Source organism: Cannabis sativa, chromosome 8 (genome assembly GCF_029168945.1).
Source record: "Cannabis sativa cultivar Pink pepper isolate KNU-18-1 chromosome 8, ASM2916894v1, whole genome shotgun sequence".
Lineage (NCBI taxonomy): Eukaryota > Viridiplantae > Streptophyta > Magnoliopsida > Rosales > Cannabaceae > Cannabis > Cannabis sativa.
The window spans coordinates 22,956,510-23,100,688 of record NC_083608.1 but is presented as its reverse complement, the minus strand read 5'-3'; the positions used below and the strand labels follow the sequence as shown (position 1 = coordinate 23,100,688).

Here is a 144,179-nt window from a genome sequence, read left to right as displayed (position 1 = left end):
TGTTTTGTAGTGTTGTTTTATTGTTGTTTTAATATGAAAAAAAGGCCACATAAATGAAATATTGTAAAAAATGACAAGACATGAAATCTATACCAGTTCTCATAAAGAGCAATGGGCAATGGAAAAAATAACATAATTATTTCAAGAGAATGTGACAATCCTATAAAAAAAATATAAGAAAACACTACTAAAACAAACACAAAAAAAATAAAGAACATAAAAAACAAGCATAAAAAAACTCTGGAATGGTAGTATTCGGATCGGGTGTACTTGGATTCCCATCCTATAAAAAAATATAAGAAAACATTACTAAAACAAAACTAAAACAACACAAAAAAAAAAAATTAAAGGACATAAAAAACAAGCATAAAAAAACATTAAAACTAAATTAATGAAATGACACACCTCGACAACCCTTTTTCTAATTATGTCTTCAAACAGATCAGTTGATTGATCAATCTTCACTTGGTATTTACCCTTTCCCTAAGAGTTAACAAAATAAAACCAAAACAACAACAAGACACAGAGTCAGACAAACAGAAAACTATAAAATAGGACTAATAAAAAAAAAACATGCAAGAAAAAAAAATATATGAAATATAATCAACTTGAAAAAACCCCTAAAACAACACAGATCAATAGAAAAAAATTTTATCAGATTTGGGAGACTTTGGAACTTTGGCTCAAACTCAAAATTAGAGTCGGAGTTCTCCAACACAGATTGAGGGTATTTTTGATTTAGTGTTCTTTGAAGTACCAGAACCAATATTTGCAAGAACAGATCTAGAAAATCAAAATAAAAAAACCACTCTTTATTTTCCCCCCAAAAGTGTGACTAAAAATTAGAAAAACTAAAAAAATGAGAAGAAGATGAAGAAGAAGAACTGGACAAGAAATAAAATAAAAATTTTATATGTTAATGGAGAGAGTAAGAGAACTTAAGGAGGAAGATAGTGAGAAAAAAGATAATAAGTGTATGAATTTTGGAAAAAAAAAAACAAAAGAAAAGAAGATGTCACTCTTGTCACATCTCACGTCCAATCAATCTCTCTAATAAAACCAAAAAAAATAAATTAAATTTTGATGTGGGGGGACACTAACTACTCATTATTTTATTTATTTATTATTATTATGATGAAATGTTTTGGGAAAAATAATTGACACAGTAGAGAAAAAAAAACAGTATAAATGTAACAATAAGCGTGTCACAGTAGAAAAAGTAATAAAATGGGAAAAGTTAGTAATGTATGTAAATTTCCCTTCTTTTATAGAGGAGAGATGAGTCACAAAAACTTACCTGAATAAACATCACACGCATGTGTGTTTTTTTGGAGAAAATTTATTTGTTAATTATTTTTTTTATTTAATTAATTAAAATTAGTTTTATAAATATGTTTAATTAATGGGTAAACAGAAACATTTTCTCATTCTTTTTTTCAATAATGTACCCACGATGCAACTTAATCTCCCATGATTAAAAAAAAAAGAACAACTTTCTTCGTCTTTATTTTTTATGCGCCTTATATAATACATCAGAACTAACAGGAGAAAGACATTATTTCTCATATAGAAAAATAAAAAAGATTTATGATTATATTATAATATGCACTTTAAATAGTAGTATTTTTTTAGTGTAGTATTTTCAACGGTTCTCTACAATGAAGGTTCGAAATAATTGTTCGATTGACTTGTTTTATCTTGAGGACGACGAGGCTAATAGATTGCTTGCACAAGGGGTACACATTTTTGTGGAAGAGAGATGAGTCACACAAATGCTCGCCTAAACAACACACGTGCGTTGTCGACCGAGCTGAGCTGGTTGGTGTGGTGTGGTGTAGTGTGGTGTGCATTTTATTTTTTTGGAGAAAATTTATTTATTAAATTATTATTTTTTAAATAATTAATATTATAAAAGTATTGAATTAATGAGTAAATAATTTTACGATTATATTATGATATGTATTTTGAGCAATAGTATTTTTTTGGTGTGGTATTTACGATTATATTATATTATGTATTTCGAGCAGTAGTATTTTTTGGATGTGGTATTTTTTATGGTTCTCTATAGTGCAGTGAAAAGGTTTGATATAGTGGTTTGAATAGGCTATTTTATCCCGGGGAGGACGGGCTGATAGTCTGCTTGCATAAGAGGGTACTCGCTTTTGTGGAAGAGAGATTAGTCACTTAAAGACATACCTAAACAACACACGTGCGCCGTCGACCGAGCTGAGTTGATTGCTAACATGGTTTTTAAATTTAAAGCTATTTTACATCTCAGCTAAAAAAAAAAAAATAGTTAGATTTTTTTTATGAAGAAAGAGATATATGTTAGTAATTAGTATCATATTTTCTATAAATAAAACTTAATAAAAAAATTAAAGAAAAAAAAAAGAATAAATAAAAGTATGTGAGCCATAGTGATAATATAGAATTAAATATGTAAATATTAGAGATTTTTACGCTTGATGTCCTTTTTTACCTTTTTTTTTCACATTTTTATTTATTCTCAGTTATTTTAAACCTTTTTACATTTTTTATTTTTCAATTTTACTTTTTCAAAAGTTCAATAATTACAAATATACCTTTACCATGCATATGTCATGTTTTATCCATTCTAACACCCCACCTCCTCCAAAACTGCCCTATTCTTCTTCTTTTTTTTTTTTTCTCTGTTTCTCTTTCCTCCGTTCTTCAACCTCCATAGCTCACGATCACCCAGTCGAAGCCCTTACCCATAATTTTTCTCAACCTCCCATCTATGCCACTATCTCCATTTTGTTCGATAATCTCTGTAAGTTCTTCCTCCTCCATTGTGTTCTCTTCTTCTATAAATGACCACCACTAGAAGTGGTTCGAAGTCCCCATCTCCAGCTAAAAAAAATTCTAAAAATTCAAAGAAACCTCCTACAAATTCATCTAAAGTTGATCCTAAGATGGGTTTGAAGCGCATTGCTAAGAAAGTAATGGGTGATGTTCCAGAGCCATCTGATACTAAGAAAAGACCCATTCCAGATAAGGTCCAGTCTTGTAAGGCGAAGAGAGCAAAACCTTCGAAGTCTACAAAGGATGTAAGTTTGGTTTTGTTGTTTTTCAGTTTTTGTTTAGTTTTTTTCTGGTTGTTGTGTTTTTTCGTATTACATTTTGTGTTTTAAATTTCCCCCCCTTCTTGTTCTAGGTTATATCCGATTCTGATTTTGAGAACGAAGTGCATGATGGGGGAGAAAAGCCTAAAGTTAAATCCAATGTATTATTACCTTGATTTTTATCATTTTATTGAGTTTGTTTTTACGTAACTATTTTGTTTTTTTTTTGTCAATGTTTTACTCGTTTATCATGACAGTTTTATGTATTCTGTCATTCTTTTTATATTTCTTTTATGTATTTTTGTTGATGTTGTTTTTGTGTTGTTATTGAGTTGTGTTTTGGTTGTTTTTATATTCATCTACTGCTGTAGTTTTTTCTCTGTTGTTTTCTGGTTGATTATGATGTCACGGTCCCTGTTCCTAGAAAAAATGTATCATCTTGAACTGATCCAATTGTGTGCGCAGATAGTTATTCCGGGTTGTTTCCAGGTTGCTGCAAATCTGCCTGTGCTGAGTTGTTGTCATACGATGCCATCATCATATTGTTGCACACCATTGTTTGGTTAGGTGGTGTCGTGTTGCTGATTTTGTTCACACACAATAGGTACCTTGTGAAATCAACCTCTTTGTTAATAACTTTATGTAGAACGACAGACTTTTGTCATCCTTGATTTGTAGTGGTTGGCCTCCTTCTTTCAGTTGTATTTGTGTTGTTTCAGGGTTGCATTGGAGTTCTTCCATCATTATTCTCACTAGTTCATCAAAAGTGCATTTGGAGTTCTTCATCATTATTCTCACATTGTTGCTCACTATTGTTTGGGTACCTGCAAAAAAGGATTGTGTTTTTGTGTTGTTGAATGTGTTCACATACAATAGATAGCGTTTGAAATCAATTTTCTTAGTTAATAACTTTATGTAAAATAATAGACTTTTGTCATCCTTGATTTGGAGTGGTTGATAGCCTTCCTTTAGTTGATATTTCAGTTGTTTTTGAATTATTTCACGATTGCATTGTAGTTTCTTTGTAACGCCCTAAATAATTAGGCACGCTACCCAAAATGATTATAAAACCCTAATCCCCTAACCGGGATTACTAATTAAAAACAGCGCAGAATTTAAACTTTTATATTAAACAGACTGAAAATAAACTTGTAATATATTTAAACTTTTCAAACATAGTTGGGATCCCAAAAATGTTTACAAAATTATTACAAGCTCTTTCTTACTAGCCGACCTTAGCGGCAAAACAGAATACAAAAGTCAACACTGCTAGACCCATAACCCGCTTGGTCTGAAGTGGCGTGAACATGTACATTCCTCGCCCTGCTCCTGAAACTCATGGTTGACCAGCTAATGTCTTACCCTTTCCTGCACAGTAGAGCACCTGTGAGCCAAGCCCAGCAAGACAGTATATAACATAACAATAATAATATGCTCATCATACTGTTTAAACAATGATGCCATTTATATATATGTCTGTGTGTCAAAGACCTGCATGTCACACTCACATGCCTATTTATGTCTACGTGGCGTAGACCTATGTGTTGCGCTCACACATTTCTTTATATCTACGGGGCGTAGACCTACGTGTTGCTCTCACACGTCTAGTTACAATAAGGCCCTAGAATAGTTCATCTCGGTTCTGATTACCGAGTCCAACTTGATTATGCCTTGAACGCATAACCCTTAATCTTAATATGTATAACACATAACTGATGGTGCCCACTGCACCATTGGTCTATCTACTGTAGACCTGCATGTTACGCTCACATGCCTATTTATGTCTACGTGGCGTAGACCTACGTGTTGCTCTCACACGTCTATATACGATAAGGCCTTAGTAGGGTTTACCTCGGTTTTGCTTACCGAGCCTAACCTGGTTATGCCTTGCTCGCATAACCCTATTCTTATATATATACGTAATCCATACATTACGTTCTTTCAATGGTTTATCCTGGTGATATATACCAGGTCTAACCCAGTTATGTCTCACACATAACTTATAACATACATGCGTGTATTCAACATTTATTACAACATATATAATCTTAGGGTAATAACCCTAACTTACAAACAAGTAATCACTCATATAATACACTTCTATATACTCAGATAACATTTACTAAGAATGTTAACCCTAACTCATGCTTTCACTGGATTCTTAATATTCTAGGGTAATAACCCTAGATCGCATTAAAATTAACTCAAGGTACCAACTTACCGAGTCTAGCTTAATTATGCCTTAAGCGCATAATTCATAATCTTAATATATACATTTATCCAACATGGCATAGTATTTATACAACATATATCACTAGGGTAATAACCCTAGGCTATTAAACCGCTCACGTTAGGGTAATAATTCTAATCCCGGTTACTAAACTTTCATGCATATTATTCACAATATAAGCGCCATTGCGCATACTCTACGTGCTAATCACTGTCTTACCTGCTGTCCAGCTATAAAAGGAGATTCCGAATCCCCGGGTGCTCCTGATCAGGTGCCGGTAATCCTAGTCACACAAATCCGGGATAATTTACACTTAGGGTTAACCCCTGATTTTCAACTCATAAAATTCAAACATGGCATTTATAACTCAGATAATCATACAGAGCTCGGAACGAGCTTTCCAACGATATAAAGAACTCCTGAATCGGAGTTCGGATCACAAAGTTATGCATTTTTGAAAATTCAACCCAAACTGCCCAAAAACACGAGGGCGGGCCGTGGCATGCCCCAGACCATGCCGTGGCACCTGTGACCAATTCTCAGGTCCACTCAGAGGAGCGGGCCGCGGCATGCTTTAGAGCATGTCGCGGCATCTGGGTGCAGAACCCAGAAAACCAGCAAGCTCAACTCGAATTTTCAGCCCAAAACTCAATCTTTTCACAACAATTTCTCAACCAAACTTTCAAATCAACAAGTAAGGTTGCTAGCAATTATTAGATGATCAAAATAACCTATTTCATGCATCAATTCCAATAATAATTCCTCAATTTCAGATTACTCAAACAACATAAAATGTATGCTTTAACTAAACAACTTCAAGCTCTTGAACAAGAGCTTCATCACCAATAACCCAAACAATTTCCAGCAGTAAAAACATCCTAAGAACACATGATTCCAAGCTAGAAAATAGCCTATAATCATAATACAAGCTCAACAACATAAATCATGCATTTTCTTACCAAAAATCATCAAGATTAAACACCAAGCTTAGAAACATGCATGAGCAAGAACATATCAACTAATTCATGCATTTTCACAACAATTTCAGCAAGATTCCACTAATTAAAATTCAATAAAAACTTAGCAAGAGTTACCTAGACTTCAAGCTCAAGAAACCACAATCCAAAGCTCCAATTCACACCCAATTTCCAAGCAATTCTCCACAAACATACTTTGAAAACCAAAAGGGCTTTAGGGAAAGAGAGAGTTCGGGTGAGAGAGAGATTAACCCATAAAAATAACTCCTTTTCTTTCCAAAAATCATTAATTCAAAGTAAATCCCTTATGGTCAAATGACCATTTTGCCCCTAGGGCTATAAAACAAACATAAGCACTTTCAAGGGCATAAATGCCATTTCACACTCAAATATTACCAAATAAATTTCAGATTATCACATATCAAATAAAATGCCAACTAATCAATTTAATTTACATTTCGGGCCCGAACCCAGTTCGGCCCGAAATTCCCGGGTGTGACTATACCGCGCCAACCTGTCAGAACACACCTGAAAAGACAACAAGGGCATACTATATAATAATATAGTTCTATTAAGCACGTAATTAAATTAATCTCAACAATTTACCCTTCTCGGGTCATAATTACCAAAATGCCCCTGGCTCACCAACGGGGTCTTTAACATGTTAAATTTCATATAATTTCACATATATTGAACTATATATTAATATAATTCCTCAATTAACTCATAATTATCTAATTAGGGTTTTGCTAATCCTTTTCTTAATTCTGGGTATTACATTCTTCATCATTATCCGCGCTAGTTTAGCAAAGGTGCAATCTTTTGATATTATTTATCCAATTGATTCGTAAGCAACATAGTACTTGTTGTTATCCCAATGACCATTGTTCTGTACCAAATTTTGCAATGGTTCCATACTTGAAACTGGTGTATCAATTTTTCAATATTGTTAAGCAACTATTTTAATACATGAGAACAACGTATAAACAACTATTCATGACAGTAATCAGGAAATGGCCTTAAATGTATTACTATTTTTTTAAATGTGAATTATTTACACTAATTTATTCAGATTATCAGTTTTCAATATGAATTTACTTTGATTTACTTCATAAACATTAAATAACAACCTAGTTATGAAGGAAAATATTTAAAATATTGGTAGCTTGTATTTTTTGATTAAATAACTCATAACAAACTTTACTACAACTTGGAAATAACTTGGTTTAACATAGTATTTTCAAGTTAAAGATAAGATATTTCAAAACAACGCAAACAAAACTTCATAACAACATGAAAATAATTTTTTTATTTTCATTTTTTTTTATATTTTGAAATTTATGTTTATACTTTCATCTTTTCAATTTTTATTTTTAATGTTGAAAATTATGGAAAGATTAATCCTACTGAATAAACAGTTCAATTATTTTTAGATTAGATGAGTCAAGATGTTATGATACAATATTTTTTTTTCTTTTTCTCTTGTGGTCAACACAATTATTTATTTGTTTCATTATTTATTATTCTTAATAATAAAATTACATCAATTTCTCATTATTTTTTGTGTTGTTATAGTATTTTTTGTACATCTTTTATTTTATGATCATGGACAACCAAAAAAAACATGACAACAACGCTAAAACAACATAGTTTTATTTTGAAATTTTAAAACGCACTCACTGTTCTCATTATATACTGCCCAGAAACTTCAATTCACTGTTTTCATTCTAGATTTTCAAAAAATACCAGAAAATACAAAAATATATGAACGAAAACTACCAATATATGTGAATCAACCAAACAATAATTGATTAAAAAAATAATTAAAGCAAACATACTAATTAACATCAGATTTGTTTTTACTAAGAAAAACTCAAAAAAATTTGCAAGTAATTAAGCGTTTATGGAGATTTGCCTCAATCGTGACCTTCTCTTGTCAACTTTTCATGGAGATCTCTATTGTTGGTCGTGTTTCCATGGGTGATCGAAAAAAGCTTCTTGCCTGAGTTTATGGTGATCGGTAAAAGCTTTCTCGTCGGCACTCACGGTGATCGGCAAAAGCTTCTACATTGTTGGTGGTGTTGTTTGGAGAAGCTACATTGATTATGGAGTAGATCTTGGATTGTTTGGGTGAGCTCATGATAATTTCAGATTTAGAACATTTGAAAAAGTTATTTTGGGAAACTCATTGTAGAGACTGTATTTTTGAAAAAAAAGACTTCTGAGTTTTTCTTTTTTCTTTAATTTCCTATATGAGAGTAAAAAAATAAAGTTTTTCCAAAATAAAGCTATATGAGAAAAAATCCCTAAATATTATTTTAATTAATTAATCAACCAATAATTATAAATCTAATAAAAAATTATAAGAATGATAGAATTAAAGAAAAAGTAAGTAATACTATTTAAGGAGATTTTAGAGTGTCATGTCACTGTCTCATATTTCTTTACTACGTAATATAGTCACTCTTTGCTGTTATAATATTTTTTTAGTATAATAATGAAAAAAAATAATTATTTACGAATATAATAATTAACAAGATATATTATTATTCTAATATATAATAACTAAGAAATAGATTACGCGTTATTATTTATGAAAATTTTATTAACATTTATCGGTTAATGTTTATTATTTATTCTATAATTAATTACCTAATATTTAATTATTTTTTAATTAAATAATAAATATAAATCACAACTAATTTGAACTAATTATTTAACATAATTATACACAAACGATTTTATAAATATGCTATTGACCAAAATGATTTTACTATATACATACATGCATATAAAAATCCTGTATCTTAATTTAAGTTTAGACTCTCATTCTTCTCCTTATATATTGATATTATATTTTACGCTAACAAATTTTCAAATTTAAAAACTTTTTAGAATTTTATTAGAATAATTTTAATTGAAGTATGCTAAAATATAACAATACTAATTATTGAAGATACTCTTTAACATGTGCCAAGTTTTAACTTGCGGATAAACTTTTTTATATATAAAAATTAAAATACAACATTGCTTCACAAATATAACTGCCTGTAGTGCTTAATATCTTAGAGCATCTTTAATGGAGAGTTATAAATATTGTGTATTGTTATTTTTTTAAAACATTTTGCTAAAACTTAAATCTAATGATAATGTAAAATGTGTGTCAAATTTGTCACAAAAGACCCTATAAGCCAAATTTTAGTCCACAATAAATATTATATTTTTTAATTACCTCTTTATCACTTATTAATACAATTAATTGACTTTAAATAAAATATATATACAAAATATTAAAATAATATAAATAAAATTAATTATTTTGTATATTTTTAATAAGCATTAATAGTAATATTAACGGAGAAAAAAGTGTGTATGTTTCTGTTTCATTCTAATTTAAGTAATTCACATTCTCTTCAGATCACGGTTAGAATTAGAGATATTATATTCTAGTTTTAAAAATTCAGTCATAAAATCTGAACCTTTCTTCCTCAACTAAAAAATCCACTACAAGTGATTAAATGACCTAAAGTATAAATTGTAAGTCATGGTGTCTTGTCTTTTGACATGCAAAGTTCATATTGGTTTTGAGTGCTCTGTTTTTTTTTCTTCTTTTGGTTCTTTGGCAGTAGTACCATGGCACTAGACATGGCTGAAGCTTTAGCCATTAAAGAGGCGTTAAGTTGGATCAAGGATTATGAATGGCATAATGTTGAACTCGAGTCTGATTGTCTCTCAATTGTCCAAGTTATTCGAAGTAACATCACCATGGTTTCGCCTCTTGGGGGAGTGGTGATGGACTGTCGAAAGCTTCTATCTATCTTAAACAATAGGGGTGTTCATAAAGTATCCGATCCAATCCAATCCGCACGATCCAATCCAATCCAATCCGCAAAATGCGGATATCCGCACTTGTGCGGATTGGATTGGATTGAAAAATCTAAAATCCGCACTTGTGCGGATTGGATGTTGTTTGACCTCAAAAAGTAACCGATCCAATCCAATCCGCACTTAATTATATATATTTTTAAAAAATTATAATATGTAATATATATTAATTAAAAAAAGACACAAATTTCTAATTTCTTAATCTTTATTAGTAATATATTGAGTTGGTGTATTTTATTTATTTTGTAATAAAAAATACAAGAAAAATAATTCTTATTCACGTAGATACGTACAAATAAAAGTTTAAATATATATATATACTAGCTTATTTATTTTAATAATTATATACATATATATTTTAGTGTAAATCTAAAGATAAGTATATATATATATATTGATATACTAGCAAAAAATTACGTGCGAGGCACGTATACTAAATTTTATGCTATAATTTTTTTCTATGTTATTTGAAAGTTATATAATTAAAAATTAAAGAAAAAAATATTATTAGTTATTAGGTGAGATTATTATTATGTGTATAGGAAAATATCACAAATTAATTAATCTTATAATCTTAACTTTAATCAAATAAAGTTCTAGATATATGAACAATAAATAATCACGTAAAAATCAAAAATAATTATTTAAATAAAGAATTCAATATACACAGTTATATATATGAATCTCATTATTCAAAAATAATTATTCAATAATGAACAATAATTTGTCACGCTATATGTTTTTCAATAAAAAAATCCACCTCCTCATAGTCAAAAATAAATAATACATGTAATACAGATCTTTGTAATGGAGTACCTAACAGAAACAAAACTTTAGTTACCATAATCGGAAAAGGTTTAAGTGAACTAAATAATGACTAAGAAGATCGAAATTACAAAATGAAAATAACATGTCTATATGAGTATGATTTTTTTGCTATATGAGCATGATTCATCTAAGAGAAAATAGATAAACCTATAAACATATAAATATACTTAATATTAATTTTGACAAAGAAACAATTTAATTATAAACAATTCTAAATATCATCTTGACAATTTTAACCCACTAATTACTCATTAAATAACCATAATGTATACATCATGATAATTTTATTTTATTTGATATCAAATGATAGAGATTATTGAGGTTTTCAGCCATGGAAAACACACTATGATCAAAAAGTAATGCTCATTAATTGTATATTTCAAAGAAACTCTAATTTCCATGAATGTCCCTAATAAGATATAAACAATAAAGTTGTAAATTAAAAAAAAAAAAGTAGCAAAATTTCAGTTAATATAAGAAATAGAACAAATTGAAGATTTATACAATATTGGAATTTGAACTCTTAGAGGCCATTAGCGAAGAGGCAAAACTCGTTAGATCCCCTAGTAGAACACTACCTTAATGGTCTGAACACAAAAATTGTAGAAATCAAAATATGAATAAATTAGCATCATCAACAAAAGGAAAATTAAAGGGAAAAGACTTAATAATTACGTGACAAATAATTATTAATTGAATTAAAAAATTAAGATTATAAGATTAATTCAAATTATTATTCATATATTAATTCTAGAAAGAGTAAAATTAAGATTATAAGATTAATTGAATTAAACTTTTTGATATTAACAAAATTGTTGCTTTAATTTTTCATCACACTGAAAACATATTGTTTTAGCTCTATTAGACAATCATATTTTCCCTCGTAAAAAGTAATTTTTTTTTTATTATAATTGAAAGATGTGATGTTTGAGTAATTACATGTATCGTGTAATTAAAGATTTGATGTTGAGTCATTTTTTTATTTTTATTAATGATGTTTATTTATTTATTTATTTTTTTTTTTTTTTGATTTAATGAGATTTATTTTATTATATATAAATAAAAAGTGATCCATGAATTTTTCATAAACCATTTTATTTTTAATAATAAAACATTATATTTTTAATATAAATAAGAAGTCACCCATGAATTTCTCATAAACCAAGAATTCGGTTAGATAGGCACACTTTATATAGAATAGATATATATATTAGTTTAATTTATATATATAGAGATGGAAATAAATTATTATTGGAGATTAAGAAACAATAGTCTTTATTTAATTTTTTTTTATGAAATATTAATTAATTTATTATTTAAAAAATAACCGATCTAAAATAATTGATCCAATCCGCACTATTGCGGATTGGATTGGATTTAAACTCTTATGCGGATCGGATTGGATCCAAAATATGAAATCCGCACTTAGTGCGGATTGGATGTTGTTTGACCAAAAAAGTGCGGATTGGATCGGATGAACACCCCTATTAAACAATATTTTTTTTGTTTTTATTAAACGATTTACTAATATGACTCTGCACAATTTTGCTAGAGCGACATATTCTTTTTCAAGTCGAGTTTTTAGTGGGAGGGATAATTTAGCAAATTAATAAAATTCCAATTTGCATTCAAAAAAAAAAAAAATATAGTAATATTCAAATATAATTTTATGATATATTTTGAGTCAAAATTTAACCCAACATATACACGTCTCTTAGAAGTACTTTTGGCAAATAAATCATCTTTTTAAACCCCCAAAAAAAATTCTACCTTTTATCTAGAGCTAGGAAGAAACTTACAAGAAAATTTATAAAATTGTATTAACCAGAAAAAGTACAGTTATTGACATTATAATTGTTAAAGCTATGTAAGAAACATTCAGAAGGAAAAAAAAAATTATAATAATAAACAAAGTGAACTTATTTCAGATGCTGAGATTTTTAAACATAGCAGTTTTGGGAGTGAAATCTTGAAAGCACGTTGCCAGTTGCTACACACATTCGCAATTAATTCCTTCGGGCAAATGCCGCGGCAATACCACCGGCTATAAGTCCAACTGCAGTAGCAGTAATGCCTATTCCAATAACACCATCTGCAATTGAAAACAAAAACAAAAGTAAAGAAAAATGTTGGCGGCGATCACTTAATCAAACGTTATAGGCTTATAGAACCACATATTATACTGAAAATTACCCTTAGCAATTCGTTCTTCAACTGTCTTCTTAAGGGTCAGAGCCTGCCTCCAGTCGGGAGCAATCTACATGAGGGACAATAAAGCCTTAATTAAATGCCAAAAGAACTCCAAAAAACAAACTTCGGATATCAATTGTTATGTCATATTAACAAAAGGGGAATTTCATTTCTCGTAAGAAGGATGGTTAACAGAAGAGAAGTCAAGATGATAATCAATTACACGTCCATTACATAAGAACATTCCCTATTAAATCAACATTATTCTTGTAAGATACCTAGCCTATAGTGCAGAAATTAAATGAATGGACGGACAAAGTGTTCTTTCAGATATCAAAAATAGTCTTAGTATTATTTTCATCATTAATAGGTGAAAGATATTACAGTTTCTCTCAGCAGAATATGGATAAACAATTAGACGGAATAAACTAGAAAATGTGTACAAAAGTTCTATAACATAAAAACATTCCCTATGGCAAGTTGGTAACAACACTAGTGTTGTAATAGTAATAATAATTAACTCATTCAACTTCACTATTCTAACACCATAATCATATTAATAATAGAGCCATATATCATTGAATAAAACATGCATGAAGAAGAAAATATGATACCAATGCTATAAATAGTAGGTTTTAAGTTTTATGGTTATGATGGAACCCATGGGAAATAAACAAACCTCTAAGCATTGCTCCAGAAGCTGCCGACTTTTTGAATATTCACTGCTTCGGTAATATCCAACAGCCAGAAGGTATAGCTTCTCTCTCTGTTCCAAAGGTGAACTAGTATTTGTCAAAGAAGCTGCAGAAGTAAATTTATGTCAGAATTTTTCCACAACATAAACAGATATACAAGTGCAGGATGAACTCCTCCTACATTCCTCAAGATAATATAACAATGGAAATGTGGGAACCAGGCGCAAGCCAAAAAAAAAATAATAATATAGTATAGTTAACCACAACAGAATAGCAACTACATTGTGCAGAACATTTTCAAATTTTGGAGAATCAATAGAAACAGGTTAATAAAAGAGAAGAAGAGAAAAGGATATGTAGTCGAAATTGTTTGGCACAGAATAAGAAATGAATAAAACAATCCACAGAAACTTGCATTCAAAACCGTTGGTGTAAATTTTAAGAAATATATACCAAAATCCACAAAAGCATATGCAAAGTGAGAGCATGTTATTTGGAACATTAACATTTAAAGGAAAGACCCATGAAGCTATGGACAACAAGGAAAATCTTATCAAAACTAGAGCAGCCATGCAAAAATAGTGAATTCTTTGACTATATCAAATTTGTTGTTTAGAGAGAAATAAATTACCTTCAAGCATGGCTACCCCACGCTTCACGTCTTCTGGTTGCCTAGAGTGAACGAGTGCCCATGACAATCGCATAATGCTTTCATTCCTACGTTCATCTGACCCACCATCAGAAGCCTCTGCAACTTCTCTCTCACAGCCCTGATTTAGTTCAGTACACTGTTAGGTAAAAAAGAAAAAATGGAAGAACAGAACAACTAGATAGTTAAATATCTAAACGAATAAGCCTATGGTTGCATTTATCCAAGAAAGTTACATTATCGTCTTAAATATGAAACTGAAAACCAAAGACTTTTACACCAAAGAAATTATGTTATGCACTTACACGAAGTTAATACCAGTCAAAAGAGAAAAAGAGGTTTCTCCATGGATTGCTCTCAAAAAAATCTCACTCTAAAACACGCGAAACATTTCTCAATTTGCGAGACAAAAGAATTCCTTCCTATAGGCGATACAAATAAATCGAAACAACTGCTAATAATTTGAAATATTAGATATCTAGCCTAACAAAATCGTCAACTAAACTCCATAGTTAAATGATAAATGAAGAAATATAGCTACAGAAGAATACAGATTAAACAAGGGAATTTCTTCAGGAAAAAAAATGCAATAAAAGAAGGGAACAGAATAGAAAGTTAATTAGGGTCTTTAATCAAAAAAATTCTATCAGTAATCTTCTCATTTGGTTATGAATTTTTTCTCTTCACTTTCATTCTGCTCAGGGTAATACCGACAAACAAACAGAAATTAAGCGTGAATAGACAAAAGAGGCAAAGAGTACACTACACATACATGTATAACGTCACGATCGCACCAAGGAATCTGATCGCCGCCGCTGAAGAAGGAACCGACGGATTCGAAGAACTTTCCGATTTTGGCTTCCATTTGCGGAACGATTACTCTGATCAGAGGTCTGAAAGAGAGAAAACTGGGGTCCTAAGTTATATGACCTTCAATTCAAGAGAGATGCGCTATCACAATCTAACCCTTTTTCTTCTTTTCTATTTCTTTTACCCCAATTTGATTAATAGGCACAAGTACATACCAATCACTTCAAATCCTACCCTTTTTTTTTTCTTTTTTTAAATTGCACTAACTAACCATTTTTTTTTTATTTATTTATTTTTTTTTATTTTTATTTTGTAAGAAGGCATTAACTAGGCATGCACATTTCTTCCATTAGGATGGCCCATGCGAAAACCCATCCTAATGGAGTAGAAATTTTCCATCTAAATGGAAATGAGACTGAATGATAATTAATTTTTGTCTTTGAATATTAGACGGGACGGGGACAGAGATCACACTCTCCGCCTCAACGGGAACCCATTTAGCATTTTATTTTATATTTTTAATAATATTTTATCATTTGTAATTCATATTTGTATTTTTCTTAATATATTAGTATCATTTTTATGACTTTTAAGTTATATTTTGGATAAAAATAATTTATTGAATAATAATTAATGTGTAATATTTTAATTTTTATATAGTTTAATATTTTTATATATTTAAATTTATATTATAAACTTTATTTTTTATAAGGGGATTCCCCGCCTATCCCCGCCCCCATTAAGGGATTCCTCGTCCATCCCCAATAGGGAATAAGCAGGCATAGGAATTAAAATTCTTAACAGGGATGGGGAAGGGGGGAGCACTCCCCGCTAATTCTCTGCCCCGTGTGCATCTCAAGCACTAACCATTCTTAAAAATACACCTTATATCAAAACTTACACTCTAACTTAATTTATACCAAATGATGCTTATAATTTCCCAAAATACCCTTTTAATTAAAATTTCTCTCTCTTTTTGTCTTTCTCCTTTCCCGCGCTCTCTCTCCACATTATCATCTTCCCACCTATCTCTGAGAAGCCCAATAGCTAAATCACCCCATCGAAGCTTTCTCAATCGCCTTATCTCTTCCTTTCCCCCCCCCCTCTCTCTCTCTCTCTCTCTCTCTCTCTCTCTCTCTCTCTCTCTCTCTCTCTCTCTCTCTCTCTCTCTCTCTCTCTCTCTCTGAGAAGCCCAATAGGCTAAAATCACCCCACCACCATACTTTGTTTGAAACCCAGTCGAAACCCACCACCACGAAACCCAGTTGACACATCTGCGCACCACCACCGCTCCTCAAGTCGTTCTTAGTCAAACTGCCAACACAACTACCACCGAACTAAGTGAAAAGGTACCATTTAAAAAATAGATTTTTCATTGTTCTTGTGATTTTTCTAAAATTTGTGAAATTTTTGGTGATAATTTGAACTTTAAGATCTGTTTATGTGGTATGTGTATTTTTTACAGTGTTATCGATGAATTATCGATTAAAAATCACTTAGGTAGTTAATAGTTTTAGCTTAACTAATTTTTAAATTTTTTTATTGTTTTATCGATAGGAAATTGACATATTATTTATGGTTTGTCGATGGATTTGTTTGGGATTGTGTCTGTTAATTAATTTTTTAAATGTCTTGAGTTTGTCGATAGGATATCAACATTTTTTCTATGGTTTATCGATAATTTTACTTAGTTAAGTTTTGAGTTTGTCGACAGGATATCGATATTTTATCTATGGTTTATCGATAATTTACTTAGGTTTTAATTTTTTAAGTGTTGAGTTTGTCGATAGTATATTGATATTTTATCTATGGTTTATTTTTTCCAAAATTTTGAGTTTATCGATGGTTTATCTATGGTTTGTCGATTATTTTTTGATGGTGCGCTTATCGTGGTATTTTTTTTTTTATCTTTTTTTAGATGGCTCCACGACTTATAGTTGCAACATCAAACCATTGTACATGCCATGTGACTTATAGAGGTTGTTGGGTTTTGTGCCCTAAATAAAACCTATTTCAATATAATCAGATATAATTAATAAAGATTAGAAATAACATTTTATGTTGCATGGTTCACATGATTTATTTCATGATTATAAATTCTATTAAGTCTAGAACATATGTATTTGTTAATGATTATAGTGTTGTCAGCACAGTGGAATATAATCATGATTATATGTTCAAAAGTTTAATTCCCTGATTTGTCAGTTCACTGGATTTAGACTGGCATGATAATCAGCGATAGGTATACTTACACCTTGGATAAGTGTTATGTCCTTTCCAGGGCATTGGCAAAGTTTACTTGTATCGGATGTATGGAGTATATATTGGAAGGGACCGATATTGAACTTCGATTAGATTTGATAAATTTACCGTAATATCTATTCAATTCAATATCACCTAGTTGATCCTAGATCAAATGATCTTAATCCTGACATGATTAGGTTCGATCTCAAGAGTGTAATTCGTGTTCTTTGATTTGTTAGTTAAGCCTACTTTTTTGTTATGGTGACACGTACATTTTGCGAACATGGTAGTACAATTGAATGGGAGCGCTAATCATAGACATGGAATCTATAGCTTCTATAGGTATTTAGAAGTGAAACGATGATTTCCTTTGAGCTTGCTGAAAAAAGATAAATGATTGAGATCTCATTTTAGTGATTATTTTATTTGACTAAAATATCATTTATAGGTGGCAAGTGTTTTAAGGATAAAATACATTGAAAGGGTGTAACGGTAATTTTATTCCTATGCAATGTAGATCATTCATAGAGGATCATTGATTATTGGGATTATAACAATGGATAATTTATAGCATATCTATATCATAGAACATATAGAGCGTTCTATATGACTGAGAGTGCAATTCCAAGTTCTATGCGTGGATGCAACAAGGAATTAATAAGTCACTGAATTTACTTGGTAAATTCCGAGTCTGCTTATTGGAAGCTCGGTTATATAGGCCCATGGTCCCCATACTAGTTGAGACCATACTGCTTGTAAGACTTAGTTAATTGATTTTAATTAATCAATTATAATTTTAAAATTAGACCATGTCTTGTTTATGAATTTTCTCTAAGCAAGGGCAAAATTGTGAAGAAAAGAGATTTTAAGTTTTATTTATTAATTAAGAGACTTTATATGTCTAATTAGTAAATATATTAAATGACAATATTATTTAATAATTAATTTTTAGTTATTAAATAATTAGAATTGGCATTTAAGTGGTTAAATTGGGAAATTGGCGTTTTTGAGAAAATATGATGGAAAAATGACAAAATGGCAAAATTGCAAAGTGAAGCCCATTATCCATATCATGGCCGGCCACTATGCAAGGAATTTACCATTTATTTTTGTTGGGTTTTATGCCCTAAATAAAACTCTTTACAATCTGATTAGTTATCAACATAAGAAATTTGAAGTGATTGATGTTTGCATGAATTTTACATGCTAATGGTTTAATATGTTTAATATGTTTATTACATTCATACACACAAAATCAGTTAAATCCAGATCATATGTTTATTCACAATTACAGTATCGTCAACACAGTGGAATGTGATTGTGATCATATGAATCAAAAGTTTTGGTCACTGTTTCATCAGTGTTATTGGATTTACACTAATGTGATAATCAGCGATGATGTGTACTTACACTTGGAGTAAGTGTTATGTTCTTTCCAGGACATTAGTAAAGTATACTAGTTTCGAATGTATGGAGTATACATTGGACTGGACCGATATTGCAACTAAGTTAAGATATTACAAACTTACCGTTATACATATCTTTCCAAGTCAATATCAGTAGTTGATCTTAAGATTAAAAGAATCTAAATCCTGATATGCTTGGGCTCAACTCAGGAGTGCTATTCATGTTCTTTGATTTATTAGTTAAGCCTACTTTTGGGTCAGGGTGATACGTATATTTTGGGAACATGATAGTATGATTGAGTGGGAGTGCTGAACATAAATATGGAATCTATAGCTTCTACTGGTGTATAGAAGTTAACTGATGATTCCCTTCGAGCTTAGCAAATAGAAGTAAATGGATGAGCTCTTGTTTAACTGACTAATTATTAGATCACTAAACACCATTTACAGGTAGCTAAGTGTTTTAAGGGGCAAAATACATTGAGGGGTGAGAACGGTAAAGAAATCTCATCTCGATGTAAATCATCTATATAGAGGATCTTTAAATCACAATAAGATTATAACAATGGTTAAATGAGATAGTATATTGGTATCGTGAAACATACAATATGCTCTATATAAGTCTGAGAGTGCAATTCTAAGTTCTAAGAGTGGATTCAACGAAGAATTAATAAGTAGGAATTTACTTGGTAAATTTGGTTCACTTATTGGAAGCTCAGCATATAGATCCATGGTCCCCATTCTAGTTGAGAACATTCTGCTTGTAAGACTCATTAATTGATTCGTGATTGATCAATTATAATTCTAAAGTTAGACTGTGTCTAATTTTATGAATTTTCACTAAGCAAGGGTGAAATTGTAAGGAAAAGAGTTTTCTGGGTTTATTTATTTATTAATGGACTTTATATGTCTAATTAATAATTAAATTAAATGAAAATATTATTTAATAATCTATTTTAGTTAAATAATTAGTTTTGGCATTTAAAAGGTTAGAATTGGAAAATTGGCATTTTTGAGAAAATAGAGATAAAATTTGATAAAATTGCAAAATTAAGTAAGGCCCAATAACACCATATGGCCGGCCACTTAATGATGATTTTTCAAATTATTATTTTCATTATTTTAATGCCAAATAATTCTAAACCTAGACCTAGTAGTTGCCTATAAATAGAAAGTGATGGCTCAGTCAAATCACAAGTTTTCAACAAGCCTTTCTGACAGAAATTTCTCTCTTCAGAAAACTGAGCCTTCCTCACTCTCTACCTTGGCCGAAATCTCTCTCTCTCTTTTCCCTTCATCTTTTTCGACCCTAGTGAAAGAGTAAGTGCCCACACACAGCAAGCAGTAACTCAATCATAGATTGGAAGACTGTGAAGGATCAAAGCTTGAAGAAGAAGGAGATTCGGGCTCAGATCTTGATTATACTCTGCTACAGAAAGGAATCAAGGGTTAGAGATCTGAGTGGAAGGAGACATTTATTCCGCTGCATCAATGGAAGGTTTTCTTAACTTTATATGTGTTTATTTTATCGTTTTAGAAAGTTCATATTTAGGATGTTAATAAACATACTTGTGAGTAGATCTAAGATCCTGGTAAAATAATTCCCAACAACTGGCCTCAGAGCCATGGTAATTGATTTACTTACATGAAATTTGGACTTTAAAACGATTGTTTGTATGTTCTTTGGATGGTATCATGTTGTATTGAGTGTTATTTGATGATTGATTGATGTTTGTGAAATTTTCGTAAAAAATAATTGTGATTTCGTTTCTAGAATTATTTTTATTGGATAGTATGGAAAAAATTAAGCAAGTTAGCCTTTTACAGAACTCAATTTGGATTTTATTTGAATTAGTTATTATTTTTTGAAGATTTGACAAAATCGGAAATTTGTCTTGATATTTTCCTGCGATCGCAGAACTGTCCGTACAGTTTCGAATTTTTTCTTTTTTCTTCAATTTTTCATACTTTTTCATGGAATTAACTTCCAATTTTTGTATGGTTTTGTATATATACTATTAATATTCCTAATTCAATTCTAATTATCATTTTGAATTAATTTAATTTTTTTTAATTTAATTCAAGATATTAGTGTAATTTGAATTTGAATAGAATTAGTATTTATCTTTTTGCTTAAAAATCTATCTTATTTTTAAATTTGATTATATTTTTTTTTTAAATTTAAGGTCAGATTTTATAAGATATTTATAATATCTTTTAAGATATTTATAATATCTTTTAAGATATTTTAAAAATATCTTATCTTTTAAGATTTTTTAATTAAATCTTTTTAGATATTTTGACCATATTTAAATTTAAAATAAGATATTTATAATCATGTAATTTTAAATAGATATAAGATATTTTGCTAACTTTTAAATTTTGTTATTTTATTTATTTGAATTAAATTTAAAAATCTGAAAAGATATTTCATTTATCTTTTCTAATTTTTATTTAATTTTTATTTTTAAAATAACATTTAATTTTTAAAAGTAGTTAGAAAATTTTGAAATGATATTTAGGTTGGTTGAAACCTAATTTTTCAAAAAGTAGGTTTAATTTTAAATATTTTTTTTAAAATTTCGAATTTTTTTTTTATTTCCGAAATTAAATTTTTTTTAATTTTATTTTATTTTTTCGAAAATTAAATTTTTTTTTAATTATTTATTTTTCGAAATTATTTATTTAAAATTAAATAAATCCTACTTCCAACTATCCAAACTTCACAGCCTTGTTGCAGGAGTATGTGTTTTTAGCTTGTGTGTAAGTTTTAAAAACCTATTATTACTTGATTGCAAATAGCCATGGTTACTTTTTGCCAGATCTAATAATCTGATGGCTCCCTTGGTCAAGTTAATAATTTGTAACAGGTAAATTTTACAATCTTCTTTGATCTGTGTATGACCTAGCAACATGATAGGATCCATCCAAAGTGTGCCTGTGTGAGCCTATATGTTTATTTTATTATATAGATGCATATAGGTTGTTGCTAAATAAAATGTCACACCATGATAGATTTTATTTAGGTCCATTTAGTTATTGGACCTATTCAATTAATAACAGTTATTTATTTTAAGGTTAAATTCCTCTCTTTTGGGCCTTGTGTGAGAGTTGGGAGCCATAGAAGTGGGTACGACATACTGAACCCAGCACCCCCTCACATGAACTACCCCAATTGTGAAGGCTCATTTGCCTGATTTGAATAACTGTACTAGGTTAATTATATTAGTTTGACCTAATAAAAATTGAATTAGCAACATAATTAACTTTTAAAATATATGAAAATTTATTTTCATTTTAATATTTTAAAGTTAATTTTAAGAAAAACACTTTTAGTTTTAGATATTACTTCTAGACAAACTATTTGTATTTTTCTTGTATTTAATTAAATATAGAATTTTAACTAACGAAGATTCTTTCTGGAGCTTATTTAATTAAATATTCCTATTTAAGTTATAAATTAGTTGTATCAACTGATTTTTCTTATCTAACTTAAATTTGAATATTTGATTTAAATTTTAAATCAAGTTGAGGAATCTTAGGCATTAGTTATTAAAGATTCTTAAGATATTTTTTAAGTTAATATCTTTTCAAATATTAACTTGAAATGGAATATCTTAGATATTTTTTTTTTTGGTTAATATCTTTTCAAATATTAACTTTAAAAAGATATCTTCAAATTAAGTGGTTACAACTTAATTTGTGATATTTAATTAAATCTAGATTTGAAATTATTTAAGTTTTAGATTTTTTCTATATAACTTAAATTAGATATTTTTCAAATTTTGAAAAGATACTTAGTCAAATAAGATATTTTCTAGATAGTAATTTCTAGACTACTTATTATTTCTAATATTTAAATAGGAAAATAATATACTTTGTGAAATTAATTATTTAAATAATTAATTTTGGTACAATTTTATTAAGTATATTTTTCCTAGTATTAAATAGAAATTAATAATTAAGCCTTCTCTACACTTAATTATTATTTCTTGAATTTAATACATTTAATTAAGTTGAAAAATCTAAATATCTAAGTTGATTTTCATCATGATACTTAAATATTTATTGATTTTTCATGACACTTAATTAAATAGAAAATTATTTTTAGGTTGAAATTTAATTTTTCAACTTAAATTTAAATAATTTTCAAAATATATATTTTTCTTTATTTTATTAATCAATTTCGAAAATTGCATTTTATTTATGCAATATTTTCGATTTTTTTTTTGAAAAATAGATTGAGTTGTAAATTAATTATTTATTTTAATTAATTCTTGGACCAACTCAAATCAATGATTTTTTCATTTAATTGATCAATTTAAAATAAATGAATTTAAAAAATATATATATTATTAGAAATTGAATTAACTAGTCAAAAGAAAATCTAGATAGATGATATTTTTGCTTGAAGTATTTCTTTTCTATTTTTTATTATTTTCGAAAATTGTATTTTTATATACTTTAAATTTTCGAACCCAATAAATATATTCTCAAAGGAAATTTTTAAGTTGCTAATTATTTATTTAATTCAACTTAAATTAATTTCCTTAATATTTATATTTAAGATTATTACTAAGATGGAAATAATTAATTTTATTTCAATCACCATCTAAGTATAATTTTATAAATATTATATTAAATTCTTATTTTTGAATTTTAATTCTTAAATTTTGAATTTAATGAGATTTATTTATTAGAATAATAAAAAAAATACATTTTAAACAATGAGCTTTATTATTATTAAGATATTCGATCTCCATTGTGGGTTTTACACCGCGTTTGTTTTAGTGAGTAATCCTCCCTAATGGAGGAACGTTCATTAGCAATTTCGCACTGTTTAATCTCGCATGATAAGTGGTTTGTAAGTGTTTTATATGGTATAGATCACCCTAATGGTGGCGACCATATTTGACTTGCAAATTGCGAAACAATGGTAGAAGCTCATGAGATAGAATAGCCTTGACTCTCGCCTAAACGGGACAACGCTGGATTCTGATCTTGATCGAATAAAAGGTTGCTAGAATGTTTAACATTTTAGATGAGCTGACAACTCTATTCAATGGATGGTAGCTTTGACTCTCGCCTAAACGGGACACTGATATCAGTTTGTTGAAAACCTTGGAAATTATTTAGGATTGAATTTTTTAAGTATTTTCTCATATCATTCCTACTTGCTATGTGCTTATAATTTCTGAATTGATTTTGTGTGTTAAACCATTATTAATTTCTATTTGTTGATTTCTATTATTTTGTAGTATCCTGTTTTGTCAAAATGAATCCCATGTTATCACTGTTGACTGAAAACAAGCTGAATGGATCTAACTTTAATAAATGGAATGAGAACATTAATATTGCTCTCATAGGAGAAAGTGCCTTGTTTGTTTTAACTGAGCCGTCACACGAAGTGCACAGGGATAATGCATCCAAAGCTGTGAAAGAAAAGTATGAGCGTTGGCAGAAGGCAAATGACAAAGCTCTATACTTTATGCTTTCTAGCATGGTTGACACCCTCAAAACTCGGTTTTCTAAAACTGAGAAGGCTGCTGAAGTAATGACGAAGTTAAATGAGCTATTCGGTAAGGCATCACTTCAGTCACGCTTTGACGCGACTAAGAAGTACATTAATGCACGGATGGAACCTCATCAAAACGTGCGTGATCATGTTCTCCTCATGTCCAGTTATTTCCAAGAAGCCCAGGATCATGGTCTTTGAAATGGGCGATGCTACTCGAAGTTAGTCTTATCTTGAATAGCATCGACTCAAACATTTCTACCATACACATCAAATTATGTCATGAATAAGAAGGAAATTGACTTTCATGAATTAGTCAATGACCTTCAAACTTATGAAAATTTGATTGGAGGACCCAAGAAGAAAGGGAGTAAACCTCACAATCCTGGGAATGGTAATGGGACGATAAAACCTGAAGCAAATGTTGCCTCTGCTTCAAAGCCCAAATCGAAGAAGAAGTGGAAGAACACCTAGAAGCGAACAAAAGCCATGAAAAAGGCTGCTCCTTCTGGTGATGCTACACTTAATGGAAAGTGTTTCCACTGCAATGAAAAAGGTCATTGGAAATCCCAGTGTCCTAAACTTCTTGCAAAGAAACAAGGTATTTCCATTAATAAACTTTAAAAGTTTTAGTGAATTATTATCCAATTGGATTTATGATTCTGGACTAAACTTTGTTTATTTGTTTTCTTCTTCTTATAGGCCAAGCTACTTGAACTCAATTGAGTTGGATCAGAAAGCTGGACCAAGGGTGAAATCGTCCAGATGAAGATGAAGCTCTTCAATTTTTGAATTAATTGTTTTAGTTTAAAAACAATTTGGATTTCAAATTTTAGTTAGGGATATTTATCCCTGTTTTTCTCATATTGTTGCAATACATTTTTTTTATTAATAAAGTTTCTTTTTTTCGAAATCAATATTGCAATTTATGAGATTGAGCTTCATTTAATTTTATCTTCATCAATTATTACCACACTATATTTGTATGTTTGTATGTGTAAGTGTTTTTATTATTGATGCAAATTCTATAATATTTTCAACTCTTCATAGAGTTATATCATATAAACACTAGAAATTATTTCTATGTTTATCAATAATTGTTAATTCTCATACAATTATTAAGAATTTGTTTAATAAAAGGATCTTATGATCTGATAGGGGTGGAGAAAAGTTAAGAAAACTATGCAGTTCAACGATCTTTTATATCTAATGAACTCTGGATAGTATTCAACTCCACATAAACTCTATCACACTAAGAGAATCATGATCTTTATAACCTTTAGGGGTGGATCATAGTCTCTATATACTTAGGGGTGGAGGTTATCCATAGTACCCTATATGTATATTCTTAGGGGTGGAGTCTATTCCACAATTCCCTACGAAACACATATCTTGTTTAAACATAGAAGTAATATAATGAGTTAGCTATTGTCAATATAAATCCTTGATCTTGATTGTATGTTCCATTTCGATTTTACTGTTGTAAGTAAAATTTTGATACCTTTGAAAGTTCTTTGTTAAAGTTTCACACTACCTTAATTGAGTGGGAGAATTTTAAAATTCTATACCCATCTTCATTAGGTTGATAATTGTGATAGGTACTTAAGAACACTACTGAAAAGCAAATCTAACCATTCACATGGATAGGTATAGCTTATCAGAATTATGAGAATAAGATAAAGAACTCTAGTTCAGTCCATTCGAATGACTTGAACCAAGAATTCTTAATCCTCATAAAATTTGATGGTATCTTAATTTTGATTACTTTAATCTCTGGCATGTATTTTTCACTTCAAATACTAGTCTGCTATGTTGATGACTTAGTCTTAACTTAAAATTTTAAGACTAATACAAAAGTCACAACTAGGTAACTCTCCAAACAATCAGAGGTTAAAAGTATTATTTAACCAGACATCTGCTATTGAGTGGGAGCTATCTGAGATGTAATCAAATAGGGAACATGAGAAGATATTCAAGAAGGATTTATGAAAGTGATCTATATGTCAGATATTAAGAAACTGTATATCAGTTGTCTTTGTATCTCACCATCTAATTTCGAAATTCTATAAGATGGTGCTTACTTTGGGGGTGGAGGAATTATTGTATAATAATTCAAGCTCTACCAGAGAAGAACTATAACTTGGTCTATTCGAAAATACCAGAAAGTTATATCACTGAAGAAAAGTCTACACTGTATTATCTCAATTACATATTTTAAAATATGAGAGATATGTCTTCTGTTAATTCAGATGTACTTTTAAAACAGTAAAGATTTCAGTATCCAGTAAAGCATATAGTAAAGGATGTTTCATAAGTGTATTTATGAACTAGTTTCCAGAAGTTTGGGTGGATTCAAATATACTACACTTGATCTGAAGATCAAGATATCAGATTGACCTATTTGCACAGTTTGTTTTATATTAGTGCAAGTGGGAGTTTGTTGGGTTTTATGCCCTAAATAAAACTCTTTACAATCTGATTAGTTATCAACATAAGAAATTTGAAGTGATTGATGTTTGCATGAATTTTACATGCTAATGGTTTAATATGTTTAATATGTTTATTACATTCATACACACAAAATCAGTTAAATCCAGATCATATGTTTATTCACAATTACAGTATCGTCAACACAGTGGAATGTGATTGTGATCATATGAATCAAAAGTTTTGGTCCCTGTTTCATCAGTATTATTGGATTTACACTAATGTGATAATCAGCGATGATGTGTACTTACACTTGGAGTAAGTGTTATGTTCTTTCCAGGACATTAGTAAAGTATACTAGTTTCGAATGTATGGAGTATACATTGGACTGGACCGATATTGCAACTAAGTTAAGATATTACAAACTTACCGTTATACATATCTTTCCAAGTCAATATCAGTAGTTGATCTTAAGATTAAAAGAATCTAAATCCTGATATGCTTGGGCTCAACTCAGGAGTGCTATTCATGTTCTTTGATTTATTAGTTAAGCCTACTTTTGGGTCAGGGTGATACGTATATTTTGGGAACATGATAGTATGATTGAGTGGGAGTGCTGAACATAAATATGGAATCTATAGCTTCTATTTGGTGTATAGAAGTTAACGATGATTCCCTTCGAGCTTAGCAAATAGAAGTAAATGGATGAGCTCTTGTTTAACCGACTAATTATTAGATCACTAAACACCATTTACAGTAGCTAAGTGTTTTAAGGGCAAAATACATTGAGGGGTGAGAACGGTAAAGAAATCCCATCTCGATGTAAATCATCTATATAGAGGATCTTTAAATCACAATAAGATTATAACAATGGTTAAATGAGATAGTATATTGGTATCGTGAAACATACAATATGCTCTATATAGAGTACGAGAGTGCAATTCTAAGTTCTAAGAGTGGATTCAACGAAGAATTAATAAGTAGGAATTTACTTGGTAAATTTGGTTCACTTATTGGAAGCTCAGCATATAGATCCATGGTCCCCATTCTAGTTGAGAACATTCTGCTTGTAAGACTCATTAATTGATTCGTGATTGATCAATTATAATTCTAAAGTTAGACTATGTCTAATTTTATGAATTTTCACTAAGCAGGGGTGAAATTGTAAGGAAAAGAGTTTTCTGGGTTTATTTATTTATTAATGGACTTTATATGTCTAATTAATAATTAAATTAAATGACAATATTATTTAATAATCTATTTTAGTTATTAAATAATTAGTTTTGGCATTTAAAAGGTTAGAATTGGAAAATTGGCATTTTTGAAAAAATAGAGATAAAATTTGATAAAATTGCAAAATTAAGTAAGGCCCAATAACACCATATGGCCGGCCACTTAATGATGATTTTTCAAATTATTATTTTCATTATTTTAATGCCAAATAATTCTAAACCTAGACCTAGTAGTTGCCTATAAATAGAATGTGATGGCTCAGTCAAATCACAAGTTTTCAACAAGCCTTTCTGACAGAAATTTCTCTCTTCAGAAAACTGAGCCTTCCTCACTCTCTACCTTGGCCGAAATCTCTCTCTCTCTTTTCCCTTCATCTTTTTCGACCCTAGTGAAAGAGTAAGTGCCCACACACAGCAAGCAGTAACTCAATCATAGATTGGAAGACTGTGAAAGATCAAAGCTTGAAGAAGAAGGAGATTCGGGCTTAGATCTTGATTATACTCTGCTACAGAAAGGAATCAAGGGTTAGAGATCTGAGTGGAATGAGACATTTATTCCGCTGCATCAATGTAAGGTTTTCTTAACTTTATATGTGTTTATTTTATCGTTTTAGAAAGTTCATATTTAGGATGTTAATAAACATACTTGTGAGTAGATCTAAGATCCTGGTAAAATAATTCACAACAATTTTTTCATTATTTTAATGTCAAATAAATCTAACCTAAACCTAGGTGGTTACCTATAAATAGGTAGTGATGGCTTCAGGAAAAATATGATACATCTCATTCCTTCAGAGAAAAATTCTAAGCCTTCTTCCTATACCCTAGCCGTCACCTTCTCCTTCTCTTTTCTTCTTAAAATTTTCATACCTTGAGTGATAGATTGAGTGCCCACACACATCAAGTGGTATCTCAATCATAGTGTGGAAGACTGTGAAGAATCCAATCAATAAGAAGGAGAATCGGGCTCAAGAAGGAGAGAAAGAGATCCAGGTTCAGATCTTTGGTGATGCTCTGGTACAAAAAGGAATCAAGGGCTAAAGATCTGAACGAAAGGAGTCATCAAATTCCGCTGCACCCAATGTAAGATTTTCTTAAACCCTTATGTGTTTATTTCATTGTTTTAGAAATTCATATTAGGATGTTAATGAAACATACTTGTTAGTAAATCTAGATCCTGGTAAAATATTTCCAACGGAGGTAGCGGTGTATTTGGAAAGATCAAGACGCAATTTGAGGAATATAAATAGATTGACAAGGAAAATGCAAGCCATTTTGGTAAATTTTTGAAGGTCGGACCTCTCACATTTTTGTCAGTGATATTTCACCAAGTAATGCTACATAAAATGAAGGTTGATGTTGAGAAGGCAGGAGAAATACAGTTTTACATTGGCCAGAATGAGTTCAGATTTAGAGTAGTTGAGTCTCCACTCATTACAGGCTTGAACTTCACATTGGGGCCAACAGAAGAGGAGAAGGGTTCCTGCTCGGGGTCAGACCGGTTGATCAACAAATATTTCAACTGGTATGATAGTGTGGAGAAGGAAGTACTTTAGGAGAGGTTCTTTCTTACACTGCGAGAATCTGGAAGACGTGTACAAGTTAGGTTGGTGCTCATTTGTGGAGGTAGTGTTACTGGGCTGTGAGGGTACACTTACGTTTCTTCTAGCATACCTGTTAAAGATCTCAATTTCCTTTTCCAGATTCCTTGGGGAAGTACTCATTTGCTAGAAATTATGTTCACCCTTCAAAATGGCATGTGAAACAAAAAGTAAATTATGACAAGAAGTTGAGTTTAGATGTTCAACACGAGTGCAAATACACAACGTATGGCTTCGCACCTGCAATATAGTATTAGGCGTACGAGTCCATTTTAGAGGTTGGGAGGAAGTGCGGTACGAATCAAGGGATTCAATTTCTAAGGATGCTTAGTTGGATCAACAAGGGTGAGACTGGGAAGAAGGAGCTCAGTGCATTATTTTTGAAATGGGTATGATATTTTCTTTTATGTTTAGAGCAATTATTCAAGAGAAATGTTTGGAATAAATGCTAACTCATTTTTCTTTTATCTTTTCTAAATCTTAGTCAGTAACTTGCAGTAATGAATGGACTATTTCCTCACCCTGATGAGGAGGAGTATTCCAGGACCATCACTTATGATGATGTGGAGATCTTTATTGAAGTTGGTTTGGATGGCACACAGACTGAGGATGACACCCAAGACCCTGTTATTTTCAAAAAGCCAAGCAAAAAAAAAGCAGCGGAACATGTCAAAAATGCTCTTATCCCCGATCCAGACCCTCAACCCATTACATCAGAGCCTTAATACACTGCATCATCTTCGGGCCTTGGTGGTGCTAAGTACAATGATTTGGTGGAGAGGTTGGACAAGATTGAGGTTGAGCAAAAGGGTCTTACACTTGTCAAGCCGAATCGAAGGAGGCATGTCAGACTAGTCATGTAGAGCTGAATGGTGGCCAAAATCTCATTATGGAGCATCGTAGATCCATCTTGAATGTGTTGTAGAGTAGGCTAGTGGCAGATCCAACACTAAAGCCATCAACAGATGCAGGACCCCCACCACCTCCCATGGAGGAAGATGGGTTCATCTTTCCCAACGAGTATGATCCCTATGATGAGGCACCAAGAGCTCCCATTGATGCACCTATTAGCTCCATAGGTGATAGCCAGTCACAGGGTGATGTGTTGGCCTTATAGGGACAACATAAAGGGGTTCTATAATGACCGTATGATTAGAATATGGATTAGTAAAGACAATTAGTATTAATTATTAATATTTTATGATTATGCATGATTTTATTTATTATGGGTCCTATTTTTAGAAAATAGGCATTAGAATTATAATTTCTCAATTTTAGAGATTTTATTAAACTCTAAGTATATTATTTATGTTATATGTAAAATTTACAATTTTTATGTTTTTTAACGGTGGAAAATGCGACGGATGGCCGATAGAGTCACATGGATGAGTTTAGTGTTGGATTATATTTTACTAAGACCTAGATTTACTAACAAGTATGTTCTTAACATCTTAAATATGAATCTCTAAAACGATGAAAATTAAACACATATAAAGTATGAGAAACCTTACATTGGTTGCAGCAGAATTCAATGACTCCTTCCGCTCAGATCTCTAACCCTTGTTCGTTTCTGTCGCAGAGTATAATCAAGATCTAAGCCCGACACTCCTTCAATTGTTTGGATTCTTCACAGTCTTACACACTATGATTGTGGACTAACTTGCTATGGGTGGGCATGCACTCAATCACTAAGGCTCAAATTTGTTTGTGAAAAAGACAATAGGATTTCGAAAATTGATTACATAGTGAGTCATGAATAGGAGGTTAAGGTAATGTACCTTCCAAGAATGAAGTTTTGTTTCTTGCACCTATAGAAATCTTGAAATCTCTTTTCCATCGTTGAAAATTGTGATAGGTGAGAATTGGAGTAGCAGGAACCAATCCAGGGTGATCTGCGTTACTCAGGTAATATGGCGAACGAATGTCTTCATATGGAGGTCGATCGATGGTGTTGGATTGAGAGACAGGAAGCTGGTCTTGTTGTCGATCGACTGTGTTTGATCGATGTACAAGATGTTGATCTTGTGATGATTGATCAGCTGGACTGGGTTGAGTAGCATGAATTTGATTTGTATCTGGTTGTAGAACGGCAATGGATTCATTCGGTGGTGGTGGAGCGATTGCAGCATCAACCTCTAGAGGATTTTGTGCAGTGGAAGTAGCTAAGATGGTAGCTCGGGTACGCACCATTGTTGAAAAAGAAAGGAAGCTTCAATTGAATTCTTAAAGATTGAAAATGGAGGAGTCTTCTAATACTATATTAGTGAATAGGAAAACATAATAATTCTTTATTCCACACGAATGAATATCAAGTGTTTGTTACAATTGGTTTGAGGGAGAAAGAAAGTAGTATATATAGGTAGAGAAATGGACTAACTAATTTAACTGTAATAACTAACCTAACTGACTTAGACTAAACATAAATTTAATATTTGTAAAAAAAAATGTTGCCAATTTTAATGTGATATGAGAGACAGCAATATTTATTAGACAACACTTATTTTATAAGTGTTTTTAAATAAAAGAACTAATGAATTGGTAACACTTATTTTACAAATATTACTAAATAAGTGTTGTAAAATATGTTTTTTTTTTCTTTAAGTAGAGCTCTTAGGATCTGTGGGAGTTATACCATCTTTAACTTTGAAGATCCACTTAATTACATCCAATAACTTTCTGATTTTTATGCTTTGGAACTAGATACCAAGTATCATTCTACTTCAAAGAAGTTGACACTTCTATCATAGCTTTCTACCATAGCTAGCAGTGTCTATTTACATTCTATAGCCTCTTTGTAGCATTGTGGGTTCTTCATGTCTTGAATTGTTCAAAACAACAACAACTATGATAATAATTAATATTAGCGGATTGAAATATACAAAATGGTATTAATATCAACTAATGTAAAAAGTTTTATAATTTAATGCAATAATTAAATTTAATAATAAAATATTAAGAATTATTACATAAAAAATATAAATTCACACTTTATTTACAAAAATACCTTCGTAAGGTAAGGACAACATTTGTACCTTTTGTGTGATTTTAATTACCAAAATACCACTTACACTATCACTTACACAATCAGACGATGGTTGCATAGTGGTTGTTGTGTGGTTGCGCGATGGTTGCATCAGAAGAAGGTTTCAATCAGACGATAGTTACAGAGTGGTTGCTGGGTAGTTGGTCGAAGGTTGCATCAGACGAAAGTTTCTGGGTGGTTGCTAGGTGGTTGGCCGAATGTTGCATTAGACGAAGATTTCATTCAGACGAAATAACTGTTAGCAAAATGTCTATACAAATGTAATGCAACTGTTGTGAAACATTAAAAATCAGAACAGTATTTTCACGTACGTAACTCTATCTATATGTCTTTTTATGATTTAATATAAATAAATTCACCATTAGAAATTTGAAAAACAACAAAAAATACACCAGCATAAACATTTTACTATAGTATTGATGTAAATTTTTTTTTGGATTATACTTGAGTTGGATTGTTTGGGAACTCTAGTTCAACTTTTTGAGATATGTCTTTCATGGATTTAAAAATTGAAGTCAGGACATTAGTATTATGCAAATTAAACTAGATTTCTGGTTGAATTTTAGTTTCGTAGTAGCTTTCTATACTTTTTTTTATGAATTCGAAACAACCCTTGTTTTGATTGATTCTGGTCGTCTTCTCAGGTGAAGTCGCCGAAATTAATGGTGTTTCTCTTTCTGGTTGAATTTTCGTTTCGGTTGGATTGGGTTGCTGTATGGTTGCGCGATGGTTGCGCGATAGTTGCCCAAGAAGCATGGATCCTGGGTTGAAAGTGTGTGTAATTTTTTTTTTTATTTGGGTTGTACATATGTTTATTTGGCCAGCTGAAAGTATTTTTGCAATATTGTTACTTTTTTGGTTAAAACTGAAAAAAAGCCCTAAATATTATATGTCACCTTATAATTGGCTTCAACTAATAGCGATATTAATACATAATCATAGATGTCTTTTAGCATTTCTCATATAAAAATAATATATTAAGGATTACTAAGGAGACTCTATATCTCACTCTCTCTTTAATATAATGACAAATGTCAAATTTTGAGTAAGGTTTGTTTTTGCTTAATATTTAATTATAATATTCTAATGTTATTATAATTATGCCATTCTAACTAAATTATTTTATAATAACTAATTATTTATTATAATTTGATTACTTCATTAATTTTTTTTATTTTTACTTAATTACAAACAAAAAAATATATATTTGGAAGAAAAAAAATAAAAAAGTACAATATATATACATTTAAATTATACATAGATTAATTGCAAGATTTTATTTTTTTTTTCAAAAAAGTAAAAACTGTAATAAGTTTAATGTATACAAAAAAAAAATTCAATGACTTAAAACTATTATTATTATTAATCTTTTTGTACTATTTTATATTTTATTAGTTCTTTTATTATACAGTACTAGTTTTTTTTTTGGATTTATCACTCTATTTTTAAATTATTTTTTTATTCTTCTTATACAAGTGAAAATTCACTCCACTTCTAATACAGTATTTTGGTAATTAAAATTACATAAAAGGTATAAATGTTGTCCACACCTTATGGATGTATTTTTGTAAATAAAGTATCAATTTATATTTTCTATGTAATAATTCCTAAATATATTAGATAGTTTATTAGTGTATTTATATTGATAAATAATATAATTATAATAATCATAAAAAAAATATTACTTTTTCATAAAGAAAAAAAAGATTTAAGTTGTATTAATTTTTATATTGCATAATTTTTTAAAAGGAAAAAAAAATTACAATTTTTAAATAAATATTAATTATTACTTTGTTTTATTTTAAAATATATGTATATGTTTTTTTTTCATTTTTATTCTTAATGGGTTAATTCTTTTATAAATAAGAAGTTAGTTAAATAATTATATGAGAAATAGTAATAGCACAATTGTAATAACATTATAATATCATAACTAATTATTAAGTAAAAATAAATTTTGCTCAAAATATGACATTTGTCATCACATTAAATAGAGAATCCAATTAAATAGAGAATCCAATAAAGAGTGGGATAAAAAGTTTCTTAGCACTCATCTAATATATTTATTATGATACAAATTTTATATTGTGCTATATTATAATTCAAATTTGAATCAATCCAAATTTGAATCCACTTTTAATACTTCAACAAACTTGAACAAAATGAGCTATATTAATTTAGCAATAGATCACTATTTTGCTTCTTAGGTACATAGTAATTTCTAAGCACATCCAAAGTTTGATTTACAAAATTAATTATTGGAAAAACATCAAATTACTAAAAGCTTTTACCTTACACGTTCTTCACTTTTCCAATCCTCAAAAACACAGGATACTTGACAACCTTTTTACCATATGATCCACCTTCATCACTTTCCCATGCTCCTTTAAAATCCTCAACCACACGATCCACCAAAAGCTCCACGCCCTTGTCCTTAGCTGTTTGATATGCTGACCATGACTTCAGATATGTCAAAAACTCCTCCAAGTTCATCATTTTCTCACTCACAAATTGAAACGGCCCCGTTTCGTTGGTCCCATCCACCGGCTCAAAGGGAAAATCAATGTCCCTGTATTCGTTCTCCACTAATTTTCGAGCTGAGTCCCAGTAAGGATGAGATTCAGCGTAGAACCGATCCAAGACTTGATCCACTGAATCGTTGACACGTGGCAGGGTATAGCACCAAGCCGCGACGACGCCGTTTGGTTTCTTGAGTACAAACCTTACTTGCTCATAGAAGTTTGGGAGGTCGAGCCAATGAAGAGCTTGGGCTACTGTAACCAAATCGACGCTTGATTCCGGTGCTACTTTTTCATTGATTTCAGTTGTGGACATGACTGGTAGGGTTTGCTCATAACGAATATTTGGGCGCGATGTTGTGAATTGGAGTTGTTTTAAGCTTGTGTCTGTTCCAATAACGTTCTTGTATATCTCAGCTAGCTGAAACATATGAAAAAAAGATGAAATAGCTAAATGGAACAACAACAAAAATAACAATTAATCTCAGCGACGGAAAAAAATAAGAAGAAGAAAAAGAAGATATTAATCATAGAGCAAAAGAGAATCTAGTCACCGAGTGGGCAGCTTGTCCAGTTCCAGTGCCGACATCCCAGGCGAGGTCGTGAAAGGGAGTCTTGGTGGCAATGAATTCAAAGAGCTCTTTTGGGTAATCAGGCCGAGCTTGGGCGTACGGCTCTGATTGCTTAACAAACAATTCAGCCATTTCTCTCCCTAGAGTTTTGCAGTTTAGTGAGTAATACCAATTTATTTGTTTTCGAATCAATTAAATATTATTAGTTTCTTGGGCACATATGGTGGAGGGCTATTCAGTGGGAAGTTTCTTTCGAATTTCTTAATGACTAAAATGTTTTTTCTTTTTCTTTTTTCAAGCCCCACCCATGACAATTTTAGAGTAGATTGTTTGAAGAAAAAGAGAAATCGAATTCTATGAAGAAGATAGAAGTTATAAATATATTTGTACACCTGTGCGTCGTATGTACATATCATGCGTTTTGGGTCCCAACGCTCGGAGACCGAAAATGTAAAATAATATTATTAGTATTTATATATATACTAGTAAAAAATTACGTGCGAGGCACGTATACTAAATTTTATGCTAGGTTTTTTTCTATGTTATTTGAAAGTTAGATTATTATTGAATACTGAATGCAATATATTAGTGTTTAAGAAAATTTAAATATGTTCTTAAGTTAATCCAAAAATAAACTAAAAATTAATGTTCCAATACTTAAAGAAACATTACTTAAATAGGGGTAAGATAAAAAGAAAATTAAAAATCAATCTCTAAATTGTTGATAATTGAAGATAGCATTAGTCTAAAAATTGTAGATAAGAAAACTAATGATAGTCATTGGTGGATTTCAATCTTCATTTTTTTTGATAGAGACAATAGTGTAATTTTTGTATTTTGCACTTTTCATTCTAGTCGGGTCCGCATATATTTGGATTATCCATTTTTTATTTGATAAATTGAATATGGTAGTGTCGATAAAGCGGCGGTATTCCTGCAAACAGTGATGTATTTTCATTTAAGATGATTAGACATGGTGTGCATAATTTATTTAATTAAAAAATTAACCTATGAAAGACATGTAAAACTATTTAATTTTTTAAAAACTACACCTCTGCAGTATATTTCATTAGTTGGGCAGCATTACACGAAAATATTTTTTCCACAATATCTGCGAACATGACAGCAGATAGGCTCTTTGTATTGTCATCAAGTTCAACATATGCTATAGCACTGTAAAATGCATAATAAGATTGTTAGTATATTTTTTTTTTATTTTAACTTAATTTCAATTTCATTATATGTTTTTTGTAATATACCGTGGTATAGGAAATCCTTCTTGGCCACATGTTGGCTTGTCACATATGATTTTTTCATCTCGATTGTATAAATCTATTTTTTTATGACATGCGTTACATGACATGTAATAAAAATTCTTGAGAGTATCAGTTATTTTTATTGCTGCCTCAATCCAAAAATATTTTTTCTACATCAAAATCAAATGGTGTTAATAATAGTAAGATATTGAAACGAAAGTTTTATAAAGTAAATATTATAGTAGTTTTTACCTTATTAAGTTACCGAGTTTTTCGTCAACTTTGAAATTTGGATGTTAGTCACTATTTCATGTAATCAAACAAAAGATTTTGGAGAAGATTCATTCAATCAGTGATTCATCCAAATTTTTCAGCCCAAACATAAAAAAAGATCCCAAAATTTCAATTACCTCAGGAGCGTAAGAGACTCAGCAATTAAAGTTGCAATTAAAGTTTACAGAACTTATAACACACAAATTTCACTTATTACAACACAATTTTCAAATTCCGAATAATGTGCAAAAATACCTGGAGGCTAGAAAATCTATAACATGCATTGTTTGTGAGATGTAATCTGGAGTCGGCCAGTTTGTTGAACCATCTCTACTTGAACTATGCTCCACGCCATTTTGGGAGCCAGGCGCAGCATGAAGATCAATAATGCATCTTATATCGTATGATCTGTACCAAAGTTTTTAGTTATATAAGAAAATTATTGTCTAAATACTTTTATGTATATTTAAAGAAGTAGTTGTCTAAAATAAGGTGTAAATCAATCCTACTGTGCCCATGAAAATGCATTATCAAGAGCTTCCAAAGTTCCACCAATGTATGGAGCAGGAAGATCAGGATCATAAGCAATCCACCATCCGACTGGTATTCTCACAGTATTAATTCCATGTCTATTTAAAAAATTGAAGTCTTCTATAGTGATAAAACTGTTTCTATGTTTCTGCAGATTCAAAGATGTCCAAACTATTGACAAAAATAAAAGTGTGCAAAATAAAAGAATACTTTGTGATAATTAATGAAAAGGAGAAAGAGAAGTTTAGGAGCATGAAGACATGGAGTTACCTTAAGAACCCGTTTAGCCTCATTATGTCCATAGCCATTAGCCAGCTGATAATCTCCGTGCAAGTTATCTGAAACGATTATCATTTGAAATGTGGCTGCATTACTGTCCCATCCCGGCTTCCCTGGAAAGTCTGCTGTAAGCTGACCTCCTAATGTAGCCTATCAAGTAAAGTGCACAATATCATTTTAATTATTAAACTCTAATTGGATATTTTGGATAGATAATTAAATTGATAAGACAATCTGAATAGCCTTTTGGGTCTAGATAGTCATGTTAGAAAAATCTTAAAACAATATTGCCAACAAAGATCTTTACAAATCCATTTTAATAAGAAGTTTCCCACAAAACTTTAATTAGTCTAACAATTATGATGAAAGCCCCATGGCCAAATTAATGAAACATGATCTCATGCTGCTTCTTCAGGATGTCAATATGGTAAAACATTGCTTCCAATTGTCTAGATAACAGCAAAAATATTGAAAAGCTGACCTGCAAATAGGCTCCAGTAGTCGTTTTTATGTGAACCCTATCATTGTTCCTTTCAACATCAAATGTTTCTGTAGTTGAAGGAGATCCAGCAGTTGCAGAAACAGAGCATCCTAGACCAGTACACGTCAAAAATTGTCCTTGAGATGTTCTGAACTGAAATTGTGATGAGGAAACTCTCCATAGCTACACAAATGACAGAAGCAAAACATTTTTTGATAGTTTTACTATGAAAGATTGAGGCCAAATGGGAAATTAGCTAACATGGGCAAGATTAGTATTTTGTTAAAGACTTCAAATCTCAAGATGTATTAAGCAAGACTATCTAACTAAATACTTAGGAAGTGAGTTTCAATTAGCATGCTACAGACAAATGAATGAGTCATCATAACAGACCTCTCACCCTTGCCTGGAACCTTCAAAACTACACAAATCAAAAGCAATCTAAGAAAATTTGACCTTTCAAATCCACTAATACATAGCTTTCTTCATCATCAACCAATCTCTTGCTTCCCTTTACATATCAAAAAGCACTAACCAAAACTATCATGTTTAACTGATATATTTATCATTGCGCTGAATTCAAGAAAAGTTCCAAATAAACAATAAATTTTATGGTGCTCCATGCTTAAACAATTAGATTTTTTTTTTTTATCTATTTTTAACATTCTGAAGTTAGGTAATTTGCAAGATAATTCCATTCACGAAAAAAAAGCGAAAAATAAAATAAAAAGCATAACAATGTGGTGAGAATCTAACCTTAAAGATTTCCCAGGAAGAAGGTGAATCTCTATCCACGGTTACATTCATGCCTCCACCATTCTCAGCAGACACGTACTTCTGTCGGGTTAATGACTTGATTTGGACCTCTGTTCCGTCCTGAAAACCAATATCCACAGAATACAGATGGGTCAATTCCAAAAGGTAAAGCAAACCCACAAACCTCCAAACTATCTAGTCCAATATCCAGAGAGATGGCGACGATCCATGTGAAAGTATACTCCAAGGACTCACCTTCTCCACCGCCACTCATTCCGATTTCGAATTAATTCAGATGGATTATTCTTCTAGTTGGGTTTGCTCTCATCAATGTCACTCCAACGTTGATTTGAGGTATGATATCGATCAAAAGGCAGAGAAAGCCAAGTCGGCAGTGCAAATTTTGATGGTATTTGAGAATATTTAATATCAGTTCAAATATTAATAGGATTTGTTTTATTATTATTTTATTATATATAAATAATATTTTATTATTTTATTAAATAAAAATAAAAAATCATCCCTAAATTTCTCATAAACCAACAATTTCAGTTATATAGGCACACTTTATATAGAATAGATATATATATATATATATATATATATATATATTTACACTATGTTTGGTAGAGGGAAGAGGGAAGAGAAGGAGGGAGGGGGAGGGGTGGAGGGAGAGGGATGGAGGGATTGGAAAATTCTCTTGTTCGGCAAGAGGGAGAGAAGAGATGGAAGGAGAAGATCTCCCTCCAAACACACTATTTTTAATCCCTCATAATATGGGGGAATTCAAGAAAAAGACAAAAAAAATATACGAAATTTCTTTTATACCTTTGAAAAAAAAAATATATAATTACATTAAAAATGATAAAATAGTAATTTTAATATTTATTTTACTAGGGGTGTTCATTGGATCACATCCAATGTTTTTAGGCTTACTCAGATCCGATCCAATCATATATTGCATGTTAGATTTTACCATCCGATCCGATCCAATTAATTTCTTCATCCAATCGATCCAACATCCATTGGATGTTGGATTGGATCGGTTCTATCCATTGGATGTATTTCATATATATATATATATTTATTTATTTAATTTGGGTTTATCTAATATTTTTGACCTAGTATTTTTTGGATCGGATTGGATTCATCCAATATTTTAGATCCAGTATGTATTGGATCTGGATCCATCCAATCCAAGAAAAAAAGAGTAAAACTTTAATAATTTTAATATATACATATAGATTTGACGAATAACAATATAAAATCTAATTACTCATCCAAACTATATGAAAAATACTAATTAGTTCGATTGGATGTTGGATGTATTGGATTTTTAGACACCCCATCCACCATCCGATCCGATCCAATTGGATATTTAAAAATAACATCCAATCCGATCCGAACACAATTGGATATCTAATGTTTGGCGGTCGGTTGTAATTGGATCGGTCGGTTCACATTGGATTGGATCGATTTATGCACACCCCTAGAGACTCTCCATCCTTCCCCATATACTCCTAACACCAAACAGCACAAAGGAGAACAAATATCCTCTCCATCCCTCCTACTCTCCATCCTTTCTACACTCTCCATCCATCCTACTCTCTCTCCTTCCTACTAAACATAGCCTAAGGACACGATTTTGTCGTACTTCTACGGAATGTATTCCGTGATACATTAGATGAGTCTCAGGGTACATTAGATGAGTCACAGACACGTTACTATTTTTAACCCTAATCACCCCTAAATCAATCTCAGCCCTCAGATCAAATAACTCGCTCATCTAACGGCTGTCGTATACATCACGGAATACATTCTGTGAAAGTACAATCACGGAACAAAATCATGTCCCTATAAATTTATGTGTCATTTTATTTTTTCATTTACAACAATTAATAAATATGTTTATGGAATTTCATACAAAATCTGGAACCACATATGCAATCTATATCTATGTTAAAGATAGGAACTCTCTAGAAAAATTAAATAACAAATTTGTGAGAACTTTTAATAAATAATCAAAACAATAAAATTTAATTCTCCTAGAAAATAAAGAGACAAAAGTTAGATAATTAAGTTTAACTATAAGAGAGTCAAAAGTTAAAAAAATACATAAATATTATTTTTTAGTAAATTTATTGTAGTAAAATAATAAATAATAATATTAATTATAATAACATTTACCGAAATAAATAGTATATTATTGTCATTATTCTTACCAAAATATTTGGCTGTCTAAGAGAGTGTCCAATAAATCCCTATTAAAAGGGGATTAAAAATTAATATTGAAGCCCACTCATGCAACGTTCGGAAGGTGTGTTGGCATCTGGAAGCAAGGTATAGTTCTCAAGTGGCTCCCAAAAGTCAAGCCTCCAAGTGGGCGAAAACCTCTCGGAGGCCCCTACATATAGTTCATTTTTAATTCTCGTTACATTTTTCGAGAAAATGTATTGTTTCTGATTTTTTTTGCACTGACGGAAAAATAGGTTTATGTCTATAAAGGAGATATTTTTAAGATTTTCCCTTAATATTCTGAGATTACATCTCCCCATGAACACTGTAAATGATGCTCAGTAGTTAAAAAGTGGTTAAGACAGTTGACTATATAACTGCCAACTAAGTGATTGTTTGTTAGTACTTGTATAAATATCACCGTGATCAATAATAAAGTTGAGCATTTATGAATCAAGATCTTATCTCAGATTCTCTTCTTCTTCTTCCCTGCTTTCTATTATGTGTTCAATTACATGTTGTCTCTCTTGATTAACGTCTTTAATGGAGTCCACATCAACAGATCTTGTACCAGATCCCATAGCTCCAATGAATTCCTCGGTCCTTACTCAGGCCACCGAAGCTCACACTAACTAGCTAAACTCCAACTGGATTTTGTTTTCTCATTCTCTTTCTTCTACTATAACTATCAAGCTTGTGTTGGGTTTTATGCCCTAAATAAAACTCTTTACAATCTGATTAGTTATCAATATAAGAAATTTGAATTCTACATGCTAATGGTTTAATATGTTTATTACATTTACACACACAAAATCAGTTAAATCCAGATCATATGTTTATTCACAATTACAGTATCGTCAACACAGTGGAATGTGATTGTGATCATATGAATCAAAAGACTTGGTCCCTGTTTCATCAGTGTTATTGGATTTACACTAATGTGATAATCAGCGATGATGTGTACTTACACTTGGAGTAAGTGTTATGTTCTTTCCAGAATATTAGTAAAGTATACTAGTTTTGAATGTATGGAGTATACATTGGACTAGGCCGATATTGCAACTAAGTTAAGATATTACAAACTTACTGTTATATATATCTTTCTAAGTCAATATCAGTAGTTGATCTTAAGATTAAAAGAATCTAAATCCTGATATGTTTAGGCTCAACTCAGGAGTGCTATTCATGTTCTTTGATTTATTAGTTAAGCCTACTTTTAGGTCAGGGTGATACGTATATTTTGGGAACATGATAGTATGATTGAGTGGGAGTGCTGAACATAAATATGGAATCTATAGCTTCTACTGGTGTATAGAAGTCAAGTGATGATTCCCTTCGAGCTTAGCAAATAGAAGTAAATGGATGAGCTCTTGTTTAACTGACTAATTATTATATCACTAAACACCATTTACAGGTAGCTAAGTGTTTTAAGGGGCAAAATACATTGAGGGGTAAGAACGGTAAAGAAATCCCATCTTGATGTAGATCATCTATATAGAAGATCTTTAAATCACAATAAGATTATAATAATGGTTAAATGAGATAGCATATTGATATCGTGGAACATATAATATGCTCTATATAAGTCTGAGAGTGCAATTCTAAGTTCTAAGAGTGGATTCAACGAAGAATTAATAAGTAGGAATTTACTTGGTAAATTTGGTTCACTTATTGGAAGCTCAGCATATAGATCCATGGTCTCCATTCTAGTTGAGAACATTCTGCTTGTAAGACTCATTAATTGATTCGTGATTGATCAATTATAATTCTAAAGTTAGACTATGTCTAATTTGTGAATTTTCACTAAGCAGGGGTGAAATTGTAAAGAAAAGAGATTCTAGGTTTATTTATTTATTAATGGACTTTATATGTCTAGTTAATAATTAAATTAAATGACAATATTATTTAATAATCTATTTTAGTTATTAAATAATTAGTTTTGGCATTTAAAAGGTTAGAATTAGAAAATTGGCGTTTTTGAGAAAATACAAATAAAATTTGTGAAAACTGCAAAATCAAGTGGGCCCATAAACTACATCATGGCCGGCCACTGTTTTGACTTTTTCAAATTAATATTTTCATTATTTTAATGCCAAATAATTCCTAACCTAAACCTAGTAGTTGCTTATAAATAGAAAGTGATGGCTCAGTCAAATCACAAGTTTTCAATAACATCTTCTGACAGAAATTTCTCTCTTCAGAAAAACTGAGCTTTCCTTATTTTCTTCTATTGGCCGAAACCCTCTTCTCTCTTTTCTCTTCATAAATTTCGACCCTAGTGAAAGAGTGAGTGCCCACACACAGCAAGCAGTAACTCAATCATAGATTGGAAGACTGTGAAGGATCAAACTCAAAGAAGAAGGACATTCGGGCTCAGATCTTGATTATACTCTGCGACAGAAATGATACAAGGGTTATAGATCTGAGTGGAAGGAGACATTAATTCCGTTGCATCAATGTAAGGTTTTCTTAACTTTATATGTGTTTATTTTATCGTTTTAGAAAGTTCATATTTAGGGTGTTAAACAACATACTTGTGAGTAGATCTAAGATCCTGGTAAAATAATTTCCAATAGCTTGATCGTACTATTTTTTTTGTCTTAGAAATCTCAAGTTCTCCCTACTGTAATTGGGCATGATCTTGATGAGATCTTGCTCACGGGGATTCTTCCTCCCAACACTTTGATTACAAGAGCACCAAATCCTGCATACAGGCAATGGAAACATCAAGATTAGTTGTTATTATCTTGGATATAATTCTCCATGATCGAATGAGTTCTTACTTCGGTTGCCACCTTCACATTGTCAAGACTGGGAGGATTTCAAACTGAATCCTCTCGACACGCTCTCAACATGCAATGATATGTTCAAAGTGATTGGCCCTTGCGAACATTAACCTAGCATATCTAACGTATGGGTTCTCTTAAGTATCATCTGAATAAGAGGACAAACTATCAACGATTTCATGTGCGGGATATATCACATTAGTAGCCGACCCCAAACATGACCCAGAATAAAATAATTCAAAGGAAACGTTCTGCCTTGACACTTCCACCTAAGAGGTAAACTCAAGATAGTGAGCTCACTAGACATTATCGTGAGGGACATGTGCCCTGACAGGGATGCAGATAGTGTGATTAATACCACAAGGGTAACACACGGGTCGCAACGGCTAGCATCCTAGACTCATGATGTAAAAGTAATGAAAATAAAAGAATTAGAGAGAAGCAAAGTACCTCTCGAACACAAGGAGGATCGTAGAGAGTGGACAAGTCAATCCGAGGTAGGGGAGACGGTTGTTACCAAGACCAAAATGAAAATATTTGAGCATCACCCCAATGTCAAGGGCAAAGGATATCCAAGAATATTATAACTTCTACACAAAAATGAAGGAAGGTATCTATGCCAAAATAATAAAAATAAAAAGTATAGGAAGTGACCTAGGGAAGGATCAAACTCAAGACCTATTGGACAAAGTGAAAGAAGCTTGACACTATGCCAAGGTGATGATGTGAAGTGAGAGCTCAAACAAGGGGAGCCCTCTATATATAGTAGGCATATCCTTGATAAATGCGATAGAGATACTAATTGCCTTGCTGTAGGATAAACTCTCCAATTCTTTCAGTCTATAGAACACTTACAAGAATTCTAGTAGACTGGGAGGAAAGTGTTAACCCAAAAAATTAACACCGCTAATCTTTGAGATTATTCACTTAAGGGCAAAAAGACGAGCGAGAGCGCACTCAGTCAGCCTACTCACCCGATGTATATTTCTCAAAGGCAGTATTTCTGGATAACGAGATACATTCACATAATCCCAAGACTAACCCTATAAACACTACAAGGACGCATGTGTGCATGCCTTAGTGGGGGACCCGCGTGCGAGCCCACGTGGAGGCTTCAATGCAAACCGAATTTCGAGTGTGTGTATAGTGTAGGCGAGTGGGGGGCTCACATGCGAGCCCATGGGGGTTCGCATGCGAGCCATGTGTGTGTGGGAGAGTAGTGAGACGTGTGGTGTGTGCGAGTGTGTGGGGGCTTGCATGCAAGCTGTGTGTGTAGTGGGGTAGCGATGTGTGTGTGTATTGTTGGGGGCTTGCATGCGAGCCCATGGGGGGTCTCGCATGCGAGCCGCCATGTGTGTTGTGAAAGTTTGTTCCGAGGATTATAAGTATAAGGTGAGAGGTGAATGCACATCAACAAGGGTGACACTAGAAGAGGAATCAAGAGACAGGCGTGCAAGGAGAAAGCGTACAACCACGCCTTCTGAGAACTCTAAAAGCAACGAGGTACGAGTAGCGGTGACAGCGGACCTACGAGGTTTGAGGACCCGACCAAGTGTATGCTGTAATCACTCTCTTGCAACCTGTAATCGAGACCACACGCTACAACCACTCTCCTACAACCTGCAATTGGGGACCACTCTCCTGCAACCGAGGACCACATGCCTATAACTGGGGACTATCTGACACTAAGAAAAGGTACGAGGAGTAAAGCCACCTCCAGCACCTGCAGTTTGTAGCGCAAAAGCGACGTTTTGTCCCCTTGGGATCACTTTGTATTCCAGGCCATTAGAGCCTATAAATACTCCATTCTCAGATGTGAGAGAGGGTTGGAAAATTATTTGGTGTAACTCATGAATGCAATAGAGAAAAGCAACTCTCAGACATCTTTTGAACACGCCTGAAATTATTTTCGAATAGTTTACAATACCGAAAATAGGTTTGAAATATTTTGAACACGCCTCGTAAATTTAAATATCAGTAAAGTTGTTTTCGGTATTGTAAAATATTTGAAATTTTTTTTAAAAAAATTATAGGAATGATATTATAACAAATAGCACTATGAAAAAAAAAAATATTCTAACATATAATTTCAGGTATAGGTATAGAGATTGACTAAAGGTTATAATAGGAATTTCCAATTTGCACACTTAACTATATAAAGGAGTAGTTTAGCAAACTAGTAGGAGCCGTTTAGGAGGAGCAGCTATCTGAAATTTTGGACTATTTCAGGAGTTTTTGTGTTGGTGACCAGAGATTAGACAATCATGGAGGTGTTTCCCATCCAGGCAGATACATACAAGATAGGGTTTATCGGAGCAGGAAAAATGGCGGAGAGTATTGCCAGGGGAGTGGTCCGATCTGGCGTCTTGCCCGCTTCTCGTATCTCTACATCTCACTCCAAAACTGATCGACGCCAAGTCTTTGAGTCCTTTGGAGTCAAAGTTCTCCCTAAGAACGACGACGTATAGTGTCCTTCTCGTGCTCTTTGGTATTGTATTTTTGTGATATATATTCGTTTGGTTGCTGAGAATATTTTAGGAAAACTGAATTCGAATCCGAAAAGGATTGAATAAGTGTGAATTTTACTCTGCCTCTGCTTTATAAAGGGTGTTTCGATTTTGAAAAGTTGGAAAGCAAAATCTTTATTCTTTTTTCCTTCTCAGCAACCAGATAGAGTTTCTAATGGTTTTCCCCGTTGTTTTCGTTTGATGCTCTCTATTTTATGTGATTGTCGTTTCTGTATAACAGGTTGTTGAAGAGAGCGATGTGGTTATTTTCTCAGTGAAGCCTCAAGTTGGTATAGCTCCATCCATATTTTTCAACTTCCTCTAGTTTATTTTGTTTGGATATGTATGATTAATATGTCTTGGAACTGAACTGAACTGAAGACGAGAAACTGTAATAATCAGATCAGGATTGTGAAACGTTAATAAACATTGTGTCCTTTTCAAATTGGTCTGATGTTAGAGCTATGGCTACTTTGATTATGAGGATCATTGTTACAAAACGTTTTGCCTCTTTCTGTAATCGCAGTTAAAGATGTGGTCTTGCAATTGAAGCCACTTCTTTCCAAGAAGAAGCTTCTAGTTTCAGTTGCTGCAGGAGTCAAATTGAAAGACTTGCAGGTGTGTGTGGCTTGTCGTTGTAAATTTTAACCTTTTCTGGTGAATTGGGACTGTGAATGCCTAGTGTTGATCAATATGATAATTGAACAGTTGGTTTTTATGCTTTACTTTATTATTATGTTACACTACAACCAATTTACAAATTTTGCTCTATTTATTTTAGGAATGGGCGGGTCAAAGCCGATTTATCAGAGTAATGCCAAATACTCCTGCTGCTGTTGGCGAGGCTGCGTCAGGTATTATTTTCACCTATGCAAAATCTTTCTTTGGATAGTGAACCCATTTTATGCATTATTTTTTTTATATGCATTTTAATGTCTCAGTATTTCAATGTTTGTGATTGAGGAACTAAGGACCTATCTTTTGGTTCATTGTGTTACTTTCCAAATTGTGAGTTTGAGAATATAAAGACTAACATCTTTCCTGTCCCTCATGAAGTTTTTTGACTGGAATACATTCTAAGATTTATAGTACTCTTACATGTAAAAGTTTTGACGGATGATCTGTTGTAACTGTAAATCAGTAGTTGTTCTTGTCTTACAATGGTATTTGACAATTCTATAATTTGGGCTAGAAGGATGATAATCATTTTGGTTTTAAGAATTTCTTACGTTTACAGAACATGTACAATTTTAAATTTACTGAACAGTATGTGTGATGTCTAGTTAAGTTTTATGAGTTACTGATGTTTAGCACTCTTTTTCATTAGTATCTATATAAGATACAACAAATGGAAAACATGATCAATATCATTTGATTGAATAGTTGATCCAGTTCCTTGTTTGAAGAAACCCTTAGCTTCAATCGGTATTTTTTTTTCTTTCATGAAACCGTGTCAAATTTGTCTCAAAAATTGTTTACATGGTTCAGTTACAGAACATAGTGTTGGGAAAGAGTAATTTAATTCAACTAAAACATAATTTTAGTGATTTTTTTTAATGAAGATGCAATATCTATGTAATGTAGTCAATAGAATGACAAAGGTTATTACTATAATTAGATGGTATTAATCGAATCTTTAATCTTTGTGATTTTTTTTTTTATCTTTTTCAAGTTTGCACCTTATTTTTCCAAATGAAAATGAAGTCAATTTTTCTTCCTTTCAATAGTGATGAGCCTGGGGGGAGCTGCAACTGAAGAAGATGGCAATCTGATAGCCAATTTATTTGGATCCATTGGGAAAATATGGAAAGCTGATGAAAAATTGTTTGATGCTGTTACTGGCTTAAGGTACATGGTTTGTCAATTATGGTGCAAATATATTATCGACATTCATGTGATCAAAATGCATAATTTTCTTTTCCTATTAAAATAATACAGTGGTAGTGGCCCTGCATACGTATTTTTGGCCATTGAAGCTTTGGCAGATGGGGGAGTTGCTGCAGGGTTACCGCGAGACTTAGCTTTGGGCCTGGCTTCTCAAACAGTAAGTCACTTTTGTAATCCAGATTATTCCAATTTGATGATCCTTTATCATCATCAAATGTACTAAAAAAGTACTTGGAGCATCCATAATCTTTTCCTGCTTACAAATTTCACTTTGTTGTAAATAGATGAAGCAAACCACAAGTTATTCATTCCAAACATTAATCTACAAAATAATAAAAACTCTACTTTTGCATATTTACTACCAGGATGAACCCTATATACCCATTTGTCAGTGTGCATATGCAAAGCATCCGTCATGTCTTTGATTTCTATTTAGTGGGAACTATCAATTATTTGTTTCTTTTGAAGGTTCTTGGAGCAGCATCTATGGCCACAAAATCTGGAAAGCATCCTGGCCAGCTTAAAGATGACGTTGCATCACCTGGTGGGACTACTATTACTGGTGTTCACGAGTTGGAGAAGGGTGGACTCCGTGGCCTGTTCATGAACGCTGTTGTTGCTGCTGCAAAGCGCAGCCGCGAACTGTCTTAGAGTTTTCTTCTACTCATGAAATCATCAACCCATGCTTCTGACTCGGGCAATCAGTTTCAGATATGCTCTTCTAGATTAGTAGTAAGCTTCTAGAGTAGTCGGTGAAGACACTTTTCATTTTATTTTCGATATTTCGACAGGATTTTCTCTTCCTTTGACAATAAAGAAATTTTCAAATTTATAATATATATGATTATGCAGCAGCAAATTAAATTAAAAATTTAGAAAGATGCAGTTTAGGTCCATCTGAAAAAAGAAGAAACTGTTTCTAAGTTGTGATCTTTAGAAAACGGTGGGGGACAGATCAAGAAACATAATTTTTAGTGTGAACAGTAAGTGGGATACTCCCAATCTTCACCCAGAATGAGGTTTTATCGAAACTGACTTCTGTTGGAGTGAGACAAGCCGGCAAGGCATGACCACCATAAGAACTCCACACACAAACCAGGTTCTTCAGGTAAGCATGTACATTGCATCCTCCTGGCAAGCGAAGGAGAACTACAGATCTCCCATTTAATTTCCCTCCTTTTCTGATTCTGTTTATGCTAAGAATTTTTCCTAATAGCATCTTATTTGGTTTTTGTGGTTCATCCACTTTTCCAGGGTCCAAGTTGAAGGCAATGTCTGTTGGAATATATTTTACGATTCAGATTTACTAACAAGTATGTTCATTAATATTATAAATATGAATTTTTAAAACAATAGAATTTAAACACTTATAAAGTTTAAGTGACTTTACATTGATTGCAACAGAATATAATGACTCCTCTCACTTAGATCTCTAACCCTTGTTCCTTTCTGTCGCAGTGTATTATCAAGATCTGAATCCGATACACTATGAATAAGTACTAGACTTACTATGAATAGGTATGCACTCACTCACTATAGGCTTGAAAATTGTGAAGAATAATGATGAGGAATTCGAAAATAGAAGAAGAGGAAGAAGTTCTCAAAACTCTCGTTGTCTGACAGAATATAAAGTTAAAAGCATTGGATGAGAATGAGACCATCCTATTCCATTTATACTATTTCACTTAGGGTTAGGATTAAATTATATAGTATAAAAAATGATAAAATAATAGTAAAAAATAAGATTAAGTGACTGACCATATAGATGGCCCCACTAGTTATATTTTTACAATTTTTTTTAACCATTTATCTCATAAATATTATATTTTTCAATTTTAATCTTATAAATGTTAAAATTATTTATTTAATAATTATAATTAATTATTAAATAAAATTATCATTTATCTTATTTATATATTAGATAAAGTCTTTAATTAATAAATAAATCTTAAAATCTCTTTTTTTTACAATTAAATCATTGTTTAGTGAAAATTTATAAATAAGACATAGTCTAATTTTAGAATTATAATTGATTAATTGAAATCAATTAATTGAGTCTTACAAACAATATTATTTCAATTAGTGTGGGGACCATTGATCTATATAATCAAGTTTCTAATAAGTAGTTTTAGAATTTATCAAGTAAATTCTTTAACTTATTAATTTCTTCTTGCACCACTATAGAGTTGGAATTGCACTCTTAATTATGTAGAGCACTGTATATGTTTCACGATATAGATACGCTATGAATTATCTATTGTTATAATCCTAATAATTAATGATCTTCTATAAATTTACTGCTACACCATTCAATGTATTTTATCTTTAAAACACTTAGCTACCTATAAATAATATTTCAGTAAATTAATATAATTATTGAAATGAGTACTCAATTATTTATCTCTATTAAACCAAGCTCGAAGGAAATCATCATTTTACTTCTATGTCCAGATAGAAGCTATAGATTCTGTATTTATGATTAGCGCTTCTACTCAATTGAACTAGCATGTCCTTAATCCATATGTCACGAGAAAATCTATTGGTCAACTTCAACAAACAGATTGAAGAACATAAATAATACAATTGAACTAGAATTTAACCATCTCAGGATTGAGATCATTTGATCTAAGATCAATTAAGTGATATTGAATTAAATAAATATTACGGTATCCATTTCCCTTGAGTAGAAGATGAATGCCACCAAAATTTTGACATGTTTTGCTCTAGATCTCTACTCACATCCAAAGGTAATAAAAACACACACATATCATATCGTAGGAGTGATTGAGCCACCATTTTTATCAACCCATCCTTCCGTACTAAAGAAAGAAGCTTCACATCCCACCCGTGCAACCTTTTACAAATTTGATCCTTCAAAAATCCTAGAATCACCGATTTATTTCCTCTCATCATGTTTGGCAACCCAAAACACATACTATTCTCATCATCTTCATGAATACCAAGAACCTGACATAAGTGATCTTTCGCCACCTAAGGAGTGTCAGTACTTAAATAAAGAAGAGGACTTGTTCAAATTAACTAGTTCACAAGATAGAACCTTTAATAAATGCAATAATGACATCACATTCCGAGTTTCCTCAAACAACACATGAGTCACATTAGGAGCAATGTGAGCCACCTGAATCCCATGAAGACACCTCTATTCTTCATAATAATTAATCATTTCCTAGAAACCCTTTGCATAAAGAATAAAGTTGTAAGGTGAAATCTGATCACCTTGACGAATACCCCTCGTAGGATTAAAGGGACCCATCTCTATACAACCATGACTGATCTTATACATAACCTGTAACGCCTTAATGATTAGGCACGATACAATGCTCTTTTGATTATTATGCACTCCTTTACTAATCAAAGGAATTTCTCAAAAATTGTGATAAGATAAAACATTTTTGAATAATATTAAACTTTAATAACTATAGTTTTATGACCAAAGAAATATGTCTGGATCCCACTTTTTAAACTTGTTTACATGTTCAAAATAAACTTTATAACTATGTCGCACATCGACTACAAAATAAGCCTATGTTATCCCGAGACCGAACTTTCCAGGTTACACCATCTTGACAAGTACAATCACCTTCAAGCTCCGGACTCATTGCTGCTCAGCCTTAGCCTTTCCTTTACCTACACATGACATTGTATTTAGGCGCCCATACACCTAATCACAAGGCTTAACAGAGGATTAAGAACGTTCTTAACAAAAGTGCGACCTTTGTATCACATGCACTACGTACCGCTACTGTACTAGTGTTGGTAGGGTTTAAATCGTACCCCGAGTACCGTTAAGTGTCGTACCACATGCACTACGTACCCAATTGTACTAGTGTTGGTAACACCGAATCATACTCTTAAATATCATGTGCTATACTACATGCACTCAGTACCGTTTCGTACTCTTAAATATCATGTGCTATACTACATGCACTCAGTACCGTTTCGTACTAGTGTTGGTAGTATATAAATCATATAACAGCATGTATATACACATATACATATATACATACATACATACATACATACATATTCTATGCTAATCATATAACAGCATGCATATAATATACATACACATATACATATATATTCTATGCTAATCTTACCTCGTTTTCAAATTCAAATGTGCTGGTCGACCTGAATAAAAAATCACGCGCTGAACAGAGGCCTTATGTTGCATTCACGTAAAATGGGTAAATAACCTTCTAACATCTTTTCGGGGTTCTAAACTTGAAACTAAAAGTTTCTCTATCTATAAAAAGCATGGGAAAGCCCTAGGTATCGAGAAAACACGAGAAAAACAATGAAACGGGAAACCTGCCAGAAAAATGGTAGGTCGTTTTTTGAAAAATGACAGGCCGTTTTTCTGGGTCTGCACCAGTAAAAATGCTAGAAAAATGCTAGGCCGTTTCTGTAGAAACGGCCTGCCGTTTTTCACTGCAGAAAAACAAAATTTCCCCAATTCAAAACAAAACAACCCCAAATCTTTCAAAACTCTCCAAAACACCTATAAACATCAATATAAATCAAATCCAAGCAACAAAACTAGGTATAACTCGAAATTACACAATTTATCATTGTTGAACCAAGTTTAAGTTCTTAAACTCAAACTTGGTCAACACCACATTTAACCCATAAATCTATCCCTAATAAGCTACAAACAACTTAAATAAAACTCAGAAAACAACCTAAGATCAGCTATTGTTAAGATAGAACTAATTACTAAAACTTGCACGCTCAACCAAATTAATAAGCTTCTTAAGTTCAAAGAGAAAAGATTCTAGGATTTACCTTTTATTACTCCTTCAATTACTGTTAAGAATCACTAAAAATCTATGAGAAATGATGAAAAATTCCCTTGGTTTCCTTTGGTTTCTTGGAGCCGAAGTGGAGAGAGAGAGGACAAAGGATGAGTTGATTTTTCTTATGATTTTCCTAAAATGAATTAATCTAATATTACTTTGCTAAATAATGTTTAGTGGAATAATCCACAACTTCACTAAAAACAAAACTAACTCCTTTTAGGCAAAATACCTAAAATGCCCTCACATAATAACCTAAATGGTAAAATGGCTTAGGGATAAAATGGTCCAAAATAATAAACTCGCCTAATCCTGATATTTCAAGTATCATCTTACGAACATCTTGCTAGTAAAAGGTTCTAAACTAACCCATGTGACTCAGTTGACCATCCGTCGTATTTTCCATCATCTCCGAGCAAATCATAAGAATTATAAATTTTGCATATAATCTAAATAATACACTTAGAGTTTAATAAAATTTTCAAAATTAAATTACAACTCTAATGCCTATTTATGAAAATAGGGCTCACAATAAATAAAAAATTATAAAATGTCAATAATTAATGCTAATTTCCTTTATTAATCCATAATATAATCATGCAGTCATTACAATTATCCCCCATTAAAAGGATTTTATCCTCAAAATCTAACCTGAATAACTCTAGATATTGAGCCCTCATGTCAGACTCTAACTCCCAGGTGGCTTCTTCCACCTTGGTATTCTTCCAGAGTACTTTGACTAAAGCAATGGTCTTGTTGCAAAGAACGTTTTCCTTCCTATCGAGGATTTGAACCGATCGTTCTTCATAGGATAGATCTAGTTGCAGTTCTAGGGCTTCTTAACTCAAGATACGAGTCAGTTCCATTAGATATTTCCTCAAGATAGAAATATGGAATACATTATGAATAGGTGACACGTTGGTGGTAAGGTTAGTCGATACGCTACATGCCCGACTTTGTCAAGTATCTCAAAAGGTCCTATGAACCTAAGGCTCAAGTTACCCTTCTTCCCAAAGCGTCTTACACCTTAAATTTGTGAAAGTCACAGGATAACATGGTCTCCTATCTGAAATTCAGTGTCTCTACGCTTAGGATCTGAATAACTTTTCTACCTGCTTTGTGAAGCAAGCATACGAGCCTTGATCTTGCCTATTGCTTCACTGGTCTGCTGAACTAACTCAGGACCTAAATACTTTCTTTCCCTAGTCTCATCCCAGTGAATCGGGAAACGACATTTCTTACCGTACAACATTTCATAAGGAGTCATTTCTATTGTACTATGATAGCTGTTGTTGTAGGAAAACTCTATCAAAGGCAAGTATTTTCTCCATGAACCCTCAAAGTCCATCACACAGGCTCGTAATAAATCTTCTAATATCTGTATTGTCCTCTCAGACTGTCCATCAGTCTGACGATGGAAAGTGGTGCTGAACTTTAGTTTTGTAACCATAGCTTTCTAACGACTCACCCAAAATTTTGATGTAAATTTCGGATCTCTATCTGAAATAATGGATTTTAGAGCTCCATGGAGACAAACTATCTCCCTTACATACAAATCTGCATACTGATCCATTATATAAGTTGTTTTTACCAGTACAAAAAGGGTTGACATTGTGAAATGGTCCACTATGACCCATATTAAGTCATGCAATCCTGTGGTTTTAGGCAATCCAACCACAAAGTCCATTGTAACATCCCTCCACTTCCACTCAGGGAGCATTCGTGGTTGCAATAACCTCGCTAGATTCTGATGTTCTGCTTTGATATGCTGACAAGTTAAACACCTAGACATGTATTCAACGACGTCTCTCTATTCCACACCACCAATAATAAGGTTTCAAGTCTTGGTACATTTTGGTGATTCCCAGATGTAACGAATAAGGCGTATTTTGAGCCTCATTAAGTATTTCTTTTTTGAAGTCTTGTAAAGCAACATCCCATTATTCGAGATCGAGAAGTCTTTACGCGAACCCGCCAATACCTCCTCCCGAGTCTTAACTAGCTCAGAATCTTCTAATTGCACTTTTTTGATTCTTTCTAACAAGTCTGATTGGAGTGTCTAGTTATGTAGTTTTCCAATCACAAACTCAATTCTAGCTTTAACCATGTCTGAAGCTAACTGAGGTGATATCATTATAGCGCTAAAAACCTACCTGGGTCTTTTTCTGCTCAAAGCATATGCCACCACATTGGCTTTCCCATGATGATATAAAGTCTCACAATCATAATCTTTGACTAGTTCCAACTACCGTCTCTATCTCATATTCAAGTCTTTTTGAGTAAAGAAACATTTGAGACTTTTGTGGTCTGTATAAATTTCACACTTCTCCCCGTACAAATAATGTTGCCATATTTTAAGGGAAAATACAACCACAACTAATTCCAAGTCATGTGTCGGATAACGCTGCTTGTAATGTTTCAACTGTCGGGAAGCATATGCTATAACTCTGTCAGCTTGCATCAGAACACATCCCAGATTCTGTCTGGACATATCATAGTAAACAACAAACTTTTCTTGATTGATGGTAAAGCTAGCACTGGTGCTATGATAAGTCGTTACTTCAGCTCTTGAAAGCTTGTTTCACACTTATCGGGCCATACAAGCTGCTGGTTCTTCTTAGTCAATTATGTTAATGGCATTGAAATCTTAGAAAAACCTTATCCAAAATGTCGATAATACCCTGCCAACTTGAGAAAACTTCAAACTTTCGTAACTATTCATAGCCTCGGCCAATTCTTAATTGACTCAACCTTTCCCAAATCAACCATAATTCCATCTTTCCTGATAATATGCCCTAAGAAGGATAATTTTGATAACCAAAATTCACATTTTTTAAACTTTGCACATAATTTATGATCCTTGAGTCGTTGTAAAACCATCTTGATATGTTTCTCATGCTCCGCTTCCGTTTGAGAGTATATAAAGATGTCATCGATCAACACTATAACGCAGTTATCAAGGAAATCCTTGAACACTCTATTCATGAGATCCATAAAGGTCGCTGGAGCATTTGTCAATCTGAATGACATCACCAAAAATTCATAGTGACCATACCTAGTTCGAAATGCAATCTTCAAGATGTGTTCCTTGCGAATTCTCAGTTGATGATAACCTGAACGCATGTCGATCTTAGAGAACACTGTCTTACCCTAAAGCTGATCAAACAAGTCATCTATTCTCGGCAATGGATACTTATTTTTGATTGTCAGCTTATTCAATTCCCGGTAGTCAATACACATCCAGAGAGATCCATCTTTCTTCTTTACAAATAGGACCGGAGCTCCCCAAGGCGATACATTGGGTCGAGTAAACCCTAGATCCAGCATCCCCTGAAGTTGTATCTTTAGCTCCTTAAGTTCAACTGGAGCCATCCTATATGGTGCCTTTAAAATAGGCTCTGCCCGAGGTGCCAAGTCAATGATAAATCTATTTCTTGCTGCGGTGGTAATACCAATAACTCCTCGGGAAAAACATCAAGGAATTATCTTACTACCCTTACATCCTCAGGCCCAATTATTTCAGGTCTGCTGGAGTCAATTACAACCACTAAGAATCCTACACATCCATTGTGTAATAAATCTTTAGCTTTTAAAACTAAAATGGTTGGGATCCAAGAACCTTGAACCGATCCAACATAAACAAATGAATTTTCACCCTCCAGTTGGAATGTTACCATTTTTCACTTGGAGTCAATGCTGGCTGAATACTTGGACAGAAAATACATTCCAAGTATAATATTAAACTTTGTTAAATCTAATTCCACTAGTTCAACACTCATATTACAAGCTTATGTGATACAAGAACTTATGGAACAAATATCTTTTTTGATTAAGTTTTCGTACTACAAACAATTATCAAAGTGTGATATGGATGGTTCTCTATATGATGCTAAAAAGTATAAAGTGTCATTCTTGTTTTGAAGCTCAGAATAGGAAATATCTAGATCCGAGGTCAATTAAGCAGGCTAGTAAGACTATAGAGAAGGTTATGGTCAAGGTACTTGTTTTTCAAAGGAGACAATAAAAGGTACTCTAGAAGAACAATAAGGTGGAGGAAGCCACCTAGGAGTTAGAGTCTGGTATGAGGGCTCAATATCAAGAGTTATTTAAGGTAGATTTTGAGGACGAAATCATTTTAATGGAGAGATAATTGTAATGACCGCATGATTACAATATGAATTAGTAGGGTAATTGGTATTAATTGTCTTTATTATATAGTTTTATTCGAATATTTATGTTATGGGTCCCACTTTTAGAAAATAAATGTTAGAGTTATAATTTTTTGATTTTAAAGATTTTATTAAACTCTAAGAGTATTATTTATGCTAAATATGAAATATGCAATTTTCATAAATTTTGTTTGGGGACGATAGAAAATGCGATGGATGACCTATATAGTCACTTAGATATGGTTTAGTATTATAGAAATAGCAGGATGATTTAGTTAGAAATTTAAAATATCGGTATTAGGCGGGGTTATGGTATTGGACAACTTTACCCCTAAGCTATTAGATTTCTTAAGCTTTAAGTAATGGGCAAAATTATAATTTTGCCATATGTTAAGACTTTGTCTTTTAGTTGTATCCTAGGGCTTTCTAGGTGGTTTTAGGCTGAATTATATTAAGTTTTAATTTATCAAAATCATTTATTATTTTTATTATTATTATTCATTTTCTAAGTTAATTGAAAATCCAAAAAAAAAAAACAAAAGTTCCTCTCTTTCTTTGAACCCTCATTTCGGCCAAGAAAGAACAGAAGGAAACATTGCTTCTTCATCAATTTTTTGTGTGTTTTCTAGAAGCACAAAAACCAATATTTATATATTTATGTATTTTTGAGAGGCCATATATATAGGCCCTCAACACACAAACTGAAATTATTACAGATAGAAAACGATAAAGACTTGAGTTACATCTTTCCCTAGGTAGGGAATCTCTGGTATTCCAGACTCTTTTTTTTTATTAACTACAAACAGACGAAATTTTTCAGATGTCCAGAGGAATCTCTGTTGTCTGATTGATTCTTTGTCGCTGGTTGTCATTTTGCTACAAGAGGGAATCTCTTTCGGTCTTGTGAGTAGTGACTGGTCAAGGCACACTAAACAATGGACTGACCTTTTCAGGAGTCACATGTCCTACTTCATTATTGACATAAAACAAACACGTCACAAACACAGGTGGGTATCTTTGCAGTGGTTCAGGAGATTTACCAACTTTTGTTAATGGGCTCATGTGAGGGACTGAGATTCATGTAGTCTTCAGTGTCACTATCGTCCTCTTGCCACGCTGATGAAGTATTTGCTCTTTTGTTGCCACTTGTTGATGCAATGGGCTCGTTGTTGACAGGTGGAGAAATAGACAGTCCCCTACATATTTCTTCATCAAGGTCATTGAGTGAGAATGGACAGTTACAAGCAGTGTTTGGGAATTGCGTATCTTGGAAGATTGGATCATTCCAGTCAACCTCGTTTTCTTCAGCATAGTGTTTTTTTATAATGATTCATATCTTCTTCTAGTCGTTGGAGATACTCTGGTGGATAGTATTCCCATGGTGCGTCCTCTTCAGGTTTTGGCCAGATGACGTCTAAAATTACCATGTTAATGGCAAATTGGTATTTTTCCAATTGTCTTGCTTCTGAGCTACCTATCACGACGAGTGGGTGTTCGCTTGACTTGTGTATTTTGACACTTGCTGTAAATGACATATCTGGATTGACATGTAGCCTGAGTAGCAAAATTGTGAAGCAACGCAATGGGTTTGCCATGTTTTCAGTGGCTGGGCAATTGAGTCCCACGGGTCTTTTGTTACGCACCTTTTCCCACTCTTGTGTAAGGAGTGTGTCCCATTCGGGCAATGTTTTGAACCATTGCAACATAGCCATTAGATGTTGGGAATAGAAACGACATCACCGACATCATTCATTAGCATTGTCTGAATAATCTTCCACAGATCAACCTCAATGAGGAAATAAGCAGTGATGATGAAAGCTCAGACGACGACGAGATATCATCATCACCCAGCCAATCCGATGACCGGGAAAACGATGACCAAAGTAGCAGTGATGAGGAAGCAATTCCGCGCAGTTCATGACTACCAACCATATGACTGCAGCCTCGGGAGTTGAACGAGAACAAAATTTTGACCCTACAGAACCAATAATAGAAGAAGAAGTGTCTTCAGAAGAGCAGCATAAATCCACTAAACATCAATTTAGTGGAAAGCCCAACACGTTCATGCTTGATGATCTTCCCCAAATCAATGGAGATCTCGCTTTCAAGAATTCAGAGGATGGACCCTTCTAGAAGCACAAAAACCAAGGGCAGAGATACGAGATATATTGCTACAATTGGTATCAAGATTCACTGGGATCTTACAAGATTGGTGGCAAAGCCTTGGAGAATATAGACAGCTTCAAATTTTCACAAGCAGATTCCATTGGAGCAGCACTAAACCACTTGTACGTCGAATTCTGTGGTCAAGACTCCCAAGTGGTCGAACGTTTCAGAGCCGAATTTTTTAAAATGAAGTGTTGTTCAATGAAAAAAGAAGATTTAGAATTACACTTCTAGAGAATGACTAAGCGCTTTTACTTAATCGGTGGAGTGGACGACCCAAACCTCAAACAAGCATTCTTGGCGTCTATCCCAGAACCACTCGGAGAAGAAACATTTCGACTCCTTTCTGCAAACAACAGGACGCTGCATAACACAACTTTTGGAGAATTATTCCAAATGGTGATGAGAGCCCTAGACAAAATGTGCTCTCAAAACAAATTCTTACAAGAGTACATGAAGCAAAGAAAACAACTCGACAGAGCATGCAATCAAAAGGGTCTAACAATCAAATGTTCTACCAAAGACACATGCTCGTGCTCAAAACAGAAGGATGAAAAGAAGAAAAGCTTCAAGTACAGATCCTGAAGGAGGAAAACTCCATGGAAATTCCTTCTGAAAAAGAAAAATCCAAGAAAAACATCAAACCGATGTTTCTCATGTGGAAAAAAGGGCCACTTTGTAAAAGAATGTCCGAAAGGCAAAACTGCCAAGATGATAACGCACATAGAAGACGCCACTGGCGTGTCACTCTCTAATAATGACGTAGAGTCCATCTTCTTCGTTGACGATGAAATCTCCCCAAATACTTTGTGCGCATTACAACTGAGTTCTGATTCCGATGATGACAGATACGGAGGACTCTTCAACATGCATGCGTTCCCCGCTGGCCAACCCATCCCAATTGCAAAAATGCATGTCATCCCAACAAAATACTCACGGCCAATAAAAGTAGCTGCATTTTTTGATACGGGAGCATCATACACAATTATAAATCCGGACATCCTACCCCCCGAACTATGGAAGAAAAAGAAACAATACTTCCATGTCGCAAATAATCAAGTCCTCCGCACAGAACTAATCAGCAAACCAATAAAGCTACAATTCTTCCCCGGATGTTCCGTTGTCCACAGGGTCATTGGATCAAAACTTCCAGGAAAGGATCTCATAGTGGGATTCGACCTTTACACGAAAAAGAAAGGACTTCGAATACTCCCACAAGGATTGGCCTACAAGAATTTCTTCACCCAATGGGAACAAATCTCGAATTATTTTCACCTGGCACCAGATGTATTCTCACCAATCAAAGAAAGGCTAATTCAAAAATCATGTGCAAACTCTCACTCAGAATTCTCAACAAAATGCAATCACCCATTATGGAAAAATGAAGAATTCTACATCGCTCTCCCATTCAAACAAAACGAAGATGTCAATCCGACAAAAGCAAGCCACCCCGGAATGAATCCTGAACATCAGAAAATGGCAAGTGAAGAATGCAAGCAATTGCAATCACAAGGACTAATCGAAGACACTGACTCGCCATGGGCGTGCCATGCCTTTTACGTCAACAACAGGGCAGAGCAAACTAGAGGAAAACAAAGGCTGGTAATCAATTACCAACCATTGAACCATTTTTTGGCAGATGATAAATTTCCTCTCCCAAACAGAAATTCCTTGTTCTCTAGCATCTCTAAAGCGAAGATATTTTCCAAATTTGACCTAAAGGCGGGATTTTGGCAACTAGGCATCAAAAAAGAAGATAGATCCAAGACGACATTTTGCATCCCAAATCATCATTTTCAATGGACAGTAATGCCCTTTGGTCTCAAAACTGCGCCATCCCTTTTCCAAAAGGCCATGACTAAAATCTACAATCCAATCATAAACCAAGCCCTAATCTACATCGACGACATACTGTTGTTCTCACCCGAAGACAAGGCCCATGCAATCCTACTGGCCCAATTTGCAGATATCGCAGAAAAATATGGTATCATGCTTTCTAAGAAAAAGATGGTTATTGGTCAACCAAACATTGAAATCCTTGGGATGAAGCTTCACAATGGAAAATATGAGGCCCAAGCACACATAGCTCAAGAGCTGTTAAAATTCCCAAATGAAAACCTCACAAAAACCCAGACCCAACAATTTCTTGGAATCGTAAATTACCTGAGAGATTTTGTACCCCACTTGTCCAAAATCATAAGCCCATTATCAAATTTGCTCAAAAAAGGATCTTCGCCTTGGGGAAAAGAACAGACAGATGCCATCAAAAAACTGAAAGAGATAATGCAAGGCCTACCCCCACTTCAGATTCCCTCTGACGGAAAAAGAATCTTGCAAACAGACGCAAGCGACAAACATTGGGGAGCAGTTCTACTGGAAGAGGATGATCGTGGCAAACGCAAGGTGTGCGATTACAAGAGCGGGGCCTTCAAAGATTCTCAACTGCACTACCATTCCACACTTTAAGAAATAATAGCAGTAAAAATGGCCATCACAAAGTTCGAGTTCCACCTCATCGAACACAATTTCGTAGTAGAAACAGACTTTGCCGGATTTCAAGGGATGCTCACGTTCAAACAGAACAAGGCAGTCAATGCTCAACTGCTAAGGTTAGCCACGTGGTTCTCACGCTACACGTTTGAAATCAAACACATCAAAGGAAAAACAAATGTGATCTCTGATTTTCTCTCTCGACCAGGCAAACCTATTATAAATATGATCAATTCACACACAAAAAATCCAATCCCATTAATCTACATGGCCAACTTATCGCTTATCATCCCTACATTTCCCAGTGATGCTAAAACAATTGTCAAAAGCAAAAACCCTAGGGTTAAAGCAATTCAAAGAGCCCTGGAAGTTCATTCCACTCTCGTCAGGGGTTATGGAAAGATCATATCCGAAGAATTTGGCTTCGACCCAGACTACCCTTTTGCCAAGCTGTTACACATGAAAAATAACATATTCATGCCGAAAAAGATTACTGATCTGTATTGGTACTTGGCAAGTTCATACACTATTGCGGTTGAGATCCACACGATAGGGCTCCGGACATCAGTTCGTAGCTATATTCAACGCACTGACCTCAGGCCGGCCTACCAACATCCAATGGCTATGTTGCAATGGTTCAAAACATTGCCCGAATGGGACACACTCCTTACACAAGAGTGGGAAAAGGTGCGTAACAAAAGACCCGTGGGACTCAATTGCCCAGCCACTGAAAACATGGCAAACCCATTGCGCTGCTTCACAATTTTGCTACTCAGGCTACATGTCAATCCAGATATGTCATTTACAGCAAGTGTCAAAATACACAAGTCAAGCGAACACCCACTTGTCGTGATAGGTAGCTCAGAAGCAAGACAATTGGAAAAATACCTATTTGCCATTAACATGGTAATTCTAGACGCCATCTGGCCAAAACCTGAAGAGGACGCACCATGGGAATACTATCCACCAGAGTATCTCCAATGACTAGAAGAAGATATGAATCATTATAAAAAACACTATGCTGAAGAAAACGAGGTTGACTGGAATGATCCAATCTTCCAAGATTCGTAATTCCTAGACACTACTTGTAACTGTCCATTCTCACTCAATGACCTTGATGAAGAAATATGTAGGGGACTGTCTATTTCTCCACCTGTCAACAACGAGCCCATTGCATCAACAAGTGGCAACAAAAGAGCAAATACTTCATCAGCGTGGCAAGAGGACGATAGTGACACTGAAGACTACATGAATCTCAGTCCCTCACATGAGCCCATTAACAAAAGTTGGTAAAACTCCTGAACCACTGCAAAGATACCCACCTGTGTTTGTGACGTGTTTGTTTTATGTCAATAATGAAGTAGGACATGTGACTCCTGAAAAGGTCAGTCCATTGTTTAGTGTGCCTTGACTAGTGACTACTCACAAGACCGAAAGAGATTCCCTCTTATAGCAAAATGACAACCAGCGACAAAGAATCAATCAGACAACAGAGATTCCTCTGGACATCTGAAAAATTTCGTCTGTTTCAAGTTAATAATTAAAAAGAGTCTGGAATACCAGAGATTCTCTACCTAGGGAAAGATGTAACTCGAGTCTTTATCGTTTTCTGTCTGTAATAATTTCAGTTTGTGTGTTGAGGGCCTATATATATGGCCTCTCATTTCTGTTAAGGGTATCAAGTTTGAAAATAATAAAAATCTTATCTATCTTTCTAAATATGTCTTTCTAAATCTCCTCTCTGGGCTATTTCTCTTCTAGGGTAGATTATAAGAATATTATCAGTAGCTCCAAGACTATCACCCAGAAGATATATAATAGCAAAGTCTTTATAGTAGGTGTCAATCTCAAGATCATATCCTTCAGAGGCTAAGAGGAACGGCCAGCGTTAATGAAAATCTTGAGTTTGATTCTGACTATATAGATCAGCGTTATATCTCTTCAAACCTTCACCAATTGGAAAATCTTGAGTTTGATTCTGACTATATAGATCAACGTTATATCTCTTCAAACCTTCACCAATTTTAATATCTTATCACAACCATGGTATCATTAAGGTAAATTCTTTTACTCTTCTCCTTTGGTTTTAAAGCTTTATTTTAGGCTCATGTATGTTTTAATTGGGAATGGGTTCTGTTCAAAACCTAGAGTTTCTGGGTTATTTTTTGCAACTGAATTTTGATGTTTTAAGTTGTTTGGAGCTTGCTTGAGTTGAATTTGAGGGCTAGTTGGGTGGTTGAGCAAGTTTGAGTCAAGAACTCAAAGCTTTCTCAACAATGGAACTTTTTAATTCTTGGTGTAACTGTTGTGTTTGAGCTGTGGAACATGTTTAGTTTGTTATATGACGGTGTTCGAGAAAGTTTGGTTGTGATTGGGGATGATTTAAGTAGGATTTGGGGACTTTAAGATTGAGAATTTTTGTGTGAATTCTACCCAGACAACAAGAATTCTGGTTGGTTCAGGGCGATACCAACCAGAATTCCAGCTTGACAGTATCGGGAAAGGCTAATTTTCATATTTAGCCATAACTTTTCACTTGGGTGTCCGTTTTAGATGTTCTATGTACCTTTTTAAAGCTTATGACGAGCTTTACAATATGGTATATAATTAGAGCCAAGTTATGTAATTTATTTTAGGGTGTCTTCACAACATAGTTTAGTAGAAAAATCCTAGGTTCTTTTTGGGCATTAGAGAAGTGTTCTAGAGTAAACACTTATCAATTTTACATTGTGACATAGGGCCGTCATTCAACGCGTAATTTTCTATTCTGATCGATCGACACACTTGCATTCATAATCAAGGTAAGATTAGTAGAATGATTTGCATATATGTATACATGTTTAGTGTGCATGTTAATTGCCATCAGAATAACATATCACGGTGCCAGTAAGGTGTACATAGAGTTGCACCGAGGTACCAACAAATATATGTTAGGAAAATTGGTGGCCATCAGATTGGCATATCAGAAAATCAGTGAGGTGTACATAGAGCCGCACGAAGATGCCAACATATATATGCTATGCCTCCAGATAGTATGAATTAACTGCTACCACATCGGTACGACTAGAGTACTAAGTATAGGTTAGATTTTCGGTAAGTCATACTTTGTTGAGAACGTTCCTGATCCAGTTATCAGAATGTAACTAGGTGTATGGGCACCTGGTTACGATCTAGATATATGTTTATGTTTATGATTATATTTTTCTTACTGAATCTGTCGACTCACAATTGTTACGTGTATGTGCAGGTAAGAGCTATAACTGAATCAGTGTGAGTCTAAAGCTAAGGATGAAGATTGTACATATCATGACGGTTAGATCTAGAGTGTTCAGGATCTTCGAGATAGTTTAGGCTCACTTTTGATAGTCGCTAAACGATAACTTTTGTAGTATAAATTTTTTGTAAACTTATGTAACTTTTAAATAAATGGATCCCAAATTATGTAAATTATTATGTTTATTTATTAAAGCTAAATTATTCAAGAAATTTTTAATTATCCACATTTTACAATAAACCTTTTGATTAGTAAAGGCATGCACAATATTTAGAAAACATAGTAAGACGCCTAATCTAGTAGGGTGTTACACCACATGTCAAGGACTTGTCACTAAGAAGCGGAGGAACACTGCAAGCTCTAAGACCGCATTTCATCCCAGAAGCTTGGGGATAAATGTTATCCTCGTTTCTGCAAAGTATGACACGTGGCACTTAATGAGGAGGGATAATTTAACCCTTCCTTAATCGAAGTCCTTTGATGCTACTCTATCATGGAAAGGCTTCCTGGAACTAGAAATTATTCAGGATGGAAGGACGCACAAAAGCCTACTCATACCCGCCTTGACCTCTCAAACGCGGAAGGCAAAATACTTCTCCTGGATTCGGGAGGGTCTAGTAGGGAAGCTTGCTTAGGATATTTGGATAGGTATTTGAAAGGTCTAAAACGGATATTGACCATCATGAAGTGTCGCGGACATCGACCTTTTATGCATGCCAAGTCACCAAAGTAACAATTATGCTTTTATAACGAAGATCAAATCTTGTCTTCTACATTCGAGCATGGTAGTATGCGTACCACCACCACCTTTTTGCCAGGCGGGTAGTACAGACCCCCACTTGTAAAGGAGCAAGCTTTGAGCGACACATGACCTCTACATTTAAAGGTTGAACCTTTATGTGACATTTGTCCATGTGGTACAAAATGGTCCCCATTATCCATCTGTAGCACGCAGGGGCATAATGTCTCCCATGGGATCATTCGGTTAGCTCTAATATTGCATGTAAATTACCCCAATATTGGGATTTTAGTAGAGGCTTTAGGCAGGTCATGGGTCTGTCCATACCCGACACTTAGCCTACAAATACCATCACAATTTACATAGCAAAACTTTTCCAAGATTACTCTAGGTCTTATTCTTCTTCAAGGGAAACTTAGGGTAAAGAGTTAGGGTTTTTTGCTCAAATATTGTAAATACATCAAACTCGTCCTAAGAGACGAATAGACTGACTCATGGTCTAAGGTTTTTTAACACCTGAACTACGTAAAAACATCATCATCTCTTCATTTCTGCAATTTATAATTTCATTAGTTCTTAAATATTTAGTTTCTAAAAATATCGGTAAATAGAGCACAAATATTTGAAAGCACAATATAAATATCATGCATGTTGAGAAGAATGTGTATGATAGTCTCCTTGGCACCATCTTAGATAATGATAAATCTAAGGACACCATCAATGGAAGACATGAATTAAAAAGATGGGTGTCAAGGAATTGTTGTGGATTTATGAAGATGGGAACGATAGGTTGATGAAACTGCATGCTCCTTATGTTTTGATTAAAAAAAGACAGCTATTTTGTCAATTTGTTGAAGGAATCAAGTTTTTCGATGGCTTTTGTTCAAATTTAAAGAGCAAAGTTTCTACAGATAAGTCTAATATTCTTAGGTTAAATTTCATGATTGTCATGTCATCATGCAGAGAGTTCATTCTGTCGATGTTCATAAATTTCTACCAAGTGATACTACAACTACTATTACTCAGCTATGTAATTTTATCAGACAATTATGTTCAAGAACTTTAAAGGTAAAAGATATGGATGATGCTCAAAAGGATCTAATTCTGATATTGTGCAAGGTGGAATTGATTTTTTCTCCTGCCTTTTTTGACATAATGATACATTTGGTTTTACATTTGCCTGAAGAAGCTATCCTGGGTGGCTCGATATTTATGAGTTGGATGTATCCTTTTAATAGATACATGTATAAAGTTGAAGATTATATGGAAAACAAGGCACGTCCTAAAGTGTCCATCGCCAAATTTTATGTCGCAGTTGAGGCGGTAACATTTTGTTTAATGTACTTTAAAGGGTGTGAAACAAAATTTAGTCGTCTTGATCAAAATGAAGATGCACCTGTTGACTCTCGCACTCTTACAATTTTCAATTCGCAATGTCATCTCTTGACTAAGGGAATTATAAAGCCTCTTGATCATTACATTCGTGAAAAAACCGAGCGGTACATACTTCAAAATTCTCAAAACTTACAAGCTTATTTAGAGTAAGTTTGTTACCTCTCAATGATAATCTATCTTAAATATTAAGTTTTTCTTTTTTCTTTTTCTCTATCACACATTGATATTGTCACATTTAACAGTGAACATTTGGAGAAGATCAGACAAGAAAATCCTAATGGTAACCACAATGTTTTGCATAGAAAAACTTTTTTCCCGTGGTTTCATAAGAAGGTAAAATGAGAGTATATTTTAAACTTTTTTCGATAATATATTTTTTGTCATATTAATAGATTTTATGTATTTATATATATGAGTTGCGCAAGCATGACTCCTTACAAAATAGTGATAAATTGCTCGCTTTAATTCTAACTTGGATTATTTAGCAACCTTCTATAAAGGTTGTATAGTGAACAGTGTTGAATTTAGTAGGGTTGAGCATAAAATCTAGAAAATCGAAAAACCGTTCAAACCGACCTACCAAACACCGCTAGAACCGAAACTGACGAAACCGAAAACCGAAAAAAATTTCCAACAGTTTAAACTGCCAATGGTCGGTGAGTTTTTTTTGGATAGTAAATCGACCAATAAAAGCGAAACCGACCGAAATCTTATACATATATAATTTTTTAATTTTTTTACTTTGTTTATTCATGCTCTGATCTGTGAATCACATTCCAATCATGACTTCGCCGCAGAACCAACCGGTGAATGTGGATCTATTCGATGCGTATTTTCGGCGAGCTGATTTAGACTGCGATGGCCGAATTCGTGGCCAAGAAGCTGTCCCTTTCTTCCAGGGCTCTGGTTTGCCCAAACAGGTCCTTGCTCAGGTAATATTATTGTTAAATTTTGTATGCGTATTTGTGTATCTTAATATGTTTGTGTGTTTCTGTATGTCTTCTTGTGTAGTTAGAGTCGGATATTGTAGAATTGAATTGAGATGGAGTTGTGTTATAGTGATATAGATCGGAGTGTCTGAATTATTAGTCTATTTATGGTTTTAAGTGATGAGATTATCTTGATTTGGTACTCTAGTCTAGGCTGAATATGATTCAATTATTTTGTGGTGTGCTGTGTTTTCAAGTAAATTATAGCTCAATTTTGTGCTTATCTGATCCTATTTTTATGCTGTAATTAATCTCCTAAAATGTATAACAGTGGGGTTGGACAATAATCATTATAAGTTCATTTAATTTATTTTTGGATTTGGTGAGATTTATTGTAAGAAAGATTTGCTATAGTTCAACTCTAGTATTTATAGTTATCGTTTTGTGCTTATAAAATAATTTTGATTATATTTTACACAAAAAAATCGATTTTGGCGGTTTAAACCGACCGAACCGCGGTTCACATTGGTCGGTTTTAAGGATGTTTCCGGATTAGTCGGTCGGTTTTTGGATATTACAAATCCAAACCGAAAATTGAAATTTGAATTTTTATTTGTAAAAAAACCGACCAAACCGACCGATGCTCAGCCCTAGAATTTAGTGTGACCGAAAGAGATGTAAAGCAAAACACACAAAATCGTGGAGTTAGTGTTGTTAGAACAAAAGAGTTTAATTTGGGATACACTTGAATATGTAATAACTATATCTTATATTAGTGCATATACAGTGATATTGTTTGAATGTAAGTGGATAACACTAATTTAATAAGAAAGAAAATAATTACTGAAAATAATATACCAGTATAAATATAAGAGGATTTTGGTATCAAGATGAGTCGTATATACTTGCTAATCAAGTTAAGCATGTTTTCTACCTTCAAGTTTTCTAAATATATGATTATTTTCTAATGTAATAATAGAATAAATTAAAATAAAAATAAAAATAGTGAGATAGGAACAGGGTGAGAGAAGGAAAGATCAGAATGAGAGAGAGAGAGAGAGAGAGAGAATGAGCCCCAATAGAGAAAATTTGAGAGAGAGAGAGAGAGATAAGGGAATCTTACTAGGTCTGATTGTGACTAGATCCAACAAGGTGCTGAATGGCTGGTAAATGGAATGATGAGTCCAACTTCTAAGAGTGCAATGGGTAGACCACACAACAAAAAATCTTACTTTTAGTTACAACAAAATTTGTGACTAAAAATATAAAAGTTGTGGCTAATTATATCATTATTGTATTGTGACTAAAAAGTCTGTGGCTAAAAGTCTTAGTCATAAAAATTACAATTTATTGTGAGTAAATGTATTTTTAAACACAATCTTTGTTGTGACTAAAACTAAATTAGTGACAACTTGTAATTAAATACTATATTTTAATCACAAGTTACTTTTTGTTGTGACTAAAAATCACATTTAGTTACAAAAAATGTATGTTGTGACTAAAAAGTTGTCACTAAAAATAGCAATTTTTTGTAGTGCCAATATAAATGTTAGGGTTTTTAGTTGCTAATGAATTGGCCGATTTGCATTGCTTCCTTGAACCTATTGATGCTATTTTGTGTTAGTTTAAAAGTAGCATTGGTCGCAATCCAATGTATAATAATGGTAAAACATGAAAGAGAGTTCTACAATGTATAAATTATTGTACTGATTGCAACTTATTTGTGCATCATTTTAGCATCAATTGTAGTATTGCGATCATGTACTAATACTATGTCAAAAAAAATTATATGTTGACTTAAGATTTTCAAATCTGAAAAAAGTCTTCAATAATAAAATTGAAAGATCATGTACTATGTCAAAACGTATAACTTAGTGTGTATTTTATTTATTTGTTTATTTATAGTTTTAGGTTGGTTTTTGAGTCATTTAAAAAAGCGTACTTTTCAACTTTTATCAAGAATTGACATATTTTGTAACATATTAGAATGTGCATAAATGTTTAAATTTCCCAAATATTATTTTGTATTTGCTTTTAATTATTCTTTGTTGAAATTTATGTTCTTTATTGAGTGTTGCTATTAAGTGCAAGTAGTGCCTAATAGGTAGCACTAAATGAAATAGTTAGTAATATTTTATAATTCCTAATAACTAAATTAAAATATGTAATTAAATTAGAGTATAAAAGCATCTCGAATGGTAAAATTTTAGAGGATGTCTATACGAACGTTACAATACTGGGTAGAATAGCCTGAATAGGCGACAGTTGAAAAATATTAGGGAACCCAACAATTTAAAACTATCGACTATAGTCAATAATACTATAGGCCACAGTTTAAAACTGTCGGCTATATTTAAAACCATTAGCTATACTATAGCTGACAGTTTAAATCGTGACCTATAGTATAGTTAATAGCTTTAAACTATTGCTATAGTGGATTGTCCAAAAAAAATATATCGTTTCATCATTCTCGAAACAATTTCTCGCATATACCGTAGCTGCTCCAAAACCTTTACAAGCTTCATCCTCCTCCACCGTCTCTTGACTCGTCTTCATCCTCCTTGAAATTTTCTTTTACAATCTTCAAATTGCAAGCTTTTGATTTTTTTAACACACACATAGATCAAGATCAACAAACCAAATCATGGTAAAAGAAATTTAAACAATAGATAAGAGAATGTTGTGCTTTCACGAGAGAGCGGAGGAGAGGGATGAAGCGAGAGAGAGTGGAGGAGAGGGATGGCGCAGCTCGTGTCTGCAAAGGAGAGAAAGAGAGAGCTAGGAAATGAAACGAAATTTACAAATGATTTTGAAAAAATGAGATCTGATTTTTTTGGGAGAATTTATATCTTAAGAAGCGGGAGATGAAATTTTGAAGTTTAAGATGCGCAAGAAAATAAAATGTTAGATATGAAACGCGTTAAATTTAAATATAGGCATTGCCGACGATTTAAAATCGCCGACCAATATATAGGCGACGATTTTAAGCTATTGCCTATACATTGTCTGAAGGTTTTAAACCGTTGGCAATTCCCATTTAAAAAAATACGAGATTTTTTAAGGCACGTTTAAAAATTATCGCTTATACCTCTTGACAGTTTAAAACCATCGAGAATACTTTATTTTTCCCTATGGTTTTAAACACTCGCTTTATATTTTTAGCGACAATTTTAAAAAACAGTTTTAAGACGTCGTGAACACCCTTTTATGTATTAGTCATGGATGTTATTATGAAAATTTGCATGGATACTATATAGTAAAATTGATGTTATCCATTTTTTTAATAAAAAATTAAAGTTAAAAAATTACTATTATTAAAAATTAGAATATATATAGTGATTTAATAATAATAATAATAATAAAGTTTATACATACAATAATTTTTTTTTTAAAATGAATATATATAATAGTTTTATTAATTGACACTTGGAAATTGAATTTTTCATATATTTTTTTTATATACTCACTAAGAATTTACTAAGAGACTGACTCAATGTGACTTTTAGTCACAACAAAAAATTAGTTATGATGAAAATATAATATTTAATAAATACAAGTTGTCACTTTTAGTTACAATAAATTTTAGTTTTTGTGACTAATATTTTTAGCCACAGACATTTTAGTCACAACAAAGGAATGATAATTTATAATCAGTCACAACTATTTTACTTTTAGTCATAAGTTTTGTTGTGACTAAAAGTATGATTTTTTGTAGTGACTATCCGAGTGTTTTGCAAAGTAAGAGTGCCAAAAAAATGATTGGAAGAGAGATAAAATAAAATATTATATTTTTGAATAATGTGAAATTTTTTAACTTCCTTAAAGAATACTATCATTGCTAATGTTTCGCATCAGAAATAATTTGTTGGATTGGAGCTCCAATATGATTCGACTAAATAATTTTTTTTTGACATACCTAAAAATGCTCTAATAGTTTTATATTACTCGTAGTGGTACTTTTTAGCAATTCTCTTTTCTAAAAAATTGAATAGTATTTTAGCAATTCTCTTTTTCAAAAGATAGAATAGTATTGGTCATGCTACCTCCATACCTACCGGCCGTCTATATATTGAGGAGGTGGGAACTTCAAATAATATACAAAATATAAGTGTGCAAGAAAATATATAGTGTGAAGTAATTAGTTTCTCTTGTTTTACACAAGTACCATCTTTTGCACCATCTTGTTACTCCCCAAGAAAATCAGCCATGGAAGATCTCAAAAACTACATCATGCTGTTCCTGCTTTGGTTAGTGTCCACCATATTGGTTCGAAACATATTCTCGAAACGTCGAACCAAGAATAGTAGATTCCCACCGAGCCCTTCTTCACTCCCAATCATTGGGCACCTTCACCACCTTGGTCCATTACCACACCAATCTCTCTATAAGCTTTCAAACCGTTATGGACCCTTAATGCATATCTATCTTGGCTCAATCCCTACCGTTGTTGCTTCCTCGCCAGAAATGGCCAAAGAATTCCTCAGAACTCATGAGGCCTCCTTCTCGAGTCGCCCCCCGCCGAGTATCCTCAAACACATTTCTTATCCCTCAGATGACTTAACCTTTGCCCCGTACGGTCCTTACTGGAAGTTCTTGAAGAAAGTTTGCATGTCTCAGCTTCTGGGCAGCCAAACTCTTAATCTTCTTCTTCCTATTAGGAATGATGAGAGGAGGAGATTCTTAGTATCACTCCTCAAAAGGGCTGAGTCAAATGAGTCAGTTGATATTGGAAACGAGCTCAAAAAGCTTACCAACAATGTTATATCGAGAATGATTATGAGCAAGAGGTGTGCTGATGATGATAACGAAGCTGATGAGATCAATGAGGTGGTAAATGACTCAGCTGAGATTGTTGGAACTTTTAACGTTTCTGATTTTATTTGGTTCTGTAAGAATTTAGACTTGCAGGGACTTCGAAAAAGAAGTAAGGTCATCCATGACAAGTTTGACAACATGGTGGAGAAAATCATCAAAGAGCATCGAGCACATAATAAGACTAGCCGAGGTGATCATCATCATTATCATGTTCCAACGGATTTCCTTGATATTTTACTTAAAATTTCCGATGATGAGGGCTCAGATGTCAAATTAACCCAAGAGAACATTAAATCTTTCTTCCTGGTATGTTATATGTTTCAATAATATTATCTCTTTTCATTTTTGAAAATGATTATCACGTGACGTGATAAAGAAAACAATCAAATTATGCTTTCAATTATAGGGTTGATAATATATGTGGACAGAACAAAAAGAAATAAATATATTATGGATGTGTACTATAAAAACCAACAAAATATCTCTCTCCAAATAGGAAAATCTCTATTATTGGTGTGTGTTATTAATTATTGTGATGTAAAATAAAATTCTTTAAAATATTTGGAAAACAAAATTAATTAAAAACACTATATATATATATTAAATGCTCTAAATTTCTTATAAAATATTTTTTAAAATTTTACTATTTATGTTGTGTATATATAGAATACTATTAATTACTTTAAGAGAATATTTTATTAATTATTTTAGGTTTTAACTTTTTTTTATGCATTATATATTTAAGGGTCTTTTTTATTTTTACACTTTTATTTTTTTTTTTTTTTTTTTTTTTGCATTTTTACAAAATTCTATATAGAAAACCCTATTCCAACTAGCCCTGCAATCTAAATCGCAACAAAAAATCGTATAGAAACCCCTATTACAACTAGCGCTGCAACTACTTTAGAAACCTAAACCGTAAATTTGAAAAAAAAAATTAAAAAAATAGTATATATGAGGTAATTTTCCTATATTTAAAATGAATGAAATAACACTTTTTAATGGGTAATACCCATTGATGGAAACTAAAAAAAATTAATAAGGTAACAATCTAATAACCTTTTATGGCAAGTTTCTAACAATTATTTTTTTTAAAAAAATTATATTTATTTTTTATAAAATTGGAAATAATAATTACAGCCAATAGTTTGAAAAAAAAAATTATAAATTATTTTTAAAAATTAATTAAAATTACTACTTATTTATTATTTTATTAAATTGTGAGTTTATTAATAATTTATTATTGTAAAACTAAAAATCATTTACATGTATATTAATGTGTTTTTTTTATTAGGAGAATAAGAGCTTGATTGTAGAATCCAGTTGTCTTAATATTATTCATACTCTTAAAAATAAAACGCTACAATACTTCTTAGTTCTTACTTAGGGTATCATTGTTAGAGAAATATTATTATCATCCAATGATTTTTTTGACATTACCATGCTTCAATCTCCTAGAATAACTAATGAGGTGTTGTTCATTATTTATATTTTTAGGATTGGAAGATGATAATCTTGTCTAGGGGTCAAGTATAATTTTTTGTGCTGAAATTCTTGTGTTGACAATTGTCATTATTCAATAATGTTTATGACACTTTTTTCTTCGTTCATTTATTTTTTTTTTGTTAAAATTTTCTTCATTGGTTTTGTTCTTATAGATTTTGGTAAGCTCAAGTATTTTTTTTTAAAAAAAAAACATATAAATAATTGTTAATTATTATGAAATTAAAGATTTTAGGTTTAGGAAAAATCTTATACATTTTATATGTATTATAGCTTAAAGCTTTTTGTTCTCAGTAATGCAATTTAGAATTCTAGTTTGAAGAAATTTTATAAAAAGATAAATATACACTTTTTTTCTTTTTAATCTTTAAAATGATTTTTATTAAAAAAAATAGTTTGTTAGTTTTTTAGTGTGTTTTATTTTTTAAATAACAATTCCATTTATAAATTTTTTATTTCTATTAATAGTTTTATCTATTTTAGGAATATAGAGAATAACAAAATCAAAGAAGTGGAAAAAGAAGAAATATTAATTTTTTAATATTTAATTAATGATTATAAATATCAACCATTAGATATTTGATTCAATGGTCAAGAATAAAATAGTCATACATGGGTAATACCCATTAAAAGCATACCCATATATATATTTATATATATATACTAGGTGAATGTACGTGCCGAGCCACGTATTGCTAGTTTCATTTAAGATTTTGCTCTTTTTAAGATTTTGAATGTATTTTATTTTTAAAGATTACAATTTTTTTGTTTGAAAAAATTAAATATTTATATTTGAAATATTATTTAATAATGTATTAAAAATAATATTAGTGTAATTATAAAATTGTAAATAAATTTATTATTGGTCTAGTAGATTATTCTATTTAGTTCTTTTTTTAACATAGCATTGTTATGTAAGTTTATATCTATAAATATTCTGTAAAGTGTTAATATTATATGAACATCTCCATTTATAAAGCTAAAAAGTGGGTCAATGACAGAAGTAGTATATCTGCAATCACACAAAGACAGAAGTGGTATTTCTGCTTCCTATGCTTATCCAGAGAAAACATTAGATAACGTGAGGTTAACTTTAATATATAAAGATTTTTCTTTTTTAAAAAATAAATAAATAAAATTATTAATATTCTCCCAAGATAGGTTTGTTAGAGAGATATGTGGCTAAGATGATTTTTTTTTTAATTTAAAAAGAGATTATTAATATTTAAAAGATTGTTTAATTTTTTAGGTTTAATTATTGGGTTTATTTGTTAACGGGAGATCAAACTTAATCGTTAAATTTAACAGAATATTCTTTTATTTTTAAGTATATTCTGTTAAACCAAGAAATGTCGTTAGATAGACACTTTTAATATATAAAGATATAAAACAAAAAAAAAAAGAAATTTCGATTATGTATTTTAAAGAAAATGCATAATGTTATATAAGAGTTTAAAGTAAAATTAAAAAAGCTAAATTTATTTATTTTGAAAAATAAAGTAGAAAAAATTGTTTGTTGGAAAATACTATGACATTTAAAATATATAGTGTTGATGATCTCAAATATATTTTACTTAGATAATAATTATCTAATTTAATTTTTTTAAAAACTTCTTATATAGTTTAACACACATTTATACAATATTATTATAAGGGTAAGTATATTTTTGACATTGTATTTTTGCAAAAGTAATTGATTAAATTTCTTATTATTTTGTTAAATAATGATATCTGTATTTTTCAAAATAATACAAAGTAATATCTTAAGTTGATTTTCGTTAAAATAAAACTTAATAATAATCTAATAAATTAATATATTAAAAAAACCTTAATAATAACATGAACTTAATGTATTATAATCATACTAGTTATATTTTTTTTGCATAGTTTGTGCTGTTAAACTCATTGTACTATTTTGAATTATTTCAAAAATACAAGATCAAATTTATTATTTAACAAAGTAAAAAAATTGAATGGTAATTATTTATAAAATACAGATGTAAAATGGTATTAACACTAATTAGAATGCGGTGTTATATTTTAACTTAACACACAATTAATCATGGGAGAAGTTGAAGAATAATTCTTTTTTTTTTTTTTTTGAAAAGAACCGTTCATTTATAAGACATTAGACCTCACGGTCATTACAACAAATGTTCTTAAGAATAGTAGAAATGGCAATACAACCATATAAGTTATGGGTAAAAGCCCAATTGGCCACATTATGGGCCATAAAGTTACAAGATCTAGCCGAATAACAAAATAAACAAGAAGCAAAGGAAGCAGCGATACTTTTTAAATAATAAAGAGTAGTTTTCAATTTCCCATCGGGGATCCAAGCCGTTGAGAGTGTTGATCACTATCTTTGAATCGCTTTCCACCAAGATAAAATGGTGACCTTTCTCCTTAGCGACCTCAAGCGCCAAGCAAACTGCAGCAGCTTCTCCACACAGGGCATCAGAGAAGTCCATTTTGGTCGTAAACACCCAAATTAACCTGCTTAGGTGATCCCTAACAACCACTGCTATGCACATATGCTCCCCGCCAACCCTAACGTCGCAATTAATTTTGATCCAGTCTGGAGGGGGAGGGTTCCAAACAACAATGGGGGTTGGGGATGATATAGGGATAATGGTGCATAAGAGTGAGAAATAAAATCAATACATTGTTTCACATTATCCATTCTGTTATTGTGTACCTTGTCATTCCGGACACGTCAAATCGTGTCAACAACAATAGAGGCATAGAGGAAAACCTCATCAGTATTTACATTCCTACTTTTTAGATTCCACAAAAATTTCACCCAGTCCCGCATGCGAATTCCTGTTCCTGAAACGGGGAAAATACCCCAGGGAGAAGAACGCCATAAATAGAAAGCCAGGTTGCAATGGAGGAACAAATGCTCGGTGGATTCTTCATCATTACCACATATTGGGCATTTATTGCCCTCAATATAGAATCTACCTTTTTTTTATACATTAACTAAATTTACCTTTAAATAAAATTTAATTCAAATATATTTTTTTTTATGAATATTGTACTCAAATAATCGTGACACACTCATATAACTAAGACATAATTTTAAATATAATATATTTGTATTCTTTGTAAACGGATGTAGATGAAAACAACAGCTGAACACGAAAATATATAATATGAATACAACGATGAGAAATTAATATATTTTTATTATTTATTTTATGATCAGGATGTATTTGTAGCGGGAACAAACACGTCTTCCATTACCATGGAGTGGGCACTTGCTGAGCTAATAAACAACCCAAAAATGATGAAGAAAGCAATGGAAGAAATCGATAATGCTGTTGGAAAAACAAGACTAGTAGAAGAATCAGACGTTGCCAACCTTCCTTACATTCAAGCTATAATTAAAGAAACACTAAGACTTCACCCACCTGGCCCAATATTAATCAGAGAAGCTTCTGAAACATGCAGTATTGATGATTATGAGATTAAAGAAAAAACTCGACTGCTGATCAATGTTTGGGCCATTAGCAGGGACCCAAATCACTGGGAAAGCCCATTTGAGTTCAAGCCTGAAAGATTTTACAGTGATGACAAGAATGAAATAAGTAATAATGCTAAGAATATGGATGTAAGGGGACAACATTTTCAACTTTTGCCATTTGGGAGTGGAAGAAGAGGGTGCCCTGGAACTACTCTTGGATTGCAAGTTGTTCATACAAGTTTGGCTTCAATAATTCAATGCTTTGATTTGAAAACAGATGGAATTGTTGACATGTCTGAGGGACCTGGCCTGACCCTACCTAGGGCTCACTCCTTGGTTTGTGTCCTCAAGGCTAGGCATAGTCAATTGCCATTATGAATATACCCTCATATCTTCTATCTTTATATTTCATATATATTAAAGTTTACACTTTTTATTACATAATAATAATATTGTTGTTGTTTTTTTTTTTTTGGGATTTTATTAAAGTTTACACTTTTATGTCACGTCTGTAATTAGAATCAGAATAATCAGAAATGAATTGAGTTAAAATATAAAATAATCAGAAACGATATTTTATTTTATTGTTTACTAAACTGACCGGGAAGAAAATCAGAATTATTTTATTTTGTTTACATAATCAAAAAAGGTAATCAATTTGACTTAATTTGACTAAATTATTATTGTTAGAACATAAAATTATTTTTTATTTATATATTTTTGAATGATATATTTGTCTTTTTTATTTTTAATTAATAAAAATATAATTAATATAAAATAAGTTAAGGAAAGGGAAAAATATTTTTCATAGGGAGGTGCCCAAATATAAAATATGGACTTTCTAAATAATTGTTACAAAAATATGATAAACTCAATATCATAAAAATGTTTCAAAGAGATAAAAATACCATAAAAAACAGGCAAATAGAGACATGCCAAATTTTTTTAAATATTGTTTCAAAATCTTTAATTTCCACCAATTTCATTAAGGGTGTTCATCCAATCTAATCTGTGCTATTTTTCTTATAGTGCATTTTATTTTCACTAAGTACGAATTTCATGTTTTGGATCTAATTTAATCCACACAATAGCTCAAATTTAATCCAATTCAATCCGTCAAAGTACAGATTGTATAAGTTATTTTTGTTTGGTTATTTTTTAATATTAAATTATTTAATATTTATGAAAAAAATATATATATTTTTTTTTCACATAACTAGCAACAAAATAAAACAAATTATTATTATTTTATGTCTTCAACAACAAATTAAAATAAATAAAAATAACAAATAATAAATAATAAATTTAAAGGAAAAAAAAATTGTATGTATAAATAAATGTTTGATTTTGTTTTATATTGTATGTAGAAAAAAATTATATATAAGAATAGAATATACATTTCATCTATAGAGTTTTGAATTAAATATAATTGTATTATATGTATTAGACTTTTAAATTAATATTTTCTTTACATTAAAATATTAATTGTATATATAATTTTTTATTTTTTTTTATAAATATGTGTGGATTGGATTGGATCACTTACTTTTACATGTTAACCAACATCTAATCCGTACAAGTACAGATTTTAAATTTTCCAATCTAATTCAATCCAGACAAATGTGAATATCCTTACTTTGTGAATTTGATTAGTTTAGCTATTTTGTGTAGGGGTTTTTTCGGTACGGGTAGTGCAATTTTTTATTATATTTTTAAACCAACCTGCACATGCGATTTTTTCAATTTCCTAAATTTCACTTGCACCGTGAAACTAAAAAACCGTAAAAACCGTACTGCAAAAAATAGTACGGTGCAGTGCGGTGCTGTTGGTTTCTACAGTTTGGACTATCACTAAATAATTAAATTATGACAAATACAACAAAGCTTGAGTAATACTTGTCAAAAATATCATAAGGCTTGAAAATAAATATAAAAAAAAGTTTCAAGTTTTAACAATACAATAATAGTAGGCTTGGATTGGGCCTTCACATATTGGACCTAAATAAATATAAAAATTGGTATTTTTATAATATGCGGTGTGGTGCAGTTTGAACCTGCATATTAACAATTCAAAATCGTAAACTGCAAACCGTACCGCACTGCACGGTTTAAGAAAAATTCAAACTGCGACTGCACGATAAAAAATTTCAAACCGTATTTTTTGTTGGAGTGCGGTGTGGACGGTTTAAGCGGTTACGAGCACCCCTAATTTTGTGAACACCACTACTTCTTAGGGGTGTTCACAAAGTATCCGATCCAATCCAATCCGCGCAATCCAATCCAATCCAACCCGCAAAATGCGGATATCCGCACTTGTGCGGATTGGATTGGATTGAAAAATCTAAAATCCGCACTTGTGCGGATTGGATGTTGTTTGACCTCAAAAAGTAACCAATCCAATCCAATCCACACTTAATTATATATATTTCTAAAAAATTATAATATGTAATATATATTAATTAAAAAAAGACACAAACTTCTCATTTCTTAATCTTTTTTAGTAATATATTGAGTTGGTGCATTTTATTTATTTTGTAATAAAAATACAAGAAAAATAATTCTTATTCACATAGACACATGCACATAAAGTTTAAATATATATATACTAGCTTATTTATTTTAGTAATTAGATACATATATATTTTAGTGTAAATCTAAAGATAAGTAAATATATATTGATATATATGTATATTGGTTTAATTTATATATAAATAGAGATGGAAATAGATTATTATTGGAGATTAAGAAACAATAATTTTTTTTTTTTTAATTTTTTTTCTATGAAATATTAAATAATTTATTATTAAAAAAATAATCGATCCAAAATAACCGATCTAATCTGCACTATTGCGGATTGGATTGGATTGGATTTAAACTCTTATGCGGATCGGATTGGATCCAAAATATGAAATCCACACTTAATGCGGATTGGAGGTTGTTTGACCAAAAAAGTGCGGATTGGATCGGATGAACACCCCTACTTCTCCTAAGGGATAGATATCATGGGAGAAATGCTAAGAGGGCCCAGTCCATCGCAGGTATATCCTTCTTGTTGATTGGCACCTAGCCACCTTGTCTCCAATATTTTGTTTTTATTTATTTATTTAAATTAATTTAATATCTCTATTTACCTCTTCTCTTCATCCTCTTTCTTCTTTCATATAACAAATATTATTTTGATCGACACCTCGATATCTCCTTCCTCTTAATCCTCTGTGTCTCTGACTACTCATTTTATCTTCACACTCTTTCAAATCTAGTTATTTTTACTTATTCTTTTTATGTATATAATTCTTTTCCTCTTCTGTTTCTTTCTATTGTTTCGACAACAGTAGGGATATTTCAGATCTAAACATATACAGGACTACACTTATTTTATGCAAAAATATTATAAAAATCTTTTTTCCTCCAAAATTCGGTAATAGACCATTATCTATTTGTAAGAATTTAAGGTTCCGAAGGTGGATTGGGATTAATAATATATTTGTAGCTTCTGGGGTTCTTTCAAAACCCTTTTTTTTTTTTTTTTTTTTTTTATTTTTTTTATGTTCCCCATTTTCAGAAATTTTCGTTTATAGATTTCTGGATTTGTCGTTAGAATGGTTACAGTTAATCTGGGATTGCTCCATTATGTGGTGGACCATGTTTATGGTGCATTGATGCACAGATCAAAGATAAGCCCACCATTTTTCTCTGGAGGGTGGGGTGGTTCAAAGCTTGAGCTGCTGGAGAGGATGATTACGCAGTTGTTTCCAGACATGGCTGGCCAGAATTGGCCTCCCACTTCCATTCAACCCATTTGGAAAACAGTCTGGGAAAGCAGGACGGCTTGTTTAAGAGAAGGGGTCTTTAGGACTTCATGCGATGAGCAACTTCTTAGTGCATTGCCTCCTGAGTGTCACAATGCAAGAGTTGCTTTTCTCACCCCAAAAGGAGTTCCATCTCACAGGATGGCCTGTGTCGTTCACCTTGCAGGTATCAACATGGTATTTTTTTTTTCACTCCCTTCCATAACTCCAAACTGTTTAAGAATTGAGGGGACTTTTCTTCTTTTCTTGATTCACTTAGTCATCATGCTGAAGATAGTTTTATTTTTTTAATGGAGTTAAATTGAGACGTGTAAGTTTGTTATAGTTATGATAATACGTGAATGATAGATTGGGTTTTTTTTTGTTAGAACCTGTTAGGAAATACTTGACATTATCATTGCCTTGTGGGGAAAATCACTGAATTTGCGTTCTTCTCATTGTGTTGTTCATTTGCTTCTTATGTCAAAATGTATCCACTTTTAGGTTTTGATTACTGGGTATAAACAAGAATTTGAAGAAAGATTGTTAATTGGTAGATATTTGCACACATGAGATTGGTTTTCAAGTTCATTTTTCCAGAGGAGATTGCTTTCTGATTATTTACAGCTAAAGGTTTTAACCAAATAATAATTTTGTTATTAGTGCCTTCTTTTGTTTTGTGACTTGTCCTGTTCAGTTGGTTTGATAGGGAATATGTTCATTTATATTGATCAGTATTTTAGTATAACTCTTTTCTTTTTTAATTGAAACAGCAATTCTTTTTTTTTTTTAGTTTCGTTCTTCAACACAGATAATATAAATGTAAAGCAATCACGCTTAAGTATGACATTTGATAATTGGTTAGAATAAGATTATTTGGTGCTGCTGTCTTGTTAATTATTTTTGGCTCACGTGTTAATGATAGTATCTTATTTTCAGTTTATAGTTGTGAAAACTTGGAGAATTTTAACTGAGATTAGTGCTTTGGTTCCTCGTTCCAACTATTTTGTTAGTCAATTCTTGTATACAGAAAATATGAAAATCAAACCTTTGGCAATATCTTTGTGATTACATTATTGCTTGGGGAATGGTCTTCAATTTGTTACGGTTTAGTTGGTTACTGACTACTTACTGGGCTCCAGTGAAAACTAAACCATTTTCAAAGTGATTTTTAGTGAAAGGTCTATGTTTTACTCTTTGCGAAGTAGTCTTTCTTGCCTAAGCTCAATGCTGTGCCATACTTGACTTTGCAAATTGCGAAGAACTTTTAAATTTGCTTCATAATAGCGGAACCCTTTGGAAACTACTGTACTTGTAGGAACTGGAGATCATACATTTGAAAGGAGGTTACGTCTTGGAGGGCCATTGTTGAAGGAAAATATTGCAACTATGGTACTTGAGAGGTACAACTTACTTGAGTCACTTCTGCATAACCTCTTTAGAACTGAAAAAAATATACCTTTATTTACTTTGTTTAATTGAAGGTAAAAAATGTACTGCAGCCCCTTTTATGGACAAAGGCGTCCTTCACTACAGCGTGGTGCAAGACTCTTGTGTGTTAGTGACTTGCTTTTATTAGGAAGTGCAACCATTGGAGAAGCACGCAGTCTCTTACACTGGTTAGACTCAGAAGAAGGAATAGGCAAGATGGGTGTTTGTGGACTCAGTATGGGTAAGAGTTTTTTGGTTTTGTCATTTCTTAATGGTTATGTTTTATAGTCAAAATAACTTCATGCTTTTTACTATCAAATTTGTGGCCTTAAAACTTAACCTCCATTAAAAGTCAAGCTTATCAAGTTGGTGTAAACGGATACTATTTCGAACTTGTGAAACTATTCTTGTGATGGTCACCCCAGAGAGGGACATTTTTTTTTTGCGTTAAATTTAATATTTATAAACACTAGGAGGAGTTCATGCTGCAATGGTTGGATCACTGCACCCTACACCTGTTGCAACCCTTCCTTTTCTCTCTCCACACTCTGCTGTTGTGGCATTCTGTGAGGGAATACTAAAGCATGCAACTGCATGGGAAGCACTGAGAGAGGAACTTGCAGCACAGCATGCTGCAATGACTCTCGAGGAGGTCAAAGAACGAATGCGAAATGTTTTGTCTCACACAGATGTCACCCGCTTTCCAATACCAAAAAATCCCAATGCTGTAATATTTGTTGCTGCGACTGTAAGTATCTAGAAATTCACATTGGTACATTTCCATAGCTTGTGGCATTGGCTTAATTGGGGTTTTCCTACATGTGACAATAATTCGAATAATACATTCTTTTATTGAATCTTAATATGAAAATATGTCTAGAAGCAAAGAATCTTCTTAGAACAATTGCTGAAAGTAAATACTAGTTCCAACTTTACTCTTTTGTTGCAATCATGTTTCAGGATGATGGATACATTCCAAAACACTCTGTTCTAGAGCTTCAAAAGGCTTGGCCCGGTTCAGAAGTGAGATGGGTCACAGGTGGCCATGTCTCATCTTTCCTTCTCCACAATGGTGAGTTTCGCAGAGCCATTGTTGACGGGCTGAATAGATTACAATGGAAGGATGAGTCTTCATTGTGACAGTCATTGCATGATATAGCTGACTGCATATGCATAATTATTAGTTGTTGTCATGGTAATCTTCTTACCTATAATTTCTTCTCCAACCTTGTATAATGGTCTTCTAACATCTGAGAGCACCTATTAGAGAATAACAAAGAAAAGAACAAAAACAAAAAAAAGAAAAGAAAGAAAAGGTGTAGTGTGAATTTTTTATCTTCTTCATTTTGTGGTTTTATAACAAGACTTCCTGTTTTTAGGAGGAAAGAGCCCCTCATTTCTATTGGAAGGACAATAAATATGATCAATGATTATTGGTCACCAGTTTGGTTTGTGGTCTCGTTCAATCAATGTATACAATATTTGTTTCATATTTTGGAAAGATTCACACGCTGAGCTCACTTCCATTTTTAGTTGTCGGAATTTAAATTGGTTTTTCTCCTAGGGTGAAAGCAGGGCTGCCCAAACAAGAGATTTTTTGATACATGGAGATTTTAAAAGGTGAAGGAAAACATCATCGTCTGAGATGTTGAAACTTGAAAGGTTTGGGGTTGTTGGGTTGGAGAGAAGTGCGAAACAACATATTTAACTCAAACTTAGGTATTTGTGCCGTAAATTTCTCTTTGAGAAATGAAAGAGATAAAAACTCAAATGATCTATCTCTCAGATAGTGGAAATTAGATGCTCAATTTATTACACGTCTCAAAAGATTTAATTACCGATAAATAAGTTCAGTTTAGCTTGTAAAGTTAATCGATTTAAAGAAGCTCAATGAAGTGTCCTTGACTAGTTGAAGTACAGATGCACTAAGAAAGCAATTTAATACTTGGAGTATGAGATGTAAATAAGTGATGTGAATAAAAAATATATTTTAATGGTATGTTCAATTGTGATGTAAATATCATATGTATGTAGCATAATAAAAAGTAATTTAAATTTGAGTTATAATATAGTATGATATAAAATATGCGTCACAATAAATGTTTTATTTTTATATTTTGTATTGGATAATGCTTCAGTAAAGGTATTAAAAGTGACTATGTTGAGTTTTTTTTTAATGTGTTATTGTTTTATCTTATGTCCATATTTAATATTATTTTTTTTTTATTATAATTATTTGTCAAAAATACTATCATTCTTCTCATCATTTCTCTCTTTTTCTCCCCCCCTCTTAAAAAGTTACTCATTAAAGGACCAGAAAATGTAACTAAAACTAAGAGTTTTGATATATATTTTCTTTTAAAAGAAAAATAAAAGTTGAGACTCAAAAGTTTTTTAATAGCCAAGTCAAAGAACAATGCAAAAGTTTTTTTGGTGGATATGATTTGAGAGGAGAGAGATGTACAAAAACTTTTTTTGTATTATTTTTTGACTTTGCCATATTAGAGAATTTTTGAGTTTCAATTTCTGGTGTATTTTTTTTTTAGTTTTGGTTACAGTTTTGGGTCCTAATTTGAGGAGCAACTTTTAAAAACTTTTAAAGAGAGAGAGGGAGGGAGAAGAAAAAGAGAGAAGTGACGAGAAGAATGATAATATTTTTGACAAATAATTATAATAATAAAAAAATCTCTTTTAAAAAAAATTATAATAAAAAAAATGAATAAGTACCAATGATATATTGGTTAGAGTAGTTAGAAGGGGTGTTCATAAAATAGTCGATTCAATTAAATCTACACGATCCAATTCAATCCAATAAAGTGCGGATATTCGCACTTGTGCGGATTGGATTGGATTGGAATTGTACAGATTGGATGTTAGTTGACATGTAAAAACCAATCCAATCCACACATATTTATAAAAAAATTTAAAAATTTTATATACAATTAAAATTTTAAAGTAAAAAAATAGTTACTCTAAGGGATATTAGCGGCTAAACCACCTGAACTTTACGGTTTGTAACACTTAACCACAAAAACTGAATTTTGGTGGCTAAACTACCTAAACTCTGGTTCCGTTTTGCTTTGCACACATCCGTCCAAAAATCACAGTTAAGTGCTACGGTGTGTACACGTGGCAAATTTTAAGTAGTCCACGTAATATAAGTTTTAAAAAATAATTATAAATATTTTAAAAAAAATAAAATCATATTAAAAAATTTTATTTTTTTTTACTTTTTTTTTCCTTTTTCTTTTTTCTTATTTTTTTTCTCTTTTTCTTTTTCTTTCTCTTTCTTCTTCTTCTTCTTCTTCTTCTGCCATTTAGCAGGGTAGGTGGGGGCCGATTGGTGAGGTGCGCTAAGGGCGGAGGACGTATCCGCTAGAGTCTGGAGCTTGTTGCCTTGGGTTGATGAATAGGCGGAGGTAGGCGCTGGGAATCGCTCGTGGGCTGGAGCCAGTGAGCTTCTGAACCACGTCTCTGAAGTCATTCTTATTGATGTTGTAGACGGGAGGTTGATGTTGGTGCTGTTGGGGTTGGAGATTATTTTGGGTCTGGGTCTGCGGCGGAGGAGTAGGGGAAGGGGCTTGAGACCGTAGTGTATTGAAATTAGGATCGTCAAAGGTTGGCTTTTTAAGGATGTGTTTTGAGATTTTATGAGAAAGCTTGTTAAGGTGTTTGAGATACTGATTTCTGGTAGCAGTACTAGCACTATTACTGGTAATGTCGATAGGAAGAAGAATGGCAGAAGAAGAAGAAAGAGAAAGAAAAAGAGGAAAAAAAAAAGAAAACGGAAAAAAAAGTAAAAAAAAATTAATTTTTTTAATCTGATTTTTTAATTTTTTTTAATATTTATAATTATTTTTTAAAACTAATATTACGTGGACCACTTAAAATTTTTCACGTGTACAAGTGTGTACACGTGAACAGTCTACCGTGACACTTAACTGTGATTTTTGGACGGAGGTGTGCAGAGCAAAACAAAACCAGGGTTTAGGTAGTTTAGCCGCCAAAAATTCAATTTTTGTGGTTAAGTATTACAAACCGTAGAGTTCAGGTGGTTTAGCCTCCAATATCCCAAAATCTAATACATGATATAATACACATATATTTCAAAACCTAATAAATCAAATGTATATTCCATTCTTATGTATAATTTTTTTCTATATACAATTTAAAACAAAATTAAACATTTCTTTATACATATAGTTTTTTTTCTTCATTTGAATTTGTTATTTTATTTATTTTAATTTATTATTGGAGACATAAAATAATAATAATTTATTTTATTTTGTTGTTAGTTATGTAACCGTTCCACTTGTTGAGTTTCGAACTATATATTGCCTCTCTCATTAAAATAAATTAGTGTTAGTAACAATTTTGCAATTACAACATAAAGTTTTATGATATAAATGTGATTTTTGTTACAATAAAATGTTACTTGTAACAAAAATATAATATTTAAATATAAATTGTAACTGATTTAGTTTTAGTCACGACAAATATATATTGTGACTTAGAGTACATTTTTCATAATAAATTATAATTTTTGTAACTAAAATTTGTAACAGAGTTTTTAGTTATAATATAAGAATAATAATTTAAATTAGTTATAAATTTTATTGTAACTAAAAGTAAAATTTTTTGTAATGATACCAATTATATATTAGTTTGATTATCCATGCATTCACAATCAGCTTATACTCTCCCATGCAACTTGAGGTAGAAATGCATATAGAGGGCCTACTAAAATCTTTACTAGTTGCATATGCCAAACGGCAACTAGAAAAAGCTTAAACTGACTCAGACAACATTTAGTTTAAATAATTTTTTTTTTTAATTTACATAATACTTTTCTCAACAGTTTATAAACAGTCATTTAAAAAGATTTTTCCCAACAGTTATAAACTGTCATTTAAATAATTTTTCCCAACCGTTATAAACCATCTTTTAAAATTCCGTATTTTTATGACACTCACATAGCCAACCGTTTTAGGAACCGTTGGGAAATAGTATAAAATAAAGTTATAAAATGTTGGGAAAAAATTGTAGTAGTGATGATATATTACTTGCAAAGAAAAGATTTTTATTTTAATCCTTACATTTCAAACCAAGTACTCTCCAAACTCCAAACTAACGTACGTACGTACCCAGCCTCTTAAGTACAATATTAGATATATCAAACCATCTAATTAACTACACTTAATAATTACTTGCAGCCTCCAAGTGGTGCACCACACAAGCAGCTATTATGGAAATATGAGGTGTACCCTAGCCTCTGTAGCTCCCCACCTAGCGGAATACTCCCACACAGACGATTATAACTTACATTCAACATTTGAAAATTCAGTTTTGTCAACCCAGCCGGAAGGGTCCCATTGATCCTGTTATGGTTAAGGTCCAGCCATGTTAAGGTCCTGGGAAACCTAACCTTGGACAATTCGAACTGCAACATGTTCCTCGACAAGTCAAGAGCGCGAATCCTTTTCCTTCGCCCGAACAAAAACGATGCATCTCCTTCGAGCCTGTTCCGTGATAGGTTCACGTCGTTGAAGTCAAGCTTGTTGCCCAATGAGGCCGGAATTCTACCGGTCAGTTGATTATGAGAGAGGTGTAAGTCAAAATCACTTCCCGAAAACTGCCCGAAAGAGGCTGGGATTGGCCCGGTCAGCTTGTTTCGGTTGAGGTGGAGGGATGTGAGGTTGGGTATGAGAGCCAATGAGCTTGGGATTGGTCCAGTTAGGGTGTTGTAAGAAAGATCGATGGAACGAAGTCTCCTCATCTGGCCAAGAAAGTTCGGTATTGGTCCAGAGATGTTGGTGGAGCTGATGGTTAAGTAGCTGAGCCTTTTGAGTCTAGATATGGTTGGTGGGATGGAACCTCCCAAGTTACGATGTTTGAGAAGGACTAGGGTTTCGAGGAAAGAGAGGTCACCTATCTGGCGTGGGATTTGGCCTTGGAGACCGCCTGAGATGGTGAGGGAGTTTACACGGTGCGTTTCGTGGTTGCATGTGACACTATTCCATTCGTTGCAACAGTCTGTGCTTGGGTCCCATGAATCAAGGACGGAAGGGTTCTTCAAGGCTCTCTTCATACGGAGAAGAACTCTCTTGTCTTTAGGGTTACATTGCTCTGCTGAGAAAGAAGGTTGGAAGATGATCATGAAGAAGAGAAAGAAGAGGGACACAATGGATCTGTTTAACAATGGAGTTTCCATATTGTTTTGTTGCGTGGCAAATGAGCTTCAGCAATGGTTTAATTTATATAAGTCTTTTGCTGCGTCATCAAGAGTAATATAACCCAAGTAATATAGTTTATAATTTTTTTTTGGTAATATCTTCTTGATTTCACTTTTATTTGCAAACCAAGTATGGGTTAAATTTCATCATTCAATTCAAATTATTTAAAATAAAATTTATAATATTTGAATAATTAAAAGTATTTGGACCAATAAAAATATGTGTAGGTAATGGTTGCATCAATTGATGTTTAAAGTGAAATTTAACTGATGCCACGTATTTGCAAATAGAAGTGAAATTAAAAAAGTATTGCTATCAAAAACAAAGAGATTAAGGGCTCGTTTGGAACGCCGTATTAAGTTGTATTGTATTATATTGAATTTTATTTTATGCAATATTTTTATATAAAACTATATATGGTATTAACTTTTATAGACACTTAAATATATAATATAATCCAATTCAATATAATACAATACAACCTAATACGACGTTCCAAACTAGCCCTAAGTGTATAAACTGGGGTTATTATTTAGATAAATTCATTACCCTGTTATATTTTATATATGATTAAACTAAAAGAGGTGTAAGTATGCTATCTTATTTCGAAGTAGTACCTAAAAATTGCCTAATACACTTTCTCTCACAAGTATTGAATGATGTATCAACTATATTTTTAAAGGAAACGCGCAATTCATGGTTTTTTTTTGGTCAAATTTCTTAATTTATTCCTTTTTATTACCTTAATTGAAAATTGTAGATGATTAGTTAGACAGGATAAAAACAATTTTTATGTTAATGTATAGCCCGAGAGGCTGGACACGTACCCAATTCGTATCAGCTCATGCATTTTTCATGAAACACTTTGTGAAATGCGCATAGCCAACAATGAAAAGGTAAGGAACGAAATATTAACATATATGAATCCTCATGTTAAAGAAAGCAAGATTGAGAGGTAAAATTAGCATTTAATTGTTTTCAACTACAGTTTTCTTATTTAAACTATTGGAGAGAATGAAGTGTTGAAAATATAGTGCATGTTTGGCATCATAACTTATTAAACTTACTGATTATTTACTGGTTTAGTTACTGATTATTTACTGGTTTAGTTAGTCTTTTTGGTCAGTTAGCTTAGGTAGTTTTGTTCTGTTATTTGGTACAGTTGTATTGTTATTTTGGTTTTTCTGTTCTGACAGTTGGGTATTTCTGGTGTAACGGTTTATCCGTTAATACCGTTTGTTTGTTCAGAGGTCCAAGCTCTCTATAAAAGCTTGCCTCACCTGCTCTTGTTGTTTAATGAAAATTCTCTTTTCCTTCATTTCTTAATATGGTATCAGAGCAGGAGAGATAAGCCCTCCCTTCCGATCCTCCCAGCTCCCGTGTTTTCTCCTCCGGTGTTGTTGCGTCTCTCGGCTGTTGCCTTCTCCGTCTCCGGTGATCTTCCTTTCTCTGTTCATTGATTCCGCACAATGTCTACAGAAGAAGATCAAACCAGAACTCCTGCAACCATAGTTGATCTTGGCGATACCTCTGTGAATCAAAGTCTTCGAATCGCCACTGTCAAGAATCCTTTGGAAGATCCTGCCAGCCCCTTTTACCTTCATCATGGAGATAATCTTGGAAACGCCTTGGTTTCTCAACCTCTTACAGGGCGAGACAATTACGTCTCATGGAGTAGGGCGATGCAGCTTGTAGTTTCAGTGAAGAACAAGATCGGATTCCTCGATGGTTCGATTCCCAAGCCCCCCATCTCTGATCAGAATCTTTATAATGCCTGGTATCGTAATAATAATATTGTCATATCATGGATTTTAAATTCTGTTTCTAAAGAAATCTCATCAAGTATCTTGTATGATGAAAGTGCCTCTGCTATATGGAATGATCTTAGGACCTGTTTTCATCAAAAAAATGGTCCTCATATATACAATTTGAGAAAAGATCTTATGAATCTTAAACAAGAAAATCAAACTATTAGCATGTACTTTACTAGGCTCAAAACCATTTGGGAAGAACTAACCAATTACAGGCCTTCATGTACATGCAATGGATGTACATGTGGAGGAGTCAAGAAACTTCAAGATCATCATCACATGGAGTATATTATGTCTTTCTTGATGGGGCTCTCAGATTCTTACTCTCAAGTTCGAGGAAGCATAGTGCTTATGGATCCTTTACCCGAAGTAAATAGGGTGTTTCATCTAGTGACCTAGGAGGAAAATCAAAGAGGCGCTACACCGAATTCTAACAACAACAATTCTGCCATGGCATTTGCCTTTCAAGGTGATAAAAAGGGAAACCAGAGAGATGACAATTAGTCCAACAAATCTCATCCTCCCAAAAGAAACCGACCCTTTTGCACTCACTGCAATATTCTAGGACATACGATCGAAAAATGTTACAAAATCCACGGTTACCCTCCTGGATTCAACAGACAAAACAAGAACAAGGAAGCCTCAGCAAATCAAGTTCAAACTCAGGAAGAAAACAATACCACTGCCACTGAAAATCATGCCATTCTCCCTCAGCTGTCAACAACTCAATACCAGCAGTTGCTAAACTTACTCGCAAGACAGCAGAATGGTACGAATAATGATAACCCCAGTACTTCTACGGGAAACACAGGTATCATACTATCCCATAGTTCTAGTTCTCCTCTGCATAATTCTTGGATTGTGGATACGGGAGCTACTAGACATGTTTGTTCGAACATGAAACTATTTCAATATATATGTAAGATACCTTCTATCAAACTAATTCTTCCTAATCATGACTGTTTAATAGTGAATCAAAGTGCATCTGTTAAATTGGACAGTGAAATTGTCTTGACTGATGTGTTATACGCTCCCACTTTCAAATACAATATTATATCAATGAGCTATCTCACAAACAAATCTGCCATCTCTATTCTTTTTACCTCTAATGGATTTACTATGCAGGAAAATGCCAGCAAGAGGATGATTGGAAGCGGCAGTAATATCAAAGATTTGTACATCCTTGATAATACACCAAATTCCAATCAAGTACTGTCCGTGACTGCTGAGACTTGGCACTCTCGCCTTGGGCATTTGTCTTTCAATCGACTGAATTTGCTGAAAAATGCTTTGAACTGTAACATTCCTGGTTTATACAAAGAAATACCATGTTATGTTTGTCCTATCTCTAAACAAAGAAAACTGCCCTTTCAAAGCAGTAATACTATTTCAAATAAAATTTTTGATGTTATCCATTGTGATGTTTGGGGTCCCTACCACATTGTATCACACACAAATCACAGGTTCTTTCTTACTTTAGTGGATGATTTTTCTAGATTCACTTGGATTTTTTTGCTGCAGCACAAATCTGATGTTAGTTTCATCATACCTCAATTTCTATCCTATATACAAACTCAATTCAATCAAGTTTTTAGAGTGTTTCGTTCTGATAATGCTCCAGAACTGGTTTTTAAACATTTGTTTTCAAAGCACGGCATTTTGCATGAATTTTCATGTGTTGAAACGCCAGAGCAAAATGCCATAGCCGAGAGGAAACATCAGCACCTACTTAATGTGGCTCGATCTTTGCTGTTTCAATCTAAAATTCCTATAAAGTTTTGGAGTGAATGCATATTGACTACTGCTTATATAATAAATAGAATCCCTACACCCTTGTTAAATAATAAAACTCCTTACGAATTATTGTTTGAAAAACTGCCAGATTATCAACATCTTCGCACTTTTGGATGTCTTGTTTTTGCCTCCACTTTAGCTGCTCACAGAAGCAAATTTTCTCCAAGAGCCCGTACCTGTGTCTTCATAGGATATCCCCAAGGAATTAAGGGATATAAATTATACGACATCAACAACAAACAAATTTTTGTGTCTCGCAATGTTGTCTTCCATGAAAGGATTTTTCCTTTCCAAAAACTTAACACTGAAGATAACAACATGGACCCTTTTATTCAAACTGTTCTTCCAAATTCCGTGATAACTAACACCCATATTTCTGAGTATCCTACAAATAACAACACAGAAATATGCATAACAGATCCAGAAATTCATGCTGGTGCTAGTGATAACCATGTGCAGCAGGAAACTAACAGCACAGATGCACCTGATGTATCTACAGCTCCTCCTCAACAACCATCTCAGGAAGGTCCAAGGAGATCTAATCGCCAATCGAAACCTCCAAGCTATCTCAGAGACTTTGAGTGTTATTCACTCATACAGGATAATTCTTCCACACCTCATAACATTGACAAATTCATTTCTTATTCGAATTTATCAAATTCTCACAAAGCCTTTATTCTTGCAGTTTCATCAGTCAAAGAACCGAGGACATACTATGAGGCTATACAAACAATAGCTTGGTTGCAAGCCATGCAATGTGAACTAAAAGCCTTATCTGATAACAAAACTTGGACTATAGTTCCACTTCCTGCCAACAAAAGAGCAATAGGATGTAGATGGATTTACAAAATAAAATACAATAGTGATGGGAGTGTCGAAAGGTTAAAGGCTCGTCTTGTTGCTCAAGGTTACACGCAACAAGAAGGGCTAGACTTCTTCGACACATTCTCCCCCGTTGCAAAAATGGTCACACTTAAATTGCTTCTTGCTATTTCTACTATAAAGAATTGGCACACTTTACAACTCGATGTTAACAACGCCTTTCTCAATGGCGATCTTAACGAAGAAGTTTATATGTCACTGCCACAAGGACTTACTTTACCTTCTTCTCTCAATGCAGGAACCAACCTTGTATGCAAATTGCACAAATCCATCTACGGGTTGAAGCAGTCTTCAAGACAATGGTACAAGAAGCTATCTGATGCCCTTATCCAAGAAGGATTCAAGCAATCTCAAGCTGACTACACTCTGTTCACCAAAGGATCCGAAGACACATTCATAGCTCTTCTTGTATACGTAGACGATATAATTATCACCGGTCCCAATCTACCATTGCTGCACCAATTGCAAGGATCCCTTCACCTCAAATTCAAACTCAAGGCTTTAGGAGATCTCAAATACTTCTTGGGATTTGAAATCGCTCGGTCAAAAGAAGGACTATTTCTATGTCAAAGAAAGTACACCCTTCAACTCCTTGAAGATGCTGGTTTCATGGGTAGCAAACCTTCAAAAACACCTATGGACCCCAAACTTAAATTAGATAATGAACATGGAGAAGAATTGGACAATCCCTCACACTACAGACAGCTTGTTGGAAAGCTTCTATACCTGACCTTATCAAGGCCGGACATAACATATGTTGTAAATTCACTTAGCCAATTCATGGCGAATCCCCGAACTACTCATCTACAAGCTGTCAACCATCTTCTTCGTTACATAAAAGGACATCCAGGTCAGGGACTCCTATATTCCAAACATTCTTCTCTCCATCTTCGAGGGTTCTCAGATTCAGATTGGGCATCATGCCCGGTTACTCGACGATCCACAACAGGATTTTGCATCTTCTTAGGAGATTGTCTCATCTCTTGGCGTACCAAGAAGCAACCAACGATCTCGAAAAGTTCAGCCGAGGCTGAATATCGAGCTATTGCTGCTACAACCAGCAAAATTACCTGGTTACAATATCTCTTACAGGATTTTCGAATACCACAACCACACCCTGCTTTCATCTACTGCGATAACCACTCTGCAATACACATTGCCAATAATCCTACTTTCCATGAACGAACCAAACATATAGAGTTAGACTGCCACTTCATCCGTGACCAAATCAACAACAACACCATCAGATTAATTCCTATTTCCAACGCATTACAGCTTGCTGATGCTTTCACAAAACCTTTAACTTCACTAGTTTTGGGAACTCATATCTCCAAGATGTCAGTATATGACATACACTCTCCATCTTGAGGAGGGGGTATTAAACTTACTGATTATTTACTGGTTTAGTTACTGATTATTTACTGGTTTAGTTAGTCTTTTTGGTCAGTTAGCTTAGGTAGTTTTGTTCTGTTATTTGGTACAGTTGTATTGTTATTTTGGTTTTTCTGTTCTGACAGTTGGGTATTTCTGGTGTAACGGTTTATCCGTTAATACCGTTTGTTTGTTCAGAGGTCCAAGCTCTCTATAAAAGCTTGCCTCACCTGCTCTTGTTGTTTAATGAAAATTCTCTTTTCCTTCATTTCTTAATATAACTAAAAAACTGTTTTTTGTTTTTAAAAACAGAAAATTGTTTTTAAAAACAATTTGGCTTGTTTGGCCTTGTTTTTTAAAAACAGTTTTCAGAAAACAAAGTTACAAAAAACAAGAATTTTGAAAACAACAAAATGTTGTTTTCTGTTTTAAAAACCAATTCACTTTTGGTCAATATTATTTTTAAAAATCACTAACCAAACGTGACTTGTGTTTTAAAAATTTCAAAAACTATTTTTTGTTCTCATTTCTAAAAATAATTTTTTAAAACAAAAAACAGAAAACAATACCAAACATGCTCATAGATTCTGAAACTGTGTTGCTAATGTGTGGCTATAAAATAGAAGTATGGGTGATTCACATCATATCTTACCTATTGTATATATAAATGGCTATCTAACCATTTTTGTTGTGCATTTAACAGATTATTATGCTTTTTAACAGAATATTCTCCAATAAAAAGTTAATTTTAACAGAAATATAAATTACTAATAGCATATTTTAAGAGTTGCATCCTCCCACATATAGATACAACTATTCAAATAAGCACCTATTCACACAAACTATCTTTCATATATTGTCATCAACTTGACGAATATATGTTATTATATATAATCCATTCCATCTGCTACATATTTTTACAGGATACCCTTTCATTCCTCATAGGATTCCTTAAATCATTTACTTAATGTTGCAATGGGTGTTTAAGAAAGAATTAGAAGAAGAGATTTATATATATAATAGGTATATCTATATCCAAGAATAATAGTAACAATTCTTCCAAGTTATATAATTATATTTTTACTTGATTGAAAAGTCATCAAGAACTTTGTGTCTAAAACCAAAACTCCAATCGAAAGTATGTCTTGAGCCGCAGAAACAAACTTATACGCAATTCAATAGATGCTAACTTGCCAATATTTGATATTTTTTTTTAATTTTTTTTGGTTTGAATCACTTAGCCTCAGGGTATAGGAAAAAGAATATTGGATTCAAATTACTAAAATTCCTCCTAATAGTTCATGGAGAATTATTTGCCCAAAATTTTCATTAGTTCTTGGCTGGGCTTATAAAAAAGGATTGAAATTAATTTAACCTATGGTGATGAAATTTGGAGAGAATAGGTGCTCAAGAAAGAGTTAGAAAGAGAGAGGCCTGATACTGTGGATAAAATTTTGGCTAATTAGTAATTTTTCTCCATTGCATCCTCCCACATATAGATACAACTATTATATTCACATGACAAACTATCTTTCATATATTGTCATCAACTTCACGAATATATGTTATTATATATAATCCATCTGCTACATATTTTTACAGGATACCCTTTCATTCCTCATAGGATTCCTTGAATCATTTACTTAATGTTGCAGTGGGTGTTCAAGAAAGAATTAGAAGAAGAGATTTATATATATATATAATAGATATATCCATATCCAAGAATAATAGTAACAATTCTTCCAAGTTATATAATTATATTTTTACTTGATTGAAAAGTCATCAAGAACTTTGAGTCTAAAACCAAAACTCCAATCGAAAGTATGTCTTGAGCCGCAGAAACAAAGTTATACGCAATTCAATAGATGCTAACTTGCCAATATTTGATATTTTTTTTTTTAATTTTTTTTGGTCAGAATCACTTAGCCTCAGGGTATAGGAAAAAGAATATTGGATTCAAATTACTAAAATTCCTCCTAATAGTTCATGGAGAATTATTTGCCCAAAAATTTCATTAGTTCTTGGCTGGGCTTATAAAAAAGGATTGAAATTAATAATTTAACCTATGGTGATGAAATTTGGAGAGAATAGGTGCTCAAGAAAGAGTTAGAAAGAGAGAGGCCTGATACTAGTGGATAAAATTTTGGCTAATTAGTAATTTTTCTCCCTGAACTTTGACATGTGCTAAATCATGCCCCTTGAACTTTTTTGGCCGTTAAAAATTCCCCCTGAACTATTAAGATTGTTAAATTTAAGGACTTTTATCTAATTTCAGTAAAAAAAATTCTAACATGGATGAAAGTTCAGGGGCATGATTTAATACATATAAAAGTTTGAGGGGCATGATTTGCTAGATATCAATGTTTGGGGAGCATGATTTAGTACCTAAAATAGTAAAATTGAATGAAATTAGACAAAAGTCCTTAAATTTAATAATCTCAATAGTTCAGGGGAAATTTTTAACGGCCAAAAAAGTTCAGGGGCATGATTTGGTATATGTCAAAGTTCGGGAGGAAAAATTACTAATTAACCAAATTTTAATTTCGGGGTTGAATATAAAAATAAAATACATTAAAAATATGATATATAAAAAATAGGAATGGGTAGGAGTAAAAAGCATTTTGGTAAATATTAATTTTTTATAAAGATGGTATTTATTCATTGTAACTATTTATTATTAAACAATATGTAAAAAATATCAAAATCTAACTCTTATTGATAAAAAGGTAAATTAATTATTTTAATATTCAATTAAACATAAAGTATTTTTTATTTCATTTACTAATTTTAACTAAAATTGTATGCTTACTTTACTACAAGGAAATAAAGTTGATAAGCTACAATATTGTTAAATATTACTACTACAAAATGGAGTATTTTCGTCGGTTTTTTAGTGACATATAAAGATTTTACGTCGGTTTATAAAACCGACATATAAACTGTAGACGCAAATAGTATTTTATTTGCGTCGTTTCTAAAAAGACGCAAAAAATAATTTTCTTCACTTTAAAACCGACGCAAAAAATAAAATATTCTTTATAACATACTGCGTCAGTTTGAAATTGACACAAAAAGCTTTGTGCCATTTCAAAACCGACACAAATTATTTTTACCGTCGGTTCTTAAATGACGCATAACTGGTTGTAAAATATTTTTTTTTTACCTATTGCGTCAGTTATAAAATGAAGTAAAGGTGTAAGTAAGGTAAAATTGCAAATTTTCATACAATTTTTCCTACCTGTATTTTCAGATTCTATAATCATTAACTATAAAACTAACTATAACTAAATACATAATCCAAAAAAAGTTAAAAAAAAATTATAATTAAATGAGGCATGTAATCACTAAATAAGTTAGAAAAATTATCTGTAAAAAATTAACTAGCTAAACTTTACATTCATACATAAAATTATATAGTAACTTGATTAATTGTCATAATTAAAATGTTAATTCCAAGAAAATAAACCTACATAACAAAGTGTAAATTAAAATTAGTGATAAAAAGTTACAACATTAAGTAAAACTGAAACAAGATAAAAAAAAGAAAAATAAATAAATACCAATACTGTAGAAAATACTTTAGTATACATGAAGAATATAATATACAAAGTCCAAAACACACTAAGACAACTGATAAGTATTTACAGTTTTATGACAACCTGCTAATTAAATGAATAAATAGTAGAACCAATCAGTTTAACTTTTTTTTTTCTTTTTTACTGGAAGAGCCAATTTGACTTATTAATACATCCAAAACATAACTAATACAAGAGGAAAAAACAGTTTCAACTTTCAAGAGGATTTCTAACGAAAGGTTGGCCATATTTAAAAGTTTCTATACTATTTATTTTAGTGAATTTGTCAATTCCAAAAAAACGTCAATTTATCATAAAACAGTATTATTGATATTCTTATGACTTCACAAGACTTATTGATTAATTCATGACTATAAACTATCTTTGGTAGATACTTACAATTTTAATAAACAATGTTTTAAATTAAGCAATGTTGATGATGTATTTTCCTACTTATTACAAGTTCAGCCAGCACTTGAATTACAAAATTTAAAGTTTAAAGTGGCAAAAAACTTTAAATGGACTAAAATAAGTAAAGAATTTTTAATATTGTTGGAGAATCCATAATAACCAAGTGAAAATATGTGAAAAAAATCAATACTTAAATTTGAATGAATGGCGTTGAGATATATATATATATATATTATGTTTACAAATAATGATAATTATAATTTATCAAAAGAAAAGAAAACATCACCTCTTACAAACTATGAAAGCCTAGTTATGTAAGGCGTGTTATACCAAAATCAAGGATAGTTTTATCATATTGACTTGAAGCGTAGCTCACTTTCAAAAACATAGTAAAATATTGTATTTTAAAATTAAAAACAGTCTAAAACAAAGTTCTACCAAAAAAATAATAAATAAATAAATAAAAAGAACAACAACAAAGTAAAGAAAATAGCTCAAGTTGTACAAGCTTATTGTTATCTTCTTTGATGGAATAAAATCTGAAATAACAGAGCCCTATTCATTCACTTATCCATGTAAACTGTAAGCATATTCATACCTATGACTCAATTAAAAAGAAAAAAAAAGTTGAAAATCTTTAGGAAAGCATACATTGCATATTAATAAGAAAAAGTTGTTTTTTTTTTTATTTAACGTTTATATATTACAATCATGTTTTACGTGGGACTCAAACCCAAGACCTCCAAGACACACACACCCACTTATGACCACTTGAGCTAACCTCAAGTGGTTAATAAGAAAAAGTTGTTTATTATTGGACATATTCCTTTGCACATGACATGTGCTCTATGACTCATTGATGTTGTATCTCTCTCAAGTTAAAGAATAGAGAAACAAAAATCTCTATTTATATCTCATTTTTTCTTTTAGAAACAAATATAAGATTTTAAATCTTTAAAATAAAGCAAAGTCCCCTGAACTAATCAAATTAAAAACCCACTCACGGGTTTATTACAAAAATAAAAATAAATAAATTAATTATTTTTCACCTCAACAAAATTAAAGTAAAAATATTTATTTTTTATATAATTTTTAGGATTTTTATATGTCTTGTCCTCTGACATGTTTAAGGTTGTTTCTTGATTTGTTTAAGGTTGTTTTGGTGTGCTAGTATTTTATTGAGATCTGTCTTATTGGTTATGGCCTCGAGTAGTAATGCCGTTGGTGATCTTGCCGAGCAGTATGAGAATGTTCAGATTGATGATGAGGAAGAGGGTGTTCTTATTGAAGGAGATGCTGATGGTGATGAACAAGTCTTCGACGATCGATGGTGCCTTGTAGGAAGATTTCTCACGGGTAGATCCATTGACTTTGATGCCATGAGGCACTTGATGGCATCCTTATGGCAGCCAGGGAAAGGAGTGTACATCAAAGAGTTGGAAGCTAATCTATTTCTCTTCCAATTCTATCATGAGATTGATATACAAATGGTTATAGATGGAAGCCCATGGACTTTTAATAGAGTTCCTCTGATCTTTCACCGATTGAAAAGTGGTGAAAATCCTAGAATGATTCATCTCCACAAGCTTGATATGTGGGTGCAAATACACAATCTTAAAACAGGATTTATGATGGATAAAGTGGTACGTAGTGCGGGTGGTTATATCGGTACTTATGTTAAATCGGATCCGAAGAACTTTATTGGTGTTTGGAGGGACTATTTGCGTGTTCGTGTGACGGTGGACATTGAGAAACCTCTTAAACGACGTATGAAGCTGTGCAAAGAGAATGGAGAATGGATTTGGGCTATGTTTCAATATGAACATCTCCCAACATTTTGTTTTATTTGTGGCATTATAGGACATTCCGAACGTTTTTGTGCTAAAAGATTTGATCAGGATATAGATCAAATTGTCAAACCTTATGGCATTGGAATGAAGGCGCAGTTGAGACGACGACATCACCAGATTGGAGCTCAGTGGTTACGGTCCGGCATGGAACAAAACCAGGCGGTGGAGGGTGGGGCTGATCGGTCTTTGGATGGGGAGGATGGGGCTGGAATGGTGGCAAAAATCGTGGAATTAGATCCCACTTGTCAAGGCAATCAGATTCATTCTGATGGTGCTAAAAAAGGTAAGATTTTGAATACCAATAGTGTTTCTGTACCTGGTACACGAAATGGGAAAGAGAGTCCTTTGAAGATTGTTGACCAATTAAATGATGGGGATATGGTTTCCAAAATTATCCTTGATTCTAAAAGGAGGCGTATGGAGGGTGGGGATTGTGGTGAGAATGATGAAGTGGCATCTGATGAGTGTATGATGATGGATAAGGAAGAGGATATTGGTGTTGGGCCAAAAAACTTATCAAAGGTGGGTCTTGGTTCCCAAGCCCACCCAACATTATGAGTCTAATTGCTTGGAATTGCCATGGGCTTGGGAACCCATGGACTATCCAATTCATAAAGGATATTGTTATCCAAAAGAAGCCCATTGTATTGTTTCTTTGTGAGACGTTGGCTAAGAAGGAGGCGATTGAGAAGCTTAGACTGTCTATTGGGTTCGAAGGTGCTTTTAGTGTGGATGCTCAAGGTAAGAGTGGGGGGGTGGCTTTACTTTGGCGGGATGCTGAGGAGATTCAACTGTTACATTTTGGCTCTAACTACATTGATGTTTCTGTCCAAAACCGTGACTATGGGGAGTGGAGATTGACTGGACTTTATGGCGAACCTAATCGAAGCTTGAGAAAGCGTACTTGGGATTTAATTCGGACTTTGAAGAGGGACAACAACTTGCCGTGGTGTATAGTGGGTGATATGAACAATGTCACTTCTCAGCAAGATAAACATGGAGGTAATCTTTATCCGAATTGGTTGATTGAGGGTTTTTGTGATACTTTGGATGAATGTGGGTTGTATGATATGGAGTTGAATGGGTATCCTTATACATGGGAACGTGGTAAAGGGACGGATTCTTGGGTGGAAGCTAGACTTGACAGAGCTGTTGTATCTCAAGGTTGGCTTAGTAAATTTCCTTTGGCTAAGTTATATAACCTTGAAGTGTCTACTTCAGATCACTGCCCATTACATCTAGTTCCAGTTTCTGAGCCAATACATGTACCTAAACGCATCTTTAGGTTCGAAAATTCGTGGTTGAAAGAACCTATTTGCTTTCAAGTTGTTGAAGATAATTGGGAGCTGTCCCATGGCCTTCCAATCACAGAAAAAATAAAAGCTTGTGGTAGTGCTTTGTTAGAATGGGGGAAAGACTACACAGGTAACTTTGGGAAGAGGATCAAAGCTTGTAAGGTTGAGATTAAGAAATGGAAGAGAGGAAGGGATCCAAATTCCATTGCTTGTTATAAAGAGGCTGAGTGTCAATTAAATAATCTCTATTTGCAACGGGAGGTTTTCTGGAAGCAAAGGAGTAAACAGTTATGGTTGAGGGAAGGTGATCGTAATTCAAAGTACTTTCATGCCAAAGCAACATCTAGAAGACGGGCCAATGTGATTCAGCGTCTGAAAAATGTTGATGGAGAGTGGGTGGGATGGGAAACCGGTCTTCCCACTACTGTAGTGAATTATTTTCAGCAGCTGTTTCAAGATTCAGCTAATGATTTTTCTTCGGTCATTACATGTGTCCCTCATTTGGTTACCGAAGACCAAAATGCTTTGTTACTAGAGGAAGTTACTCATGTGGAAATCAAGAAAGCTTTATTTCAAATGCATCCTGATAAGGCTCCCGGTCCAGATGGAATGACACCAGGATTCTATCAAAAATTTTGGCATTTGGTAGGTGATGATGTGGTTCGGGTGGTTCAAGGTTTCTTTGCTACGGGTGAGTTTCCTTCTCCTTTGAATGAAACTAATATTGTTCTTATTCCAAAAAAGAAAATTCCTGAGCAAATGGGTGATCTTAGGCCCATATCACTTTGTAATGTCCTTTACAAGGTCATTTCTAAAGTGATTGCTAATAGGATGAAATCTGTCTTGCCATCAGTTATCTCTACTAATCAAAGTGCGTTTTTGCCGGGTCGTTTAATTTCTGATAATATCATGATCTCCTATGAGGTTATGCATTACATGAAACGAAAACGGATGGGGAAGGATGGTTTTATGGCGGTTAAACTTGATATGAGTAAAGCGTATGACAGGGTTGGTTGGGCTTTTCTTGAGGCTATGTTGGTTCAAATGGGTTTCAACCCAAGATTCGTTGCTCTCATAATGTATTGTGTGTCGACTGTGCGTTACAATGTTACTTATGGTGGGAAGACTATGGGTCCGATTGTACCAGGCCGTGGGATACGTCAAGGAGATCCCATATCTCCGTACTTGTTTTTGGTATGTGCTGAAGGTCTTTCTTCGTTGTTAACTCTGTATGAGCAACGTAGATGGTTGACCGGTTGTAAAGTGGCTAGGAGTGCTCCTCGGGTTTCTCATATGCTATTTGCTGATGATAGCTATGTGTACTGTAAAGCAAATGTGAGTGAAGCCACACATGTGATGCACCTTCTTCGAATTTATGAGCAAGCGTCGGGCCAACAGGTGAATTACTCTAAGTCTTCAGTCTTTTTTAGTAAGAATTGTTCTGTTGAAACTCGATCTAGCTTGTGTCAGTTCATGGGAATGGTTGAGGCTGGGGATGATAGTTTCTATCTTGGCTTACCATGTATTCTGGGTCGAAATAAGAAAGCTATTCTTGGTTTTTTACAAGAGAAGATGAAGAAGAAGATTTTCACTTGGGAGAGTCGGTTTCTATCGAAAGCAGGCAAGGAAGTTTTACTGAAATCTGTCGCTCAGGCATTGCCTTGTTACGCCATGAGTGTGTTCTTGTTAACGAAGGAGATTTGCTCTAACCTTGAAGGGTTGATGGCAAAGTTTTGGTGGAAGTCCCAGTCACAAGCGGGGACTAAAGGAGTGAGCTGGATGAGTTGGAAAAGGTTGAGTAGACATAAGAACGATGGTGGTATGGGATTTAGAGATCTTCGGGACTATAATCTTGCCTTCCTTGGTAAACAAGGGTGGCGGCTTTTGACTAATGAAGACTCTTTAGTAAGCAAGATTTATAAAGCTCGGTATTATCCCTCGGGTAGTTTTCTTACTGCTACTTTGGGACAAAACCCAAGCTTTATTTGGAAGAGCATTTTGGAAGCTCAAGGACTGGTTCGAGCTGGTGCAAGGAAGTCGATTGGGAATGGTTCTACTGTAAGCATACTCTTAGACCCTTGGCTTCCCGATCCATCTAATCCCTATGTTGTGTCTGATCATCCAGGTTTGTTAAATCACAATGTCTCAAGCTTGTTCTCTGAATATTCTAAAAGCTGGGATAGTGATATTCTTACTGACTTGTTTACCGAGAGGGATAAGAACTTGATTTTGTCCATCCAGTTGAGTGATCATGCCACTACTGATAAGTGGCATTGGAGTGAAGAAAATAGTGGTTTTTACACTGTGAAAAGTGCATATTGGTTGCTGCAGCAGGCTTCTCGTGTAGCTGCTGCTGCTCATGATCAACTGCTATTTAAGTTTTTGTGGCAGCTGGACATTCCCCCGAAGGTTCAACATTTTCTTTGGCGAGTTCTTGTGGGTTGCCTCCCTACTAAGGTTCAACTTGGCACTAAAAATGTAAATGTTGATTTATACTGCCCATTTTGTAACTCGGCATTCGAAACCATTAACCATGTGCTAATCGAATGCCGTTTTGCTAAGTCTTGCTGGTGCGTTTCCAGCGTGTCTGCTGGTGCTGTTATTGCAGACTTCAATTCGTGGTTTTCTGATCTCTCAAGAACAGCTTCTACAGCCGTGGTGAAGGAGGCAGCGGTTGTTAGTTGGCGAATATGGTCTGCCCGTAATGAACTGCTATGGAATAAAAAAGTTTGTTCTGCTATGGACGTAGTCCGATCGGCTAGAGTGTTGCTTGACCAATATCTTTCTGCTCAATCTCAGAAAACGGGTGCATTATTAATTGATAATATTAATAATGTTGATGAGCAGTGGAGGAAACCAATAGATCATATGGTCAAGATAAATGTTGATGGGGCTATTTTTCAGAATCAAAACAAATTTGGCTTTGGGTGTGTGGCCCGTGACTCGAAGGGTCTCCTTCTTGAAGCTATTTCTGCATCAAGGCTAGGGGTGGTTAAACCTGTTATAGCTGAGATAATTGGCATAAAGGAGGCCTTGAGCTGGATAGAGAGAAAACAATGGTCCAATGTGGTGATTGAAACTGATGCACTGGTTGTGGTTCAAGCTATCAATAGCGCTTTTTCAATGCCGTCTCAGTTTGGTTTGCTTGTGGGAGATTGTAGGACTTTACTGTCTTCTTTACTTAATGTGTCTTTAAAATTTGTTAAGCGATCTGCAAATAGGGCTGCTCATTGTCTTGCTAGAGAGTCTTGTTTTTCGTCAGATTGTATTTTTAATCAGCATAATGTTTCTGCTGAGTTCAACTCTATTGTAATGGCTGAATGAAAGTGTTTGAATAAAGCTTTACACTTTAACTCAAAAAAAAAAAAAAAATCAAATTAAAACAAAATAAAATTAACTCAGCTTACTACAATCTTAATACAACCAACTATTAAATTAATTAAGGGAAAGAAACAAACTATTTATTTATTGAACAAAGAAAAAATAAATTCAATAATAAAAAAATATGAAATACCCGAACGTTTACTTGAAACAACATCAGAAATATAAGACATAATAAGAAGTAAGCCCAAGTGAGTACAACCAATGAGAGGATCATATATTTACAATAGGACAAGCACCAACAAAAAAGAAATAGTATGTGCTAAAGACATTAATAAATTTGTAAAACAAACTTGAGAAATATATTTACAATCCTGCTGCTTCAAAGGTTATAAAATTTTGAGTCTCAATATCATTATCAGCATATTGCTATCAACCCATCCCTGAGATAATTATGCAAATGAGTAGAACAATATGAAACAGTACTCAAGCACTTACTTGTTCAATCTGAAAAATGTAGAATCTTGCATATGCTCTTAATTAGCGATATAAATTCTGTACAAATTACAAACAACAAAGTTCAGTGTTTCTATTTTCTATTTTTCTACCAAAGAGGTACAAATAACAAAAAAAATAAAATAAAGAATAACAGAGAAACAGATCAAATGAATATCCCACAATGCAATTGTAATCCACCTTGATGATTCTTAGAGAATTCATCAATCCTAGAAAAAACATTATTGCTCTAGTTCCTTTGCTGGTGGACACCCATTTTTGAGATAGAATTACAAGAAAATGACAAGATAGAGGTCCCAAACACTATGTATTATCCATTGATGAAATATTTTTTAGAAAAAATTGAAGAACTTGTTCAGTGACAAACTCAACAAAATTCACCTTGCTCATTCGAAGAGAACCTAGAATTTTATCAGGATATGATACATGAGCTATCAAACCCAATTGAAAAATAAAAATTACCAATTTCAGTAAGAAAATAAACATTAACAGTAAGATTAGGTCAAAAAAAATTCTAAAAAATAATAATAAGGATAATTAAAAACTACCGAAACCGTAAAGGGGAACTTGAATCAATCAAGAGATTAAATTAAAATTCAAATAAAACCCTAAACCCAATAGAGTCAGTCGCACAAGCAAAAAAAGAAAAAAAAATCAAATTGCCCTCCAACAAAAAAATTAAGAAAATAAAGAAACTCACAATATGAATGCCTTGGAAGCCAGAGAAAGCAAGAGTCTTAAGAACCTCACAGCCAATTCCACCCACCCTAACCATGGTACTTCTTATCGTTTATTTCTTCAACGATGGAGAAGGAATCCTTAAAGTTGGTCTGAAGCAAGCAGACATATAAAACCACATAGATGAAACCCAACAATGAGAAGAAAAATGAACCACATAGATGAAACCCAATAATGTATTACAGAGGGTAAAACACAAAAGAGATTAAAGGAAAGAAATAATCAAACCTTCTATATTTTAAAGGTTTAGGAAGAGGAGAGAAGATGTTGAACCTTTGTGGTGCCGACTATGGAGAGAGAAAGGAGTTGTACCGTGCTGATCGCCGAGAGAGATGGACTGCAGGTGAGAGGAACACAGAGAGAGGGAATCGTGGGTGATAGGGGAGCGATGGGGGTTGAATATTGCCAGAGCTATACCCTAATTTCTGATTTGGAGAAGAGAATGAATAGTCTGCTTATTTCTCGATTTGGGTTTAGAGGAAATAGGGATTCAGCTAGCGTCCGTTTAAAGAACTTGAAACCATTTTTGTGAGTTTTTATAACTGACTATATAGTCATATTCAACCTTTCTAAACCGACACAACAAATCAATTAAAATTTTTAATATTTTACTTTTCCCGTCGGTTTTTTCATTACTGTCTAATTAGTAACAGACGCAAATAATATTTTTTTAGCGTCAGTTTAAAACAGTAGCATAAATACATAGCTGACTATTTACGTCGGTCAACGAAATGAACAGTGGCGTTGACCGACGTAAATAGTGTAATTTATAGTATATTACTACAATCCACTATATTTTAATATATATATATATATATATTCATACATGTATACCGTTAATTTTTAAAGATAATAATTTCTTCATCTAATTTATTAATTTTATGTTTAGGCTTAACTTTGTCAACGACAAAAATGACTAACTTTAAATCAATCTTTAACTACAACAAACAACAACAATGAGAAAATAGTAATTTCTTAAATAAATATAATTACTTATATATTATAGAATAAATGAAGATTAAAAAAAATTACAAAAAAAATTAATTATAACAATATATTATTTTAACATTTCTCAGGGTAGATAAGAATAAATTAAAAATAAAAAATATATTTAAAAAAGTCGTACATATCCATCAGTATCTTCAGCATTAGTTGGAGTAAGAAAAATTATTAAAATCGAGAATATCCAATATTTAATGACAACATTACAACTAATGAAGATAAATATTTATATTTTATTTTGTTTAAAATTATTTCAAGTAAATATAATTTTATTACTTTACGTAAAATAATGTAAACTAAAAATTATTTCTAACTAATATATATATAATATAATTTAGGTTGTAAAATTTTGAATACAAGAAAAAATTATTATGATAAATATATCACAATATTCTACAATATGTCATGTCCTGGATGTAACAAAGGAGTTAAAAAAATACAACGAAAGATTTAAATGTTTGTGTGGATATCAACAGCTACACTACGAGATAAGTATCTATTCTTTTATAAATAGATAAAACCAAACATATTGCAAAAGTATCATGCTGAAATAAAAGATGACACTGGAAGAGTATTTGTTATTATGTTTGGTCACAAAGCAGAACAAGTTTTGGGTTGTTATGCGATAAAAATAATAGAATATTCTGAAGAGGTGTGATTTCAATATATACATATTTATTTATTTATTACATACTACAATAATTAATAATTGAAGACTAATATCAATTTTTATAATTTATTTTTTTTTTAAAAAATACTAAATATATTGAAAGTGTTTCTAATGAATTAACAACTAAGTGTTAGATACTACAAATTATGCTAATCAAGTGGAGATGAATACTCAAAGATACAAGAATTTTAATGTATATTATATTGAAGAAGCAAAAGAAGATGAAGTTGTTAATCTTAAATTATAAATTACATATAACTAATATTTTAAATTAGAATAACAACCTTATGTAAAAATTTTAAAATAATTAACCATCTTATTTAAAAAAAATAGAACTTAAAACTTACTCGTATGTAATATAATATTTTATGTAAATAATTAATACAATAAAACTTATAATATTTTTATTATTATATCAAATGTTTTAAATAGAAAAAATAAATCCACAATTGATATGCATCCATTTAGTGGAATATATGGTCAAATAAATGACAACACTACCAACTTATATAATTTATTTATCAAGAAAATACTAAATAAATCAAAAGTATTTTTAATTAATTGTTTTTTTTTTGAAGAAAAGTCATCAACTTTATTGATTGCAATCATTCATGATTACATGAAGCAACTCAGTAGAAACATCGTTGCTTGAAAGAGTACGATCAGCAATAAAATAGGAAGCTCGAGCAAACGAGTGAGCAACACTATTAGCAGACCGTTTAATAAAATTAACAGAAACACCACACAATTGTTTTAATAACTCTTTACAATTCGAAATAATACTCCCAAAATAAGAAAGTAAAGGAAGATTACTCTGAATTGCTTGAACAACGGTTAGACAATCGGTTTCAACAATTGTTCCAATCCAACCTTTCTTTTTTATCCAATTGAGGGCCTCTCGAACACCCATGGCCTCTGCCAATTCAGGTTGCACTATCCCTGCACGACAGCATGTTAAAGCCTCCAACAACTCCCCTGCTGCACCTCTTGCCACACACACGAAACTGTACGAACCACCGCTGTCAAATATTGCAGCATCTGTGTTGATTTTAAGGCTGGGAGCAGTCAGCTTTTGCCATTTATCTAAGCCAGCTGCTTCAGTTAAAAAACCGGCAGTAAGAACTAAAGACTTGTCCTGTGCTTGAGACCAATTTACAAGAGTAGTTTGGGCTAGAAGAGATACATTAGCTGTTGTAGAAATCTTATCAGACCAAACCAAATCATTTCTAGTTTTCCATAAGGCCCAACAAGTCACGGCAATGCTAATTCTAGTAGCCTCATCCACTCGGTTGAACATTTTTTTCCAACCATCCAGCAAAAGAAACAACACCTTGAACATTCTTATCAATACTTGCATGCTCCCAATAGCTTTGAGCAAACAAACAATCCACCAAGCAATGAAAAGGAGATTCAGGTGCTACAACACACCTAGGACAGAGATTGTCGACTTGCACATGTCTAGATTGCAGTCTTGTTTTTGTAGGAAGACATTCTGAAGCCGCACGCCATAAAAGATCTTTGACCTTGGGGGGAACACGTAGTTTCCAAATACCATTCCAAACTAGAGAGCTGTTCGGTTGGGAACCTGTCTCTTTACGCATTTGAAGAAACTTGTACGCTGATTTAACTGTGAAATGCCCAGTTTTTTCCAAACACCAATACCAAGTGTCATTTACCCGACTTGAAGATAAGGGAATGCTAAGTATTAAATTAGCATCCCGGTTATTGAACAGATCAAGCACCAAGTCTACATCCCAAGCATACTCCCCAGTAATCATCAACGAATTAACACATTGGCTTAACAAGGCCGGGTGAGTAGAGGTTACTTTTGGATTATCAACATCCGGCAGCCAAGAATCAAGAAGAACACTCACTGAAGACCCATTACCAATTCGACATCTAACCCCTTCACGAACCACATCCTGAGCTTCAAGAATACTACGCCAGACAAAACTTGGGTTGGCTCCTAGTTCTGCCGAGAGGAAGTCACCATTCTTGTAGTATCTGGCTTTGAAAATTCTTCCCACCAAAGAATGTGGCTGACACAAGAGACGCCACCCTTGTTTACTCAATAAACTGATATTAAAATCACGAAGGTTACGAAAACCCATTCCTCCTTTGGACTTATGCTCAGTTAATCTATCCCAACTCTTCCAGTGAATCCCTTTGTTGTTTTTGGTGGAGGCTTGCCACCAAAACTTGTACATCAATTGCTCCATCTCTTGACAAGTTTCAATTGGTAATAAGAAGACATTCATGGCATAACTCAGGAGAGATTGTGCCACGGTTTTGATAAGTAATTCTTTACCCGCCTTAGATAAAAATCTCCCTTCCCAACTCTGAATTTTCTTCCTCATCTTGTCCTTCAAGAACCCAAGCAAAGCAGTCTTATTCTGCCCCAAAGTATTAGGAAGACCCAGATAAAAGCTATTTTCTCCAGCCTCATTAATCCCCATAATGGTGGAAATTCTGTTTCTATCTTCAAGAGATGTATTCAGACTGAAGAACAAAGAAGACTTCTGAAGATTCACTTGTTGACCCGAAGCAATTTGGAAACAATCCAACAATTCCATCATACTCAAAATGCCTTCCTCTGAAGCCTGACAATAGATATAACTATCATCCGCGAAAAGCATGTGGGAAACCATAGGAGCCCCTCTCGCAACCTTACAACCATGAAGCCTACCTCTCTTCCCAAAGTCTCTTAACAGAGCAGAAAATCCTTCAGTGCAAAGAATAAAAAGATAAGGTGATAGAGGATCACCTTGTCTTAATCCTCTACTAGGAACAATCGGCCCAACTTCTAGCCCCCTGCCACAAAGTTATAACTAACTGTGCCAACACATTTCATAATCAACCGAATCACCTGCTCCTGGAACCCCAACTTTCTCAACACAACTTCTAAAAAGCCCCATTCCACTCTGTCATACGCTTTGCTCATATACAATTTAATAGCCATGAAGCCCTTTTTTCCTTTTTGCTTCCGTTTAAGATAATGCATTATCTCATACGAAACCAATATGTTATCCGTGATTAGACGCCCCGGTAAAAAAGCACTTTGGGTCTCTGAAATAACATTTGAAAGAACCCCTTTGAGTCTATTCGCCAACACTTTAGAAACAATCTTGTAGATAACATTACATAAAGCAATCGGACGTAAGTCATTCATACTTACTGGTTGAGATTTTTTTGGTATAAGCAGTATGTTGGTCTCGGCTAAATACTCAGGGAACTCACCAAAAGCAAAGAATCGTTGGATCATGTCGACTATATCCTTTCCCACAATGTTTTTGATAAAAACCGGGATTAAAACCGTCTGGACCGGGTGACTTGTCGGGGTGCATCTGAAAAAGAGCCTTTCGAACCTCAATATCCTCAACTTGAATAAGTAAATCTTGATTTTGATCAGCATTAACTTTGACCGGGATACAGTCAATAACCCGATGCCCATTCGATCTCGAAGCAGTGAAAAGATTAGTAAAGTGCTTTACCATAACCTCCCGAAGACCACTATCCCAATCAACCCACACACCATCGCTATTCTTAAGTTTAACAATCTGATTATTCTGCCGCTGATTACTAGCACAAGCATGAAAATACTTGGTATTTTGATCTCCGGCTTGTAACCACAATTGCTTAGACCGTTGTCTCCAAAAGATCTCTTTCTATGTTAAAGCCTCACAAAGCTGAGATTGAGTCTCCTTGTATTTCGAGACAGCCAATTGATCACTCCTACCTTTCAGATTTTTCAGAATCTTGTAGCAAGTCTTTATTTTTTTTTATTAAAAGTACCAGTGATATCACTGCTCCATTCGGCCAATGCCGTACTGCACGAGTGAAGCTTCACATTTAGAGTACTATTGGGAATACTATCCCAATTGGCTTGAACAATTTGTCTACACATAGGCTCCCAGGACCACGCATTTTCATACCGAAACTTCTTCTTGAAAACGATGGGTTTCGACACGGCATGGTTAACCCAAATTGGGTAATGGTTGGACACCGTTACTTCGATATTTTCAAGAGAGGCTGAGGGAAATAACATTTGCCAATCATGGTTAACTAATGCCCTATCAAGTCTAACTTCAACCCATTGACTAGTACCCTTCCCTTTTTCCCAAGTAAATGGATAACCCCTTAGCTCCATGTCAATAAGATGGCATTCAGAGACCACATCTTGGAACCCATTTAGAAGCCAATTTGGGTAGGATCTACCACCTCTCTTATCACTATGACTCAAAGTGTTATTCATATCACCAAACAAACACCGCGGCAAAGAGTACTGACCTGAAAGTTGGTGAATTAATCGCCAAGTATTGCCTCTTAGACTTCTCTGGGGCTCTCCATAAAACCGAGTCGCACGAAACAACAGGCAACCCTCTAATCGAACCTCCAAGTTGATGTGGTTTTGGCTGAAACCAAGGAGCTAACCTTCTTCTTCTTTCTTCCATAGCATGGCTAAGCCACCACTATGACCCCTAGCTTCAACAACATAACTCCCTTCAAAGCCCAACAACCTTTTAACATAATTAATCTTGTCATTTTTGCAAATAGTTTCACATAAAAAAATCACATTGGGTTTCTTTTGGAAAACGATTTCCTTAAGGAATTGAATAGCCCTCGGGTTCCCAAGCCCTCGACAATTCCAGCTTAGTAAACTCATAATGGTAGGCGGGCCCCTATTTGAGTACCCGCCAAAAAATCATTTTTGGAAAAATGCCATTGTTGGTATTTGAACTTTCCTCCAAAACCTCCACAACCGGCCCATTATTATCCATTTGGTCAATTCCTTTCCCACTACCCTCTTTTACAAGAATATCATTTTTCCTTCCACCCCCACTTAGAAGTGGGCCTCTGAACCCTTCTTCACTAACTCGAATTGGGCCCCCATCTTCACCATTTAAATACTCCAATCCCCTCCCCTCATTTACGCGCCTCCTCTTCAAATCAGCAATAAGAAGACCATCTTGTTGAATATCTTCATTCTTTCCCTCCTCTAAATCAACAGCTAGTATACCCTGATTTTTTCCATGATTTTTGCCCCCAACCGATTGCAATCCAACCTCCCTTAACATCCCAGATTTCTCTCCATTAGCCACGCCATCTGCCATTATTACATCTCTAAAATCACGGTCAGAATCAACCACCCCGTACTCTGATTTCCCAGTGAGTATTGGTCGGCGCCAGCCTCCAAAGGTTGTCCCATATTGTCTCTTAGCCAACGAGCTCCGATCTGTCGTGATTGTCGTCTATCAGGCGCTTCCATGAATAGACCGTATGGTTTTGCAATAGTTTCCAAGGACTCCTCAAACAATCTGTGGCAAAATCTTTCGGAATGGCCAATTATACCACAAATGAAGCAAAAAGTAAGCACCCTCTCATATTTAAAATTAGCCCAGAACCACTCCACCTTGTTCTTGTAAATTCGCATTCTCCGCTTGAGAGGTTTCTCCACATTGATCAAGACACGAACTCTAAAGTAGTCTCTCCAGATACCCGCAAAATTTTTCGGACATGAGGAAACATACGTTCCAATATACACTCCCACGCCTTGTAAGACACGATCGGATCGATATCCCACTTCAAGATTGTATACTTGGACCCATATTTCCATAGTATTCAATGGCTTGTTTCTAGGATTTTTCCCTTCCTTTAGTCTTTCAACAACCAGGGGGTTCCTGTTAAAAGTCCAAGGAGTACCTTCAAGAACTCTACTAATGTCAACCTCATGAAAGAATTGAAATAAATATCGATTTGTTTCCAACTCCTTGACGTACATTCCTCTCCCTGGACGCCATAGCAATGCCAAAACATTCCTTAGCGAATCAAAGTCTGTCGGACGATCAGACAATAGTTTTCCCACAAGATACCATCTGCCGTCAAAGTCATCAACAATTGTTTTCCGAATTATCGAACAAAAGTCCCATCTCATCCTCATCTTCTACATGTAAACCCGCCCATTGTTGTCCCAACTCTTCCATATTACGGATGCTTGATGCCATAACTCAAACAAGAAAGTAACCAATCACACGATCAACAAAAGCACGACAAATAGACTTCACAAACTCATAGCCTCACATACATGTCAAAAGACAAGACTTCTAGTAGATTGTTTAATTCAAGTGTAAGTTTTTTGTTTTTTGTTTTTTGTTTTTTTATTATTATTTGGAGGATTGTATTGTATACCTTGTTAGGGGAAGCAGTAGTACAATCTAGAAAGTGTTGGATACTAAGAACTTAAGTTGATCAATAGAAAATGAAGATTGAAATGTACAAAGAACTTTAATTCATAGTACTCTATTAAAGAAGCAAAACGAAAAAAATTGCTAAATTTTCTTCTGTGAGTATAAATTACATATAGTAATAATTTAAAAATTATAATCAAAACTTAACTTATATAATTTTTTAATATTAATAAAAAATTCCAAAAGAAAAACACAAAAAGAACATACAATGTGCCTTGCACGTAGTTGCCGGCTAGTGTATATATATACATATATATAAATGTAACGTGCCAAAGTCACGTATATATTATTTTATTTTATGTTTGTGTTTTCTATATATAATTTTAAAATAATAATATATAATATAGGTTGATAATTGTAGAATACATAATAGTAATTTGAAAAAAAAAATTAAAAATTAAAGTAAAAAATGTTAGTAAAATATATTAAACACAATAATAGAGAATTTATGAAATTTAAAGCAAAATAATGTAAATATATTAAACACAGTAATAGTGAATTTATGAAATTGAAAGCAAAATAATGTGTAAAGTGTTGATACTTTTTTTTTTCACAAACTGATAGTTTTCTCTTAAAAAAATTGATATCCTAGGTTTTAATAATTAAAGATCACGAATTTTTAAAATCAAATTTAAAATTTAACAACAAATATTAAAATTAGAAAACAATTTTTAATGAAAAAATTAAAAAATCTGAACAATCTATTTTTTTAAAAAAAAAATGTATCTTTGGAATATAATTTTTTTTAGTGTCATAAAGTCAACAAGAAAAAAAAAATCAAACAATCTGAACAGGAGTCCAAAATCAAACTGAATGAATAAATTTTTTAGAATATAAATATTTCTTGTTGCGACTGACATGGGCCATTACAGAATAGTCAAGTAAACATGAACAAATATTTTAAGTACATGATATATGACTCCACAATAAATATCTTTATTACTTTGCTGGAGAAAGTAGTAAAATAATTAAAAGAAAAAGAAAAACTAACATTTCATTGTGCAAAATAGTACAAAACTAACATTCAGAGTAGCAGATAGAAACCAAAGACCAGCCCTTGATGCAGAATAGTAAAGCTAAAAACAAGACACAAATGGACTAAATAATAATAGAAAAAATAAATTAGAACAGAGGAAGTAGAATCACTCCCTAAACAGAACATATAAAAACAAGTAAATAACTCAGATAGAACATGAATCACAGCCAAAACCAGCAACCAGTTATCTAGTACCTTAACTAGGAGCCACTATGTGACAGTCAGCAGTCCCGTGATCCGTAAGGGGAAATACCGGGTAAGCTGTGCAATCCCACATCGCCTGGAAAGGTCAAGTGGGATGATTCTGAGACTGTGTAGGTATGGGACTACACAGTTGAAGAGAGCTTAAATGGATTGATTGGTACTACCTATATCAACAAGGTGCATCTTGTTTTTGGGTAGTCCATCATGAAAGAACTCCACAGTTAAGCGTGCTTGACTTGGGGCAATTTCAAGATGGGTGACCTCCTGGAAAGTTTTCCCAGGAAGCGTGCAAGTGAGGACAAAGCACGCTGAAAACACTCGTGTTGGTCTGTAGGGTCAGTCATCAATCCAGAAAGTAGCCAGAGTGGCGTACCCATGTGTTAGGCTATTTTTAGCCTATGTTTTGGATCTAATTTATGTGCGTTTTTAGCTGTGTTGGGACGGAATTACGCTTGTTTTCTATGTTTTCAGGTTCTTTGGAATAAAAGAGGTCTCGGGTGCAGAAATTCGTTAAAAGATGTGCTGAGCCGAAGAAAACACAATTTCTGAGTAATTGTGCACATCTGGCCGCGGCTAAACACAACCTGGCCGCGGCTAGATTTCGAAAATCTAGGAGGCTTCGATCGCGCGGCGATGAAGAGGCTCGCCGCGGCCATTTAAAAGATACAGAGAGACCCCTTATTTTCAATTATCTCGCCGCGGCGAGAGGAAGCTTAGCCGCGGCGAGATCCCGTACGGACCAGGGGCATTTTCGTCCATCGAACCCTAAATTTCAGTTATAAATAGAAAACTGCGATTGGAAGTCCAGGGGAGCGATCAGAAACCCTAAAATACAGCTGAGAGCGGCAGGAAGAGCACAGAGATTGAAGTGAAGATCCATAATTCATCCACCAACAGTTCTTTTCTTTATTCCTCTTTAATTTCTTTATGTTGAATATTGCTATAGGAATGGTTATGGATTTGTTTCTGAACTAAATTTCCCATTTAGGGAGGATGATGATTGTTGTTTAATGTTTTGCCTAGTTAATGTTTAATTACCATTCCTCAATTCTTGTGTGTGAAATTATCTTAGTTTGTTCTTAATTTCATGTTTAAGATTGATCACCTTGTGCATGCTCTATGATCTCAATTCGAAATCTGAAAAGTGAGAATTGAGAATGCTAAAATTAAGATAATCAATGTTCTATGTGAAACGAAAGTATTTGCATGACTTATGTGACGAGTAGATTATTACTTAATGCTGATTTCATGTTAGTTTAATTAAGGAATTAATTAGATAACATGTGGTTTAGAATCTAGAAGATCTGAAAGGAGCTAGGTTATTTCATAATCTGTCATTCACTCCAAGAATAGGATAGTAATTAATCATTAACGATTTGGGTAAACAACAGCAGGATTCTCCTCCCTATTATCTCATCTTGCTCAACTTTAAATTGTGTTATTAAGTTTTCTGAATTTCTTTCATATTTTACTGTTTTTAAATCATAATTGCTTGCGATTTACCGAATAGAATCATAAGTATAATTTAGTGGTACTTAATCCAATTCCCTGTGGGATCGACCTCACCTGTGTGAGATTTACTACTTGATTGCGTATACTTGCGTAGTGTTTAAAATTATAGCAACAAGTTTTTGGCGCCGTTGCCGAGGAATTGTTAAAGATTAATATTACATAAAATTATACTAACTTCTACTTTGGTATATTTTCTCTTGCTGATTTTTCTAACCTTTTTCTTGCAATAATTTCTTGATCTATTTCAGGAATCCTAAGTGCATGCGCCGTCAAGGACAAACAGTCATATTACCAGTTGATCCTGAAATCGAGAAAACTTGCAGGAGGAATCGAAAGAACAAGAGGCAAGAAAGAGTTTCAGCAACTGCTGAAACATCAGAAATCATGGCTGCCAATGTGAACAATAATGCTGGAAACAATGGGGGTAATAACGGTAATAATGGAGGTGCCGTGGAAGATCAAGCTAATGGCCGTAGCTTGAGAGATTACATTCTCCCTACTCTGACGGGAGTGCAGTCATGTATCAGGCCACCGGCAGTGGATGCAAACAACTTCGAGATTAAGCCTGCCATTCTTCAAATGGTGCAGTCTTCAGTTCAGTTTGGTGGCCTCCCTTCTGAAGATCCTAATCTGCATCTCTCTAACTTCATGGAACTTTGTGAAACTTTTAAGGTTAATGGAGTTAGCGATGATGCCATTCGACTGAGATTGTTTCCATTCTCGCTCAGAGAACGAGCCAAGAGTTGGTTGAATTCCTTGCCACCTAATTCTATTGCCACATGGAATGATCTGGCAACAAAATTCTTGTCAAAGTTCTTTCCTCCAGCCAAGTCTGCAAAGCTGAGAGGAGAAATCAATAATTTCTGCCAACAAGATAATGAATCTCTCCATGAGGCTTAGGAGAGGTTTAAAGATCTGATCAGGAGGTGTCCTCATCATGGTATAGAGAAGTGGATGCTGGTTCACAACTTTTACAACGGGCTGGTTGGTAATACTAGAACTTTAATAGATGCAGCAGCGGGCGGAGCTTTTATGAGAAAGAGTGCTAATGAGGCGTATGATCTATTGGAGGAGATGGCTCTAAACAATCAGCAGTGGCCAACTGAAAGGAGTCAATCTAAGAAGGTAGCTGGTGTGTTAGAAGTTGATGCCATCACAAAGTTAACAGCTCAGGTTGAGGCATTGACTAAAATAATTGCAGGGCAAGCTAAACAAGCCCAAATTGTTTGTGAGTTATGTGGAGGAAGTCATCACTTTTCGGAGTGTCAAGCAGATGTGGATGATTTGCCAATGGATGAAGCTAAAGCCATTGGGAATTTTTCACAGAACAACAACAACAACAATTATGGGTTCAACCAGGGTAACAACCGAAGAAATAGTGGGTTCTATCAACAAAGAAATCAGAACCAACAGTTTAATCAGCAACAAGCCTCTGGTGGAAGTTCTAGTTTGCAGACAGATTTACTGCTCCAATTTATGACTGAAACTAGATCTTCAATTAAAGACCTGCAGACTCAGATGGGCCAACTAGCAACTCAGGTAGCAACCCGCCCTCAAGGAAATTTGCCTAGCACAACTGAAGTCAATCCCAAAGAAAATTGCAAGGCAATTACCCTGAGGAGCGGTAAGAAGTATGATGGGCCCGAGTTACCACAACCAGTTGAGGTAGACGAAGAAATAAATGCTCAACCAGTGCAAACACCAACACCAACAGCAGAGAAGGCTACTGACAGCCCAGCACCACCACCACAGTCTCCACCGATTAGTATTGATCATCATGTAAAAATACCCTATCCTCAGAGGCTCAGAAAGTCAAGCTTAGACAAGCAGTTCACCAAGTTTCTAGAAGTCTTCAAAAGACTTCACATTAACATTCCTTTTGCTGAAGCTCTAGAGCAGATGCCAAGTTATGTGAAGTTTATGAAGGAAATTTTGTCAAAGAAGAGGAAGATGGAAGACTATGAGACAGTGGCTCTAACTGAAGAGTGTAGCGCTATTCTACAGAAGAAACTCCCTCCAAAACTCAGAGATCCAAGGAGCTTCACTATTCCTTGTACTATTGGTAAAATTGAAGGAATAAATGCACTATGTGATTTGGGAGCCAGTATAAACTTAATGCCTTTGTCGGTTGTTTAAAAGATTGCGGTAAAATTGGGTGAAGCAAAGCCAACTACTGTAACTCTTCAATTGGCAGATCGATCGCTAGCTCACCCTAGAGGAGTCATTGAGGATGTGTTAGTAAAGGTGGACAAGTTCATCTTTCCACTCGATTTCATTGTTTCGGATATGGAAGAAGATAGTAATGTTCCTATCATCCTGGGGAGACCTTTCTTGGCAACAGGGAAAGCACTAATTGATGTTCAGAAAGGAGAGTTAAAGCTAAGGGTACAAGGAGATGAAGTTGTATTTAATGTGCTCAAAGCAATGACCTATCCTACGGCTAGTGACAACTGTTTTGCAATTGATGTGGTGGACCAGTTGGTGGAGACAAAGACGCATGCTGAAGACCCTCTTAATCTGACTTTGGTACAAGAAGAGGTGGTGGAACAAGACGGTAAGGAAGCTTATGAGTATGCTTTGTGGCTCGATTCTTATGGACCGCTGAATAGAAAATATTATGAAGAGTTAGGAGTCATACCAACAAAGCCTACCCCATCTACTGAAAAGCCTCCTCAACTAGAGTTAAAAGTCCTACCAGAGCATCTCAGGTATGAATATTGGGGAGAAAATAAGACACTTCCTGTTATTGTGGCTTCTTCCCTATCTTCTGTAGAGACAGACAAGCTATTACGGGTTCTAAGGAAGCATACAAAAGCCATTGGATGGACTTTAGCAGATATTAAAGGAATCAGTCCTTCAACTGTAATGCATAGAATCTTAATGGAGGAAGGAGTGAAGCCAACCATTGATGCACAACGTAGATTAAATCCACCAATGAAGGAGGTTGTCAGAAAAGAAGTCTTGAAGTGGTTAGATGCCGGGGTAGCATATCCTATTTCAGACAGTAAATGGGTGAGTCCAGTCCAAGTTGTTCCAAAGAAAGGCTCAGGTAAGTTTCTCTCACCCTGGTTTATTTTCACACATTGGGGACAATGTGCATTTTAGTTTGGGGGGGGGGGGGGGGAAACTTAATTTTTTTCGCGTTTATTTGTTCTAGTTTAGTTTGTTTTAGTTTTTTTTAGTCTTGCGTGATAGCTAAATTGAAAGATTGATTGAATTGTTGTTATTCACTTGTGCAATGGATTAAAACATAACTGTGTGCTTGACTTGCAACTGTTTGAATTAAGATGGATGTGTGCTAGGAAGTGATTCATGTAGATTTAAAACATTTGCTATTCTCACATATCACCTCTGTTCTATTTGGTTTGTGGAATGATTGATTGTACATGGAATAGAATTTGTATGACATACTCTCTTGAAGCGAAATCCTTGATATTTTTTTTGTTTGGAAAGTGATTTAGGCAAGTTTTCTTTGGAACGATTGAGCCTTTCAAGCCTACCTAGAAATTTTTACCATAGTATACCCAAAGTTGAGCCTTAGCCTGTTTTAAAAATTTTTCACCACTTTAACTGAGCTGAATTCGTATCTTAAATTCTTTTCACCCTGAACGTAACTTATTATGCCATGAGCCTTGAAGCAAGTTTGGGGGGATAAGTGCTGTAAGTGGAAAAATAAAGTGTAGGAATGAGAGGTTGAAAAAAAAGAATAATATTGTGTGTTGTGCCTATGAAAAAGAAGAAAGAAAGAAAAAAAAAATGTGTCTTCTTGAAAAAAAAAGTTAAGAAAATTATGAGGTACACACATAAGAAAAATTGCAATCTCTTATTTCTGTTTTTGGGATATATGGAAAGAATGCAAAATAAATGTCTAAGCTTGTTTGGTTAATAGTGCTTATGGTATAGTATAGCCTAAATGACTTCTCACCTACCCATGTACCTAAGCCATGCGATGTTAACCGAAAAAGACCTATTGATTCCAAATAGAAATTTGTCAACATTAGTGGAGAGAGGTATGTCGTTCAAAATTATTGATCATGTGTTAGTGGGATGTTGGAAAGTTTAGAACAGTTGTGATATTGATGGCAATTGCGATGTTTTATGTTTGTATGAATTACTTACTTGTAAATTGCACATTCAACTTAGTTCTTAGAGTTGGCAAATTGAAATTCTGGTTATTGATGGATTGAAGTTGTGCAGGTGGTGGTAACAATTAAATTGTTGGAAAGTTTAGCTATCATTGTCAGTTTGTTTTTAGTTTAGTCCTAGTTTACTCGGGGACGAGTAAAGAGTCAATTTGGGGGAGTTTGTTAGTGTTGTATACCAAAATGGTACGTTTTACATTTATCAACTCGCAAGCGCACGAATCTTTATTGTAGTATTGAGATTGTGAAGAACGAGGTCGAACCCGTGGGAATTGCGTGAAATCGAAGAAAATACTTATTTAATCTAAGCTAATAAAACTCTAACCTAGTTCCGAAAATGGTAAGGTTTTTGGTAACAAAATAAAATAAAATATTTAAACAATAAAAATGACAGTAACAAATATTTTCAGAAATATTTTGGGATATTATTAAGGGTTCAGAATCCACTTAAGTGTATATAAAAATATTTATGTTTATATTGATTCTCATAATTTAATCAGTAATCAAACCAATTATTTTCTAATAAAAAATAGATTTTCCTTCGCTTTAAAATTATAACTTCTAAGCATTAAATGTGAAACAATTTAATGTAAATACAAAAAATCAAAGAATATTATTTTTAATAAAATATGGAACCAAGCATAAATAATTTCTAACTATCAAAAATACTTGATATTAAAGATGAAAGAAATTATTTTAAGAAGCGAGAATCATAAGCATATATTGTACTGAGAATCAAAATAAAAATAAATACTTAATTAAATACACTAGGTTTCATCGTCCTCCTTAATAATAAGGGAACTTAGAAACCCATAAGAAAATTAACTAAGAAAGCGGTAAACTAACACTGAGCGCTCTGAGCGTTTTCTCTGGATTTTTCTGTCTGAAACTGAAACTGTAACTGAATTCTAAAAACCTAAGCTTCTATTTATAGAAGGGTAAAAGGACTAATACGCAATTAAACTTATTACAAATTGCATGTGGGTAAAATTGTAAATACCAAAAGTTAATTTTCGGAGTGCCACGTGTCAAGCTCGGATTGGTGGCTTTGGTGTGCAACTTGACACGTGGCAAGAGGAGAGAAAGCCACCTTTTGGCTGAAGAGAATCGGACCAAACGAAGGCCACTCGCGCGCCTGGGAAGTGGCGCGCACGCACGGCTAAGGAGAAGCCGTGCGCGTCACGCGCGCGTGGGAGCAGAGAGAGGCGGCTGGGGTCAGGCTCCTGCTGGGCTTCTGCGCGCGAATGGGAGACCGCCACGTGTCGTGGCTGTTGGCTGGGAGAGAAAGAGGGCCAAATGGGCTTTTGTCCGTTTGTGCTCTCTTTTGGGCTTCAAAAATGCCATTTTTCATTGCTTTGGATCACATTTTTACCATTTTTCTTTTTCTTTTCCTTTCTTTTCACAAATGCTATTTTCTCAATCAAACACAAACAAAATTAAATCCAAACAAAATATTTTCAACATAAAATATATCACAATAATTTTAATGAAAATATTTATTTAAAATTTAATTAATTTGTATTTCTTTAAATAAATACAATGCATTTTCTTAACTTTTTATTTTTCTTTTTCTCAATTATGCCATAAATACTATTATTATTTATAAACAAAGATAAAATTAATCTTAAATAAAATATTTTCAATATAATAATATATTGCATTAATTTCTTGAAAATATTATAAAGAATTAATTTTATTTTGTTTTTTTACACTATAAAATATGTAATATTTTGGCATTTAACACAACCCCCAACTAGCTTATTGCTAGTCCCTAGCAATTCAAGCGGATAACAAAATATTACCAAAATGAACAAATCAAACAAACTCTGACTAATCGAAACAAAATAAAATATTGGTGTAAACTCTAGAAAATACTATATATAAAAAATTACAATAGATATAATTCCAGATTTTTTGTGTGTGTGTTTCAAATCATATTCTTTGCTTTAATCATAAACACGTATAATATTGAAAAATCTTTAAAGTAAAAAGTCTCAACTCCAAATCCTCACAGGTATTGAAATATTTGAAAAGAGGAAGGGTTGTCACTCTTGGAGCTGGAAAGATATATTAATTGACGCTCAAATGGATAAAGATTTTTAGGACGAACAATGTAAACAATTATTGACCCATAGATAGGCTAACCAAAAAATATTTTGAAATTCAAATGACAAGTTAACTTCGGGATTTCATTACAATATCTAGAGCCAAAATAAAGAAATAAACAACGATTTTTTTTTTTTTCTTTCGTGACTAAAATTTACGAAAAATAAACTATAGCAAAGTCTCTTTTGATTGATGATGATATATTATTATTATTATTTTTTTTTCTATATATATATATTATGCATATATATTTTTACCGGTATATATATATATTTTTACTTTGCTAAATGATTAAAACTAAGATATTGCTCTTTATATGATATATATGTATTTTTTTTTAAGGGCAATATCCACAATAATTATTTACCATAGCAAAAATTTTTTTTGGTATATTTTGAATTTTGACCAAGCTACGCTGATAGAGAAATGTTGCTCTTGTTTGATTTTTTTTCTTTATATATATAGTATGTAAGATATTGCTCTTTATTTGAGATATATGTATTTTTTTTTAAGGGCAATATCCACAATATATATATCTTTTACTCTTTTTTTTTTTTTTTTTCTTTTTTTTCTTTTTTAACAAGAGGCAACATGTGATAAGAAAATATAAAGATAATAAATTCACAATTAGGCTCAATTCTAAACAAAAAAGTTTCCCTCTAGTAATTGTCATATTTTCAAATTTCAAAAAAATTTCGATTTTACCAATTCAGAAGATCAATATATGTTCAAAAAATCGTTTTCTCAATTCTCACTTCTCACAAAAAAAATGAAAGCTTTTAACTTAAGATTTTTCTCAATTAAATGTGTTAAAAACAATCAAATCATATGTTTGGTTTGTGCAATTTTTACTGGAATTACTATCTAAGTAACTAAATATAGTATAAACTAGTCTAACACAATATTTATTTATTCACATAATTAGCAGCAGAATTTGACTCAAAATTTTCAAAAAGGTAAGAAATTTATCGAACTTAACGCAAGAATATACTCAGTACCCCCAACTAAAATGAGACAGTGTCCTCAATGTCTAAATATGTATATGATAAGAACATGAGATGAGAACTGAAAAACGGAGAATATGCACAGTGATAGATGTTAATTTTCTAAAAACAAATGACAGAAAATAAACTAAAATACTGAAAATAAAGAAAGCAATTAAAGATAGGACCAGTAGTGAAAGAATTCACTAACCTTGGTAAATTGGATCGTGAAGGAGTGTTTCCTCCACTTCAGGTGGTGTTAATTCTAAAAATGGTTTCAACCGTTGTCCATTGACTTTGAATATGTTACCAGTTTTAGAATTTTCAATTTCAACAGCTCCGTGAGGAAAAACAGTACGAACAGTAAATGGACCAGTCCATTTAGAACGTAACTTACCGGGAAACAGATGAAGGCGAGAGTTGTATAAAAGAACTTTCTGACCAGTGGAGAAATCTTTTCGCAAGATGTTCTTATCATGATACAACTTTGTACGTTCTTTGTAACTTTTTGCACAATCGTAAGCATCATTTCTCAGTTCTTCCAATTCATTTAATTGGAGCTTTCTTTTCTCTCCCGCTTTGTCTAGAGCAAAATTCAGTTGTTTAATTGCCCAAAAGGCTCTATGCTCTAACTCTACAGGTAAATGACAGGCTTTTCCATACACTAGGCGGTAAGGTGACATTCCAATGGGAGTTTTGTATGCAGTACGATATGCCCATAAAGCATCAGTTAGTCTCAGGGACCAATCTTTCCTAGTTGGGTTGACTGTTTTTTCTAGGATGTGCTTTATTTCCCTATTAGAGATTTCAACTTGACCACTAGTTTGAGGATGATATGGTGTAGTGACTTTGTGTGTAATGCCATAATTTTTCATGAGATGTGCAAATGGCTTATTACAAAAATGTGTACCTCCATCACTAATGATAGCACGTGGTGTGCCAAAACGGGAAAAAATATTTTCTTTCAAGAAACGAACCACCACTTTGTGGTCGTTTGTGTGACATGCAACAGCTTCGACCCATTTTGAAACATAATCAACTCCAACAAGAATATACAAATTTCCAAACGAGTTAGGAAAAGGTCCCATAAAATCAATACCCCAAACATCAAATACATCAATAATAAGAATAGGGTTTAAAGGCATCATGTTTCTTCTAGACAGACTTCCTAACTTTTGACAACGTTCACATGCTTTACAGTATGCATATATATCACGAAAAATTGTGGGCCAATAAAAACCACATTGTAAAATTTTTGCAGCAGTCTTTTTACTACTGAAATGGCCTCCACAGGCATGATCATGACAAAAAGATATGATTTTAGTTTGATCACAATTCGGGATACATCTACGTACTATCTCGATCGTGACAATATTTAAACAAGTATGGATCATCCCGTATAAAATTTTTCACCTCGTAATAAAATTTATTTTTATCTTGTTTAGACCAGTGAGATGGTATTTCACCAGTAACAAGATAATTCACAATGTCAGCATACCAAGGCAGAGAAGAAACATGCATCAATTGTTCATCAGGAAAAGTTTCGGTGATAGGGGTAGGCTCTTTACTAGTTTCAATAACTAGCCTAGATAAGTGATCAGCAACAACATTTTCAGACCCTTTTTTATCACGAATTTCTAGATCAAACTCTTGTAAAAGAAGTATCCAACGGATTAAACGTGATTTTGCATCTTTCTTTGACAAAAGATATCTTAAGGCAGCATGATCAGAATAAACAATTATTTTAGATCCTAACAGATAAGACCTAAACTTTTCTAAGGCAAAGACTACAGCAAGCAATTCTTTCTCAGTTGTGGAATAATTTAATTGAGCATCATTTAGAGTTTTGCTAGAGTAGGAAATAACATGTGGTATTTTATCAATTCTTTGCCCTAAGACAGCTCCTATAGCATAATCAGAAGCATCACACATTATTTCAAAAGGAAGGTTCCAATCAGGAGGTTGAATAATGGGTGCAGTAGTTAGCATAGTTTTCAATTTCTCAAAAGCAATATGACAATCGTGATCAAAAACAAATGCATTATCTTTTCCAAGTAAATGGCACAGAGGCCGTGAAATTTTGCTAAAGTCTTTTATGAATCTCCGGTAGAAACCGGCGTGACCTAAGAATGATCTAATTTCTTTCACAGTTTTAGGTGGTGGAAGTTTTGAAATAAGATCAACTTTAGCTTTGTCAACTTCTATTCCCTCAGATGAAATCACATGTCCCAAGACAATTCCACGTTTTACCATAAAATGACATTTTTCCCAATTTAGCACTAAATTCTTTTCTTTACAACGAATCAAGACAAGAGACAGGTGGTGTAAACATTCATCAAAAGAAGATCCATAAATAGAAAAATCATCCATAAAGATTTCCAAAAAATGTTCAACCATATCAGAAAAAATTGCAATCATACACCTTTGAAACGTCGCAGGTGCATTGCATAAGCCAAAAGACATGCGTCGATAAGCAAATGTTCCATAAGGACATGTGAAGGTGGTCTTTTCTTGATCCTCGGGTGCTATCGGGATTTGGTTGTATCCCGAGTAACCATCGAGAAAACAGTAGTACTCGTGACCAGCTAATCTTTCAAGCATTTGATCAATGAAGGGTAATGGGAAAATGGTCTTTTCTGGTGAGGCTATTCGATTTTACGTAGTCAATGCACACTCTCCATCCAGTTTGGATTTTAGTGGGGATTAATTCATCGTTTGCATTTTTGACTACAGTAATTCCAGACTTCTTAGGAACAACATGGATCGGACTGACCCATGAACTATCAGAAATTGGGTATATAATACCCACATCTAATGTTTTAAGTATTTCATCTCTCACTACTTCTTTCATATTTGGATTTAACCTTCTTTGACACTCACGGGATGGCTTTGCATTTTCTTCTAAATGGATTCGATGCATGCACACCGAAGGACTAATTCCTTTGATGTCAGCCATGGTCCACCCTATGGCTTCTTTGTGACTCTTAAGAACTTGTACCAATTTCTCTTCTTGTTTCTTGTCTAACGCATGCGATGATAACAGGGAAGGTTTCTGACTCTCCTAGGAATGCATATTTTAGATCTTCAGGTAAAACCTTTAGATCTAACTTTGGTGGTTCAGGGAGTGACTGTGATTCTAATTGGCGAAAGGGTTCAATTGACTCAACTTTGGTGTTCCACTCTTCTGTGTTTATCAATGGTGTAGACTCTAACAAAGAATTTACACTATCAAAAGAACTTTCAAAATTCATACCAAAATGACTTACACAATTTTCAAAAGAATTATCTTTGTTTAGCATGAAATCTTGTGTGACAGAATCAATAAAATTTACCTCATATACATCATCGCAATCAACAGATTTATTAGCAACATTAAAAACATTCAACTCAACAGTCATATTTCCAAATGATAATTTAAGAACACCATTACGACAGTTGATGATTGCATTTGATGTGGCTAAAAATGGTCTACCCAAAATGATCGGAATTTGAGCACTTATGTCTTCAACAAAATGAGTATCAAGAACAATGAAATCAACAGGAAAATAAAATTTATCTACCTTAATCAAAACATCTTCTATGACACCTCTAGGAATTTTCACAGAACGATCAGCTAACTGAAGTATCATAGATGTTGGTTTCACTTCCCCTAGACCAAGTTGCTTATAAACAAAATAAGGCAACAAATTCACACTAGGTCCTAAATCAAGTAAAGCTTCGTTAATCACATGATCACCAATAATACATGGAAGTGTGGGACATCCCAGATCTTTGTGTTTAACAAGACTTTCATATTGAATTATAGAGCTGGCTTATTCTGTTAAAAATGCCTTCTTCAGAATATTGGTGTTTCTTTTTGCAGTACACAAATCTTTCAAGAATTTAGAGTAGGCAGGTATTTGCTTAATGGCATCTAAGAAAGGGATATTTATACTTACTTGTTTGAATACCTCTAAGATGTCACCATACTGACTACCTCTTTTGATCGGGAGCAATCTTTGTGGGAATGGAGCTTTTGGAATGAACGGTAAGGTTTGACTCGATTCTTCAACCGAGTCTTTGGAATGTGAACTTTCAGGCTGACTCTTTTCATTTTCTTTCAATGAGTCTTTGTTTATTTCAGCATCAGTTTGAGGTATGTAATCAGGTTTTTCAATAATTTTTCCAGACTTAAGGATAGAAATTGAATTAGCTTCTTCAACAGGTCTAGATGTACTTACCTCATACTGGCTCTTTGGATTTGGAATGGGTTGACTGGGAAGTTTTCCCTTTTCCCTTTCAGCTACAGCAGTAGCAAGCTGACCCATTTGTGTTTCAAGCTTTAACAGGGATTGAGAATTTGTGTGTAAAGCTTGTTGGGTGGTTTGCATAAACTGTTGTAGTGTATCCTCTAAAGATGGTTTTCTTTGTTGTTGAGGATATGGCATATTAGGTTGGGCTTGACTCTGATTGGGCGTGTTGTACTGGTGCCCTTGATTCATTGGAGGCTGGTTTTGTCTCCATGAAAAATTTGGATGATTTCTCCAATTTGGATTGTAGGATTGAGAAAATGGGCTATCAGATGATTTCCCATAAGTTTGAAGAGCGTTCACTTCTTCAGAAAATGCCTCTTGGTATATAGGCAATGATGGACATGACTGGGCACTATGACTTGTACTATAGCATAAGGAACAAATTTCATTCCTATGTATAGGAGTATTCATGGATTGACTTAATGACATAGCTTCAACTCTCCTAGTTAGATTTGCTAATGATGTTTTAATATCTACGTCATCTTTGACATCGTAAATTCCACCTCTCTTAGGTGTGTTGGAAGCTTTCGATCTAGGATCTTGGCAATTCCACTGTTGAGAATTTACAGAAAGATTCTCAAGAGACTCCCAAGCCTCATCCCCTCTAAATTGCAAAAATTTTCCAGTGTGCATTGATTGTACCATTTGTCGGTTTGAGGGAGATAATCCATCATAAAAGTATTTTACCAATCTCCATTTTTCAAAACCATGGTGTGGACATTTTAGCAATAAATCTTTAAATCTTTCCCAACATTCATAAAATTCTTCGTGATCTTTCTGATAAAATTCGGAGATTTCTCTCCTAATATTATCCGTTTTAGACATGGGAAAAAATTTGGACAAAAATTTATTAACTAATTCATCCCAAGTAGAAATAGATCGGGCTGGGGGTGAATTTAACCAGGCTTTAGACTTATCTTTTAATGAGAATGGAAAAAGTCTAAGCCTAACAGATTCATCAGAAAAATTTTGAAATCTAAATGTAGAGCAAATTTCTAAAAAATCTTTCACATGCATGTATGGATCCTCTTTACCTAACCCATAAAAAGATGGCAATAGTTGAATTATGGAAGGTTTCAGTTCAAAATGTGTAGCATTTGTTTCAGGAAAAATAATGCATGATGGTGGATTAGCAGAAATGGGAGAAAAATGATCAATAAGAGTTTTTTCTTCCACATTTACTTGATTTGGTTCCATGATGTCAGAATTTTCACTTTTAATTTCAACCCACAATAATTTTCTTTTTACCAAACGATTTTTAGAATTTCGTTCCCAGCGAATCATACACTAAGTATCACAAAAATTAAAATAACATGAAAAAATTAGGAGGCGGTGCCTACCATATAATTGCGTAAATAAAGACTGAATTTAAAATATAGCGGGAAATAAATAATATGTATATTTGACAGAAATATAAATACTAATATTAATATATGTGCAGAAATAAAGACAGAATTTAAAATATAACGGGAAATAAATAATATGTATATATTTGACAGAAATATAAATATTAATATTAATTATAATTTATAATATATAATTATATTAATAATATGCTTTTCTTAATAGTTAAGTAATGTATATATAATAATAATATAATATAAATTTATATATATAAATATAATTAACAGTAAGTAACACTTACTTACTGTAATATATAATAATAATAATAATAATAATAATAATAATAATAATAATAATATAATTATATATATAAATCTTACTTCACTATTAAGAAACGTAATATATAATATATATATATAATATAATAACTAGTAGAAGAATTATACCAACCTGAATTAAAGTAGTTTTTCTTCTTGCAGTTCACGGACAAGAAGCGCCAAAAACTTGTTGTATACCAAAATGGTACGTTTTACATTTATCAACTCGCAAGCGCACGAATCTTTATTGTAGTATTGAGATTGTGAAGAACGAGGTCGAACCCGTGGGAATTGCGTGAAATCGAAGAAAATACTTATTTAATCTAAGCTAATAAAACTCTAACCTAGTTCCGAAAATGGTAAGGTTTTTGGTAACAAAATAAAATAAAATATTTAAACAATAAAAATGACAGTAACAAATATTTTCAGAAATATTTTGGGATATTATTAAGGGTTCAGAATCCACTTAAGTGTATATAAAAATATTTATGTTTATATTGATTCTCATAATTTAATCAGTAATCAAACCAATTATTTTCTAATAAAAAATAGATTTTCCTTCGCTTTAAAATTATAACTTCTAAGCATTAAATGTGAAACAATTTAATGTAAATACAAAAAATCAAAGAATATTATTTTTAATAAAATATGGAACCAAGCATAAATAATTTCTAACTATCAAAAATACTTGATATTAAAGATGAAAGAAATTATTTTAAGAAGCGAGAATCATAAGCATATATTGTACTGAGAATCAAAATAAAAATAAATACTTAATTAAATACACTAGGTTTCATCGTCCTCCTTAATAATAAGGGAACTTAGAAACCCATAAGAAAATTAACTAAGAAAGCGGTAAACTAACACTGAGCGCTTCCGAGCGTTTTCCGGATTTTTCTCGTCCGAAATCGAAATCAGAATCGAATTCTAAAAACCTAAGCTTCTATTTATAGAAGGGTAAAAGGACTAATACGCAATTAAACTTATTACAAATTGCATGTGGGTAAAATTGTAAATACCAAAAGTTAATTTTCGGAGTGCCACGTGTCAAGCTCGGATTGGTGGCTTTGGTGTGCAACTTGACACGTGGCAAGAGGAGAGAAAGCCACCTTTTGGCTGAAGAGAATCGGACCAAACGAAGGCCACTCGCGCGCCTGGGAAGTGGCGCGCACGCACGGCTAAGGAGAAGCCGTGCGCGTCACGCGCGCGTGGGAGCAGAGAGAGGCGGCTGGGGTCAGGCTCCTGCTGGGCTTCTGCGCGCGAATGGGAGACCGCCACGTGTCGTGGCTGTTGGCTGGGAGAGAAAGAGGGCCAAATGGGCTTTTGTCCGTTTGTGCTCTCTTTTGGGCTTCAAAAATGCCATTTTTCATTGCTTTGGATCACATTTTTACCATTTTTCTTTTTCTTTTCCTTTCTTTTCACAAATGCTATTTTCTCAATCAAACACAAACAAAATTAAATCCAAACAAAATATTTTCAACATAAAATATATCACAATAATTTTAATGAAAATATTTATTTAAAATTTAATTAATTTGTATTTCTTTAAATAAATACAATGCATTTTCTTAACTTTTTATTTTTCTTTTTCTCAATTATGCCATAAATACTATTATTATTTATAAACAAAGATAAAATTAATCTTAAATAAAATATTTTCAATATAATAATATATTGCATTAATTTCTTGAAAATATTATAAAGAATTAATTTTATTTTGTTTTTTTACACTATAAAATATGTAATATTTTGGCATTTAACAGTTAGGCTATTTTTAGCCTATGTTTTGGATCTAATTTATGTGCGTTTTTAGCCGTGTTGGGACGGAATTACGCTTGTTTTCTATGTTTTCAGGTTCTTTGGAATAAAAGAGGTCTCGGGTGCAGAAATTCGTTAAAAGATGTGCTGAGCCGAAGAAAACACAATTTCTGAGTAATTGTGCACATCTGGCCGCGGCTAAACACAACCTGGCCGCGGCTAGATTTCGAAAATCTAGGAGGCTTCAGTCGCCGCGGCGATGAAGAGGCTCGCCGCGGCCATTTAAAAGATACAGAGAGACCCCTTATTTTCAATTATCTCGCCGCGGCGAGAGGAAGCTTAGCCGCGGCGAGATCCCGTACGGACCAGGGGCATTTTCGTCCATCGAACCCTAAATTTCAGTTATAAATAGAAAACTGCGATTGGAAGTCCAGGGGAGCGATCAGAAACCCTAAAATACAGCTGAGAGCGGCAGGAAGAGCACAGAGATTGAAGTGAAGATCCATAATTCATCCACCAACAGTTCTTTTCTTTATTCCTCTTTAATTTCTTTATGTTGAATATTGCTATAGGAATGGTTATGGATTTGTTTCTGAACTAAATTTCCCATTTAGGGAGGATGATGATTGTTGTTTAATGTTTTGCCTAGTTAATGTTTAATTACCATTCCTCAATTCATGTGTGTGAAATTATCTTAGTTTGTTCTTAATTTCATGTTTAAGATTGATCACCTTGTGCATGCTCTATGATCTCAATTCGAAATCTAAAAAGTGAGAATTGAGAATGCTAAAATTAAGATAATCAATGTTCTATGTGAAACGAAAGTATTTGCATGACTTATGTGACGAGTAGATTATTACTTAATGCTGATTTCATGTTAGTTTAATTAAGGAATTAATTAGATAACATGTGGTTTAGAATCTAGAAGATCTGAAAGGAGCTAGGTTATTTCATAATCTGTCATTCACTCCAAGAATAGGATAGTAATTAATCATTAACGATTTGGGTAAACAACAGCAGGATTCTCCTCCCTATTATCTCATCTTGCTCAACTTTAAATTGTGTTATTAAGTTTTCTGAATTTCTTTCATATTTTACTGTTTTTAAATCATAATTGCTTGCGATTTACCGAATAGAATCATAAGTATAATTTAGTGGTACTTAATCCAATTCCCTGTGGGATCGACCTCACCTGTGTGAGATTTACTACTTGATTGCGTATAGTTGCGTAGTGTTTAAAATTATAGCAACACCATGTATAAGAGCCATTAGTCTGTGGGTGTAAGGGTCCAATGGAGGCTTGAAGCGGGGACGTTACAAATGGTATCAGAGCCTTGACCCAGTCAGAAGTGTGGTCGACGAGGACGTCGGACCCCGTAGGGTGGTGATTGTGACAGTCAGCAGTCCCGTGATCCGTAAGAGGAAATACCGGGTAAGCTGTGCAATCCCACATCGCCTGGGAAGGTCAAGTGGGATGATTCTGAGACTGTGTAGGTGTGGGACTACACAGTTGAAGAGGGCTTAAATGGATTGATTGATACTACCTATATCAACAAGGTGCATCTTGTTTTTCGGTAGCCCATCATGAAAGAACTCCACAATTAAGCGTGCTTGACTTGGGGCAATTTCAGGATGGGTGACCTCCTGGGAAGTTTTCCTAGGAAGCGTGCGAGTGAGAACAAAGTACGCTGGAAACACTCGTGTTAGTCTGTAGGGAGTCATCAATCCAGAAAGTAGCCACGTACCCGTGTATAAGAGCCATTAGTCTGTAGGTGTAAGGGCCCAATGGAGGTTTGAAGCGGGGACGTTACACACTCTCTTAACATCTAGGAGGGATTCCCATAAAGTTGTATCTTTTAGAGATATGCATTAAATCCCAACTGTCCAACGATTTATAATCACTATAAAATCGTGTTTGAGCAGCTAAAGAAGAGCATAAAAAGAGCACCATAAATTAAATAGAGTACTTGGTAATGAAGAGAGTATAATAATATGAAAACAAAAGCATCGTTAAAGATTTACTTCAGAAATAGAAAAATACCACAGATTTGAAATTCAATAACTGTAAAGACCGCATATGGTTAATGCTTTGAATTATTAAATAATTAGGGTTTATGTATGAGATTAAATTAATATTTATGAAATGCATATTTTAGAAAGGTATTTAATACCATTTATGTTATTATGCTATTTTATGAAAATTACTCAATTTCTGTGATTGTGTTCGGAAGCTGTGGAAAGTGACGTTGGGCCTTTAGAGAGTCGCATTTTATGTCTAAATTATTATCGGGATATCAAGTTAAATAGTAGGGGCATTAGAAATTTTTGGGGTTTAGTAATTTACCATTTTACCCTAGGTTTAGTTTAGCTATTGTTTTTTTTAGGAGGGGCATTTAGGTCCTTTGCCAATTTTGGCTTGTAGTGAGTTTGAGAAGTTGCTGTAGCTTAACTTTAATTAAAAAAAAAAAAAGAAAAGAAGACAAAAGTGATATGAGAACTCAAACCTTGACCTCTAATGGTGTTTTTGAAATTGATGTGAATTGTTGAGTTCTGCTGGTTAGGTTTGGTTTATTATGGTATAAGCAGGTATTCTGGAAAGTTATGAGAAGTTTGGGCTTGATTTGAATTAAAGGGATCGAATTTTTGTCCCCAGCTCAGAACCGGTCGACCGGTTCTGAGAAGCCTCTTGCAACCGGTCGACCGGTTGGTACCCAGGAACTGGGGTTTCGGTTGGGAACCGGTCTGCCGGTTGGGACTTTTTCCCGAACCCTAGTTTTTCCCGTTTTCAAGTAATTTAGGGTGTTGGCATCCTTTTTATCGATAGGGTTAAGCTTAGTCTGTATTTTAAATCCCCGTAAAGTGTTTAGCGTGTCTCTCATCGGATTTTGAATGTTATGGTTTAGGGCCCTGTAAAGCGTCTAGCTGCGTTTCCACTCAGGCTGACTGGCACACTTGAGCACGGAACGAGGTGAGATAGCGTAAGAATATATATAAGAATATATGTTTGTTTATTTGTTGCACTACTAGCACTAGTTTAAATATGATTTGTGGAGTGTTAGTATAGTGTTGTTATAATTGTGGTTACGGTGTTACCAACACGAGTACCAAGGGTACGTCGTGTTCGTGGTACAACACTTAGAAATTCCCGAAAGTACAGTTAAGACTCTACCAACACAAGTACAAGTTTTGGTACTTTAGTGCATTTGGTATAGTAGTCGTACTTCCCTTAAGAACGTTCTTAACCATTTGGTGAGCTTGGTTATTGAGCTCAGGGCGGCTTAATCATAAAGCCGACATTACATTACTTTTATATTTTCTTGCATATCTTACTGAGTCTGTTGACTCATCAGTTTGCTACCTTGTGTAGGTAAGGGAAAAGCAAAGCTGGAGGAACAGTGAGGCAGAGCTCGGCATGATTGTACATATCGCGGCAGTGCAACCTGGAGGGTTTCGATCTCTTAATATTTTGGAGTCTGTATTTTGGGGTTGCATTTTAGTGAGTTTGTTTTAAAAAAAAAAAATAATATGTACATAATAGTAAAGTACTTTTAACTTGTATTTTGATACTCGGGATCCCGATCCATATGGTTATTAAGATATAAATTATTAAAATTAATTTTCGAGTTTATTATTATAAAATACGGGCGTTACAGTTTGGTATCAGAGCCACCGGGTTGTCCACTGAAGACCGTCAAGATATGTACAATCAAGGCCAGTGTCGAGTTCAACTCACGGTTCCGTAAGCTTTATTTCATTTTGCAAACTGTTTTAAGATATGTTGTGTTGTATATATGATTAAATAAGATGTTCTAAATCTTAATTGCGGTCTTAAAAATATTTTGACCACTGTCTGACCTACGTGCCTTGTGGGTTCGTAGGCTAAGTCCTAAATAATGGACGACCAGCGAAACGTTAGAAGGCAGGGTGAGTTGGTTGAGACCGGAGGTGGTCGGGGTGGTAGAAATCCCCAAAACCCCCGTGGACGCGGTAGAGGCCGCGGTCGAGTCCCGAGAGGTGGACAGGAGAATCCACCTCAGGCCCCGGTTGATTGGGAACAAAGGTTTGCTGAGATGCAAACTAGAATTGAGCAACAAGAAGAAGAGATCCGACGACTTAGGCAACGGGATGCTCCTGTTGAGCTTCCCCCGCAACCGCCTGCTGCGGTTCCTGCAGCCCCTGCGGTGCCAGCTGAGCAACATGTTGCTGGTAACGGTATGGAGCCATTATATGAGAGATTCAGGAAGCAGGCACCTCCAGTGTTTCTGGGAGGCCCTGATGTCTTAAAAGTTGAACAGTGGTTGACCGTTGTTGAAAGAATATTGAATTTTATGGGAGTGGTCGGAAATGACAGAGTGGCATGTGCCACGTTTCAATTTCAAGAGGATGCCCTGATTTGGTGGGAGATGGTACCCCTCACTAGAGATGTTACCGGAATGACCTGGGAGGAATTCCGGGATTTATTCAATGCCAAATATTATAATGAGGCGGTCCGCAGTGCAAAGCGGAAGGAGTTTGTTGAGTTGGTTCAAGGTGAGGGTATGTCGGTAACTGAATATACAACCAAGTTTGATCGCTTGGCCAAGCTAGCCTCCATAATTGTACCAACAGACTTCAGCAAGAAAGAAAAATATTTGGCTGGACTGAATGCCAAGATCAGGCATGATCTGGTTATCACAACGAACGATACCACAACTTATGCAGAAATGGTTGACAAGGCTCTTCGAGCTGAAGGAGCAGTAAAATTTTTGCAAGAAACCAGAGATTCTCCTAGTGTTGGTGGGATTACTATTCTCCCTATGTCTGAACCTGAAAAAGAGAGTGGGGGTTCTACCTTTGAACAGAAGAAAAGAACTTTCCCATCTTCGGGAAGTTCAGGGCAAGGAAAAAGGTTTCGAGGAAACCAGAACAGAGGAGGACGTCAGACTTATTCCTATCCTGAGTGCCCGCGTTGCAAGAAGCATCACCGCGGAACTTGTAACCGGAGAGCCTGCTTTCAGTGTGGTTCGGTGGGACATCTCAGGAAGGACTGTCCTCAGTTGAAGAAAGAGGAACCAAAGCCTGAGGTCAAACCTGTGCCTGCACCTGCTCGTGTCTTTGCTATAACTCAGCCGATGCCGCCGCCGGTCCTTCAGTAGTTACAGGTCAGCTTCTAATCAATGGTTTTGCTTATACTGTTTTATTTGATTCGGGTGCTACTCGGTCTTATGTGTCATCAAGACTTCTTGATCAGTTTGATAGACCTAGTGATATTCTCGAGACGGGGTTTGGAACCCTGCTGCCTAATGGAGAATTAATTATTTCAAGAAAGTGGATTAGATCTGTAATAATTAGAATTGAAGATAGAGAATTGAATGCTGATCTTGTGGAGTTACCATTGGCCGAATTTGACATTATACTTGGTATGGATTTTTTGTCCAAATACATTGCTAGTATTGATTGTAAACGGAAAATGGTGACTTTTGAACCGGAGAATGAGGAACCTTTTGTTTTTGTTGGTTCGGTCCAAGGGTCTCATGTTCCAAGAATCTTAGCGTTGAAAGCTAGGGATTTGTTACGTAATGGATGTGTTGGATTCCTAGCAGTGGTAGTGGATTCCGGTAAACCTGTGTTATTTGGACCTGAAGAGGTTAAAGTGGTTAAGGAATTCCTAGATGTGTTTCCAGAGGAATTGCCTGGATTACCACCTTAGCGGGAAATAGATTTCATCATTGATTTAATTCCTGGAGCAGAACCTGTTTCAAGGCACCCTACCGAATGGCACCTGCTGAATGAAAAGAACTGAAGATACAACATCAAGGGATGTTGGATTTAGGGTTCACTCGGCCTAGTGTGTCACCTTGGGGAGCCCCAGTGCTATTTGTGAATAAGAAAGATGGAACTCTTCGGATGTGTATTGATTATCGGGAGCTGAATAAGTTAACCATAAAGAATAAATATCCTCTGCCTAGAATTGATGACTTATTTGATCAACTTCAAGGCAAAACGGTGTTCTCTAAGATTGACTTGAGGTCTGGATATCATCAGTTGAGAATTCGAGAAGAGGATATTCCGAAGACAGCTTTCCGAACCAGGTATGGTCATTACGAGTTCCTGGTTATGTCTTTTGGGTTAACAAATGCTCCGGCAGCTTTTATGGATCTCATGAATAGGGTATTCAAGGATTTCCTCGATAATTTTGTAATTGTATTTATCGATGATATTCTTGTGTACTCTCGGTTAGAAACAGAGCATGAGCAACATCTTCGAATGGTTCTGCAGCGACTTAGAGATCATAAACTCTACGCAAAATTCAAAAAGTGTGAGTTTTGGTTGTCACAAGTGTCCTTTCTGGGGCATATTGTTGGGAAAGACGGGATTATGGTTGATCCAGCGAAGATTGAGGCGGTGAAGAATTGGCCTAGACCTAAAACAGTCACTGAAATTCGAAGTTTTCTCAGTTTAGCGGGTTACTATCGGTGTTTTGTGGAAGGATTTTCCAAAATTGCAATGCCGTTATCCGAGTTAACTAGGAAGAACCAGCGATTTATATGGTCAGATAAGTGTGAAAAGAGTTTTCAAGAGCTGAAGCAACGATTGATTACAGCTCCTGTTCTAGCCTTGCCATCTAATCAAGAAAAGTTTGTGGTGTATTGTGACGCATCAAGGCAGGGTTTAGGCTGTGTGTTAATGCAAGCAGATAAAGTCATAACCTATGCTTCTCGGCAATTGAAAGATTATGAGCAGCGTTACCCAACTCACGACCTAGAACTTGCAGCAGTGGTGTTCGCCTTGAAAATTTGGCGACATTACTTATATGGTGAAAGGTGTGAGATCTATACTGACCACAAGAGTCTCAAGTATTTCTTCACTCAGAAGGATCTGAACATGAGACAGAGAAGGTGGTTAGAGTTGGTAAAAGACTATGACTGTGAAATCCTGTATCATCCTGGAAAGGCAAACGTTGTGGCTGATGCCTTAAGCAGAAAGGGACCTGATCAGATATCCAACATGGTCATGATTTCCTCTCAGTTAGCCTCAGAAATGACTAGGGCAAACATTGAGTTGGTGACTGAGAAATTATTTAATCTGACACTTCAGTCAGATTTGTTGGAAAGAATCAGAATGGCCCAGTTAGAAGATCCTGAATTGGTTAAGATTCGAGAAGATGTCTTAGCGGGCAAAGCTAAGGATTTTTCAATTTCTGACAGTGGAATGCTGTTGTTTAAAGCACGGGTGTGTGTCCCTGATATCAATGAGCTTAAGAAAGAAATTCTAGAAGAAGTTCATACTACCCCTTACTCATTGCATCCAGGAACCACCAAAATGTATCAAGACTTGAAGCCCTATTTTTGGTGGTATGGGATGAAGAGGGATGTAGTGGACTACGTCACTAAATGCTTAACCTGTCAGCAAATCAAAGCTGAGCATCAACGGCCGGCAGGATTACTTCAGCCATTAACACTTCCAGAATGGAAGTGGGAAGACATTGCAATGGACTTTGTGGTTGGCCTGCCTAGAACCACAGGAATGTACGACTCAGTTTGGGTTGTGGTGGATCGCTTTACAAAGTCAGCACATTTCTTACCTGTTAAGGTAACCTATACTGTAGATCAGTATGCTGATTTGTATGTGAAAGAAATTGTTCGTCTTCATGGAGTACCGAAGTCAATCGTTTCAGATAGAGACCCTAAATTTACATCAAAGTTTTGGATAAGTTTACAAAAGGCTATGGGAACTAATTTGAAATTTAGCACAGTCTTTCATCCTCAAACGGATGGGCAATCTGAACGAACTATTCAGATACTTGAAGACTTGTTACGAGCTTGTGTCATGGATTTTGGAGGGTCCTGGAGTAAGTATTTACCTCTGATTGAATTCTCCTATAACAATAGTTATCAAAGTACCATAGGAATGGCTCCTTATGAGCTGCTCTATGGCAGAAAGTGTCGCTCCCCAATTCATTGGGACGAAACAGGAGAACAGAAATACTTAGGCCCTGAATTAGTCCAGGAGACAAATGAAGCAATAGACAAGATCAAAGCTCGAATGCTTGCTTCTCAAAGCAGGTGATAACTCTATGTTATAGAGTTAATTTTTATGCTTTTAAACTAAAGTATTGTGAGGAGAGTAGTGAAAATGTGTTTATTTTGCTTAATTTTAATTAGTTTTAGTGTTATTTTCTATTCAGTAATCTAACCTTTAAGTTTTGTAAATATTGATATTGTTGGGTGTGTTTTTCCAATTAACTGTGCTTATTTTGTTGAAAAAGGAGGAATTAAATTAATATGTAAAAGAAAAAGAAGCAAGGAAGAAAAGAAGCACAAGCTGAAACTGGGCTGATTGCTGAAGCAATGCTAAAGCAATGCTGAAGTGAATTCAGCATCCTGGCAGTGACGTGAAAACACGAATTTCACTTATCCACCTCAGCAACTTCGGTCCAGTCACTCAAATTGCACCAGCCAGCTGACGTGGAAGAAAGGGGTCTAACCCTAGTGGGCCAAAGTGGAAAAGTTTGGGCTTCTATTTTGGGGTATGAAGTTTGTACCCTAAAAAACCCAACAACAAAAAGAGAAGGAAAGGGAAGTACACCAGAATCATCTTCATCATCTTGTATGTACAGTACGGGGCAGCTGCCATTTTTCTATGGAGGAGCTTTAATTGCAGCAGGAAGTACAACAAAGAAGAAAGAAGAGGGGACCAAGCCTAGTGTTTGAATTTTCTTTTACCCTTTCTTGATAGTCTTCTTTATTTTCCTCTTTTATTGTTGTTTGTACTTAGTATTAAAAACTTCTTGAGATTGTAAATTTGGGCAGCAGCCATGGATGAATTGTTTTTAGCTTGGATTTTATCTTCTTACTTGAATATGAGCTAAACTTTTGAGGCTTGAATGACTATGAACTTCTAAGTTGGGTATGATTAAATTTTAAGCTTACTTTAGCATTAGTTTGCCTTTGTTCATTCAAGTGAGTTTCATTTTAATTGATTGTTGTTTCTTGGCCATGAATAACAATTTGCTAAGCTAGATCTTGTACCGGAAGGGCTAGATCTAGTAGTTCAACTTGAATGGAGCAAGTGAAAACCTAGATTTAGGCTTTTCTTTGTTAGTGGAATAGGAATATTTCATTTGCCTTGCATAACTTACCAAATGAATGTTTGAATGGTGTCCTGCTTGCTGGTTTGATATAGGAATATATTGAGCTCAATGGTAGGATTAAAGTTGTGAGTGTTGGAAAATTCTCACAAGCCTAGAGGAATTTGTTGTTATCTCTGTGCAGAATGCTAGAGTAATGCTGAACCGATGCTGTACTGACTGTAAAAAAACCTGACTAGAAGGAATTAGTTATTCAAGCCATTTTTGCCATATTATATTTTTTATCTTGCAAGCAATTTTTCTAGCAGCAGTAGTTTTAATTTTAGCAAGTTTAATTCTTGTCAATTTTAATTTTGAATCATTACTCAACCATTTACATATTATTTCTTTTTATTTTAAGTTGTAATTAGTTGATTTTACATCAAACTTTGTTTGCAATCCCTGTGGAGACGATCTTACTTATCACTTTATTACTTGTTTGACTGCGTATACTTGCGTACATAAATTTTCACAGGCAGAAAAGTTATGCAGATCCCAAGCGACGGGATGTTACATTCCAACCTGGTGATCATGTCTTTCTACGAGTATCCCCAATGAAAGGAATCAGACGTTTTGGAAAGAAAGGCAAGTTGAGCCCTAGGTTTATTGGACCTTTTGAAATCCTGGAAAAGGTTGGGCAAGTTGCTTATCGATTGGCTTTACCTCCATCATTGTCAGCTGTGCATAATGTATTTCATGTTTCCATGCTGAGAAAGTATGTATCTGATCCAATGCACGTTTTGGGTTATGAAACGTTGGAGTTGCAACCTGACCTATCTTATGATGAGCAACCAGTGCAAATTCTAGATCGGAAAGAAAAGGTCTTTCGAACTAAAACCATATCGTTGGTTAAAGTACTTTGGAGAAATAGTAAAGTGGAAGAAGCCACTTGGGAACTGGAATCTGATATGAGGACTCAGCATCCTGAATTGTTCAGGTAGATTTCGGGGGCGAAATCCTTTTAACGGGGGGATAATTGTAAAGATCGCATATGGTTAATGCTTTGAATTATTAAATAATTAGGGTTTATGTATGAGATTAAATTAATGTTTATGAAATGCATATTTTGGAAAGGTATTTAATACCATTTATGTTATTATGCTATTTTATGAAAATTACTCAATTTCTGTGATTGTGTTCGGAAGCCGTGGAAAGTGACGTTGGGCCTTTAGAGAGTCGCGTTTTATGTCTAAATTATTATCGGGATATCAAGTTAAATAGTAGGGGCATTAGAAATTTTCGGGGTTTAGTAATTTACCATTTTACCCTTGGTTTAGTTTAGCTATTGTTTTTTTTAGGAGGGGCATTTAGGTCCTTTGCCAATTTTGGCTTGTAGTGAGTTTGAGAAGTTGATGTAGCTTAACTTTAATTAAAAAAAAAAAAGAAAAGAAGACAAAAGTGATATGAATAAACTTAGGAAGGAAGGAAAGAGGTGAGAAGTGAACTTTGAAGCTCCTTTCTCTCTTTCTTTTTCGTGCAACCCAAAGACCAGCAAGGAGAGGGATTTTCTTGGTGGAGTTTTAGTGATTCAACTGGAATAAGAAAATTTAATTCTAAGGTATTGATCCCTAGTTTCTTCCCTTTGATTCTAGTAAGCATAAAGTTAGGTTTTGAAGCTTAAATTAGGAATTTTGGTTCTGTGGTTATAGTTGTTGTTTGAATTTAAGTTCTGAAGATTAATTGAGTTTAATTGAGTTGCTATATGCTGTTTTTGTTATTTGTAGTAAGGTTTTGGCAAGGTTTGAGTTTGAGAACTCAAACCTTGACCTCTAATGGTGTTTTT

At 33.5% G+C, this 144,179-nt stretch overlaps 9 protein-coding genes and 2 non-coding genes across 15 annotated transcripts; 4 read left to right on the top strand and 7 right to left on the bottom strand.

Moving 5' to 3' along the window:
• Nucleotides 1–12,798: 12,798 nt before the first annotated feature.
• LOC115701301 (mitochondrial fission 1 protein A) lies at nt 12,799–15,601 on the bottom strand. 2 transcript variants are annotated; one of them, XM_030629054.2, is made up of 5 exons: nt 15,310–15,601; nt 14,520–14,658; nt 13,873–13,994; nt 13,197–13,260; nt 12,799–13,095 (listed from the first exon to the last, which is right to left on the bottom strand). In XM_030629054.2, exons 1-5 carry the CDS (start codon nt 15,400–15,402, stop codon nt 13,010–13,012), a joined length of 504 nt encoding a protein of 167 aa, XP_030484914.1. In that variant the 5' UTR covers nt 15,403–15,601; the 3' UTR covers nt 12,799–13,009. The 2 variants fall into 2 exon arrangements, with proteins under 2 accessions (XP_030484914.1, XP_060958580.1); XM_061102597.1 differs by having other exon boundaries at nt 14,520–14,676; nt 15,310–15,561.
• Nucleotides 15,602–34,832: 19,231 nt separating this feature from the next.
• Nucleotides 34,833–36,257, bottom strand: LOC115700980 (uncharacterized). Its single transcript, XM_030628660.2, has 2 exons — nt 35,889–36,257; nt 34,833–35,755 (listed from the first exon to the last, which is right to left on the bottom strand). The coding sequence occupies exons 1-2, from the start codon at nt 36,036–36,038 to the stop codon at nt 35,108–35,110; spliced, it is 798 nt and encodes a 265-aa protein (XP_030484520.2). The 5' UTR covers nt 36,039–36,257; the 3' UTR covers nt 34,833–35,107.
• Nucleotides 36,258–37,544: 1,287 nt separating this feature from the next.
• On the bottom strand, nt 37,545–39,896 carry LOC133030205 (probable glucan 1,3-beta-glucosidase A). 4 transcript variants are annotated; one of them, XM_061102593.1, is made up of 6 exons: nt 39,738–39,896; nt 39,483–39,602; nt 38,727–38,909; nt 38,237–38,395; nt 37,945–38,114; nt 37,545–37,843 (listed from the first exon to the last, which is right to left on the bottom strand). In XM_061102593.1, exons 2-6 carry the CDS (start codon nt 39,531–39,533, stop codon nt 37,663–37,665), a joined length of 744 nt encoding a protein of 247 aa, XP_060958576.1. In that variant the 5' UTR covers nt 39,534–39,602; nt 39,738–39,896; the 3' UTR covers nt 37,545–37,662. The 4 variants fall into 4 exon arrangements, with proteins under 4 accessions (XP_060958576.1, XP_060958578.1, XP_060958577.1 ...); XM_061102595.1 differs by having other exon boundaries at nt 38,727–38,879; XM_061102594.1 differs by lacking the exon at nt 39,738–39,896 and having other exon boundaries at nt 39,483–39,727.
• A 6,769-nt stretch (nt 39,897–46,665) lies between these two features.
• Nucleotides 46,666–49,768, top strand: LOC115701114 (pyrroline-5-carboxylate reductase). The gene is made up of 7 exons (XM_030628809.2): nt 46,666–46,965; nt 47,252–47,300; nt 47,537–47,628; nt 47,792–47,864; nt 48,738–48,858; nt 48,949–49,054; nt 49,366–49,768. Exons 1-7 carry the CDS (start codon nt 46,768–46,770, stop codon nt 49,546–49,548), a joined length of 822 nt encoding a protein of 273 aa, XP_030484669.1. The 5' UTR covers nt 46,666–46,767; the 3' UTR covers nt 49,549–49,768.
• Nucleotides 49,769–72,854: 23,086 nt separating this feature from the next.
• Nucleotides 72,855–79,097, top strand: LOC115709079 (cytochrome P450 93A3-like). Its single transcript, XM_061102591.1, has 2 exons — nt 72,855–73,997; nt 78,403–79,097. Exons 1-2 carry the CDS (start codon nt 73,083–73,085, stop codon nt 79,036–79,038), a joined length of 1,551 nt encoding a protein of 516 aa, XP_060958574.1. The 5' UTR covers nt 72,855–73,082; the 3' UTR covers nt 79,039–79,097.
• A 2,631-nt stretch (nt 79,098–81,728) lies between these two features.
• On the top strand, nt 81,729–85,345 carry LOC115700710 (uncharacterized). Its single transcript, XM_030628339.2, has 5 exons — nt 81,729–82,635; nt 83,767–83,851; nt 83,951–84,120; nt 84,353–84,627; nt 84,840–85,345. Exons 1-5 carry the CDS (start codon nt 82,260–82,262, stop codon nt 85,017–85,019), a joined length of 1,086 nt encoding a protein of 361 aa, XP_030484199.2. The 5' UTR covers nt 81,729–82,259; the 3' UTR covers nt 85,020–85,345.
• A 3,597-nt stretch (nt 85,346–88,942) lies between these two features.
• LOC115700758 (polygalacturonase inhibitor-like) lies at nt 88,943–90,684 on the bottom strand. The gene is made up of 2 exons (XM_061102592.1): nt 90,602–90,684; nt 88,943–90,424 (listed from the first exon to the last, which is right to left on the bottom strand). The coding sequence occupies exon 2, from the start codon at nt 90,088–90,090 to the stop codon at nt 89,083–89,085; it is 1,008 nt and encodes a 335-aa protein (XP_060958575.1). The 5' UTR covers nt 90,091–90,424; nt 90,602–90,684; the 3' UTR covers nt 88,943–89,082.
• Nucleotides 90,685–109,940: 19,256 nt separating this feature from the next.
• Nucleotides 109,941–114,459, bottom strand: LOC115699974 (uncharacterized). The gene is made up of 7 exons (XM_061103241.1): nt 114,040–114,459; nt 113,780–113,882; nt 113,141–113,635; nt 112,714–112,967; nt 112,207–112,622; nt 110,872–112,159; nt 109,941–110,765 (listed from the first exon to the last, which is right to left on the bottom strand). The coding sequence occupies exons 1-7, from the start codon at nt 114,457–114,459 to the stop codon at nt 109,941–109,943; spliced, it is 3,801 nt and encodes a 1,266-aa protein (XP_060959224.1).
• Nucleotides 114,460–114,461: 2 nt separating this feature from the next.
• LOC115699973 (uncharacterized) lies at nt 114,462–115,286 on the bottom strand. The gene has a single exon (XM_030627517.2). It carries the CDS (start codon nt 115,284–115,286, stop codon nt 114,462–114,464), a length of 825 nt encoding a protein of 274 aa, XP_030483377.2.
• Nucleotides 115,287–119,182: 3,896 nt separating this feature from the next.
• LOC133030675 (small nucleolar RNA R71) lies at nt 119,183–119,289 on the bottom strand. Its single transcript, XR_009684221.1, has one exon. It is a non-coding gene; the product is annotated as a small nucleolar RNA R71 (small nucleolar RNA).
• Nucleotides 119,290–130,571: 11,282 nt separating this feature from the next.
• LOC115703320 (small nucleolar RNA R71) lies at nt 130,572–130,678 on the top strand. The gene has a single exon (XR_004009095.2). It is a non-coding gene; the product is annotated as a small nucleolar RNA R71 (small nucleolar RNA).
• The last annotated feature ends 13,501 nt before the right edge of the window (nt 130,679–144,179 follow it).

Bases quoted from the DNA above. Each gene is read 5' to 3' on its own strand.
- LOC115700710 (XM_030628339.2), top strand. From the start codon at position 82,260: ATGGTTACAGTTAATCTGGGATTGCTCCATTATGTGGTGGACCATGTT. The intron at 84,121-84,352 runs GTAAGAGTTTTT...TATAAACACTAG, and splicing joins TGTTTGTGGACTCAGTATGG to GAGGAGTTCATGCTGCAATG. The intron at 84,628-84,839 runs GTAAGTATCTAG...ATCATGTTTCAG, and splicing joins TAATATTTGTTGCTGCGACT to GATGATGGATACATTCCAAA.
- LOC115700758 (XM_061102592.1), bottom strand. From the start codon at position 90,090: ATGGAAACTCCATTGTTAAACAGATCCATTGTGTCCCTCTTCTTTCTC.
- LOC115701114 (XM_030628809.2), top strand. From the start codon at position 46,768: ATGGAGGTGTTTCCCATCCAGGCAGATACATACAAGATAGGGTTTATC. The intron at 47,865-48,737 runs GTATTATTTTCA...TCCTTTCAATAG, and splicing joins TGTTGGCGAGGCTGCGTCAG to TGATGAGCCTGGGGGGAGCT. The intron at 49,055-49,365 runs GTAAGTCACTTT...TTTCTTTTGAAG, and splicing joins TGGGCCTGGCTTCTCAAACA to GTTCTTGGAGCAGCATCTAT.
- LOC115709079 (XM_061102591.1), top strand. From the start codon at position 73,083: ATGGAAGATCTCAAAAACTACATCATGCTGTTCCTGCTTTGGTTAGTG. The intron at 73,998-78,402 runs GTATGTTATATG...TTTTATGATCAG, and splicing joins ACATTAAATCTTTCTTCCTG to GATGTATTTGTAGCGGGAAC.
- LOC115701301 (XM_061102597.1), bottom strand. From the start codon at position 15,402: ATGGAAGCCAAAATCGGAAAGTTCTTCGAATCCGTCGGTTCCTTCTTC. The intron at 13,261-13,872 runs GTTTGTTTATTT...TCCCTCATGTAG, and splicing joins TTCTGGAGCAATGCTTAGAG to ATTGCTCCCGACTGGAGGCA. The intron at 13,096-13,196 runs GTAATTTTCAGT...TTTCAATTGCAG, and splicing joins TGAAGAACGAATTGCTAAGG to ATGGTGTTATTGGAATAGGC.
- LOC133030205 (XM_061102593.1), bottom strand. From the start codon at position 39,533: ATGAATGTAACCGTGGATAGAGATTCACCTTCTTCCTGGGAAATCTTT. The intron at 38,115-38,236 runs GTAACTCCATGT...TTGAATCTGCAG, and splicing joins AGGCTAAACGGGTTCTTAAG to AAACATAGAAACAGTTTTAT. The intron at 37,844-37,944 runs GTAGGATTGATT...ACTTTGGTACAG, and splicing joins AATGCATTTTCATGGGCACA to ATCATACGATATAAGATGCA.
- LOC115700980 (XM_030628660.2), bottom strand. From the start codon at position 36,038: ATGGCTGAATTGTTTGTTAAGCAATCAGAGCCGTACGCCCAAGCTCGG. The intron at 35,756-35,888 runs GTGACTAGATTC...CATATGTTTCAG, and splicing joins CTGGACAAGCTGCCCACTCG to CTAGCTGAGATATACAAGAA.
- LOC115699974 (XM_061103241.1), bottom strand. From the start codon at position 114,459: ATGGCAGATGGCGTGGCTAATGGAGAGAAATCTGGGATGTTAAGGGAG. The intron at 113,636-113,779 runs GTTAGCTCCTTG...ACCAACTTTCAG, and splicing joins ATGGAAGAAAGAAGAAGAAG to GTCAGTACTCTTTGCCGCGG. The intron at 112,623-112,713 runs GTTCGAAAGGCT...ATTGTGGGAAAG, and splicing joins TTCAAGTTGAGGATATTGAG to GATATAGTCGACATGATCCA.
- LOC115699973 (XM_030627517.2), bottom strand. From the start codon at position 115,286: ATGAGGATGAGATGGGACTTTTGTTCGATAATTCGGAAAACAATTGTT.